General features: G+C 40.5%; 4 protein-coding genes across 6 annotated transcripts in view; 2 read left to right on the top strand and 2 right to left on the bottom strand.

Moving 5' to 3' along the window:
* Positions 1–12,739: 12,739 nt before the first annotated feature.
* Positions 12,740–26,079, bottom strand: LOC138203226 (E3 ubiquitin-protein ligase HECTD3-like). 2 transcript variants are annotated; one of them, XM_069157975.1, is made up of 21 exons: positions 25,757–26,079; positions 23,954–24,122; positions 22,110–22,608; positions 21,335–21,588; positions 21,095–21,230; positions 20,165–20,283; positions 19,228–19,341; positions 18,892–18,974; positions 18,237–18,402; positions 17,927–18,008; positions 15,734–15,916; positions 15,557–15,609; positions 15,305–15,473; positions 15,108–15,221; positions 14,849–14,938; positions 14,395–14,601; positions 14,113–14,242; positions 13,630–13,704; positions 13,409–13,490; positions 13,219–13,290; positions 12,740–12,972 (listed from the first exon to the last, which is right to left on the bottom strand). In XM_069157975.1, the coding sequence occupies exons 3-21, from the start codon at positions 22,464–22,466 to the stop codon at positions 12,888–12,890; spliced, it is 2,571 nt and encodes an 856-aa protein (XP_069014076.1). In that variant the 5' UTR covers positions 22,467–22,608; positions 23,954–24,122; positions 25,757–26,079; the 3' UTR covers positions 12,740–12,887. The 2 variants fall into 2 exon arrangements, with proteins under 2 accessions (XP_069014076.1, XP_069014077.1); XM_069157976.1 differs by lacking the exon at positions 25,757–26,079 and adding an exon at positions 24,691–24,761.
* On the top strand, positions 25,598–31,549 carry rabggtb (Rab geranylgeranyltransferase subunit beta). Its single transcript, XM_069157977.1, has 9 exons — positions 25,598–25,673; positions 26,035–26,142; positions 26,876–27,073; positions 27,392–27,497; positions 28,126–28,178; positions 28,554–28,664; positions 28,889–29,014; positions 29,496–29,645; positions 30,263–31,549. The coding sequence occupies exons 1-9, from the start codon at positions 25,671–25,673 to the stop codon at positions 30,401–30,403; spliced, it is 996 nt and encodes a 331-aa protein (XP_069014078.1). The 5' UTR covers positions 25,598–25,670; the 3' UTR covers positions 30,404–31,549.
* An 11,242-nt stretch (positions 31,550–42,791) lies between these two features.
* Positions 42,792–115,538, top strand: st6galnac3 (ST6 (alpha-N-acetyl-neuraminyl-2,3-beta-galactosyl-1,3)-N-acetylgalactosaminide alpha-2,6-sialyltransferase 3). 2 transcript variants are annotated; one of them, XM_069157974.1, is made up of 6 exons: positions 42,792–43,070; positions 68,089–68,283; positions 76,519–76,928; positions 81,860–81,956; positions 106,683–106,790; positions 109,474–109,565. In XM_069157974.1, exons 1-5 carry the CDS (start codon positions 43,053–43,055, stop codon positions 106,776–106,778), a joined length of 816 nt encoding a protein of 271 aa, XP_069014075.1. In that variant the 5' UTR covers positions 42,792–43,052; the 3' UTR covers positions 106,779–106,790; positions 109,474–109,565. The 2 variants fall into 2 exon arrangements, with proteins under 2 accessions (XP_069014075.1, XP_069014074.1); XM_069157973.1 differs by lacking the exon at positions 81,860–81,956 and having other exon boundaries at positions 42,804–43,070; positions 109,474–115,538.
* Positions 115,539–125,546: 10,008 nt separating this feature from the next.
* pigk (phosphatidylinositol glycan anchor biosynthesis, class K) overlaps positions 125,547–128,422 on the bottom strand; it is an 87,517-nt gene continuing 84,641 nt past the window's right edge. The window contains exon 11 of the mRNA XM_069157972.1: positions 125,547–125,631. Within this exon, the coding sequence (XP_069014073.1) occupies positions 125,566–125,631 (66 nt within the window). The 3' untranslated portion in view covers positions 125,547–125,565. The remainder of the gene's footprint in view (positions 125,632–128,422) is intronic.

Raw genomic sequence — 128,422 nt, 5'->3', positions numbered from 1 at the left:
TCCAAAATATGTGAAAAAAAAAGTCATACTAAAGCATGTCGTCCATAATATGAATAAAAAGTCATTCTATAGTATGTCGTCCAAAATATGTGAAAATAAAAGTCATACTATAGCATGTCGTCCAAAATATGTAAAAAAACGTCATACTAAAGCATGTCGTCCATAATATGAATAAAAGTCATTCTATAGTATGTCGTCCAAAATATGTGAAAAAAAGTCATACTATAGCATGTCGTCCATAACATGAATAAAAAGTCATTCTACTAGTATGTCGTCCAAAATATGTGAAAAAAAAGTCATACTATAGCATGTCGTCCATAATATGAATAAAAAGTCATTCTATAGTATGTCGTCCAAAAATATGTGAAAAAAGTCATACTATAGCATGTCGTCCATAACATAGAATAAAAAGTCATTCTATAGTATGTCGTCCAAAATATGTGAAAAAAAGTCATACTATACGCATGTCGTCCATAACATGAATAAAAAGTCATTCTATAGTATGTCGTCCAAAATATGTGAAAAAAGTCATACTATAGCATGTCGTCCATACATGAATAAAAAGTCATTCTATAGTATGTCGTCCAAAATATGTGAAAAAAGTCATACTATAGCATGTCGTCCAAATATGTAAAAAAAGTCATACTAAAGCATGTCGTCCAATAATATGAATAAAAAGTCATTCTATAGTATGTCGTCCAAAATATGTGAAAAAAAGTCATACTAAAGCATGTCGTCCATAATATGAATAAAAAGTCATTCTAGTATGTCGTCCAAAATATGTGAAAAAAAAGTCATACTATAGCATGTCGTCCACAATATGTGAAAAAAAAGTCATACTATATGTATGTCGTCCAAAATATGTGAAAAAAAAGTCATACTATAGTATGTCGTCCAAAATATGTGAAAAAAAGTCATACATATAGCATGTCGTCCATAACATGAATAAAAAGTCATTCTATAGTATGTCGTCCAAAATATGTGAAAAAAAAGTCATACTAAAGCATGTCGTCCAATAATATGAATAAAAAGTCATACTATAGCATGTCCGTCCATAATATGAATAAAAAGTCATACTATAGCATATCGTCCATAATAGGAATAAAAAGTCATTCTATAGTATGTCGTCCAAAATATGTGAAAAAAAAGTCATACTAAAGCATGTCGTCCATAATATGAATAAAAAGTCATACTATAGCATATCGTCCATAATAGGAATAAAAAGTCATTCTTTAGTATGTCGTCCAAAAATATGTGAAAAAAAAAGTCATACTAAAGGCATGTCGTCCATAATATGAATAAAAAGTCATACTAAAGCATGTCGTCCATAATATGAATAAAAAGTCATACTATAGCATATCGTCCATAATAGGAATAAAAAGTCATTCTATAGTATGTCGTCCAAAATATGTGAAAAAAAGTCATACTAAAGGATGTCGTCCGTAATATGAATAAAAACGTCATTCTATAGTATGTCGTCCAAAATATGTGAAATAAAGTCATACTATAGCATGTCGTCCAAAATATGTGAAAAAAAGTCATACTATAGCATGTCGTCCATAATATGAATAAAAGTCATTCTATAGTATGTCGTCCAAAATATGTGAAAAAAAGTCATACTATAGCATGTCGTCCATAACATGAATAAAAAGTCATTCTATAGTATGTCGTCCAAAATATGTGAAAAAAGTCATACTATAGCATGTCGTCCATAACATGAATAAAAAGTCATTCTATAGTATGTCGTCCAAAATATTGTGAAAAAAAGTCATACTATAGCATGTCGTCCATACATGAATAAAAAGTCAGTTCTTATAGTATGTCGTCCAAAATATGTGAAAAAAGTCATACTATAGCATGTCGTCCAAAATATGTGAAAAAAAGTCATACTATAGCATGTCGTCCAAAATATGTGAAAAAAAAGTCATACTAAAGCATGTCGTCCATAATATGAATAAAAAGTCATTCTATAGTATGTCGTCCAAAATATGTGAAATAAAGTCATACTATAGCATGTCGTCCAAAATATGTAAAAAAAGTCATACTAAAGCATGTCGTCCATAATATGAATAAAAAAGTCATTCTATAGTATGTCGTCCAAAATATGTGAAAAAAAGTCATACTAAAGGCATGTCGTCCAAAATATGAATAAAAAGTCATTCTATTGTATGTCGTCCAAAATATGTAAAAAAAGTCATACTAAAGCATGTCGTCCATAATATGAATAAAAAGTCATTCTATAGTATGTCGTCCAAATATGTGAAAAACAGTTCAATACTATAGCATGTCGTCCATAACATGAATTAAAAAGTCATTCTATAGTATGTCGTCCAAAATATGTGAAAAAAGTCATACTATAGCCATGTCGTCCATAATAGTGAATAAAAAGTCATTGCTATAGATATGTCGTCCAAAATATGTGAAAAAAAGTCATACTATAGCATTGTCGTCCATAACATGAATAAAAAGTCCATTCTATAGTATGTCGTCCAAAATATGTGAAAAAAAAGTCATACTATAGCATGTCGTCCATAACATGAATAAAAAGTGCATTCTATAGTATGTCGTCCAAATATGTGAAAAAAGATCATACTAATAGGCATGTCGTCCATAACATGAATAAAAAGTCATTCTATAGTATGTCGTCCAAAATATGTGAAAAAAGTCATACTATAGCATGTCGTCCCAAAATATGTGAAAAAAAAGTCATACTATAGCATGTCGTCCAAAAAATGAATAAAAAGTCATTCTATAGTATGTCCGTCCAAATATGTGAAATAAAGTCATACTATAGCATGTCGTCCAAAAATATGTAAAAAAAGTCATACTAAAGCATGTCGTCCATAATATGAATAAAAAGTCATTCTATAGTATGTCGTCCAAAATATGTGAAAAAAGTCATACTATAGGCATGTCGTCCATAACATGAATAAAAAGTCATTCTATAGTATGTCGTCCAAAATATGTGAAAAAAAGTCATACTATAGCATGTCGTCCACAATATGTGAAAAAAAGTCATACTATAGTATGTCGTCCAAAATATGTGAAAAAAAGTCATACTATAGTATGTCGTCCAAAATATGTGAAAAAAAGTCATACTATAGCATGTCGTCCATAACATGAATAAAAAGTCATTCTATAGTATGTCGTCCAAAATATGTGAAAAAAAAGTCATACTAAAGCATGTCGTCCATAATATGAATAAAAAGTCATACTATAGCATGTCGTCCATAATATGAATAAAAAGTCATACTATAGCATATCGGTCCATAATAGGAATAAAAAAGTCATTCTATAGTATGTCGTCCAAAATATGTGAAAAAAAAGTCATACTAAAGCATGTCGTCCATAATATGAATAAAAAGTCATACTATAGCATATCGTCCATAATAGGAATAAAAAGTCCATTCTATAAGTATGTCGTCCAAAATATGTGAAAAAAAAGTCATACTAAAGCATGTCGTCCATAATATGAATAAAAAGTCATACTAAAGCATGTCGTCCGATAATATGAATAAAAAGTCATACTATAGGCATATCGTCCATAATAGGAATAAAAAGTCATTCTATAGTATGTCGTCCAAATATGTGAAACAAAAGTCATACTAAAGGATGTCGTCCATAATATGAATAAAAAGTCATTCTATAGTATGTCGTCCAAAATATGTGAAATAAAGTCATACTATAGCATGTCGTCCAAATATGTGAAAAAAAGTCATACTATAGCATGTCGTCCATAATATGAATAAAAAGTCATTCTATAGTATGTCGTCCAAAATATGTGAAAAAAAGTCATACTATAGCATGTCGTCCGTAACATGAATAAAAAGTCATTCTATAGTATGGTCGTCCAAAATATGTGAAAAAAAGTCATACTATAGCATGTCGTCCATACATGAATAAAAAGTCATTCTATAGTATGTCGTCCAAAATATGTGAAAAAAAGTCATACTATAGCATGTCGTCCATAACATGAATAAAAAGTCATTCTATAGTATGTCGTCCAAAATATGTGAAAAAAGTCATACTATAGCATGTCGTCCAAAATATGTGAAAAAAAAGTCATACTATAGCTATGTCGTCCAAAATATGTGAAAAAAAGTCATACTAAAGCATGTCGTCCATAATATGAATAAAAAGTCATTCTATAGTATGTCGGTCCAAAATATGTGAAATAAAGTTCATACTATAGCATGTCGTCCAAAATATGTAAAAAAAGTCATACTAAAGCATGTCGTCCATAATATGAATAAAAAGTCATTCTATAGTATGTCGTCCAAAATATGTGAAAAAAAGTCATACTAAAGCATGTCGTCCAAAATATGAATAAAAAGTCATTCTATAGTATGTCGTCCAAAATATGTGAAAAAAAAGTCATACTAAAGCATGTCGTCCTTAATATGAATAAAAAGTCATTCTATAGTATGTCGTCCAAAATATGTGAAATAAAGTCATACTATAGCATGTCGTCCAAAATATGTAAAAAAAGTCATACTAAAGCATGTCGTCCATATATGAATAAAAAGTCATTCTATAGTATGTCGTCCAAAATATGTTAAAAAAAGTCATACTATAGCATGTCGTCCTATAACATGAATAAAAAGTAATTCTATAGTATGTCGTCCAAAATATGTGAAAATAAGTCATACTATAGCATGTCGTCCAAAATATGTGAAAAAAGTCATACTATAGCATGTCGTCCAAAATATGAATAAAAAGTCATTCTATAGTATGTCGTCCAAAATATGTGAAAAAAAGTCATACTAAAGCATGTCGTCCCATAATATGAATAAAAAGGTCATTCTATAGTATGGTCGTCCAAAATATGTGAAATAAAGTCATACTATAGCATGTCGTCCAAAATATGTAAAAAAAGTCATACTAAAGCATGTCGTCCCACAATATGAATAAAAAGTCATTCTATAGTATGTCGTCCAAAATATGTGAACAAAAAGTCATACTAAAGCATGTCGTCCAAAAATATGATAAAAAGTCATTCTATAGTATGTCGTCCAAAATATGTGAAATAAAGTCCTACTATAGCATGTCGTCCAAAATATGTAAAAAAGTCATACTAAAGCATGTCGTCATAATATGAATAAAAAGTCATTCTATAGTATGTCGTCCAAAATATGTGAAAAAAAGTCATACTATAGCATGTCGTCCTAACATGAATAAAAAGTCATTCTATAGTATGTCGTCCAAAATATGTGAAAAAAGTCATACTATAGCATGTCGTCCAAAATATGTGAAAAAAAGCTCATACTATAGCATGTCGTCCATAACATGAATAAAAAGTCATTCTATAGTATGTCGTCCAAAATATGTGAAAAAAAAGTCATACTAAAGCATGTCGTCCATAATATGAATAAAAAGTCATACTATAGCATGTCGTCCATAAATATGAATAAAAAGTCATACTATAGCATATCGTCCATAATAGGAATAAAAAGTCATTCTATAGTATGTCGTCCAAAATATGTGAAAAAAAAGTCATACTAAAGCATGTCGTCCATAATATGAATAAAAAGTCATACTAAAGCATGTCGTCCATAATATGAATAAAAAAGTTCATACTATAGCATATCGTCCATAATAGGAATAAAAAGTCATTCTATAGTATGTCGTCCAAAATATGTGAAAAAAAAGTCATACTAAAGGATGTCGTCCATAATATGAATAAAAAGTCATTCTATAGTATGTCGTCCAAAATATGTGAAATAAAGTCATACTATAGCATGTCGTCCAAAATATGTAAAAAAAGTCATACTAAAGCATGTCGTCCATAATATGAATAAAAAGTCATTCTATAGTATGTCGTCCAAAATATGTGAAAAAAGTCATACTATAGCATGTCGTCCATAACATGAATAAAAAGTCATTCTATAGTATGTCGTCCAAAATATGTGAAAAAAGTCATACTATAGCATGTCGTCCAAAATATGTGAAAAAAAGTCATACTATAGCATGTCGTCCAAAATATGTGAAAAAAAAGTCATACTAAAGCATGTCGTCCATAATATGAATAAAAAGTCATTCTATAGTATGTCGTCCAAAATATGTGAAATAAAGTCATACTATAGCATGTCGTCCAAAATATGTAAAAAAAGTCATACTAAAGCATGTCGTCCATAATATGAATAAAAAGTCATACTATAGCATGTCGTCCATAATATGAATAAAAAGTCATACTATAGCATATCGTCCATAATAGGAATAAAAAGTCATTCTATAGTATGTCGTCCAAAATATGTGAAAAAAAAGTCATACTAAAGCATGTCGTCCATAATATGAATAAAAAGTCATACTAAAGCATGTCGTCCATAATATGAATAAAAAGTCATACTATAGCATATCGTCCATAATAGGAATAAAAAGTCATTCTATAGTATGTCGTCCAAAATATGTGAAAAAAAAGTCATACTAAAGGATGTCGTCCATAATATGAATAAAAAGTCATTCTATAGTATGTCGTCCAAAATATGTGAAATAAAGTCATACTATAGCATGTCGTCCAAAATATGTAAAAAAAGTCATACTAAAGCATGTCGTCCATAATATGAATAAAAAGTCATTCTATAGTATGTCGTCCAAAATATGTGAAAAAAGTCATACTATAGCATGTCGTCCATAACATGAATAAAAAGTCATTCTATAGTATGTCGTCCAAAATATGTGAAAAAAGTCATACTATAGCATGTCGTCCAAAATATGTGAAAAAAAGTCATACTATAGCATGTCGTCCAAAATATGTGAAAAAAAAGTCATACTAAAGCATGTCGTCCATAATATGAATAAAAAGTCATTCTATAGTATGTCGTCCAAAATATGTGAAATAAAGTCATACTATAGCATGTCGTCCAAAATATGTAAAAAAAGTCATACTAAAGCATGTCGTCCATAATATGAATAAAAAGTCATTCTATAGTATGTCGTCCAAAATATGTGAAAAAAAGTCACACTAAATCATGTCGTCCAAAATATGAATAAAAAGTCATTCTATAGTATGTCGTCCAAAATATGTGAAAAAAAAGTCATACTAAAGCATGTCGTCCATAATATGAATAAAAAGTCATTCTATAGTATGTCGTCCAAAATATGTGAAAAAAAGTCATACTATAGCATATCGTCCATAATATGAATAAAAAGTCATTCTATAGTATGTCGTCCAAAATATGTGAAAAAAAAGTCATACTAAAGCATGTCGTCCATAATATGAATAAAAAGTCATTCTATAGTATGTCGTCCAAAATATGTGAAATAAAGTCATACTATAGCATGTCGTCCAAAATATGTAAAAAAAGTCATACTAAAGCATGTCGTCCATAATATGAATAAAAAGTCATTCTATAGTATGTCGTCCAAAATATGTGAAAAAAAGTCATACTATAGCATGTCGTCCATAACATGAATAAAAAGTCATTCTATAGTATGTCGTCCAAAATATGTGAAAAAAAGTCATACTATAGCATGTCGTCCATAATATGAATAAAAAGTCATTCTATAGTATGTCGTCCAAAATATGTGAAAAAAAGTCATACTATAGCATGTCGTCCATAACATGAATAAAAAGTCATTCTATAGTATGTCGTCCAAAATATGTGAAAAAAAGTCATACTATAGCATGTCGTCCCATAACATGAATAAAAAGTCATTCTATAGTATGTCGTCCAAAATATGTGAAAAAAAGTCATACTATAGCATGTCGTCCATAACATGAATAAAAAGTCATTCTATAGTATGTCGTCCAAAATATGTGAAAAAAGTCATACTATAGCATGTCGTCCAAAATATGTGAAAAAAAAGTCATACTATAGCATGTCGTCCAAAATATGAATAAAAAGTCATTCTATAGTATGTCGTCCAAAATATGTGAAATAAAGTCATACTATAGCATGTCGTCCAAAATATGTAAAAAAAGTCATACTAAAGCATGTCGTCCATAATATGAATAAAAAGTCATTCTATAGTATGTCGTCCAAAATATGTGAAAAAAAGTCATACTATAGCATGTCGTCCACAACATGAATAAAAAGTCATTCTATAGTATGTCGTCCAAAATATGTGAAAAAAAGTCATACTATAGCATGTCGTCCACAATATGTGAAAAAAAGTCATACTATAGTATGTCGTCCAAAATATGTGAAAAAAAGTCATACTATAGTATGTCGTCCAAAATATGTGAAAAAAAGTCATACTATAGCATGTCGTCCATAACATGAATAAAAAGTCATTCTATAGTATGTCGTCCAAAATATGTGAAAAAAAAGTCATACTAAAGCATGTCGTCCATAATATCAATAAAAAGTCATACTATAGCATGTCGTCCATAATATGAATAAAAAGTCATACTATAGCATATCGTCCATAATAGGAATAAAAAGTCATTCTATAGTATGTCGTCCAAAATATGTGAAAAAAAAGTCATACTAAAGCATGTCGTCCATAATATGAATAAAAAGTCATACTATAGCATATCGTCCATAATAGGAATAAAAAGTCATTCTATAGTATGTCGTCCAAAATATGTGAAAAAAAAGTCATACTAAAGCATGTCGTCCATAATATGAATAAAAAGTCATACTAAAGCATGTCGTCCATAATATGAATAAAAAGTCATACTATAGCATATCGTCCATAATAGGAATAAAAAGTCATTCTATAGTATGTTGTCCAAAATATGTGAAAAAAAAGTCATACTAAAGGATGTCGTCCATAATATGAATAAAAAGTCATTCTATAGTATGTCGTCCAAAATATGTGAAATAAAGTCATACTATAGCATGTCGTCCAAAATATGTGAAAAAAAGTCATACTATAGCATGTCGTCCATAATATGAATAAAAAGTCATTCTATAGTATGTCGTCCAAAATATGTGAAAAAAAGTCATACTATAGCATGTCGTCCATAACATGAATAAAAAGTCATTCTATAGTATGTCGTCCAAAATATGTGAAAAAAAGTCATACTATAGCATGTCGTCCATAACATGAATAAAAAGTCATTCTATAGTATGTCGTCCAAAATATGTGAAAAAAAGTCATACTATAGCATGTCGTCCATAACATGAATAAAAAGTCATTCTATAGTATGTCGTCCAAAATATGTGAAAAAAGTCATACTATAGCATGTCGTCCAAAATATGTGAAAAAAAGTCATACTATAGCATGTCGTCCAAAATATGTGAAAAAAAAGTCATACTAAAGCATGTCGTCCATAATATGAATAAAAAGTCATTCTATAGTATGTCGTCCAAAATATGTGAAATAAAGTCATACTATAGCATGTCGTCCAAAATATGTAAAAAAAGTCATACTAAAGCATGTCGTCCATAATATGAATAAAAAGTCATTCTATAGTATGTCGTCCAAAATATGTGAAAAAAAGTCATACTAAAGCATGTCGTCCAAAATATGAATAAAAAGTCATTCTATAGTATGTCGTCCAAAATATGTGAAAAAAAAGTCATACTAAAGCATGTCGTCCATAATATGAATAAAAAGTCATTCTATAGTATGTCGTCCAAAATATGTGAAATAAAGTCATACTATAGCATGTCGTCCAAAATATGTAAAAAAAGTCATACTAAAGCATGTCGTCCATAATATGAATAAAAAGTCATTCTATAGTATGTCGTCCAAAATATGTTAAAAAAAGTCATACTATAGCATGTCGTCCATAACATGAATAAAAAGTCATTCTATAGTATGTCGTCCAAAATATGTGAAAAAAAGTCATACTATAGCATGTCGTCCAAAATATGTGAAAAAAAGTCATACTATAGCATGTCGTCCAAAATATGAATAAAAAGTCATTCTATAGTATGTCGTCCAAAATATGTGAAAAAAAAGTCATACTAAAGCATGTCGTCCATAATATGAATAAAAAGTCATTCTATAGTATGTCGTCCAAAATATGTGAAATAAAGTCATACTATAGCATGTCGTCCAAAATATGTAAAAAAAGTCATACTAAAGCATGTCGTCCACAATATGAATAAAAAGTCATTCTATAGTATGTCGTCCAAAATATGTGAAAAAAAGTCATACTAAAGCATGTCGTCCAAAATATGAATAAAAAGTCATTCTATAGTATGTCGTCCAAAATATGTGAAAAAAAAGTCATACTAAAGCATGTTGTCCATAATATGAATAAAAAGTCATTCTATAGTATGTCGTCCAAAATATGTGAAATAAAGTCATACTATAGCATGTCGTCCAAAATATGTAAAAAAAGTCATACTAAAGCATGTCGTCCATAATATGAATAAAAAGTCATTCTATAGTATGTCGTCCAAAATATGTGAAAAAAAGTCATACTATAGCATGTCGTCCATAACATGAATAAAAAGTCATTCTATAGTATGTCGTCCAAAATATGTGAAAAAAAGTCATACTATAGCATGTCGTCCAAAATATGTGAAAAAAAGTCATACTATAGCATGTCGTCCATAACATGAATAAAAAGTCATTCTATAGTATGTCGTCCAAAATATGTGAAAAAAAAGTCATACTAAAGCATGTCGTCCATAATATGAATAAAAAGTCATACTATAGCATGTCGTCCATAATATGAATAAAAAGTCATACTATAGCATATCGTCCATAATAGGAATAAAAAGTCATTCTATAGTATGTCGTCCAAAATATGTGAAAAAAAAGTCATACTAAAGCATGTCGTCCATAATATGAATAAAAAGTCATACTAAAGCATGTCGTCCATAATATGAATAAAAAGTCATACTATAGCATATCGTCCATAATAGGAATAAAAAGTCATTCTATAGTATGTCGTCCAAAATATGTGAAAAAAAAGTCATACTAAAGGATGTCGTCCATAATATGAATAAAAAGTCATTCTATAGTATGTCGTCCAAAATATGTGAAATAAAGTCATACTATAGCATGTCGTCCAAAATATGTAAAAAAAGTCATACTAAAGCATGTCGTCCATAATATGAATAAAAAGTCATTCTATAGTATGTCGTCCAAAATATGTGAAAAAAAGTCATACTAAAGCATGTCGTCCAAAATATGAATAAAAAGTCATTCTATAGTATGTCGTCCTAAATATGTGAAAAAAAGTCATACTAAAGCATGTCGTCCATAATATGAATAAAAAGTCATTCTATAGTATGTCGTCCAAAATATGTGAAATAAAGTCATACTATAGCATGTCGTCCAAAATATGTAAAAAAAGTCATACTAAAGCATGTCGTCCATAATATGAATAAAAAGTCATTCTATAGTATGTCGTCCAAAATATGTGAAAAAAAGTCATACTAAAGCATGTCGTCCAAAATATGAATAAAAAGTCATTCTATAGCATGTCGTCCAAAATATGTAAAAAAAGTCATACTAAAGCATGTCGTCCATAATATGAATAAAAAGTCATTCTATAGTATGTCGTCCAAAATATGTGAAATAAAGTCATACTATAGCATGTCGTCCAAAATATGTAAAAAAAGTCATACTAAAGCATGTCGTCCATAATATGAATAAAAAGTCATTCTATAGTATGTCGTCCAAAATATGTGAAAAAAAGTCATACTAAAGCATGTCGTCCAAAATATGAATAAAAAGTCATTCTATAGTATGTCGTCCAAAATATGTGAAAAAAAGTCATACTAAAGCATGTCGTCCATAATATGAATAAAAAGTCATTCTATAGTATGTCGTCCAAAATATGTGAAATAAAGTCATACTATAGCATGTCGTCCAAAATATGTAAAAAAAGTCATACTAAAGCATGTCGTCCATAATATGAATAAAAAGTCATTCTATAGTATGTCGTCCAAAATATGTGAAAAAAAGTCATACTAAAGCATGTCGTCCAAAATATGAATAAAAAGTCATTCTATAGTATGTCGTCCAAAATATGTGAAAAAAAGTCATACTATAGCATGTCGTCCATAACATGAATAAAAAGTCATTCTATAGTATGTCGTCCAAAATATGTGAAAAAAAGTCATACTATAGCATGTCGTCCAAAATATGTGAAAAAAAGTCATACTATAGCATGTCGTCCATAATATGTGAAAAAAAGTCATACTATAGCATGTCGTCCATAACATGAATAAAAAGTCATTCTATAGTATGTCGTCCAAAATATGTGAAAAAAAGTCATACTATAGCATGTCGTCCATAATATGTGAAAAAAAGTCATACTATAGCATGTCGTCCATAACATGAATAAAAAGTCATTCTATAGTATGTCGTCCAAAATATGTGAAAAAAAAGTCATACTAAAGCATGTCGTCCATAATATGAATAAAAAGTCATACTAAAGCATGTCGTCCATAACATGAATAAAAAGTCATACTATAGCATATCGTCCATAATAGGAATAAAAAGTCATTCTATAGTATGTCGTCCAAAATATGTGAAAAAAAAGTCATACTAAAGGATGTCGTCCATAATATGAATAAAAAGTCATTCTACAGCATGTCGTCCAAAATATGTGAAAAAAAGTCATATTATAGTGTGTTGTCCGAAATATCGTGAAAATGTCTTCGTCCAGTAAGCCGTCACTGTCACTTCCTTTCCTGGCAAACATTAGCCAACGCAAGAGAAACCCGACAATGTTTACCCGTGAGCTTGAAGTATGTTCTTGTGATACATTTCCTCTTGTATTCATAACAAATTAATGACAAGGGAAAGCTACACATCATCTCGCACTGTCCCACTAACGTAAACACAAACATTCATTTAAGTCATTAATAAAAACTCCCATCAGTCATTTCCATGTTTCCATATAGTTATTTATTATATACAGCTATTGGTTATTTGGCAGTTGTGAAGACATGGTGATAAACTCAGCGGGTTTTTTTTTCATTCAACAGTGATTTGCATGGTGTGCAGCGTTCAGTGAAGCAGCAGCAGCGAAGTCACTCTTCCCAGGGACTCATGTCGGTGTCGATGGCCACGCAGTTGTACGCAGCGTAACGCAGCTTTTCTTCACAAACCTTTGCACTGCAGGACAGAAGGAGGAGGAGGAGGAGGAGGAGGAGGAGGAGGAAGGGATATGAGGCAAATAAATGTGTCTCCACTGTCAATGATAAGCACTTTTATAAACAGTTATCCACTTTCAGAGTGTTACATCAGATAGATGCAAGGAACATTTTTAACTTTAAGATGTTTAACTGGCTGAAGCTCTAAAAAAAAAAGTCTTTATTAAAAGTACAAAGTGAAATGCGACTTCAATAAACGTGTCTGTACCTCGGATAGTTGGGTAGATAAAGAGTGCTGGAACATGTGGAGGACTGTGGAAGTGCATCAGTCGTTTCAGAGCTGAATCAGAAAAAAAACCCAAGTTGAAACACTGCGTTTGCTACGTTCATTATTTCCCCATCAACAGTAAACAGTAGTTTATAATAATAACTGTTTACAAGGATGCACTTGAACTCACTCTTGTCCGTCAGGAAAGACGGAGATGGGTGCAGGAAGACGACTTCTACCAGTTACAAACCTCAGAAACCTGCTGCGATCCTCTGAAAAGCCAATTCAATATTGTCTTCAGTCACGGAGATCACAAACCTTTAACCTCTTTAATAACTTCATTTAATCATAAGACAAACACTGAACTTCAAACCGTGTTGGAAAATATGGAAAACGGACGTTGAAACTGACCGTTGGTGAAGTTTGTCAGCGCCTCCCATAAGTACTGCACTCGAACGTCACTTTGTTCCAGGTCTTCGTAGCGTGCTGGAGGACAGATCAATACGTCATAATGAGGGATCATTTTCATTTATTACAACCTGTATCTCATTGCTTTTACCTACAAAACAAACCGTTCGGAACCTGCAACAACAACAACAACAACAACAACAACACAACGTTGAGGAACGTATTTGTCAGTATAGATATTAATCAGGATATAAAGACAACATGTACAAAAATGAGGCTGGATAAAATACACACAATGTGTTTTGGTAAAACTAGAAAACCCCAATAATCAATAAAAACTAACTAAAATAAAACTAAACTAGAATTTTACTTTAATTTCTATAATTTTTCAGGTATTTTAAATAAATTGTGCGTTTCATTCTTTTGACAGAAAATGTGAGCTTATTGTCGGAAGAGATTCAGATAAATTCCCAGCTGGAAACTCACTGAGTCGTTTCAGAGCTTCCACGGTGATCTCCGGGTCTCCGCACACTTTCTTCTCCACCTCCTGCCAGGTGAGCAGGTCCAGCACCGCCTGGGGAACCACCTTCAGCAGCCCCGCCTGCATGGCTGCAATCTGGAGCACACAGACAGACACACACACTTCAGTGATTCAGCTCCACAGTCACACACAGTCACACACAGTCACCGGAGGAGCTGATCCTGAAGATAAGCAGAGGAATCCTGACTGCACTAGAAGCTACATGGACGTGGAAGGTGAAGCCCCACCTGCTGTTTGCTCTCCTCCATCCGAGCCTTCTGCACCAGCCGGACGAACTGGCTGCGGTCCTTGTAGCCAACTGCCACGTTGCTGCCGCCCGGGATGAGGTCCGCCATCTGGCCGTCGGTCAGCAGGGTGGTGTAGACCAGCTCCTCCCCGAACCTGAACTCAAAGGTCTCCTGGTCCATGTTCTCCATGGCCTCCAGCAGGTTCACCTGAACACACATTCACACCAGGAGCCAGAGACCCGGGAGAGAAGAATCAGCAGTCGATCCAGACCGTTTATTCTGTCGTTACAGTTCAAAACTACTTCACAGATTACAACAAACAATATCAGAAAATGCACTTAAACTATAAACCACTGATAATGGTGGATCTTCTACATGAATGAAACTCGGTCTGCAGAGTCTTCTCTTCCTTCAGAAGGTTGAGGTTCACATTTCATGACCTGAATGTCCTCACCAGCACGGAGTCGACTGCGGGGAAGTCTTTATTCCAGCTGATGGATTCTCCAGTCAGCTGCTTCCACACCAGCCCGGGCAGAGCCAGGACCTGCAGGAGAGGACAGAGGACCAGTCTGAAAACCAAAGACCTGCACCAGCTAATCAACATCTGAATGTCATCTCGTGGTTTTACACTAAACTAATGACATTTGGGGAAATTGCCTTTCAGCGCCATTTTTCAAACATCCCACAGTAGGTGGAGAGCGAGCGTTGCTCACCAAGAAGTCTTTTCCTCTGAGAGCAGCTCCCATCAGCTGACCGATCCACTTGTACTTGCTGAACTCTTTACAGGACGGGTTGGGGACGTAGTAATCTCTGGCGTCTGAGGCGCCCTGACAAGACGAGGAAGAGACAGTTTGAAGGAAAGACAGCCAGTGAAAACACTGAAATCCAGGCAGTGACGGGGAGCGAGTACCTGGTTGGACGTGCGGTTGAAGAAGGGCAGCGGCACGGGACACTCGGCCGAGCTGGGGCAGAGCTCCTCCGACATGTCTGCCAGGCTGTCCCGAAATCCACCTCCGTGGTCGAGGATGCCCTCGGCGATGAAGTTACACTGCCACCACTGGTCGTAGTCGTCGGACCATCTGAACAAAATTCGGAGATTTCGTTTACAACGCTGTTGAGTTGCAGTCATATTCAGGGGAGAAATATTCGAGAAAATACACACCTGTAATTCAAAGTCTTGTCACATTTGTCGGATGGTTTCAGACCCTCGAACACCTGCGAGAGGAGAAACCAAAAAAAAACCATGAGGCTCCGTCTCCCCCGTCAGACAGACGAAGACGTGCTCGTCTCTTCTCGCTGGAGCTCGTCGGTGATCTTCAGGCTCCTCTCTCGTCTCTACCTGATTGAACACAGCGTTCTTGCAGCTGAGGTCCAGAGACGGGTTGTCTCTGTGCTCCATGGCCAGACGTCTGTTGATGTAGAGTTGGGGCATGAAGCCGGGCTTACTGGTCTCCGAGTCCTTCAGGCACTGAGTGATGAGAGCCGAGCGGTGCTTGGACAGCAGTAAGAACTGCTTTATGCTCTAGGACAATCAAAGGACAATCAAGTAAATACAAACAAGAGGTGGAGACTCATTGTAGCTGTAAACATCAGTTTAATATTAGTTTTACAATCCGGTTTCCAAAAAAAGCTGGGACGCTGTGTGAAGTGTAAATAAACTCATTTATTTTAGAATAGACCAAAGACAATATATAAAATGTTTAAACGGAGAAATTGTATCGTTTTATAAAAAAGAAAATATATATATATGTATATCATGCTATCATACTCATTTTTAATTTGATGCCAGCAACCGGTTTCAAAAAAGTTGGGTCAGAGACATGTTTATTTTTTTTATTTTTATTTCACTTTATTAATCCCCGAGGGGAAATTTCTTCGCTACAGCAGGGGGGGCTCTCAGGGGGGAGCTGCTGCAACAGGCTGCCACTAGCGCGGTACCAGGTAACCTGACCTGAGGTGCATGTTTTTGGATGATGGGAGGAAGCCGGAGAACCCTGAGAGAACCCACGCAAGCACAGGGAGAACATGCAAACTCCGCAAAGAAAGGCCCAGGACCGGATTCGAACCCGGAACCTTTTTGCTGTGAGGCGACAACGCTAAGCACTGCACCACCGTGCCGCCCAATTTACCCCCCGATTTACCATTGTTTTGCGTCACCTCATCTTTTAACAACACTCTGCAAACATCTGGGAACTGAGGAGACCAGAAGCTGGAGTTTTTAAAGTGAAATGTTGTCCCATTCTTGCCTGATATAAAGATTTCAGCGGCTCAAGAGCCTGCGGTCTCCTTTGTCATATTTTTTGGTTTCATGATACACTAAATATTTTCAATGGGTGACAGGTCTGGACTGCAGGCGGGCCCGCTTAGCACCTAAACTCTTCTACTACGGAGAGAAGCAATTGTAAAACATGCAGAATGCCGTTTAGCGTTGTTTTGCTGAAATAAGCAAGGCCTTCCCTGAAAAGATGTTTGTCCGGATGGAAGCCTATGTTGCTCCAGAACCTGTATATTTTGTTCAGCATCAATGGCGCCTTGCCAGATGTGCAAGCTGGATGGTCCCTCTCCTCTTTAACCTGGAGGATGCAATGTCCATGCTTTCCAGAAAGAATTTGAACTTTTGATTTGTCAGACCACAGGACAGCTTTCCAATTCGCCTCAGTCCATTTTAAACGACCTCAGGCCCGGAGAAGGTGGCGGTGTCTCTGGATCATGTTTACATCTGGTTTCCTCTTTGAACGGTCGAATTTTAACCTCCATTTGCGGATGCAGCGATGAACTGTGTTCAAAATGAGCAGATATTTTTCATAAAACAATAAAATCTCTCCATATCTGATGGGGAAAAAAGGATTTGCCTCTTCCTCTTGTTTGCATTGTGGCTCCGGAAAGACTCTTGTCCGAAAAGTTTCCTTTGTTGTCCGTCTTATTTGCAAGTGATTCTTTCCGCGTCTAATTGACGACTCCCCGGTGTCCTTATCCTATGACCTACAACCAACTCTGGATTACCATACGAAAGCAGATACAAAGGGAACGGGTGTGTGTGTGTGTGTGTGTGTGTGTGTGTGTGTGTGTGTGTGTGTGTGTGACTGTCAACTGTTTGTCACACTGTATAAAAGCTGCCCTGAGAGAAAAGAAGGATAGTGCAAAGGAGGACAGCAGAGACAAGAACTGCTGGGGGGAGCACTGCTGGACACCTCTCTTGGAGGGTGCATGTAGTTGCTCCTTCTTGCAAGAATAAAATGTCCGATGTGTTTGATTTTGAACCGAGCCTCTCGAGTAATTTTTCTAACAATATCAGCATTTGATATGGTGTCTTTGATCTATTATTAATTCAGTATGGGTTAACATGACTTGCAAATCATGTCGTTCTGTTTTTTATTTACATTTTACACGGTGTCCCACATTTTTTTGGAAATAGGGTTGAATAAATATAAGCAGGCAGATTCACTGTGCTCTAAAAACCAAGCTCGTGGCTTGTTACATGTTGCTGATTGCGACCCGTCCTGTATTCATCAGACGCTTTAGGATGACTCACTTGGATGTGATTGAAGGTGCCCAGGCTGTAGTTCCAGGCCGGCACCAGGTGAGGGAGCACACTGTCCAGGAGACAGGTGAACCTGCAGAGACAGAAGGAAATAACAACCACAAACATTTGGTGCTGAAAGGCAAACATGGACCATCAGAGCACTCTACTGTCTTTACTGCGAAGACCTGACTTCTTCCAGAAATGCGTTCCGGACAATTTCTTTCTGAGCCTGACGTGAAAATAAGACGGTCAGGGACAAATATGAAGCTCCATGAAATGTTCTGTGATGGCGAGAACCCGTCAGTCATCTCTGACCTACCTCTGGATGACCAGCGCTCTGCGGTACAGGATGTCAGGTGGGGTGCTCTGCAGACGGGGGTAGCGCACCAGGTTAGAGGACTGGAAAACATCAGCGTTCAGACCCAGGTCCCTCCCACTGGACGACTTGATCTTCAGGCCTCGGATCCGGACGTCTATCCCCTCATCTGTAAAAAACAAAAAAACAAAGGAGGGATCAAACGTTGTTTCAGGTTCTCTGGAGAAGCTTTTGCAGAAGTGTTCAAACATGAAAGATTACACAGAATTGCGACCGTTCTTTTTCTCGAAGCTCGAAAGTGTAGTTAATTGATTTGGGCAAGAAAGTGATTGGTTAAAACTTGAACTCGTCATGTGGCTAGTGTGAAAGGTCACACGACCAGATCAGTTTACTTCCTGCTTGCACCGCTGGAAGAAGGGCGGGGCTAGACTGATCCAGTCCAGCCCCCGCCCTGGAGGACGTCTTCCTCACACTTTTACACAAAAAAAGCAAGTACAACACCTTCATTAACAAATACAATCGTTCACAAATGTAAAATCAAAAAGGGGAATCAAGTTTGTGTGTTCGGGAGATCCAAGGAGAAAAATGGAGAAGTTCAAACTGATGAAAACGCACGCGATTAAACTGGCTAATTCAGAAACATCCTGGGAAGCCTGACCTTTACACTGCTCGATGCGAATCTCGATGACGGGAAGGTGGGAGGTGTTATTCTCCAGCACCCTCTCGTCTCCAATCAAATCCCTGGAAACCAATAACAACAAACAGCTGTGTGATTTTCTGGTTCTGGTTAACCTGCTGCAAAAGAGGGAAATACACAAGTAAGAGCACTGAAAAGATATCGGGCAGATACGGATCCTTTCTTAAACAGAACATATTAAAAACAGACGATTACATCGTGCAATCCGGAGCACAGATCTGTGAAACTCGGTGGAGTTTTTTTTTTTTTTTTTTTTTTTTTTTTTTTGTAAATTGTTCCGCATTTGTCAAAACTCACTCGTCAATGGTGACGTCACTCAGCTTCTTCAGGTGGTCTGTTTCTCCTCCGTAAACCGAGACTCTGATGGGCATGAAGAGCCCGTCCTTTGAATCCACCGTCAGCAGCAGCTCGCTGGTGGAAAAAAAAACAAAAAAACAAAAACATGTTTATCAACAAGATAAAAAGAAGACAAATGAGATGCTTCATATCTCTAAAAACCACAAGGCACCTCCAGCATCATCACATGCGAGTTACTGTGGATCATTCCGTCGCAACACAGGAAAAAGTTGCCTGTTATTCCACAGCGATTTATTTATATTTTGAGCAAAACAAAAGTGACATCCAACGTGTCTACAGTAAAAAAAAAACAAAAAAAACTTCTTGTTTCAGGGCAACAGACGATGCACAAAAGTTAAGCTCTACGGAAAAAAAAAAAAAAAAAGTGCACAAGAAGGAAAACACTGCTGACAAAAAAAAAAACCTCATTCAACTTTGCAAAGAACAGGAAAAGAAGCCTGATGAAAACCGGCAGCGCCTTCTCAGTTCAGCTGAAACTCGGGCCGTCACGATCGGACGATTTGAGTCGAAACCTAATTGTCCCGCAAATAATTGAAACGTGTCCGTTTTGATAGGATGAGTTAAACACCTCGAGATAAACGTTCGATGACGGCAATTCTCTGCTCGTGTGCCTTTAAACCGCAGGAGAATAGGACAAGATGAGATGACGTCATTTAAGAGAAGAAGAAGAAAAAAAAAAAAAAAGCACCAGTCAAACCTCAAAACTGGAAATATTGATGGAAATCTGTCGTTTCTGTTGGTTTTATTCCGGCTGTTTTTATACAGACGAGCGGAAACGATTCCACCCGCTCTGCAAAATGACTGCGGTCGGCAGAAATAGTCTGGATCGCTGACCGGCCGGGATGAAAGCTAAAATAAATGGGTTTTGGCTCCTTACTTGACCACGGTGCCTCTCTTCATGTGCAGGCGGATCCAGTGCGGTCCGTGCAGGCTGTCGCTCTCCCAGAAGGTTTCGCAGTCGCCGTCCGTCAGACAGTTCGCCCCACTGAAAGAACTCTGGAACAAATCTGTTGAGAATACTCTTCCAGTTGTGTTCATAGCTTCATCATATCACAAACGAACAATCCTGTTGGATTTTTTTTATTCTTCAAAAGGATCTCAGACTGTTTAACGTCAAGAGTCGAAACACGCGTAGTTGATCGACAAGTACGACTGTGTTTTAGGGCAACGCGGAGGGGGGGGGGGATAATTAGGAGGAGGGCGATTTTTCATTTTCACAATAAAGTATCAAGAATAAAGTCCAAACGGTGAGAAGTAAAGGAAACGTGTTTGGACTTCAGACGCAGCACCCGACGCCTTCGGGAACGAACGAGTTGATCAATTGCTTTGACGTGTCTTGTCATACGACATATCCTCTTCGTACTGCGGGGCAGGTGTAACCATGGATACCCTCGCATCTGTCCATTTCCATTTATTTCAGTCTGCACAAGTACGACCACTTCCTCCCAAGTTCGTGTCACTTCTGGTTCAGAACACAATCTTTTCAAAGTCCAAATACTTGTTACCAAACAATTCAATCGTATTCATTTCCTTGTTCCTAAACACAAGCAACACAAAACTACAGGAGGCATCTGGTGGAATCAACCGCGCAGAGCAAGTCGTTTGATGTGTTCTCAAAAGTTCAACTTTAATCTCGAAATGTAATTTCACGACATTTGAACTTTATTCTCAACATTGACTTTTCCTGAGAGCAAACTAATGGAAAAAGAAAAGAAATCCTCCTCTTATTTCCCCCCCCTCCCCGATACTCCGCCGTATGAAAGTCCCTTAAAGCTCCGTTCTATGAAAAGAGTTGAATTTCGCTTACATCGTATGAAGACACTTCCATGCTGCTCACGCAGTGCTTCACGCTCCCCAGGTTCTCGTCCTCTTTCCCTATGTGTTCGTAGAAGTAGTGCACCAGGTCCTCGTCACATTCATACGTCCAGGTGGGGGGAACATACCTTCAACATAAAACAATATAAAAGTTTTAATGTTAAAAAAAAAAAAAAACGGTCCCAGAAAAGTCTCGACTCTCCCGGTGTGACTTCACACAAATCGGACTCACCTCAGCTTCTGGACGGCGGCGGCGTCGCACTCTGCGATTTTGGGTTTGGAGCCGATGTACAGCGCGTTCTCCACGTCCACCACCTGCTCCCACCTGCCGCGCGGCTTCTGGTCGTAGCCGAAGAGCTGCTGCTGCCTGCTGACGGTCTCCGGTGACTCCACGGGCACCAGCCTGTCGCCTCCCTCCGTGTGCTTGCACACCAGGATCCAGCCCTCCTCCAGCTCCTGGCCCGGGCGGTGCTCCTCCAGCTGCTCCTGGGAACGGACACGGATCACCCGGTCAACACGCGTTCGGCCTCGCCGCGTTTAACATCATCAGCAAAGCAAAGTGACGTATGGATGTAGTTCTGTAGTCACTAATTCATCTAATGTCCACATGTTTGGATGAAACCACTGCAGACAGGAGAAGACGACGTGGATCAGTTCTGGGTTCAAACTCAGGACCTTCTTGCTGTGAGCTGAAATGTTCCACAAGTCCAGAAGCAGTTTCTACAATTTAAAAGTTCATTCAAAGTTTTCCAAGTTCGGAGCTAAAAAAAAAACTAAAAACTCTCCAACATGTGAACCCTGGTTGTTGTCATTTAAAACATGATGTAATAAGAAGGATGTAAATGATGAACATCAGTACATATAACACCCTCTACTGGTACAAAGGGTAAAGGATGGAAACAAAGTGCAGTTATAAAGTGGATCAGACTGATGTCAGCTGTTTCAGCAGCATTAGAGAGGATCTGCAGGATGATGTGAATGAACTCAGGAGACCGACAGTCGCTCACCTTATTGATTTTGACCCAGAGGCCCTGGCTGTTACAGTATTCTTCCCCCGTTGTCCGGATACACGTCCCTTTCTTTGGTTCCAGGTAGAACTTGCATAATTTCTTGCTGCGAGCGATCTGATGTGGACTTTCAAAGACGGAGAGGAGGGTTTTCCCCACGGCGGAGCCTCCTGCAGAGGCCGAGGAGGAGGCGGCGGAGGACGTGGACGACGAGTCCTTGCAGATTTTGTAGCACACCTCTTTGGGGACGTAACACAGACACTCGGGCACCGGCTCGCTCCTCCTGAAGCTCTCGATGCACCGGTTCAGGAAGCGGATCCTGCCGAGCAGCAGGTGAGGGTTGTCGCCCAGAGACATGGCGATGGTGATGATGATGGTGATGATGATGATGATGAAGGTAGCAGTCAGCAGCTCAGTAGCAGCAGCGGGGGGACATCAGCTGACATCACACCGCCGTCACGCCTTTTGTGTTCTCCTGCCTGGCTGCGCAGCGACGCTCCTGTCAAACCAAAACAAAGCCGAACTTTCTTGAGCAACAGAGGCTTCAGTGAACAGCTGACCCAAATCCCGTTTGTTTTTCCCCCCGATTTCTAAGCGCTCTTACACCGAGCGCGTTCGCGGTCCGAAAGGGTTAGAAACCCTCTAATCGGCGACCAAAAGCTCCCGGACACGGAGGCAGAAAGTGTCGGCTTCCTCCGAAAGATTAAAAGTGTCTCGAGGGAATCCCTCATAAACGGAAGGAGCAAACAACAGAACCGTCTGTTGGACAAAGTGTCTCCAGATTATACCGATCGACAGGATTCAACAACTCGCCCTGGCAGGGGTGCGTCTGTGCGTTTAGGCGTGTTTTTACACCGGTCGAACAATTCACCTGCCGGACTCTCTTATCTAAAAAGGACCTCGTCTCCAGGAACGGTCACGTGTTTATCCAGCATTGCGTCCTTGACTCAGGTTTTAATCAGGAAGAGTCTCTGTCAGGACACAACCTGGACTTTTCAACTACTTCCCTCCTTTTTAAGTGTTTTTTTTTTTTTTTTGGCTTCATTTAATCAGAAATTACCATCAACAACATACAACCTTTACACCTTAGAACATCAGGTAGAATCTGAAATATTTGATTTGAGACAAAAAAAAATAAAAAATAACTCGAATAAACGCCATCTTTGCTTGAACATAAGGGTGAGCAAGCCAAGAACGTTTCATAACAAGCGCGATCACCGTTATCAAGATTTCTCTTATCCCACTTTCAACTCTGGTTTATTACCATCTTCTGTTTGTCTGGACTGTGAACACGGAATATACGGTGGATAAATTATCCACCGAAACAATGCGATACCGATGTGGGCGGCTGGGCGTAAAAGGTTCAACAGCAAGTCATCTGCCGTTTCGTCTTTTTTTTTTTTTTATATCAGAATCCGTCCACACCTTGACCTCAGACCTACAGAGGTGTCTCTCCGTCAGATTGGACGGCAGCGTGTCCTTTTCTGGTAACCGCGTATATAACAGAAACGTCTGGGCTCATTCATTCAGTCCTCTGGTTCTTTATTTCCTGTTGCGCGCCGGGTTAAAGGTCACCTGCTCACAGAGAAGCCTCAGTGTGCGGTTGCCATTTGGTAAATAAGACAGCCCATTTCATTACCCTTTATCTTTTTCTGATGTCATCTACTCCTGGGCTAAGGTCGATATGACGAGGAGAATTCTTAAAAGGTTCGCAAACTCTTTAGGTTTTGCTGCGATAAAGCCAGATGTGCTTGCCGTTTTTGGGGCCACAGCTCCCACCGATCTCCTCCGGGCGTGGACTGTTCACGTGTACATGTCTCGGGGTGTTTTGTGTGATAACTCACTCGATCAGGTCCAGTCTCTCACTTGGAGCACCGCTGCATCTGGTGCCGGAGTCTTCTGCGCAGGCGCCGTCGAGTCCCGTTGATCCGGGAGCACTTCCAGCTCAAAGGGGCACCTCGGGTCGCCTCTCACCGGTCTCGCCCTCTTCACTGCAAGATGGGCTCTTTCACACTAAAAAAAACAACAAAAAAACAAAACACCAACACACGTCAGATGTAATCTTCACCGCTGTCAGACTTCTCAAATATAAAATAATAATAATAATAATAATAATAATAATAAGCCGCTCGGCAGACAACCCACTTCTGGTGTCAAACCCTGAAATGAGACGGCAGTCGGGACTCAAATCACTGCAGGACTTCTTGTAGCATTTCCAATGACTCATTTGGACTCTGATGGTAACCGAGTGTTTCCCTTTAGAGAGCAGCTGTTCGGGCTCGTCGCAAATTTTAAACACGCACAAAGCAAATAATCAGACAGAGAGCAGTGCGGTGCGACCAGAAACCGAAAACCGAGATTAAACCCGGAGAAATGCACATCTATCATCTACCAACACATATGAAGCGTGTGGGAACGTAGAGCGATTCATTTTAAAAGGTCATTTTAATTTAAAAAAGTTTGACACACCGTCGTTTTACCTACAGAGTTTAAATTAATGTAAAAAAAACAACAACCCAGCACCGTTTCTCTGTTAACATAGTTAAATATCACGGCGCGGCTTTGTGCACACTGACATTACCTTTGTCATGAGACTTTCCCACCCCCACCGTCAACACCGTCAACACTAAGGAAACCTCCAAGTTGTTCGCCCGCAAGCAGGAAGAAGGAACAACAAGCCCTTTTAACACTAATTGTTCTCAACACCACCACCTGGTGGCAGAAAGCAGCAACAGCAGGGGGCTACTGTGACTTGACAATAAAACAACAACAAAGGACACATTAACCTTAAACCAATGGAAAAGCAATTTTTTTTTTTTTTAAATGGCTTGAATGATAACAAAAATAGTAGCGAATTAATTTCCAGTTCAATTTGTAACAATCATATTAGTTCAGCTTTTCAGGTGTTTTGTTTGTAAAAAAAAAAAATCTTTTACTTATTTAAAGTAATCTCGGTTTGTTTGTATTTTTCTTGGTTTGTTTGTATATAATATATATAGATATATACTGTACTGTATATATATATATACATATATATATATGTTGACTGTGTTTCTTGGTTTGTTTGTATATAATATATATAGATATATAATGTACTGTATATACTGTGCATTTTATATTTTATATTTATATTTTTTTACTGCTATTTACTGCTATTTTATTGCTTTTCTATTATTCTATTCTATTATTTTATTCTATTATTTCTATTATTATGTTATTGCTTCTGTATGCTGCTGTAGCGAAAAAAATGTCCCCTCGGGGATTAATAAAGTAAATACCTACCTACCTAAAGCACATTATTTCCTTCTGAATCATTGCGGTGTATAAAATGCACGAAAAAAAAAAAATAGTTAAGCAAAGTACAAGTATCTCCAATTTGTATGTAGATACGTAGTAAATGTACTTCTCGTACCGGACAGGTCTGCTGTTCTCACTCCGAAGCAGAAGGTGGCGGTACCGCAGGTTAAAAAAAAAACCCGGCTGCCGTTAAAAAAAAAAAAAATTACAGAAGAAGAAGGAAACCAACGAAGAAGAAAATCTGATCATGCGAAATATGTCACAATGGTAATTATAATCTGTTTTTCACGTAGTAATCAATGTAATTTGAGATCGCACTATAACCGAAGTGGATGCGAGCGTCTACTTACCTCTGTTGGGCTCGGAGCGGCGGGGCCGCGCGGGCCGCAAAGCGGCTAAAACGCGGTTAGCATCGGCGTTAGCACGTAGCGACCTGTCAACAAGCCGCCGCCGATCGATGTTCAGTCTTCACAACAGGGAGTTAAAAAAAACAAAAAACACAAATCAGAGGCAGATTCTCTTCTCTTCTCTTTTCTTTTTTTTTTTTTTTTAAGGACAATGACGGAGGGTCTTTTTAGAGTTCAGAGTTCGTGGGCCTTGTCTTGAGCTGTTTTCGTGCGTGTTTCAGGGCACCCAAGTGAAAGATGTCATCGTCAAGCCCGACGCTCCGGGCGCTCTGCTGCTGGACAAACACGCGGATTACATCGCTGCCTACGGCTCCAAAAAGGACGACTACGTGAGTACAGGCCGTCTCATATATATATATAGATATATATATATATATATAAAAATAAATATGTAAATATATTTCTTCTCACGTGTTTCATATATATATGCGATATATGTGTGTTTCTTTCCAACTCTGGACGCCTCTGAATTGTTTTTGCAGGTTTTTAACAACATCAAAGTGCTTTAAATAAGATAAAAGAAACACAAGAGATTGTTAATATATATATATATATATATATATATATATATATATATATAAAAAAAAAGGAAATAGCGATTAAAAAGAGTAAAAAAAAAAAAAAAAAAAATACAGCGGTGGAAGAAGTACTACAACTTAAAAGTCCTGCACTCAAATCTTTTTTTTTTTTAATTTTTTTTTGGTGCTAATGAAGTTATTTTATTAAGTTACATATTGTTGCAGTTGATCTGAATACAGCAGAGGAGAAAAATCTTCTGAATCACATCTGGCGCATACAGATATTAGACAACTTTGAACAATATTGACTTTGACACTCATAACTTGTCTTTTTAACTGCTTTATTGTTTCTACCTGTTATTGTTTTTTTTTTTTTTTTTTTTTTAAATCTTTCAACCGAGTCAAAGAAGAGTTTAAGTAATGTATGTTATAAGTGAGCATAAGAGTATAATGACTGACTTCTGTTCTATTAAATCCAAATGATTTTAACATGTTCACGTTGCAATGTTTTTTTTAATTTTTTTTTTTCTTTATGTGTGTCCAGGAGTACACGCTGTCGGAGTACCTGAGGATGAGCGGTATCTACTGGGGGCTGACGGTGATGGACCTGATGGACCAGCTGCCCCGGATGAACCGGCAGGAGATCATCGACTTCATCAAAGCCTGCCAGCACGAGTGCGGCGGCATCAGCGCCAGCATCGGACACGACCCCCACCTGCTCTACACCCTCAGTGCCGTCCAGGTGACCTCCAGCACGTTATTCCTAGTTCTCTGTGCGGCTGTCATCTGGGTTTGTCTGGAAAACAGAAGTGCTGTAGTTGATTTTGATCCCTGATGATAATCATGAGGCGCATTGTAATATTTATTCATCAGAATCTCTGTTAGTCAAATTTTTACAGCAGTTTTAGTGGTTAAATCTCTGTATTTCATTTACATTCGTTCGTCCGTGTCGGATTTGTAAATTAGCTGGAATGCTCTGCACTTTGAAGTATTTTTTCCCTTTCCGTTTTTAGCTCACTCTATTTTTTTTTTTATTTTTTTTTTTAAATCTTGTCCTCAGATCTTGTGCTTGTATGGCAGCGTGGACGCGATCGATGTCGACAAAGTGGTGGAATATGTGAAAGGGCTGCAGAAGGAAGACGGCTCTTTCGCAGGGGACAAATGGGGTGAGCGAGCACGACTCGTGTCGTATCGTGAAACATTTAGAATGAATGAAAAGCTCACGAGAAGTTTTGTACGGTGAACTCAACGGGCAATACATAATAAATATTATATCAGCCCACACGTTTTCCATCGTCTATATTTTAAATATAAAAGCAGTTGAGGCTGAATTGACTGTTTTCTCTCGTCAGATTGAAACATATAAAACTCCTTTGATTCTTCCTCTGTTGTCGCTCCTGTTTGATTATCTTATTGTGTATTTTATATTTGTATCTTTGATTCCTATTGTAACCAGCAGCTGTGATGTATTTATGTTGTTTGATAATCGTGTGATCTTTGGCTGTGTTTGGTTGCCGCTGACTTCACCAGGTTGTAAAAGAGAGTTTCACGCAGGTTTTTCCGGTTAAAAAAAAGAAAAAAAAGAGTTAAATGAAGAAAATATATCTATAAGTAAAAATCTTTAACCAAATATGCAAAGTGAGGGTAAATCATTACAGTCCTGTTGGGCATGCGGCTCAAATTAAGTAAATAAAGTTTAAGAGTTGTAATATATATATTTTACAGTTTGCTTTTAAATATATTGTCGAAACATTATAACGTGTTTTATATAATTTGAGTTCTTTGTGTTTACAGGTGAAATAGATACACGCTTTTCTTTCTGTGCTGTCGCTACACTTGCATTACTGGTATGTATATGATGTTTTCATCGTGAACCATTATGTTTAGAGACAAGGAGCTAAAAGTGCTGCGTTTTAATACAACAGTCGTCCTTCATGAAAGTTATAATGTTCAGTTTTTGTTGACCTTTTTTCAGATAGCTCTTCATTCAACTGTGTAATTATTCTGGAAGCGTTATATTATATTTTTATCAATTAAAGTAGAGCAGAAACACCTCTTCGTATATTACAATCAGTTGAATAAATCACTTTTCTACAACAGCTTGAACAAGGGGGGGGGGGGACTTTACTAAACCCCGTTAGTTTCAGCTCTTTGTACCGAATAAAGCGGTGACTTCCGTGTGTGGTTTGAGGATGACTCTTCGAATCTTCCTCCTCTGCAAGGGCAAGATGGACATGATCAACGTTGACAAAGCCGTCGAGTTTGTTTTGTCCTGTATGAACTTTGACGGCGGTTTTGGCTGCAGACCTGGTTCAGAGTCTCACGCTGGGCAGGTGAGTTCACACCTGATTTTAAACAAAGGCAGCAACATCCTGTGAGTAAAGACCTCAAATAAAAGCTCATGAAATCAGGCGTTAAGTCGCCACCTGACTTCTATCTGACAAGGATGAAATGTTCTCACTGTGGCTGCTGCTGCTGCCGCATTTACGCTCCTGTTGATCAGTGTCATGCTCTTAAAATCCTTCTCCGGTAAAATATCTCGACACGTACCTTACAGATTTACTGCTGCACGGGCTTCCTGTCGCTCACCGGCCAGCTGCACCAGGTGAACGCCGACCTGCTGGGCTGGTGGCTCTGCGAGAGACAGCTGCCGTCCGGAGGCCTCAACGGACGACCCGAGAAGGTTTTTAATGCTTCGGATGTTGCAAGAAATCCATCGCCAGCGTGTCGATGTGTAATGTGGGAGTAAAGTTCAGCTGTGGGAATAAAAATGTAACGTCTGCTTCACGGTGAAAGAGTTTGAACTGCAGCGAAAGTAAATAAAGACTTCAGAGCAGTTTGTGAAACATCTGCAGCTCGAGGAGATTATTTACCGATCGTACGCGTGCGATAAAGGGAAGTGATGAATTTTGCAGATGATGAATTCAGGTCCTCTTTGTGTTCTGTAATGTTTGTTTACTGTCATCATGTTGCACTTAACAAAAGGGTCTTTCTTAACATCTGACTGGCATCAAAGTCTCACTATAAAGAACAAAATGAAAACATGTTCATCTCTAAATATTGCGGGTTGCACCTGAAAATACATGAAGTGACAAACTTCAGAGCGCATCGAGTTGAATTAGACGTACTTGCAGTGCTGACTCGGCTTTCTCTCTCTCCCTCAGCTGCCAGACGTGTGCTACTCGTGGTGGGTTTTGGCGTCGCTGAAAATCATCGGCAGGATCCACTGGATCGACAAAGCCAAGCTGAGAAAGTTCATTCTGGCCTGTCAGGACGAGGAGACGGGAGGCTTCGCCGACAGACCGGGAGACATGGTGAGCTGGGAAACGCACACACACACACACACACACACACACACACACGTTTCTATGTTCTGATTGTTTAATGACAGTAAATGGCTCTTCTTAATGGAGTCTTTGAAGAAACGATGATCAGCGTGAAGGCTGTTTATATAAGCCAACGTGATGGCAAATAGTTTAGATTTGTTGCGTTTTATTTTCTTAAGCAGTTCTGGCTTCTGATTGGTTAAAATGTGTGACACGGCGCAGGTGCTCGTCAAGCAGCTTCAAAGCCGTACAGTCGTGAATACCGCGAATCTTTTTTTTGTTTTTTGTGCTTGTCGGCATTTTTTGGTTTTCTTTTGTACCCGAAAGTGTTCAATAAGCGGTTTAAAGGAAGAACAAGGAGCATGTGTCAACTGTATGCTCGGCATTTTTTCAAGAAATAGACAGCCGCAATAACAATTGGGCTTAGACTGTAATGGCGGCATAAAAAGTGACAGAAAAAGACAGTTAAATTGTAGTTACGCGTGTTATTGACAGCTCTAGCCTGAACATGTTCTTACAGTGTCACTACAACATCAGGTTTCACTGAACGACGAGCGTCCTTTTACATTTTGTTGATCGTAAGCGACGCCGGCTCTCCTCCGCAGGTGGATCCGTTCCACACGCTGTTCGGCGTCGCAGGTCTCTCCCTGCTCGGAGACGAACAGATCAAACCGGTGAACCCGGTGCTGTGCATGCCGGAGGACGTCCTGCGGAGGATCGACCTGCTGCCCGACCTCCTCAGCTAGCCCACACGCACCGTCACAACAACACACACACTTATACGCACAGAGAAAAACACTGCTGGCCCCGCAGCCTCCCGCCGACTACAGCAGGGGGGGGGGCTGTTGGGAGCAGAGAGAGGACCACAAGACGTCATGGGGTTAGAGCTGAGGTCCACATTTTTTTTTTTTTTTTTTAACGTACGAGCTGCTCGGCGACGATGTGGAGGACAAATGGAGTCTCCCGGTTTGCACCTTTCTGTTTTTAATCCCCCTCTCACGACTCGACGCGTCATCAAGTCAGCTTTCTTGTGTCACCACAACAAAAACGGGGTGTTTTGAAGAGATGTGTTATCACTGCACGAGTAAACAACATTAAACAACATTCCTTAACTTCTCAGCTTAACTCAGTGTGTCAGTTCGAGGTAAAACTTGTTTCAGTTTCCTGCTCTCGTTACCTTTCCGCTTGCCCCACTACTCGAGAAAGTTATGACTGCAATCAGGGTTCTTTTTAAGCTTCGTTACCTGATCGATTCAGGCGCGTTCTTGTTTACTGGACAGATGTGATCTTGAAAAACAAGGTGTATGCGCAGAAGAGATCAGTCCGATGAGGGAGACGGAAGGTTTTTTTTGTCGTTTAAAAATGTGCATCCCCTTGCTTTCTCATTATTCTGCCCTTTTCATGAAGCTGCTGATTCACATAAAACAACTTCAGTATTTTAAAAGTAGGAGCGTGTGAAGGGAGGAATCGCACCAACGCCGCGCTGAAGGGCCTCACAAGTCGAGATGTCACACAGGACGTGTTGCAAAGACAGTTTTATTACACTGCATTAAAATAACCTCAGTTTACGTTAAATACTTTTATTTTGGCGGGCCATGGAGGAAGGGAGAATGTTGTCTTTGTGACCGGAGACACCCGGAGGTGGAGCAGCGTGGTCACTATATTTAATGTCTTCTCTGGTCCCGGCTACACTATTTATTTAAGTCTGTGTTACTCAGTGCAGCTGTGGGCAGATGTGTCTGGTTTGTCTCCTCGCTGTCTGAAACATCATGAAATATTTCCGGTCTCTGAACTAATTATGTGAAATGGCTTGTAGAGAACATCCCATTTACTTGATTTGTTAAACCTGCACTCTTTGTTGTCTCGCTGAATAAAAGTTGTATCTGTTGCAAGCCAAATGTTCATTGTGTGTTGATACAGAAAAGAAATAAATCACATGTTAATGAGGTAGTTCTAATATTTTCTCCAGTTTGAACGACTGATGACATATAATAATTGTCAATGATATGAAAAATAAATAATTAAGCCTATATTATGATCATAAGGTTTAAATCAGCTCTCAGAATTGTGCTAGTTACATATAATTAAAACTTAAAAAAAAAAAAATGAAATAAAAGTCTTTAGCAAACAAAAGTATTTTATGTTTTACACTTCTAGTTTTGATTCTATTCAATAGTTTACGTGTGGTTATGCTTTTTGCGGCCTTAAAGAAGTCTGGTCCAATTTAAGAAGAATTATTTTACTTCGATTATATTTTAAACATTTGAGAACTAGTAAATATACCTACGCAAATTAAATTGAATAAATAATAAAGTAATATGGCAGAATTTTGTCTGATGAGCACAAGGAAAGTTTTTCCTTCATTATAGATCATGGAAATTAAACTTTAATTTGTGAAAGCCAGAGAATTTGACTGAAATCCGACAAAACTATCCCTTGTGGTGGTTTGCCACTAGGTGGCAGCATTACCATTCAAAATGTATTGTTGTTTTTAAACTTCCTGCAATGGGAGAATTATTACTCTATATGAGAATTATTATTGTACTATGTGCTCATACCTTCAAGTGATAAATATATATTAATATTAGTCTACTGTGGATGAGAATTATTACTGTTTCAGAGAATTATTACCGTATGTGAGAATTTCTCTTCAACAATCCTGTAAGAAACTTATTGGTGATTATAAGCAACATTTTAACTGATGTCAGTCTCTTTGAAATAAATGTCTATCAGCAGCACGACGATGATGGAAGTAAAAAAAAAGTCATGATTTGTTAGATTTCTTTAGCTGCGACACACTCACACTATGAAATTCACCTGTTGATTCTCCCCGCAGACATTTATTCTACTTTAACAACAGTCGTCATGTTTAAAAATGATCGGAAATGTTTACGTTCAGTTGTGAGTTTATAACTGTGGTCATACAAGGTGATGTCGTACTGGATTTTTGTCCCTAAATGTGTCAGAATATCAACAAAAGTCGAAATAAAATGCAGCGCGGTACAAGAAAATTAACTGACCTCACTGCCACAGCATACCTTTTATCTATCAGGGAAATGCAGACCTGACACACTGTGAGACTAGTTTTAAGGAATGCATTCATCCAGATAAGCAATTAATTGTGTCCTTGACGATTTTAACAGAGATTCAGCCAGACTGTCTCCGGTAGAAGTTTAATCAACAACACGTCTTGGACGGTTAGTTTATGAGGTTTTGGTGTCTTTATGGGACCTTTACAGCAGCTTCAGGGAATCAGAGGACTCTTTTCACGGAAATTCTACTGCTCAGGTGCTGACACACACTATCATTATAGATGCGGTAGGGACGTTTTTATCTATTTATTTATTCTTTTTACTCCCTCTCGTGGTTTTAAAGCCTGATTACTGGATGTTTTATGACTTGTGTATCCTCTGTGTGACCTCTTTTTTATGATTTAAATTCTCATTATGAATTAATATAACATCATTTGATTTGGATCTGATTGATCAGTTCTCTATAAATCACATCCATAAACATCCATAAAAATGGGTGAAGGCTATTCAACTCTCCAGAGAGGAGAAGAGAAAAAAAAAAAAATCAGCAAATATTTATATTTAAGAAGCCGGAACCGGTGTCATTTTGGTAACAAATCTTCTGTCAATACATTGATTGTTTCAGCTTTAATATGAATTTTCGTGTTATTTAAACAGACTTGCGGTTAAAAAGGATAAACAGATCAACTTTCATGTGTTGCCGAAAGGAAACGCTTTCACTTCTTAAATTACATGCATATAAATCCACACAGGGAAACCTGAAATGCGAGTGCTGACGCTGTGTGAAGGATCGTGTTTCACAGACTGTAATAATGGAGCCGTGTAAAGATGGATGCATTCGGCCTGAGTAATTAGAGGCAGGTAATTCTCTCCTAACTATTTTCATGTAACGGAGATGAAGACTTCCTGTGCATTCTAACCGTGACAAGAAAATGGAACAATTCCTAACAAGGGTTTCATAAGATTTCAGACGAATGCTGAAGTAATATCAGTAACTCTTTACAACATTATTATCTCCACGCACTAATTACCACATCATGATAGTGAAAAGCGCATTGCACTTTAATAGTCTGATGCACTCTGGATTTCTGGTGAGCAGCAGCTTCAGCAAGGTGTGGATGTGTAAAGACTCATGGTTCATTGTTTCTATTTATGGTTATTTCATTGTCTTTCCGACGACGACTTTCCAGCCGCTTCATACAAAGGTTTTGGTCCAGGTTTGTATTCAGTCGGCCGGTTCAGTATTCCATACATATGATACTAACAAGCCGACTACCTGTCACCTTCTGCCTCGGGTAGGGGGGCCAACAGGGGCGCAATCACATTCAAAGCGCCCTTGGCCCTTCCTCCACCTCTGCCTCTGTTGCTGCAACATGCATTTTTTATTACGTGATATTCTCAGTGTAGCGTGGACCTGCAGAAAACACACTGGCGGCCCTCTGAGCTTTGTATTTATTTGTGTGTTTATTTAGTCGATGGGGGAGTAGTAATCCGCGGGCCCCCGGTGCTCGGGCAGAGACAAACATGCGGGTTGTTAGGCTACTGAGAAACCCCACCGGCTCTCATTAGTGAGAAAGATACAGATGAAGAGGAAGACAGAAGGTGGGAGAGAGGAGAAAAAAAAAAAAAAAAAAAAAAAAAGTGTGAATGCGAGATAGACGCAGAGAGCGAGGAAACAGACAGGAAAAGAAGCAGAGAGACAGATGGATGGATCACAGCTTTCACCCCTCAGTCTTGTTTGTTTGCAAGAAAAGCTGCAACCCATTTTTCCTCCCCCTCCTCTCCTCCTCTCAGTCCTGTCACCTTCTTGTTATCTGTCAGCACAAAATACAGCGGATTAGTCCGGGACGCGAGGCTGCAGACAAACACGGGCACAGCAGACAATTATTTAATAAATGTTCAATTAAACCGCGGCAGTGTTGTATGTGTAGCGATTACTCGTGAGTTTGGAAGGAAAAAAAAAGACGATTTGTGTTCAACTTTTTTTTTTACCAAGTTTGAGGTTATTATTATGATGCTGTGATTTTTCACCCCCAGCAGCTCCAGGAAGATCTGATTTTACAGGTTTGGCATGAACTGGAGACTCGTGTTTGTTTCCACTGAATTCACAATTCACCTCATGTCACTGGTGAGTTTCTGCCCATCAAGTTACTGCAGTTTCTGCTGGCAGAGCAGCTCCTGCTGGTCTTGTTACTTTGGTCGAAGTTGATGATCTGTCACTCAAAAATATAGATTTCTAGTGTTTTGGGTCAAAGCGAAAAAAAAACTCTGGCGTCCAAAACCTCACAACAAAACTCTATGAAACTGATTTTACCTGAAGAAAGACAAAACTGCCGTAAAAAACTGATTGTTTAGATGAAGTCTCTGTCTAAACAAGAAAACACTCAAAGAGCTTGTCAAGGATTTTACATCCCAACTCAACACAGTTTCTATTCAAAGGGAGTACTTAGTCGCTTTCTTGCAGAGAGTTAGATGAGATGTCAGATTCCACTGTCTTTGCTGAACGGTAAATACGGAGCCAGGAGACGGTTAGTTTCCCTCGTTTCCAGCCATTATACTAACCTAAGCTAACCATCTCCTGCCTTCAATTAAACGACCTAATTTATGATAACCATGATTACGTCATGTAAAGGAACACAGCAGCGCTAAAGAGATTTGACTTGACAGCTTTTGTGTCGCAGATGTTCACATTCTTAACTTATTGTTCTCTGAATATTATCTGTCGTGACTTTTGACAGGAGATTGTATCCCAGCTACCGTTCCAATGACAAGCGGTAAGACATGTGATACGCTCAAAAGCTCCGCAGCTTGGTATGTATTTCTTGACACGCGTTTAAAAGCAGCACAGATGTCACAGTTTCCGCTTTGACACCTGATTGTCACGTTCCGGCGGAGGCAGCGAACGAGGATCAGAGCCACAGACACAATAAAATGACCTCGAAGCTGCTTGAAGGACAAATTAAAGTGGGAAAGTGTTGCCACCTGAGAACTGATGCCCTGTCAGTTATTCATTTCCACCGCCGTTAATACAAATGAACCTTGCGCTCCGGGATGAATCATTTGTACATTAACAAAATGACACCGTCCAAAAGGACTCGTCATAACTGGATTTCAATTTGTGCTTCTTCTCAGTGGCGACGGAGACAAATCTGTCGCAGTGAGTCAAAATGATTTATCCTCGTAAGCCGTCTGGGAGGCAGAGAGGGAACACGGGACAGCAGCTTATCCACTGTTTCTGGAGCTCGAGGCCATCCGAGGCGCGAGCACGTCCTCGGATATGTTTTGCTTGTGTGAAAGTGCTGCTTGAGTTACATTTTATTCGGGTCACAGAGAGACGATATCTGCTCTAGAAAGCTACAACTATCAGGTTAACATCCATTTTAAATGCTTCATTAAGGGGTAATCAAGAAGTTAGTTATACAAGAGTGGAAATGGAAATTGCCAACTGTTTATTCTGAAGTTGTTTGATAGCCATCTGGTGGAAATATGATCTAATAGCAGTGTTCTGAAGGAAATTGCGTGAGGAATTAGGACGATAAAACCCCAAACTGTGCAACTTAAATACAGGTAAGAGATTTATGGCAGCAACACAGGGCTGGATGAGGTAAGGAGACGGACCAGGCCAGAGAATGACACCGCAGTGTATCAATCCTACAGTGAAACAAGATGGGGGAACTTCTCGAGTCTGGATTTGGACCTCTCCATCGAATGGACCAAGGACAAGCAACACTTCATACTTCAGAGACATGCTCCAGGAGGATTCATCCTGCAGCAGGATAATGAGACACACCAAACACACTTCAAAAGCTCTGAAAAACTACTGTAAGAACAACAGACCAACAAGTGCTGACTGTCATGGACTTTCAGCCACAGTCTGTTTTCCACAAGTCATTATGGTGTCATTGACTAAATTCACTCCTTCTGAGCGCAATTCCATAATCGAGTAGATGTTAGAGAAGTATGTTTGGGGGCATGCATGCCTGCACGGAGTGCATGTCAGGTTTCCGGTACAGGTGGGCGGGCTGTAGTGTCTTTGGGTCCTCGGTCAGATCCAGCTCATCCAAATTGGGTCACTTCTGGCTCATAAAACACAAGATGGCAACGGGAAAAATTTAATCATATCAACCGCTCGCTCGTCCAAATATGGTCAATTCTGGAAAAGCGAGATGGCGACGGCCAAAATACTGAACTCGAGGCCACAGAACAGCAGTTCACAAACCAATGGGTGACGTCATGGTTGGTTGCCTTTTAGTCATTTTTCAACCTTCATACAATTTTTTTCATTTGGATATTATCAACCGTATTATTCTCCATAAATGTGAAACAAATGTGAAATAGAAAAAGTATCTTCATTAGTGGTCGAACACTTTTTCGACCCCCATTATAAATGATGAGAAACACTTTCGCAGCTCTCCTCATACGTTTCCAAATTACGTTGCTACGGTAATACCCCGGACAGACTCGTCTCCATCAGCTCGGAAACTCCATCGCTGTCTTTGTGTTTGCGTCTGTCAGCAGAGGAGGAGGATTTCAGGGCATCATCACTCAGGCATCCTCTTACTGGGTTCAGTGGACTAAAGCCTGGGAACCAGACCAACGCCGACTGTTCTCATCAAGCAAATGGACACTGGTTCTCTGAAATTGAAATCAGAGCTCTGCTTCACAGCGTGGTGTCCAGTATTTTTAGACAAAAGCTCAAAGCGGAGAAGTCTTTGCTGAATTATCTCTTCCGTGCACATCTTTACATTTATTCATCACTGATGAGAAAAATCCGTAAATGAACTCGAGGGCAGTGTTTCCTTCAAGCAGTCTGAATCTATTATGATTAATAACTCACCAGTGAACCTGTCTCTCTGGTGTGGTTTTCACACATTTTACTTCAATAAGTAGACATTTGAGCTTTAAATAAACACACTGCAGCTGTAGCAAAAAAAAAAACATATAGTTTAAACTTTTAGTCTCTTTGTTTTCTTTTTTCTTTCATCACGAGGAATCTAAAGTTTTTGTGGGAGCATTTTCAGACATGATGTCTTTTCTCTCGGCAAGCAGTTTGTCATCCGATTCAGTAGAAACTCTACAAAATGAAAAATGGTCTCCTCTGTGATACCATAATTCTTCTGAAATTCATGCAAACATTAATCTGAACTTTGAAAAATACAGACAAAACTGTCACATTGTCAAGGAAGATGTCACCTGTGAAAATATGTTTTGACTGCGTGTTAACAGCACAGTTGTTTTTCAGCACTTTAGTCCAGACTGAAATACTATTGGATGGATTGTCATTCAATTTCGTGCAGACATTCACAGTCCCCGGAGGATGATCCCTACTGACTTTACTGATCCTCTGACTTTTCCTCTAAAAACTCTCAGATGGATCGCCTTGAAATTAGGTCAGATACTGATGTACCACTGTAAGTATCATGTATCATCCAATCAAAATTTACATTTCTTCGACAGGTTTTATTCACGAAAAACCTGAGTCATTCCCATCTGCCTCAGCTGCGTGCTTTGTTTTGTGCCAATTTACAAATGTTCGCATGATAAAGCTCTAGATTAAGACCTTCTAAAGTTGAACCTGTCAGCATTGCCATCGTGAGCATGTTTGCATCGCTGACGTTAGCATTTAGCTCAAAGCGCTACAGTTCCTGAATATAGCTTTACAGAGCTGCTGGCACGGCTGCAGACTCTTAAGCTGTGTCCCGGATCCATACCGCAGACCAAATCTATGCAGGATTTGAATATGTCGTGTGTTCTCACTGAAAAGATGCCAACATAATACACAAAACAGTCAGTACGCAAGCTACAAAAAAAAAAAAGACCTTGATTTTCTGATGCTGTGATTGGACATTTAAGGATGGTGATTTTTTTATATACCAGCTGCAAAAAAAAAAAGTAAACCAACAGTTGATTTATAATATATTATTGTACACAGTGAGTACACATTAGGTTTGCGGAACTGGGGCACAGCATTGGTTCTGTTTCTATATTTGGAAGTAAACTGCACAACGTTCATGCGGGTTATTAGTTGAAGGTAAAGCTGCCTGTCATTAGATCTACTGGACAAAGCTTAGACAGCCATCTGAGGCACTTTCTATCTCGACAGCATTACGTTCCCTTCCTCAGCTTTCCTGAGACTGATAGCTCCTTATCCCATCCAGAGAGGTGACAGAGTATCATCCGTGGTCTCTTAATCATCCAGAGGTAATTTCAGATGCAGATGACCTTGACTTTCTCTTTTCTTAGCGGGGTGCACACACCAGGCCGAGAATTTAATCTGTGTGGCACTCTCAGAGTCGGAGGGTTACTTTTTTCATGCTCTCGTTGCGAAAAGCCTTAAAAGAGGAGAGACGCAGAGAGAAAGCGGGAGATTTGGCGATAACCCCGAGAGAGCTATTGATCTGGTGAGAGGATCTGCTTCACACCTGCTGAAAAATAATTGAGAAGTCCAATCAATGCTGCAACAGCTAATCAAAACAAGTGAGGTGTACCAGCAGCCTGTTTAGAGGGTTCACGTGCTCTTACGCGTCTTTTTTCAAGGGTGGATTCGTGCTTGTTTGTCTCTCAGTAATTACAGCCGGTGTATATCAAATATTTTTTGTGTTCAAAGAAAAAAAGAGAAAAACTGAGATTGGTTTCTTTTATTTGCAAACCAGACTGACATCTTGGAAAATATCTATTTACACGAGGTGTCATATCGGCTGACGGAGGCACGGTTGCAGCTGAACTCAATTACAGCCTCTCCATACAGGCAGGAGAAACACAAAGGAGGCATCTGAATAACATAACGGAGAAGACAGACAGTCTGCCAGGTTTCTGTCAATGTTGCTGATAATTCAAAGTTTCTCTTAAAACCTACAGAAATCACTATCATAAACCGAATCAGTTTTCCAATATGCGTTATCAAAGATGGTTAGACTGCTATTCATTCTGTGGCCAGAGCTAATGTTTGTGTCCTAGGTATCTGTGATAAATGTTGTTTTGTCAGGATGCTGGCAACACCTTTCAGTCATTTTCAGCACATAACAACATATTTTCATTCAGACTGATTTGCCTTGAAGTAAAGCGTTTGAACTGAAATGGCTTTATTTTCATTAATATGTTCAGGATGGGAAAAGGAGTTGAAATGTGCAACACTGTACTCCAACAGAAAAAAGGCAATTTCATCGAGATGATGTGTACCGAGTTACATCTGATCCGAATATATATTCGGGTCCAAAGTGAAAAATACTTATATTTTGCATATGTTTCAAATGTAATTCAACATATATATATATATATATTTTTTTAGAAACAAATGATAGCCTAATAATTTGAAAGAAAAGCTGAAAAAGGAGCATGCCTTCTTGTGAAGTCAGGAAGGTTCGGTTTTCTCAGCCGACAAAGTGCCCTCGTAAATGTTCAGCGGTATTGAGGTGCCTGTGCAGTAAAGTGCAGTCCTTGGTTTTCTTTGGCATTCAAGTAGTTTTTCAGAGCTTAGAGATGTGTTTGGGGTAATTATTTTGCAACAGGATAAATAACTCTCAACAAAAATGCAAAACAGATGGTGGAGCATGTAAAGAATGTCGCGCTACTTCTCCGAAGCCAGGGTGGTGTTGATTCGGTGCGGGTGTCCAACTCCAGACTTGAATATTCCCACCAACGTGTTTCTCTCATTGTCTGGATATAAAAGTGGACGTAGCTTCTGGATCTGAAAAATGAGGCCAATGCGGAAGTGCCTTGAGCTGCAATACCACTGATGGCCACCAGGGGTTTGGCTCCAGAAAGGGGTCCGGCTGCATAGACTCCCATTCAAATTCTCTCGTGAAATACAAAGTCAATACATTCATTCAGAGTATTTTTGAATAAATCTAAACAAGCTGAAGTTTGTGTTTCCCCATATAAAGAGTTAAGTAATGAACAAGTGGAACACAGCTTAGTTTTTGTATTTGTTTTGTGTGATTTTACATATGTCTAGCATGTCATGATTAGGCCTGGGTGTCGTGTAAAAGGTACCAACTTAGTACTTTTTTTTTTTTTTTATCATTTAAAGGTTAAGCGGTTAGCTTGTTAATCCATTAGTTGAAAAATGATTTATTTTTTTCTGTCCTTTTACAAGTAAAATGCCACGCTAGTTTCTGTTTTTAGCTTGTAAGATTTTCCGCTTTCTTTCGCTTTAAGTGACATTAAACTGAACATCTCTGGATTTTAAACTGGTGTTCAGAAAAAAAAAGACATTTGAGTGTGTAACTTTTGCATTTCTCACTATTTATTTTACATTGTAAGGACCTAACGATTGAAAATAATCTGCAATTTAAGAAGTGATGAAGCTCATTGTTGGCAGAACAGCCTCACAGGGAACTTTTAAGTTCACAAAGTGAACAAAACAAGAATATCCGTGTTTAATTTGGTCGCAACACCTGTATGTGAACTTTCCTTAACAAACCAGGAAGTATCTGATGTAAATGGAGTCAGTCAGAAAGTATTCTCATCACAATGATGTCAATCACACTGACGAACAGCTCGGCCCCGATGTTCTTTCTGATACAAAGTTGTTGACAATTAATAATTGATGATAAACTAAAATCATCTCAAAGTCACTTGATCGCTGATACCCAATTGATTTCTTCTAACATTATTGAATCTTCAGTGTTTTGGTGTTTCAGCAGCCCCTGGTGGTGAACCATGTTTTTTTTTTTAGTTAGACATGGTATTCCTGCATTACGGACAGTGAGATTTTCAGCAGGTTTGTTCCACCTATATAGTGGATAAAGAAATGGACGCAGCCACTGTGACGTCTCGTAAACGGTTCCTGAAGAGTGGTTGTGTAAAGTCAGTGTCTGTGTCTCCGACCGTTGCCGTGTTGACTGCCTGACTCCCAGCCAATCGAAAATTAGACAAAGAGGCGACATGTGGTTGGAGCTGAAGCGGGCCGAATGAAGCATGATTGCTGTCACTTTCCCTGTCACTAACAGGGAAATGAGTTATTCAGACAAGGCTCTAAATTGATAATTTCTTCTGCAAATTTGACCATGTTGGTCTATGGGATTTGACTCGCAGTTGGAGCCAGCCTCAAGAGGCCACTCAAGGAACTGCAGTTTTTAGCACTTCCACATTTGCTTCATTATTCAGCCCAAGAGGCTTTCACTTGGTTCCGCTACTGGTAAAAGCACTTTTTAATTTAATAATTTATCAGCTTTTGGAGGCTTAAGTTACAGCTGAATATTTTGGGAGGGTAATGAAGCATATTATCATATCATATTAGTGTGCCTGAAGGATAGGCAACACCCATACTTGAAACCTTGAAATACTTGGTACAATTAGAGGTAATCCACCGCCACGTGCACTTTCACAGTAAGTATAGCAGAGACATACCATAAGTCTGTAATATACCAAGCACCATTTTAAGGTAATTATTCACTTGTGGTTTCTATTATATGCTGCTTTATCGCTCTACATCACTGCATTATAGTGGCAAAATGATGTACTTTTTACCACTTTCATTTGACAGTTGACAGTAGTTAAAAAGAAGAGGCCAGATTCCATAATTATCGAATACTATCGGGTCTGACCCGTAGATTGGGAACCACTGCACTAAAACATACCATACTGTATATAAAGCACTGGCTCCACCACAAACATAAAAGCAAGCAATGCATTGGTCCGTCAGTATTAAAAGCCATTCTTCTGCAGTTTGTATGATATTTACCTGTTCACATATGTTAAATATACAGAATTTCAGGACATTAATCTTATTTTACCAGAACTTCTGCTCACACCAAATGGATATTGTGCTCACAAAATAGTAGGTGTCATAAGGATTTTTTTTTTTTTTTTTTTTAATATATATATAACAATATATAAAAAGTAATTCCACTTTTATTCTCAACATCAAAAATATTTTATATTTGTTATGCACAATTTGGAGATAATAATAAGAGATAAACGAGCAGTGACTTCCCACTGCGGCGTCTTGTTTGGTTTCCTCTCTCCTCACGCTGATGTTGTAAAAGCAAAAGTCAGGAAATCAGCGGTGGTCACGTGACGCGGCTGGGGGCGGGGCTCTGCGTCTCAGCCGGCCAGGAGCAGCGCAGCGTCGGTTCTCGGTCCCAGCAGCACCACGGGGAGAGAGAGAGAGAGAGACAGAAAAAAATAGAAAGAAAGAAAGAGGAAAAAAAAAAAAAAAAAAAAAAAAAAGAGCAGACGAATAACGGTACACTCCAACATTTATGGAGCCGATCCCTGCATATAACCACACCTCATCCGCGTCTCCTCCCGTGATGAACACGTGAATACATACGCGTGCAGACGGCGGCGGTGAACGCGTTTTTTTTGGGGGGGGGCTGAGGAAAGCAAGCGGTCCACCATTGTCTGCGTAGAAATAAGAATGGCCTGGATGTGGAAGGTAAGAAGGGGTTTTTTCCTCTCTCATATACGTTGCTGTCAAAAAAAAAGAAAAAAAAAAAGGGGGGGGTAAACGTTTAAGGAGCCTGAGACGTGGCCGGCTTTCAGTCAGTGTGCATTTTAGCAGATGTGCGGTGAAATGCGAGCTGGGAGCTGCATGTGGTGGTGGTGATGCTCCGCGGAGGTAATAAACCCTCCTCTGGTTTCTGTCTGCTGTTTCATTTCTTTTCTTTTTTCTTGTTTTTTTTTTTTAATGTAGTCTTTGAATTAATGATTTTTGCCTTGTGCACGCGAGAGGACACCAGGCCCTCGTGTTTGTGTTTTGCTCTCAGTCCATGATTGTGTTTACTACTCGTGAAAAAAACAACAACAACAACAACAACAACACAGGCCAGCCAGCTGTGCACACAACACCCTTCATGTCCAGGTGTTCACATGGTGTTAGGAAAGCTTTCAGACAGGAGGGAAAGTTTATTAATCTGTCTCACCCTAAAAAAAAAGAGGATGGTTTCAGAAATATAAACGGGTCAGCAGGTGTAGTTGGTCATATGTGACACAAAACACTTCCATTTGTAAGACGGAGGGGGGGGGGATGAAGGTAACAATTATCTTCACTTCTCTCCATGAAATGTCATTAAAAGATTTAAAAAAAAAAAAAAAAATGCCCATTACAATTTTGTAGTTCTTCACGTTATGTCTGACCAACAGTTTGAAAAGGTTTTTTTTTTAAGCTAAGAATGATTTGAAACAGAGAAAAGCCCCAAATAAATACCTTTGAGAACTAGAAGAGAACATTTTGCCTATTTGCCTGATAAATAAATTAGTCCATCAACTAATCGATAAACCGAATAATCTCTTTATTTTCTCAAGCAATCATTTTGGCTATAAATTGTCTGAAAATAGTGAAATATGTCCACCATGGACAAGGAAAACCAAGTCCAGGCAATAGGGACCAAGACAAAAGAAAAGCAAAGTCAGAAATACGTGGAAACAGATAAAAATGTAAGGAAACAAGCGCAGGACAGCACATCCCATCACCCTACAGCCTGTCAATCAAACAGACATCGCCCTACCCCCCCACAAAATGCAGTTTTTTTAGGCCTAATATCTAATTAATGTTGGAATTATTTTTAGATGGACCACTCATAAAACAAGGGAAGGAGGGAATTTAGCGAAGGGCACCATTATGACTTGTGGGAAAAAAATGAATTTAATTCATATTTCATGAGTGAAGTTGAATGGGAGCATATGGACCCAGAGCCTTGTTTTGAGCCATCCCCTAGTGGCCCTCAGTAGTATTGCAGTTTAAGGCGCTGGCCTCATTTTTAGACCCGAAAGCTACGTCCACTTTTTTTTTATGTGTTTTTCTTTTGTATATGTGTATGAGCGAAATATGGTGGTGGGAATATTCAGGTCTGGAGTTGGACACATGCATCTTTCAAACCAACTGTTGAGAAGCTAAAAAACAGAGAAGAGCTGTTTTATATTTCTTATTGCAAAAATAACTGACAAAATGCTTAATTGCTGATAACTTCTTGTTTTCTCCGATAAGTGTTTTTGTGTATAAAATGTCCGAAAATTTGAAAAAATATCAATCAAAATTGCAAAGTTAAAGGTGAAGTCTCCAAATATTAAGTTTTGTCGAACAAAACATACAAAACCCAAATATCTTCAGTTTACAAAGATTTAAAACAGAAAAAAAAAAGCTGCAAATCCTCACAATGGAGTTGCTGGAAGTAGACAGAGTCTGAGCTATTTTCTGAATAAATAACTGATAGTGAATTAATTATCAACATTAATATTGGTGCTCAACTTGTTTCGGAGAAGATAAAGAATTGCCTTTTCTGAGACGTTCAGTTTAACGTCACTTATAACCACGGAAAGCAGGAAAATCTTACAAGCTAGAAACAGGAACTAGCGTGGCATTTTACTTAAAAAAAGGACCGAAAAAGAGAAATAATTTTTCAACTAATGGATAAAAAAAAGTATTAAGTTGGTACCTTTTACTCGACACCCAGGCCTAATCATGACATGCTAAACATGTAAAATCACACAAAATAAAATACAAAAACTAAGCTGTGTTGCACTTGTTCATTACTTAACTCTTCATATGGGGGAAACACAAACTTCAGCTTGTTTAGATTTATTCAAAAATAGTAGTAAGATAACATAAAGAGATCACAGTTTGATTGTGTTGAAGCTAATATTGAATAATCACGTCCCTAATCCATAGCACAGTTGCTCGATGTCATCGAACTCCATGTGTTGTGGTGATATTGAGGTTTTCATTCTGTAACTGCAGTTGAAGAAGCCAAAGATCATTTCCTGCCATTCTGAGGAATTCACTTTATTTATTTATCCACAACAAAAAACAGCTTCAGTAATTCTGTCAGAATTAACATGAAACTTTCATTTTACTGCGCTCAAGTTGAGAGTTTTCAGCCATTCAAAGGCACTTTGGATGCTGTCAGTCATCCAACACCCACAACGTCCTCATCGTCTTCGTCAGGAAACAATCGTTCAACAACGTTACACTTCAGAAACTTTACCGTCACGCCCACGTCTGCTCGTTGGGGCTCTTTTTGTTATCTGAGACAGCACTTAATTTCACACTAGATTTGACACTGTAATATGTTACTATAGTTCAAAAACAGGAAAAGAAGGAAATATAATAACAGTGCCTTCGCCCTACTCGGGCCCTAATTATACGATGCACACTGCAGAGTGACTGTAGGGAATGTAAACTAGAAGTGGACGGGAGTAAATGAACTGTAAGTTTAAACTAAATGACAACAGAGTTCTCGTTTCTTATTGAGCTAAAATGTAGTTAACGTTAGTCTGATATAGTTAATGGTTATTAGGTACAAAAAAACAAAAGCCTCCGATTCAAGGCCTTATATTTTTTATCAGGTTACAGCAGTTGCTGGCAAGCCACAGTTAACAAATGATCCTTTTTCATACATTATGCAAATAGACACAAAACCAACTCAAATGTGGCCGAACAATGCTTGTCTCCTCTGACGCTGTCTATTTGTTTGGTTCCATTGAATCTTTTTTAAATATAAGGCAAATACACATCTACCTGCTGTATGCAAATACACATCTGTGTGTTGTATGCAAATGTATATTCCATCCGTCTGTGTTTCTGAGCCAAATGCAAACAATTTGCGGTTTGTGTGCTCCTGATTTATGTTTGTAATATGTACAGTAACTGTTCAGGGTTTCATCTCATTTTCTGCTGCAATTACCTTCTGTGAATCTCAGAAATAAATAGGTTTAGATGGGTGGATGGATGGATGGGTGGATGCCGGGTGGGTAGGCGGGTGGATGGCTGGATGAATGAATAAATGCATGAATAAACATACATGACGATGTGTTCAGGTGTACAAGATGAGGATGCATTTCTTCTCCCACCAACCTGCCTCAGTGAACCACAGTTCATGACTGAGCTTTGCATTCACATTTTCACTTGCAGTCAGCCACTAAAGAGAGGCCTGCAGAGAGGTCTGCAGCCCCCCCTCCTACCCCAGCTCCCCCACCCTCCCCCCTTTGTTAGCTTGTGTTTTAATTGGAGTGAGTTCATCCGTGAAGAACTGTGCTTGAGCTGGGAAAGGCCGCCGCCGTTGTCCTCCATCCTAACAGTTCAGGACGAGCCGGCCATCGTGTCTCATCAAAAGACGGCGGTGCTGCTGTTGTTCCTAACCACATATGGCAGAACAGGGCCAGAGCAGCAAAGTTTTAGTGACGGGGTCATGTGGGTACGCACCAGCACAAAACACACACACACACACACACACACACACACACACATAAGAAAAGATTTCGGATTAATTAATGCGTGCTCACACAAACAGACAGCCATTTGTATGTGTGTGTGTGTGTGTGTGTGTTGAGAAGTGTGGTAAGAGCTGTGGGGAATGCAGTGAGCGTCCCAGTTCTTTAGAGGTTCAGGGATGAATAGCACTTCCCCTCGTCCCCCCTCGTCCCGTGTGATTGTGTTACTGCAGAAGGCAGGCTGATAAAAAGTGCCCCGTCACAGATTTAGAGAAAGCACGGGGCACCGGCAGGATGTTGAATGAGGCTGATACTCCGGTTTATATTCAAACGCTTATCAAATCCGTGCTCACATTTCCCTTTGTGCCACGCTCTCCTTTTATCTTCTCCTTGAGTGTGAAGTTTACACAAGGTGATTGGGAATCCATTGTTTTATAGCTATCTGATTTCTAGCACAGTTGGTCCTAGATGACACCGTTTTAACCCTGCGGTAGAACTGATAAATCATTAACACCTACATTTATTCCCTCACAATAATGATACATGACTTTGTGACGCCTCGAGACCTCTTCAGCAGAAGTTTCGTTTTACTGTGAAGTATGCCGAAATATAAATTCGATTTACAACAGGAACCGTGATTGCAAGTTTTATGTGAAACTTATTCGATGAATATTGGAAAAGGAATAAATGTAACAGCAATGTAAATAGTTTAGTGTGAGTCGTCTCTACTTTGTGAGGGCTCTATGTACTCAATACAGGCTCGATAAGTTTACACATTCAGACTTCAATATAGTAAATAGGAAATAATTTCAGACACAGCTTTTCACTTTCTGAGTTTCTACTCAAATGGACTAAATATAAGTGGACGTAGTCTGCGGGTCTGAAAAGTGATGCCAATGCAGGAGTGCCACACAGTGCAATACCACTGAGGGCCACTAGGGGTTTGGCTCCAAAAAGCCATTGGCTCCACAGACTCCCATTCAGCGTCTCTCATGAAATACAAAGTCAATGACTTTTTTTCCCCCCACAAATTATAATGGCGTCATCCGCCAAAGTCGCTCCTTCTCATTATTTTTCTGGTGCTCCATCTTAAAAAAATAACTCCCATCATGAAAAGAGTGGTGTATTTGGGGGCGTGCCTGTTTGATCGAAAGGCACGGGTGTGCAATTAGGCTTCTGCTAAGTGGGCCGGCATCGTATCCACGGATACTCAGTCAGACCCTCTGCTCGCTCCTTACGAGTTCGTCCAAATACTTCTGGCTCCGAGACGTCAAAATAGTGACGTCCGAAATGTCGAACTCTTTGGCTTTAAAACAGCAGTTCACAAACCAAAGGGTGACGTCGCCTTTGGTTGCCGCTCGAAGCAAATTAGCTTTTGGCTGCTAACTTTTCTACTTTCTAAGTGCCAGCACCGTGGCTAAGGTTGCTGGCTTCCACGTTCCAAGAAGAAAACAGTTGGCCTCGGTTGCGAGCGTCCACTTTCTGAGTAGAAGTGAGTTAACCTGTAGTTGATGACTGTTCGAAGGAACTGCTGCAAAAGTAGCTGTTCAGGCTATTCGGCGAGGCATGGGAACAAGACTCTCTCGTTTTCCACGTTCAACTAACATCGTGTGAATTAGACAGTTTCTCGGAAAAAAAAAAAAAAAAAAAAAAAGCTGTCATACAATCTCAGTTTTATATATCTCGACACAAAAAGTGAAGAGAAATCGAATTTCAATTCACCTTCAGCCGTGTCCTCTTCCTGATTGAATGACCTAAAAGAAGGTCTTTGTCTGTTGCAGTTCATTGTCCGAACCCTTTTGAGCCAACAGAGTACCATTTAAGCGTGTGGCTGCTTTGTTATGGAAATATAACCTACATCTGTTGTGCAAACACACGCACACATACACACACACTGCGGCGGAGGCCAGCGCGAGGTTAGCTGATTCACAGCGGTAACCAAGGGTGATAACCTCCCTCCAGATCTGGCATTAATCCACGGTGCAGCAGTCGTAGCGGCTCCGGGACCGGCGGCTGACCCGTCGCTCACACAAGGAATCTTATCGGCCTCTGGGAAGGCTTTTCTTGATCTAACTTTGTGTCATCGGTCGTGTTGTTCAGGTGGTCTCTAATCCTTCAGGGTTTAATCACGTGCCACTCTGCCAGTTTGGGTTGCTCGAACTCTTCCATCGCTGGTCATTACATTTACATTTACATTTTTTTTTTTTTTTTTTTTTTGGTCCCCTCGCTGGACGAAACCCAAAGAAAAGACACCGTGAGTTTAATGAAAGAGGTGAAATGGCAGGCTACAAATTAAGCTCCACTCTGTAATTGCAGTCACGGGCAGCAGAATAAAATTACACGTCACTCACAAAGAACCTCTGGGCCATAACCCCTATTATTACTTGTTCATGCTTTCACAAAGAAGCTGTAACGTCAAGGTCAAACTTTATGTACTTTAATTACCTTAAAAGAAAGAGGACAGAGTGAAAACTCGTACAGATAAGAATTTGGTGAAGTTATCAATGTACCATTATTCTTTAGAGGAAACACTAATTAATACAGCGTAGCATTTAGCTGCCTTATCGACTGAAATGGAGTCCCGACTTGAAAAAGGGCACGGGAGCTAAATTATTCTTAGAGAGTGTCTTTTATCTGCAAAACCAAACCTCCTTATGTTGCCTTACCTGTCGGTGAAGTTTGATACAAAATGGTGAGGTATTTTTTATGCATTTCATTTAATGTTGCAGAATTTCATATTCCAGTCCTGCCTCCGCTGCCTCGCCTAAGCAACAACTTGCTGTAACGTTATCGACGTGATTTTATGTCCCTCCGCCACGGTGCAATTCACGCTATGTTACGCAACTCAACATCAGCATGCCGTCATGCTTCCACCGGGGACTCCGGGGACGCAGTCTCGATTCATACTTTAGCTTAAACACGCCTTTGTTAAGGTGTTTTAATAAGTTTGAGGTCTTCCCTCATTTCTCTCTGAATGTTCTGACTTCTAGCGGTCTATAACGCCACAAAACAAAACAGGTACGATCACGTCTTCCGGATTCGGGCATCAAGCTTGAGTACCAATAAGGTAAAACTGATTTTCCAGACACTTTGAGCTCACGAGTGCATTTTGATACCAGCTGCGTCCACATAACGGCAGACATCTTTGCTGATCAGTGAGCTAACTGGCTCGCTTAGGAGGAAACTGAAGAACAATACACAGTAGAAACTTAATACTTCCACCACTGTAGCTCAATATGTAGTAGATGATCCGATTAGATTTTGGTGCACCTTAATAAATTTGCATATTAATGATGTAAAAGTAATTTTTTTTCTCCTCCTTGTGTTCTATTATGATGGAGATCATGTTGAGACATAAGTGGCTCTTGTTCATTTTTGTGATACCTAATTAATGTTTAGTCTGCAGTATTCGTTCTTTCGCAACAATAGACATTTTAATCAGATAAATCACTTCAAATCGCTCCTAAATTACCTTCCTGTATGCTCCAAACCGTTGAACAAAATCAAAAGAGCCTCCACCTTCACTGGGGAAAAGCAGGTTTTCATTTTCTTTTTTTCAATATGTGATTAATTGGATTTGTTTGTTCTTTAGTGAGAAAAGGTTTCTTAATCACAAAGACTTCGAAAAAAACTTCCTGTTAAAGTAACGCTTAAATAACCTGTGAAATTTGCTCATTTCAAGCTAAAATTGTGACAGTGCGGTAAGCAAAGATGACATGATAAATATTCTTGTATGTAGCATAAAAATCAAGCCACTACAAAAAATATCTAAACTTTAAAATTAGAAAAAAGTCTTGGGTTTTCAGCCTGTGCGAGCAATGAATTCAGTCAGACAAGTGACTTTTGTGAGTTTACTCAGAGAAATCAAGACTAGTTAGGTTTAATCAAGCCTTAAAACTGAGTGCATCTCGTGCTTGAAAGGATTATTAATGTTTGGCAGCAAATACATAGAAACAACCCAAATGCTGCGTGGACCCTTGTTTTCAGTGAAAAGCAAAGATACTGAGGATTAACTGGCACCAAAACTGTGTGTGGATTTCTATTTCAATTTGATTCATTTGCAGTATTCTGTATTTGGTGAGAAAAAGGACTTTAGATTTTGGATTTCATGACTCATCTCTAGCTACTTCCCAATTATCTCACGATTCCTCACCATTCCTGTGGTCCTAATAACATTCAAAAGAGCAGTCAGCCTTTACCTGAAGGTCAAATCTTACATATTTGGCTGTCAACCACCAAAGCAACCCAAATACTTCATTGGAAGAAAACTTTTTAACTTTTGGGAGAAAAGCAGCTTGTTTTAATAGAAAGCAGAATATTCAATCAAAAATGCCAATTACATTTATAGTCATCTCACAGAAACGTCTCAAATTGTTGTTTTGTTTGACCAAGAGTCAATTAGTCCAAGTTGACCATCAAATAACAGAAACTTTTACTCACTATTTTCTTATGAATTTTGTTTCACCTAATAATTAATCATCAAAATACTTACAGATTCATTTTCATTTTTTTGGTCTAAATTGTTATTCAACCAATTGTTTCAGCTCTCTTTAAAAAAACAGTATTTTTCAGCAGTGCATTTGTCAGATTTCATAAATCATGTGAAGCTGCTCCTGATCTATCTTCTGACTGATTTCCAACAGCTTGAATGACTGTTTGATTTTCAACATTTGTTCTGTTTCTTGTATCAATATCAGGATTTATCTCGGTGTCTCAGGGAGGATAATCAGCCAACCACACTGTTAGTTACTATTGACTACACCTGTCGGATCCGTCTGCTGAGCAGACTCATTGGGCAGCTCTTGGACACCGAGTCTTTGGGGATTAAGGGGTCAAATACCAGTTTGGGATTAAGACTGCCCTTTTAACACTTCGCTCTCCAGCTGGATTTGAACTCTAACTTGGAGATAAAGAGCGAGTTGGCTGAATTAAGCGCCGTCAACAACTGACCACGAGTCAAGAGGCAGAGCTGCCAAGACGGCAGATCGTTGGCGGTCAGACGGCATCTTCCTGTCACGATGGTTCCCCGGACGATCTCTGGGGTTCTGGGCTAGAACATGATCCAGAACGCCATTTGCCAATTTTGACAGCGGTGAGGAAATGACAAATACCGGATGGACACACTGTGTATGTGCGAAGGCTGATCTGACCGTGTTAGATGTGACGTAGTCTGCCGGCTGTGAACCACCTGCTCATGCCGAGATACTTGTAATTGAACTGAAATTGGTGCCTAGAAAAGCGATTTCTCAGGTTTTACGTTGCACCTTTAAAGGCATTAAATGATTATTTTAATTATCAGTCAATTAAGTTTTTTTTTCCCCCTCTTATTTATTAAAAAGCAGCTGCCTATAATGATTCCCCCCTCGGCAAAAGGTGACATTTTTCAATGTCTGAAACCCACAGATATTTAATTTACAATTAAAAAAAACTGAGAAAAACAGCAAAACCTCACATAAAAACACTGAAATCATCAAATGTTTGGAAGTTGACCACAAAAGTGTCAAATACTTGTGATGTCCTCACATTACATTGCTTGTTTTATCCAACCAACAGTTCAAAATACAAGAGTATTCATTTTATAATGCTAAACAGAACAAAAAACACCAAATACTGACATTTGAGAATTTGGAACCAGCAAGTAATGAGTATTTTTGCTTAACAAATGCTTCATTATTTAGCAGTTAGAGAAACGATAATTAAAATAATTAGTCAATCAACAGAAAACAAATCTGTGACTTTTGATGATAGATTGTTATTTAGGTCATTTTTCAAGCAAGAAAAGCCCAAAAAATGATGGTTAGCTTTTCAAATTGTGAGAATTTAGTGATTTTGCTCGTTTTGCATTACGGTGAACAATGAATTGGTCGGACAACAAAATACCAGAAGAAAACTGTAATGAGTTTTTTTTTTTCCACTGCTTTATAATGTTTTACAGCTCAAATGATTAAATTAGATCAGTAGATTAAAAGATCATGTAAATGTTTGTTAGCTGCAGCGCTTTTCAAAATGGGTGTGGATTTTTTTCTTTTGATTTACTTCTCAGTTAATCAACTCTTTCTTTAAGCATCAGCAGAATTAATGACGGAAGGAAAACTGACAGAGGAAAGTATTTTTCAAGTTGATGTTGCCATCCAATAAACTGTTAACACAACACAGGTCAAACAAACGCCTCGGGCGTATGCAGTTTGCGCTGCTTATTTTCTGCTCTGCAGTTTTCTTCCCTGGCGTGTGTTCAGAACTCTTAAGCATAAGTTTCTGGGCAATTTGATCAACTTTTCAGAGCATTATTGCCTCCAGTTTCTGTTAACATCCGAGCACAAAGTAGTTACAGAGGCACCCCCCTGCAGGTTGGATTCATTTGAGCGTGTTACACTATTACTGGATTACATTTGGCAAGGCCCCCTCTGCACATTGTATGCTTGGCAAGGCTCATTGTACTCTTGGCAAGGCATTACTGGCCGTTGGCACAGGGGAGATCCAAAGCCTCAGAAGAGACAGATCAGCAGAGGCCATGTTTGATAAGGAGTTATGCCCCGCGTGGACTCAGACGTGGCTTTGAAAGGCTGCCCAAATGACAAAAAAAAAGATTCAGTGGGGCCGAGTAGGAGGTGTCAGACCGAGTGGGAAGATTGTATGTTAACTGAAGGAAGGGTTCAAGTGTTGCTTTGCTGAAGTGCCCTTAAACACAACACTGAATCCTATCCGGCTCCAGTGGTGCTTGTTTGTACCTGACCCTGACTGTATAACCGCTTGTGTTGGAGGGAGAGGCCAAATCTGTCTTTGGTGCATCATAATGTGGTAGTTTCACAAAATCCTGTTGTAGGTCACAGTGTGCATTTTTGTTGCTACTCATAAAATTTTGTTTAAAAAAGAAGAATTTTTCCACAAAACTCAAAGAATCCCATCCAGCAAAGCGGAGCCGGATGCAGGCCGGACCCAATCAGAAGTGCAGAATAGCCAAGGCGCTGTAATCCTACATGTCTTTTCTCAACACCTTTTCCAGACAATGAGGTGGTAAGATCAGGCTCGGCTGTTACTCTGAGTAACGGCTGATTTTGTGCAGCTTTTCTGCGCTCCGCCCTTGAACAGGGCCTCTGAGCAAGCAGAAAATCCCTGTAATTGCATTAGTGTTGTCCAACTGCGAGCGGAGTGCCACGCCCGCTCCCTCCAGACCGGCTTTTTAGCTTAATTTATTGCCCTGACATGTTCGGATTTATTTTCATCCCGCTGAAGAATCGCGGGTGACATGTACAGCATCAGATATCCTTGACAGATATCCTGGCTTTGCTTCAGTTTCTCTGTTATTGAAGTGCCGCATTGTGCCGTCAAGTCAGCGATGGGCTCTGGGGGAGACAGGTCTTTCCTGAGGGCTCTTGACCAAGCCAAGCTAATAAAAGGTTGCAGTGCCACAGTTATTATCCCCAGTGGAAGCCCGGCTGTGCTCTGGATGCCAGCGCTGGGAGGTTGATTGCCTCCCTGAACCGAAGAGGTTGACAGACACAAATAAAAGGCTGGCGGTTAAGTGAGGGCATTAAATAAAGTCCAGTCAATTTTTCTGTGAAATACAATCCGCTGTCTGCTTTTATGCTCGCCAATGCCCTGGAACTTTCTGTTGTTGTGGTCATTATGATACCCCCCCCTCCCCCCCAAAAAAGGAAGAGGGCAGTGGATCAAACTGCCACCGTGCACTCTGGGTAATGTTGCATCTGCTCGGCGAGGCTCGCCGCGCTTGTTTTGTGATTATTCTATTTTTGTGTGTGTGTGTGTGTGTGTGTGTGTGTGTTCAGATTTGTATTTTGGCTTCTCGTCGATCTGCCTGACGCCTGCGGGCGTTTGCTGCTGCTTTTGATGTTGACTCTGACACCGCTACCCCCCCCCCCCCCCCATACACACACCACCACCACCACCACCACCTTAACCCCCCGCCCCCCCGTCCTCCAACACAAACAACACAAATATTGAATGCCACCACAGTCCCTTCTCTCAGATTTGCCAGCACTGTGCAGCGGCACCGCAGAGGCCTTGACAGAAGAGTGTCTGCAAACTTTATTGCCATTTTGCAGGGCGAGCACCGTCGCCGTTGCGCGGCCTTTGATTCACCTGGCTGGTTTGTTTATCGTGCGCCACAGCTGCTCCACTTTTGGTTTTATAACGCTGCAGTTGAATCTCTTGGAAACACCTTCACAACCTAAGAGGATTAATGAAAAACAAAGAGCTGCGCCAGCAAATCATTTGAATGCTTTTGTTTGGTAGAAATTCCCGCCGGCGCGTAAAAACAAAAGAGGACGCCGTCGCCTCCGATTTCCTCATCTGCAATAAAAAGCGCGAGTGAGACATGACTTAGAAACGTGTTCTAAATGCAACACGTCCTTTGTCCGATCCAAACATATCCCATTTGTTCCGCCGCTCAGGAAGACACACACACACATCCGTCTTTCCTCGTGCTCGGCCGTCTTTACCTCATAACCTCATCTTAACAGACGTGTGCAAAAGGTTTGTGGCTGACGCACGGGGGAATCGGCGTCAATGATTATTTCCATAAACGGTTAGTCCGGCAGATTGTTTTCTCGATTAAACGTTTATTTTATGAAACCTCCAAAAATGTAAAAAAAAAAAAAAAAGCACGTCGCTGCAGAAGGTGCTTCCATTTCGTCATTTCATTCATTATGTTTACGTGTTCGATTCGACCTCTCCGTGAGTCCGTAACACCGTGCGGGTCAATCTATTGGTCGACGTGGAAAGCTGAAACTGCAGGCATCCCCCCCCCCCGGGTGTTGTGAGAACATGCTGAACTGCGATACCTGTGACGATAAATAACCTGGACGGATGCTCATTTTGGCATCTGAAAAAAATGCGTCGTATTGCATTGCGTGATTGTTAGCGGAAAGTAGAGTGCACGTGCTTTGGGATCTACTTTTTGTGAGTTTTTGAGGACGTTATTAGAGTCGATGAATTTAAACACTCATTAGTGGGACTCTCGAATAAAACGCTGTGAGGAAAAAGTTGGCTAGTTAGCCCCCCATTTGTGTATTTGTCATCTAAGAAATGACCCTGTTATGATGTAGGATTCGGTTTTTTGAGTTTGGCCCTGACTATTAACTAAAAATCAGGATATCGTGGCCTGTGCTGCTTAGATTTTTTTATTTTTAGCCATGCTCGGTCAGTCCACCACTTTGGTCCAGATCACACAACGATTTCATCGACCGTCCCCTTCAGCAGATCCAAATTTTAATCCTTCCATTCATGATCCTGAGTTTTCCTCGAGTGCCACCGTGGGACTGACAATAATCTCAGAAACCATCGGATGGATTGCCGTGACGGTTAGCGCAAACATTCCCGTCTCCCTGAGGGGGAGATTTAATACTTTTCATCCAGCGCCATCCTCAGTTAAACATTTTCATTTGTCCGGTACTTTAGCTCATTAACAAATACCTCCACTCGTGATGAGAGTCCTATCATTTCTGTTTATTGCCAATTAGCGAATGTTAAGCATGCCAGCAGATGGTGAAAAGTAAATTGGGTACTTGCTAAACATCAGTATGTTCTGATGTACAGCTTCAAACCTCTCATGAAGTTGCATGTTTTGAGGCTTTACGGGAGTCCCTTTCTAAATAGCCGAATTAGAGTACTTCTCTAACTTTCTATCGACCGACTAATCAGCTCATCAACTCGTCCTTTCAGCTCCGGTTACAATTTTGCAGTTTTTGTTGTTGTAAAGGCATTTTTCAAAAGTTAAAGTTGACAAAACAAATAACTGCCAGTTAGAACAATGCCTGGTGCGTCACCTCAATATATCTGAGAAGTCCATTTACTGTACAACGCTGCCTTTCTTCGTCTGGCAGCCTCGAGGAGAAGTTTCTTTCATCAGGCACATTTCTTTAACAAATAAGGCCTCCGGGAAAACTTCCGCAGAGGCCGGACGTCTGTTCAGTCGAGAAGAGAGGGAAAGCAGCGACGCCGTTTGTTCCTCTGCCCTGCACGTGATGTTCTACATCTGTCCGTCAACTCCTAAAAGATTCTCAGATGTCTGTGAATTTGTGCACTTTTGATATGTACGCTCAGATTTCTGTGTGAGCAGCCGTGCTGTGTGTAATCACTATGAATGAGATGATACTCTATTATAGAGCCTGTGGAGGAATACCATTGAGTTTCAGGGGAAATATCAGTTGCTAAATGTCAGTAATCCTGCGCTGGCATTTGGCAAATTGAAATGGATTTTCTCTGTTCGATTTTTTTTTCTTCTCAACAGCCAGTTTCCCCGCTGCTTTCGCACTTCAAACACAAAGAGGCAGAGAAAATACATTCTGTCGTAAAGCTCTCCACAGAAATTCAGAAAAAGGGGGCGGGGGGGGGGGGTGCAGCATCTGTTCTCTCGTGCGCGTTGCGTTTAATTGTGTTTTTCGCACTAAAGTTTTTTTTCCTTACTTGTGGCCTTAAGTCGGGACATCTGTGGTGGACGGAGAGCAACTGATGCATTACTGGACCGTAGCTTTGTCCTTGGCTGGCCAGCACGGCCTCTTCTGCCCGCTGACCATCTGCGGCAATAAGAGCCAGCCCTTAAAATCTCTGATGTCACGGAAGGATAAAGCTAAAATGGCTCTTGTTATAAGTGAGCGGCAGAAGTCATTTCCTGCGACTGGCTGAACGCCACGCGGCATTTTGGCTCTGTTCGCTTTCTAAAAATATCCCTTCGACAATAGGACTTAAAGATATTATAGAAAAGGGAACATTTAGTCATCTGTTTCCTCATCATAAGGCACACGCGACCCGAGCAGGTGGTCTGACTCTTCATCTCCCTGTCATCGCACTGAGGTCATTTTTACATTCTTTGATTTCCAGTTTATTGATTTTAACCAAGCGTAGTGAATAAAACATACATTTACTGCCTTTTTTTTTTTTTTATTTTTTTTTTACTGAAAATGGCTAAAAGCTCAGAAGCATTTTATTTGTGTGACTCTTGCAGTGCAAACATTGTGCAGCCCGTATTGATTCAACAAGTATTGTTTCCCGATAGACGACAGAGGAGGTAAGAAGCTACCGTTTTGCTGCGTATAAATTCAAACTAAGAATCTCTTGTTTTTGTGGTATTTAAGGATGTTTTCACACCTGAGAGTTGGAACATTTATGCATATTTGATCCAGTTAGTTTTGGCTTCACGTTGGCATATTGCGAGCGCGTTAAAGAACTTCGTTAAAGAGCCGGCGTCCTGTCGTCTTCACCTGCGTGGATAAAAGGATAAAAATGCAGAAACTTCTAACTTATTTTCTGAGAGGAAAATAAGTTAGAAGTTTCTGCATTCTTATCTTTTTTCAAGTTGACTGCGATTTCTTCACAGTACCAAATTGAAATGAAGTGCTTTTTTTTCTCCCCGTGTGCTACAGCAGCTAATTTTTACTTCTCTCCTCGCTCTTTATCTTCTTGTATTGTTTAATGACTGATGATACGCTGCATCGTCTTCCTGTAACTGTTCAGAAAGTCCAAACCCTCCAAAAAGTGTTTTCACATTGCAAATGAGCCGACTCATGGTTCTGTTGGATCCGGACACCGCCTCTTTGTTCGGAGGCACCTTTCACATATTGGTTCAGACCAAACTCAAAGGTCCAAACTAAGATCTGGACCAAACAAGGTAGGCATGAAAGCACCCCTTACAATTGTTAACGGCATTTCAATCTGTACGCTTTGTGCCGTAAAATGATGTATAATCAGGGCCCTTCAAAAGACATGAGTCCGTATCCAGGCTGATGAATGGTCAGATTACAAATAAAACATTTGAACTATAAGACATGACATTAGTAATAAAAAGAGAAAATAAACTTCAGAGGCTGCTTAATGTCAACAGTCATTATGACAAAAAAAAAAAAAAAAAGAATAATAATGCATCATAATTATATTTTGTTCCAATAATCTACAGTTAATAATTGCAATCTACAAAGTTATTAAAGATTTAAAATGAATGTGGAGGATTTAAAACGTTTCCTGTGTTTTCCACATGGGACACATGTTTACCACATGTTGCAACATAACATGGGAAATGTTGTGGACAAGTTTTCACATGGGATTCTACATGGGCTTCACACATGTATGTGTCACATGTGGATCGAATGAGTTTTTTTTGCACACGTGAAACTCTGGTGTTTTTTTTTTCTGTACAGGAAAAAGTATATTTTTGCCCTCAAATATTGAAGAATAAAAGATGCATACAATGGAAAAGTACTTTGTTCACGGTGTTGGGTGTTTTGACCTTGAGACCGAACATCATCAAATGAAACATAAAGGGTCTTATCCAGAAACCCACACAGCGGCAGAGAGTCTGCGCGGCAGCCCAAGAATTTACAGTGAAACATGAAATCTCAATATGCTCTGTTTCTGACAGGCAGACTCATTCTACTCGCGCACAGATATTCTGGTTCATTCAGCCTCTCAAAGTGCCTCAAAGAGCAGCTTTTTCCTCTTTGACAAATTCTTCACTTTCTCAAGTGAGCGAGCATCAGCCCACTCAGCCGAGCGGGGAGCGTCACCAAACTGCTTCTGTGAACATATGGCGCTGTTCCAATACCCCCCCCCTTCCACAAAAGTTTTTTTGCATTGAGAAGAGGGAAGTGAATATTGCAGAGTATTTAATCCTTGATACTTGCGGGGATTACTTTCTATTTCAGCATATCAGATATGCATTTGTCAAATGGGTCCCGACTGCTTTCCTGTCGCTGTCACGCGTTGCGAGTACACGTGTGCAGACACACACTTGCCCACTGGAACACATCCGCGTGCACAGATGAGGGTTTGGCACTTGCCGTATTTATGTTTTTGTTTATGAAAAGGGTGTTTTCTCCTTATTGTCGCCCCCCCCCCCCCCTGCGGCGTCTCATCTCCGTAAAAACACAGATTTTTCCTTTTTTGGGCCCAGATTAAGATTCCCTGTGATGCTCTGTTCCATAATGATCCAGTTTCATGCCAGCAGGGCAGATTAGTGTTCATTTGACCTGGATTGAAGGATTTGCTTTTCATATGTCACCGCTGATAAGGGTGATACCACTGTAGTAGTGTGCACCGAGGGCAGCGGCATCGGGACATTTTGTTAATGTAAGAGCTCAGCCCGCATCAGGAGTGAGTGAAGTTTCATTCGCACAGCACAGACATCTGGACTTTAATTATAAAGTACACCATGAGGAGAACAGCTCCCTGATACCCGTCTTATGTACTCATCCTTTTTTGCCTGTTTGCAGGAATGAGGGCGGCTGCTATGATGACTTCCTTTTCTTACAAATGGATCTACAAATAGAAATGAACATATCTCTGATAGAAAGCTCGAATATGATCATCAGATCCTTTTATTATTGCAATATTGGTTGATTGTGTAATACATTCTGGAAATAAACCAAGAAAAGTTCCTCCAGCATCCACTCACGAGCACTTGTGGATCTTTGTCATACTTATGATCAGCAACTGCAGTTTTTCAGCTGTAATGGTGGAAATAACCAAACTGGAAAGTCACATTTAGGCTATTTCAGCAAATGAAAAAGAAAATCACATTGATACAAAAAATGTTATAAAAATCCAGTATGGCCATAAAAAAAATCCACAGTGGCTTAATATAACTGTAGTTATATATTTCACGATACTTAATTGGCCCGGAGCTCGAGGAGATGTGAAATGTCAGAGAAAACACGAATTTATTCATTTTTTAGTTGTATTCGCAGCACAAACTCCTCACATTTTAGAAGCAGGGACCTCTGCAATTTTGGCATTTTTGCTTTACAGAAGCACTAAAATCACATAATCTCATTGCATATAACACTGTTTTATATTTACCAAGCCTACTTGTGTTATTTGTTGAAATCGTCACAAAACTGACCATCAGTGAGCAGGAATTATAGTTTCTTCTCAGTTTCCATCTATCAGAGAAAGTTAGAGTGTTCAAGCTGCCGTTTAGGTCAGCTGACGTGCACATTTAATGAGCTATAACAAAAGCTGAGTCATTTTGGAGATAGTTATGATGATTGTGAGATGTGTGTGGTGTCGGTCAGTCAGAATATAAACTTCGTGCTGCTGGATTTACAGACTGTAACTGAACTAGTGAGTGTTTGGAGGGTTTCTCTTATTTAGAGGCTTAGTCAGAGGAGCTCCAAAGATCCTTTATTAAAACGCAACCCTGCAGCCACAGCTCCTCGGCTCCCACACGGTTGCCACGGCAGCTGTGTGAGGTGACTGCCCCCTCTGCTGGGCTCGGCCGGGATCAGCAGCCGTTAAAACCCCCAGATGAGCAGTGAACGTTGCTGCTGCTCAGTCACTCCTGCAACTTCAGCAGATGTGTACGTTTGTCTTTGCATTACTTCAATTTTACATTAGTTCATTTTGTAAAATCTTCAAATGTAACATTTACTGAAATTATAAATACACACTTTGTGCATTTTTCTTCACTTACATTGTATATTTTAAGCGGCACACAAAACAATACCAACTGAAAATAAAGTTTTCAGTTATTTATACGTATTTAAAATCCTACTTAGCAATGAACGTATTTCCGATTCTGCTTCAGGTTATAAGTAGATGTACTTTACATGATTATTTATATTTTGAGCTTTATACTTGAAACTTCGGCGTGAGCCCCGTCCCAACAAGTTCTAGTGTGGCTTTCCATATCATTTGCCTTCTTGAGGTGCAGGCGACCAGCGGATGGGTGGGTGGATTAAAGAGGCGAGGACCTTTTACATATTCATAGACCTGTTTATACTGAATGAAGGCAAAGGAGTCGAGTTACATCTAAGCCACTGTAAAGTATTAGTGGATTATTTTTCTTGGAAAACACATTTTGATGAGCAGAGAAGAGTTTTTTGAGCTTTAATTAGTGCCAGTGAATTTTAAGGATGCTAACGGGCTAAATTTATTTGCAGTTGTTGAGTTTGCAGGCTCAGCTTCGGCATTGTGTACGACTTTACTGACATCATACAACTGTATAACTTTTTATAATGCTAGTCTGAAGTTTATTTTCTTTTCTTAAAAAAAAAAAGGAAAACGTGCTGTGCAATAGGAATATTTCAACCTGTTTTCAACACATGTATTTGTTTCAAAACAATTAAAAATACATTTTCCATGATTCTCTTGTTATTCTTCTTCCTATTTTAGTTGGATTGAGTTAAAACAGGTTGATATATCCCTGCTGCTTTGCAAGGCAACGTTTTTAAAACTCGCTTATTGACAGAAATGTCTTTGTCAGATTTAGATTTTTGCACATTGAACATCATTTTGTAGAATATTTAGAATCATCAGCTACAAAACACCCCTAACAGTAATTATAAGGAGCCCATTTTGCATAGCTAATACTTTTACTTTTGTTGTTTTAAGTCGATTTTGCTGATATTCTTAAATAAGTTCTTATTGTAATGGAGTATTCTGCTGCAACATAATTATTCTTATTGAAATGATTTCCCGCTGAAACTGTAAAAAAAACAAAACAAACAACAAAAAAAAAAAAGGTGCATGTGACGAGTAAAAACCTAAAATGCTTGCATAGATACCAAACAATTAAATTAATCATATTCCCTTAATGCGTCTAGGGATTGTATCGGCGCTCTCGCTCGAATCATGTAGCAGTCAGGGTTCCTGGGGGTGACATTTGGAGAGGGAACTTGTGCGTGACCGTGTTACCGCCAGCAAAGAGTTGGCTTCTTCCTCCTCCGGGAAAAGAATAGTTTGTTATCTTGTACTTAGATGACTTTCGAAGCGAGACCTTTGCTGGCAATATGACACGAATGAACTAATGTGTCTCGACCCACTTTCTGTCTCAAAAGTGCCTCTTTGTTTATCCTCCCGTCTTATTGCCTCTGAGAGCAACGCTAAGGCTTAAAATGAGGAGGAGGAGGAGGAGGAGGAGGAGGAAGAGTGAGAGTGAGAGAAAGACTCTGTAAATATTTTCTCAAACGCCTTAATTGAAATTGGATTTTAACTGCTCGCTGGACCGTGGTGGCAGGAATCAGGTGCCAGGGAGGTAGTGTTTTTGCATTGCAAATGTAATTTTCATTTTTTTTGCCCATTGCCCAGGAGACACTCGAAAATAGCTACCAGATATGTTTTTTCATGAGCCATTTTCTTCAGGTTGAGCCTCTCATTATTCCAATACCCATTGCCATTAGCTTTTTGGATTGAACTACAATGTTGTCCCTTTGTTTACTGAGCTAGGGCATTATTCTTTCTGGGAAATTGTATTCTCTTCACGCCCAGATAGCGCCTGATTTTGATTGCACAATATGTATGAGGAAATAAACGGCTAATTTGCTGTGAATTTTCATTCATCACAGAAGTGTATTTTGCCCTGCTTGTTGATTATTTCCCAATTTATTATGTATTTGGTGTATATTAAATAGGAAAATTTACATAGGGCTACAGATGGTAATGTCTGGGGGGAAATAGTCTGATCTTTTTCCAAAGTTAAAGTGGTAAAAACATGTTCTAATTAAAAGTCCTTGAAAAATGTTACTTCATTCAAAGTGCACAAGTATTATAAGGAAAATTTTCTTTAAATAGCATAATACTATATCTGTACTATTATTATGTCTGTACACTAAAGTCATGTTGGATGTGTATTCTCTGGTGGTGTTTTAAGTAATAATGGGTATTTTAAAGGCTTTGCAAGTATTTAGATATGCTTATATATTTTTGATGAGTCTCCGTCAGATGTTTTGGCCTGTAGACTTTATAGAAATGCTGGGAAAGCAACTTTCACAGAAAGTATTGGAAAAACAAACAATATTATTCAAAAAAAATAAATACAAAAAATACAAAAAGTAGTAATATGAATAAAAAGCTGATGTTGCGGGGGAGAGTCTTGTAATTTTTCTCAAATTTGGGCATCAGCATTGATTATACTGCATGATAAAGCCAATACACAGTAACTACATATTTAGTCTAAACGCTAATTTCCTAGCTTAGCAGAGTATCAGACAGACAGCAACGCTCACGTTCACACAATGAACCTTACACCTAAAATCCGGTTCGGACCCGAACCTTCTTGCTGTAAGGCGACATTTCTTTGCAAAGTATATATTATTACTTTCAAGATGTATACATCAATGTGGCTCATGATTTAAACTAGAGAAAGCAATGGACATGGACACATTAGGCTTCATTTTTCTGCATACATACGTTTTTTTCGGGGGGGGGTTTTATGTGAAGCCGGTGACACTGATGAATAATCAGCTGAAAAAAATGCTTAACATTCAGATCTTATAAATTATGTATCCCTCAGCTTTCAAACCACAACCCATTTTTCTGTTTGTGGGTTTACTGCTGTCAGCCTTTGTAAAAAAGGTTTAACGTATCACATTACTGTAGTATAATACTGATGGATGTTATGTAAACAGCATTTCACTGTTGTTAGTCAAAGTGGAGCTTATGTAATTATTTTGTGTCTGTAATCCATAAAAATAAAGCGGTTAAAAAAAAGAAGAAGTGTACAGTAAAAGTAGAATCTTTCCTTCTAAAATAACGTGAAATAGACGCATTCAAGTACAAGTCCTCTAAGGTTTTGAGTGGGTGTCCTTCATGACAAAACCTAATTGGGTTTTGCTCAGTGTCTGAACAGTTGACGACTCAGTTAGGTCATTGCCACAAATGGACAGGTTGACCATCAATAACTTCCTGATACTCTCTCCTCCTATTTGTATTCTGGTCACAGAGGCTCTCTCTGTGAGAGACTGGGGGAAAATTATACTTCTCTTGTGTCCTATTTCCCAAAGATACCACAATGTCGGTCTACAAACTCAGATCAATACCCCTCAGAGAACACTAGGTTTTAGCACCTTTAAAAAAAAAAAAAAAAAAAAAAAATTGCCCCGCAAAGCTTTCGGGCCAGGGTGCGTTAAATCTCCCCCCCCCCACCTCCCCACACACCCCTCTCCCATCCCCCCTCCAAACCCCCGGCTACAACCATATAAGTGGCACTGCAGTTAATGGCCATCATTGTCTGATCTGAGGTGGCAAACAAGGTCGTTGCAGCCGCATATGGAGTCGTATTCCTCTGGCAAAATGTTTTAACATTGACTGAAAGCTCTAATGTTGGAACTTTATAGCCGTTCCGCCGCCGTTAATGGCCCCATACGCTCCGACTGTACTCCTTCCTTCAACACGGAGCCTTTCAACTTCTGTGTCACACGGCTCAACAGGCCGACTTGTGATCACCCTGATGGATGAGCGAACGAGGAGAGGAGTTGTGAGTCTCGCACTCGAGCTGGTGGAGGTTCAGCGCCCCGCGACACCTACGCCGAGCCCTCCAATCGCCTCCAGGCTTTGACACATCATTTCCCCTGTGATTTGTGGCCAGATTGAGGTTGAAGGAGACAGGGAAATTTTCCGTCCTCGTGAAAACAGATGGATGTTGCAGCTCTGCAGACGGAGCTGAGAGTTATTTTTTTTTTCTTTTTCCTTTCTCAAGAATCTTCCTGCTTCATAAGGAATTGAGTTTCATGCTCCATAATGGACCCTTGATGACTGGCTATTACCTATTACAGCACATTTTCAGAAAACGAGTTTTTTTTGTTTTGTTTCTTTTCAGGAAAGTATATTATTTTCTGAAATACTTGAAAGAATAGTGGAAAAAGATAATTTGTCATTGGTCCTCTTTGTGCAGTTTTGTTCTCAATCAAAGTTGAGACTTCTCTTTTTGTGATCAAAGATAGGCGGTAATGGCATGAAATGATGTGTGGTGTAATATGCGTGCAACCTGTAAGATGCGATAGGCTTGTCAGGGCCGCAAATGGTCACCATCTTTTCCATCCCTACCCCCCACCGCACATCAAATGTTTGATCTCGTCTCCGAGAAGGAAAGCCTCCGGTGCCTCCCTTGGGACGTTTGATGTTGGAGATCAGAGCGTGTGGTTGGTGCCGGCACTTTGGCTGTGGGCGCTTCACCATTACCGAGTGCCACATCCAATCTTCTCACCATCAGATAACTTCAAAGAATCTGCAAAACACCACCTTTCCCACTGGTGTTGTCTGTTAGATTAGCAGCACGTTATTGAAGTTTCCTGGAAAAAAAAAAAAAGTCTTTGGCTCTGCTGAAATCTATCATCACCTCGGGCTTTGAGATGTTGTAGCACACCGCAGATTTTTTTCACCTCTGTCCAACTCTTTCTCTCTTCTGTGCATTGATCTCCATCTGCGCCCTGCCAATAGGCTTTTCCTCTGTAGACCTTTCCTTGTCGTCCATCTCTTATCCATTATTCATCACCCTTTGGCTCTTTCTGCCGGGCCGTAATACTTCTTGCCTCCAGATTTTGCTGCGTATGAAACAATCTTGCCCAAGCTGCTGCGATATTGGTAGAAATGCTGAAACAGAAAAGTAGATTATGATATTTACGCATTGTCAGAGCTGTGTTGGCCCTACGTGAAAAGTCAGGGATGAGCCAAATCCAGTAGGATTTGTCTTCAGGGGACCATGAATATTTGTACAAAATGTCTTAGCAATTCATCCTTTAGTAGTTGAAATATTTCCCTCTGAAGCAGAGACTTCACCCTGTCTAGGTATTGCCAAGGACAGCAGGATTCATCCTCAGCGGACCTTGCATGTTGGTACAAAATGCCATGGCAATTCAGTGAATAGTTGTAGAAATATTTCAGTTTGGACCAAAACTGACATCCATTTTTTGAGCTGTGCTACTACTAAAGAATTGATGATAACTTTGAAAGAGTCCGCTCAGCTTTTCCAAAGTATTGAAGGCTCAGTCACATCAGAAAGAGTGAAATCGTGTGTGTTAATGAGCATAGATTAAGTGTTAATCTCTCCAAATGGACTATCTGTGAAAAAGGAGGACTTCAGAGAGATATTTCATACTCAATACATCTGAAGTAAGGGAAGAGGTTACCGTAGTCTTGAATCAAAAATGTAATGATTAAAATGACCACTTTCTTCCCTCTGTTATAAAGTTGCTTTGCTTCTGCTGAAACATCATTCTGAAGTATGATAGTTCTTGTCTCCCTGTTCGGACGATATTGAAGTGCAATTTTAAGAATCCTAATTTGTCCTGACAGATATTTTACTTAAAAAGACAGTAAAGTTACATATCTATCTTTAAGTCCCAATCTTTGCATTGTATCATAAAAAAATTTAAATACATTTTTTTGTTCCCCAGGTTTGACCAAATTTGATGGGCCTGTTTGTTTGCCGAACAAAGGCAAACACATAGAAACAACTCACTATTCATTTTACCATAAGCTACTGATATGACTTAATAAATTAGAACTACTCTTTAATGTGTATTTATTTATCACATGTATGTGATTTCCCTCTTCTGCATGAAACTGATTTCTATGTTGCAATAAAGATTTTTTTAGGTTCTCAAAATGCTGCATTACATATAACAAAGATCAAAATAAGGCTCCAGTTGGCTAAATTTCTGGTGATGTGCACCAGTAATCGTTAGAAAAGTGCACGTCCATTGTATGACAGAACAATGAACACTGTGGCCTTGTGAGGTGATATGTAGGACTGGATTAAAACATCAGACCAAGTCACGGAGAAATATAACCAGAAAAAGACGTTTAAGGTATGACACACTCTTCCCAGGTCTAATAATATCTATACGTCTTCAGAGTGAAAATGATACAATACGTTATATCTGATCTTTCCTCTGTCTTTTAATGAAGTATCAGAGCTTAAGCTTTAACTTCTTGTCTTGAATTCTTAACAAAATAAAACCAAACCAAGTTGTTCATTTGTTCTCAAAGTTTTACGATTCGTTGAACTTTGCTGAAAAAAATAATGTCACTCTTGGATGAAGTTGTTTTTCGCTGCACTGCTTCCTTTCAGCTCAGTGGTATTAAAAGTATTTTGTTCCACTCAGCTTTGTGCAACTCATAAAAGCACAATTGTCTGCAGTGTGTTGCATAAATAATGAAATTTAAAACGAATGCACTGTAAAAACTTTGTATTTTAATGTGCACCTAAAATTTCTGTTTTCTTAGACTGTATATTTGTTTCCATTATACAGTGAATATGTTGTTATTACACTGTACATTTGCCATTCACAGCTCCTTATGATCTATGATTCTTCTCTGTTTATTATTCAGTTCAATGAAAGACAGTTCACCTGCACTGAAAATACCAAAAGGCCACATTTAGATTTTTTCTAACGTTCAGCTCTAGCCTTCGATGTCTCTTTGCCTTTGTCAGACTTGTCATGAATGTGCTGTCTCTCTCTCTCTCTCTCTCTCTCTCTCTCTCTCTCTCTCTCTCTCTCTCTCTCCCTCCACAGCGGAAGTCGGTGATCGCCACCAGTCTGATCGTGGTCGTATCGCTCTTTGTAGTCGTGGTGAACTACTCGGAGAAGCCCTACTTCCTCCTGCAGCCCGTGTTCGGAGAGACGTTCAGCAGCCACTGGATGTTCTCCAAGCAGCCGTACAAGGCCTTCAAGCCTCACCTGGGCTACGTCAGCATCCCCAAACAGGAGGTGAGGGACAAACACACGCTGGCAAACAGCTGCTATGTAGTCTGATTACTCTGGTGTAGCATTAAAGTTGCCCTTATCAATATTTGTATAATAACAACTGACAAACCTATAGAGGAAAGCTCTAATGCACCATCTGTATGCTCCTTACCCGGCACCAAGTTTTAGCAAACAACTAGCTGGTGAACACTGTGGAACATTTAGCTGCTAAAAACTGTGATATTTTTTATAGACCGTATATAAAAATGGACGCCAGTTATGAAAAGTAAAGCCAATGTGGAGATGCCTTAAAGTGCAATACCACTTTGAAAAACCTCTGCCTTCACTAGACTACCATTTATAAAAGCTTCTCTCATTAAATACAAATGCTGTAAATGTTTTCCACAAGTCATTATGGTTTCTTTTGCTAAATTCACTTCTTCTGATCAGTGTTCTGGTGGTCCTTCAGGAATTAATTTGTTAAGTAATTAGATATCAGGCCTCGAAGAGAGGTATGTTTAGGGGTGTGCTTAATTGGGGGTTTGATTGACGTGCCTGAGGTGCAGTTATGTTTTCGGTGTAGGTGGGCGAGCGTAGTATCTTTGGGTTCTCAGTCAAATCAGTTTGGAGGTAAAAGTGGTTGGCCAAGACCACTACAGACTACTACACTATATATTCCTACTATTGTGTTCTGTCCAAATATTTGGAGAAACTATATTTTGATACATTAGCATATGGTATTGGAATTTTTAAACATTCATTTATGAGGAAACTTGCTCAAAGCATGTTTATAATTACAGTATTTACAGTGTAAAAAGTTGCAAGTATATGAATGCAAAATTTCAGCTACAGATAATTGGAAATTGGAAATCAGACACATAGAATGAATAAAAGACGCTAAATAAACAGTAAAAAAAAAAAAAAAGGGACAAAATGTCACATTTCAGGGATCAAGGTAAACTGACACACTTAACAAAAGGACTAAAAGCTAATTATGAGATGTTTCGAGCTCATGACAAAAGACCACAAGTGCCAATCCGGAGGCTTTGGCTTTTTTGTAATTTAACAAGGTTTTCTTTTCGTAGATATTATATTTTGCAAATCGGTTTTCCACAGCAGCCTTCGGATGAAAGACTCATGTTTTACAATGAACCTTTTCACATTTGTCATATTATGGTGCAAATGTCACACCTTATATTGTACAAACACTGTGTGCAAACGAGTTCTCATTCAGGCAGTCACAGTACTACATGTTCAAATATTCAGACGATACTTCTGGGTTGACTATACTTTATTGGCACGATGACACAAGCATCGAACTTTCAGAAGTAATGCCGTTTGCTAACTGGTGCGACACTATTTGTCTAATTTTGAATGTAAGAAAACCTGAGGAGACCATATTTGATCCGAAGGAAGCGAGTGATCAGACCTGTGGTTCCACGTGACGAGGCAATCACGCAAGTTCAGTATAAGTATCTTGAGCTGTATCCATACTTAATTTTTTTTTAAATACATAACATTTGCTACATTTACACCTAGTGTCCACACTTGGTGTTTTAAAACCCTAAATGGAGACTATTGAACATTTTAGTTTGAAAACTCTGGGACTGTGTCTTAGTTTGGATGGGAAAAAAGTGACGTGGGGTTTAGGAATCTTCCCGTGTCATCAAAATCAAAGTTTAAGGCGATACGGACTTCAGCTGGGTTGGTTCATGAACTCCTTTGTGTCTGTATCAGTCAGAATTTTAAACAGCAGTCTAAAATAAGCAGAGGTTGCAGAGGTTGTTCTGCAGGATGAAAGTGCCGACTGATTGATGCCTCAGGTGGAGCATTTATTTATTTATCTATTTATTTTTAATTATTTCCCCTTTTTTTTTTTTCCCTTTTAATTATGTGCGCTCAGTAACATCTTGACGGGTGTTGTTTTGGAGAGGCAAATTTCCCCATGTGGGCAATAAAGTATCTACATATCTATCTATGTGAAGGGGTGTTCAGATGACCTCATGCAAATGCAGCACCTCCTTCAGGACTTTCTTAATTCATTGGACCAGGTTCTCTGTGATGGATCTGGAAACGCCTGTTTGATGTCTCTCGTGTGCATTATTTCTTTGTAATTCCCAACACCCGTGTCCGTGATCCTATTCTTCTGCCTTCAAACAGCTCTGTGCTGTATATTCCCCGCACAATTTATGGAAATAGAAATATCAAAGCCCTTTTTAATTCCCACCACATCAAAATGTAAAAACCCGCCTGTGTGTTTGTTGTTTGGGGATGCAGCCCACAGAAACTCATACGGGTGGATATTGGGTAGTCACGCAAGAAAATCATATTTTGCGTGCAGGGACGCGTGCAACATTTCCGCCTGACAGGAAATGAGGATTCACACATTGTGCTTTCAGTCGGGAGTCTCGATTTGGGGTTGCAATGGATGCGTCGGTCCTTCATGAGAAGTGGACGTCTCATATTCAGCGGGCTGATATTGACAGATTAATGCGGAGCGTCATCCTCTGCCTCCGGAGAGTTTTACTCGCACAACATGGGCCCAGAGGCAATCACGCCTTCCTCCAATCTGTACATCTGCACCTCCCTCTGCCTCCAGACAAGCCTACTTGAATCGCTGGCCCCCCTCCCAGTGGAGATTTATGCAAATCGGCGGGAAAGACTGGCAGCTTCTGCGGTATTAGGCCTCCTTTTGGCTCAAATTCCCCCCATCAGAGAGTTCTCCGTTGCAAATCCGAAAGGGGCAGTGATTGGCCCGAACATGTGTCAGAAGTGTTTCCGCACGCCTCTGAAACTTCTGACAAAGGATGGACGGAGCAGTGTAAGTCTGGTCAAGGTGATACTGCTGCGCCGCGTGTCGTAAGCGATAACGTCCGGAGTGAAGGCGCGCCGTGTGAGCTGTCAGCCTCTGTTAAGCACACAGCAACACCTTAAGAGGCAGTAATATTTCTCCGCAGACAGTAAGGCAATCTTACAGGCTCCGCGGTGAGGTGTCGTTCGAGGTGTTATAAACCTCTCATGGGCATGTATAATGCATAACCCGGTAGCATTGCAACGGTCTGCCTTATTTTCCTCATTTGATTGAGTCTGTCTCCAGGTGTGATAAATGGATCCTGCTCTGCTTTGCGGGAGAAATAGAAAACATTTGTCTTGTGGCACTTTACATGCAGGCCTCTGGTCTCTCGCAGGCCAAGAGGGAGAAACTCAGTATTTCCATTTGGACCGGCACATTTTTAAATTCAGGCCCTTTGAAAAGAAGACAACAGTCAACACTCGGCGACAGTGCTTCTATATTTGGATCACTTTGTGGATAATGTTAATGAGAAATCTTCTGGGTCTGAATTTTATTCTACAAGCTGATTAAATATCTATTATTATGTTATTTGTCCTCTCAAAGTTATTATTAGCTACCAGCTAGTTTCAAACAAAGGATGGATGAGGCTGAGCTGCAATATTAGAACTTAATTCATGATTTAGTGAAGAAGAAGCAGTCGTAGGTCTAATATTTAAACAGGAGGTCGACTAATATCAAAAATAACATTCAAGATGTCAGATGATATGTTGAAAGTACCTGCCAACCTTACTAAAACTAATTATACTTTCATATATTTAAACGTACATGCTCAGAGAACTGTATGTTTCAGAGTTAGTAGTAGTGCTCAGTGTTTAGATTAGATCACAATATCTGAATATGCTATCCTTTAGTGATTTTGGGTCATTTATTAAAAGAAAAATCAGCTTTACATAGTTTTATTTCTGCTATCTTTTTTTTTTTTTTTTAGCTTCCTCCCAATTTACATCCTTATTAAACAGCCTTCTGATCACGTGTCAGGTCAGACATCTCAGTAATAATCCATGGATATTAGCTTTGTCAGTTGTAATACTTGAATGTGAGTAAGAAAATATCTAAAAACGAGACCCAGAGCTGCTAAGCAAGTGCTTCAACAACAGTTCACAGTTGTTCCAATAGACTGAAGGTAACAAGGGCGTTCACAGTGTAAATAACTTAGTACTGATGCTCTGGTTAAATCACAGAGGAGAGAAGGAAGAAGCGGCCTGATTGGAGGCGATGGAGTGAAAGACTGACCAGGGGGAGTCTGGACCACACGGATTAATATGCAACGTAACACAGAAGATGCTACAGGCACAGGTCGGAAAACCTCTCTCCATAAATCCAAACAGCCTTTAAGCTAGTGATGCTCAAACTTAAATTTCCTCTCCCGGCATTGATTAAACACCTGAAAACTCATCGCCACTCATCAAAATGACATATCTAGAAAAAAAAAAAAAGAAATCCCCCGATGCCTTAAAGTGATTTAGATGTAACTACAATTCAAATATGGCCCACGTCTACCTCCACCCGCCCCGCATGGTGGAGGGATCGCTTCCTCAGGTATGTGACGTATGAAAACCCGGCAGTTAACGCTCAGTCATGTCGTGAACTGCTTATTGTGTTCATCATTGATCTTGTAAAAAAAAATAAAAAAAAATAAGCTAATGTATTGATCAAATAAATGTTGTGAAATTTAGTTATAGTAATTCTTCACATTTGTTTCCTTGAGGTGGTGTTTCAGAAATAAACTGTATTTTTCTTCTTTAGTATCGTGGTGACCCCCCCCCCCCCCCCCCCCCCCCCCGAGAGGAGCATTTGGAACTAATCACTTCCCCCTTACGGACAGCTAAAGCTAATCAATTAATTTTTAAGCAGAAGTGCATTAAGTCCCAGCGAGGGGTCCCAGAAACGAGATGCTTGGCACGTTAATGTAATCATTATTGCCTATTAATTAATCGTGTTCGGAGCATTTTAAAGAACGTCAAGGTTAAGTTCACACCCCAGCGCTGTAATTTAATGACGGCTGCGTCCCCGGCATTAAGCCCACTTTTCTAAATAACCCACTTTATTTTTTAAACACACTCGTGCATTAAAATTGGAGGCTTTGCTGAGTAGATTTGGTGCTTATCAGAGTGCCAGAATTATTGGGATTATAAAAGTGCACTCAGTTTGCGATTACTGCTCGCTACTCTGAGAGACAGCGTCGTCAGCAACGTGAAACCAAGACATGAATCACGGTTGAGGAGAGGAGGCCGTAACGTTTTATTGATTTACATGACGTCAAAAAAAAAAAAAAAAATCAGAGATTTGCCGGGAGCCAGATTCCAGTGGATGAGCTGAATAAAAGGGTTTCCGTTTGGAGTTTTAGTCATTAGTTGAGGTTTTAAAAACACTTCTTTAACGCGCGCAAATGAGATTAGAAACAGTAATGTACACTGCTGTTTATACCTGCGTGACTCTGAATTACTTAAATGTCTCTTTTTATTCTCAGATAAACCTTTGTAATGCGGGGGAAATGCTCTTTTATTCGCTGGGCGGCCGTACTTGCAGGTTACACGTCTTGTTCGGGGGCACTTCGGCAGCATGAACGCGTGAACCTCACATGCGTGGAGCCAGCCAGCCAGCCAGCCAGGGCTCCCCACAGAGCAGCCCGGGCCAATCTGTGTGTGCTGAAAGGCGTGATGGAGTTATGAGCCGGGCTGAGGGCAGCGGGCGATGATGGACGAGCTGCTGACAGCTCAGGGCTGCGGTGATGTGTGTCTCAACCACGCAGTAAATGGAGAGCTACCAGCGCAGGTCCAGAGATCATTTCTTAAACCATGATTGAATCCAGACGCGGGGAGAAACGACAAAAAAAAAAAAAAAAAAAAAAAAAAAGCAGGACGCTCTGCCGGAGTCATTTGCGTTAGAATTATGTCTCGTATTGTGAGAAAGAAAGTCAGCACTGCTTTTGTGTTGTTTCCTTTCCGAGCAGCTGATCTGGCGTCGGCACAACAATGAGTCGTGAGTGCCGATAAGCCGAGCAGTTGAAATCGAATTGACTGGATTGTGTTGTGGGATTCAGTTTGCACACTCAAACTCTCTCCTTGTTTGTTGAGAGAGTTTCACATTCGCCGTCCGTAATGCAGGAAAAAGAAAAGATAAGAAAAAAAAAAACAAAAAAAAAACGCAATTTGTATTCACGCCGTTGACATTACAGTTATTCTCCATTAATCAAATGATGAACGGGGCTTAGTCATGACACAGCGCTCTTTCTCTTCTAACTTCGTCTTGCATTCATTCACTTAAGTAAGTTTAATCTCGTCAAAACAAACCAAGCATATTAGCTTCAATTAGGTAAATCTCCCCATCTCGGATCCAGAGAGGGTTTTCTTCCTCTCCTGGCAAAGCGTAGCTAAGAGCTCTTATTGGAGATTCATTAAAAATCCCCCGTCTCCAGTAAAATATAATAAGATACATAAAAATATACAATAAGATAAATGTCGCAACTTCCTTCTTCTGGTGTCTGCGTCGTCGCAGTTGTAACCTCTGAGGTCCTTTATTCAATTAACTTAATCTGTGTTAGTTCTGGGCAGCGTGACATCGAAATAAAGGAAAATTATAGAGACCCGTAAAACCCTGATGGATATTTTTTGTATTAATAATTACAAAATGCATTCAATTTGATGTTCTGACCATACAATCCCCTTGCCAAAATATCACTTAAATATTATTGAACATACTGTACATAAAGTATATAATAATTCAATTTTAATTAAATGAAGTTGAGTAAAAGGACCGGACATACTTTATGACAATCTCCTTTTCAGTTCAGTGTTCAAGGTCTTGATGTCACTTTTATCTGTTTAAAAAAAAAAATTGCACACTTGTTTGAAGCACTCGAAAACAGCAAAATGAAGGTTTTCTTTTGTTCCTGAACACAAATCATCAGTAAAATGATGTGGGAGTCGAACGAATCGAAGATCAATAACGTTAACGATCACCAGCAGCAAAGATTTGGGTTTCTAAATTCTAATTATTTTTTTCCACGGTGATTTCGGGGTATTTCAGAAGTTTCCCCGCCAGCTGTCTTGCAGTTTTAGCTCCTCCAGTGATGGAGGATGAGCGAGCAGGCTGAACGGGCCTCGTTCTCCAGCCGTAGAAGGAAGTGATGACGCACTGCAGTGTTTTGCGCTGTGATGTATTTCCTTTCTCTTGGGGCTCTGTTGTAATTATCTCGCGTTCTCGTGGCTGTTTTATATGAACCGTCTCACAGTCCTGCCGAAATGCATTGAATGATCGAAAAATGATAAAAGTGAGAGATCGCTTGTCGTTTCTTTAACTCGAACTTCAAACTCGAGACTCAAGACTACAGACTTGAGATTTAATTTACATGAAACTTAACTCCTGAAATACTGGAGCTGACAGACAGTTGAGATTTTTGGACTTTACAGGAACAAAGACCAGTTTGAAATAAAAAAAAAAGACAACAACAGCAAGGTTGTCTGTATTTGATTGTTTGTTATTATGGTATAATAATAATAATAATAATAATAATAATAATAATAATAATAATAATAATAATAATAATAATGGCCAACATGAGGACCTGAAAAACTTGGGATCTTGACTTGGACTTAAGATTTGCTCCTGAGACTTAATTTGAATTTACATAGATGATTAATTTTTCCTTGATTGACTTGTGAATGGACTCTGTCGTCCTTGACCTCAGATCTGACTTTAATTTTTCTCAGTTTACCACAGGTTTGACTTGGACTTGTCTCAGTTGACTGGAACTGGACGTTTTTCTTTCAATTTTAGACTAAGAGTTTAATGTCTTAAATAAATGTAGACTTGACTTTGACTTTACTTGACTAGCTCTAGTTTGACTTGGACACAGCCATAAATTACATGAAATTTGACCTTGACTTGTATTAACTGATTCTGACTTAAGACTTAACTTTGACTTGTTTCGGTTAATTTAAGACTTGAATTGAAAAATGACTCCGCCAAATTAAACTTTTAATTGGATTTGTTTCAAATGACTTGAGACTTAAACTTGTGCTTATAAATTGTAGATTTGACTTCAGACACCAACAGACTACAGTCTGAACTTGAAGAATCTTAAGAGTCAATATTAGACTTGATTTGAGGCTTAACTTTAATTTGCCTCTGATAACTGGAGACTGATTTGGACTATATCAAATGAATTGAGCCTTTATTTGTCTCAAATGACTCAAACATTGACTTGCACTCGGCGTACAAACATGTCCACCTTGGTGATGGAGGGGGCTGCGAGGTTCTTCTGTTGCGGACCCTGACATCTATCCTCCTTCGGGACAGCAGAAAAATGAATAAAAAAAAAAAATTAAAAAAAAGTAAACCTAAACTTCAGGGTCAGACTAAGACTTACATCATTATAACAAGAGTTGCTTTCTCTCCTCCAGCCCCTGAAGCTGCACTGTGAGCTGTGCAGCATCGTGTCCAGCTCCGGTCAGATGTTGGGCCAGGCCGCCGGCGCTCAGATCGACCGCTCTCCCTGCATCTGGCGGATGAACAACGCGCCCACGCGGGGATTTGAGCGCGACATGGGCCGGCGAACCACTCTGAGGGTCGTCTCCCACACCAGCGTCCCCCTGCTGCTGCAGAAGCCCCAGTACTTCTTCGGTCAGAACAACGACACGGTCTACGTCGTGTGGGGGCCGCTGCGAAACATGAGGAAGGACGGGAAGGGCATCGTGTACAACATGCTGCGACAGGCGGCGGAAAACTACCCTCAAGCTCGCATCTACGTCACCACGGAGGAGAGGATGAACTACTGTGACATGGTGTTCAAGAAGGAGACTGGGAAGGACAGGTGAGTCAAGCTACGGTTGCAGCGTTTCTTGCACTTGTTTCTGTGTTCGGTACAGCATCACTGAACTCCTCGGCAGGCCTCCAGTTTTTCACCCTAACAGATTTGCCCCTCAGTATTTCGCCATCCACTCTTTCTGTTCGCTGCTATAATATCGATCCCGTCGATGCTGAAGGTCTGCTCATTGCTCTGTGCTTTTTCTTGTTCTCACTTTCATGAGGCTCTCTCAAAGCGAGTTATTTCACTCTGCCTCTGAAGGGGTCCTACGAGGCTCTGGAGGCCGTTTAACATTTTTTTTTTTTTTTTTTAGCTCTTATGAAGAGCCTCAGAAGGATGCGCTGCCTGGGTTATAGGCATCAGCCAAACGCTGGTCTGGGGAAAACGTGGTTAATGAGGTAGCAGGAGCTAGTCTCACAACTTCTCGCACACCTTGGCACATGTTTAGTTTCTATAAGCAGTAAAGTGATTCAAGCTGCAGATGAGTAAGTGTTGTTTTTTTTGTTTTTTTTTATATTCATTATCATTGTTTGATGGAGACATTGTGCAACACACTGCACACTGTAATTTAAAGACAGTCCCTCCCAGCTTATTCCTTTTTCTATCAATTCCCCGAAAAGAACTGCACGTTAATGACAAAGAGATCGAGGCTGCGGGCCCGCTATTGTTTATGAACCTCATTTCCCTGCCTCGTCCCCGCTACACTCCTGTCTCTCCCATATGTCATCAAGACCTCTCTTAACTTCTTAAGAGGATTAACATGTTTGGTAATAAGCGTAGCATCCATTCCAGTTCGTCTCCATTGTCTCGCTCTTATTCGGGATGACTGGGTTAATGCTGAGTTTCATGTAGAGCGTCCGTGTTCGGCTCGGCTCAGCTGTTCCGAAGGAACCACAAGATAGTAGCGCGGGATTAGGGAGGGATGCTCGGGAAGAAGAATCTCATTACAGGACATAATGCTCCTGGGTGAGATTCAGAGCTTCAATCATTACTGATTGGTAACACAGACCAAACTCAAAGTGTAACAATGAACTGCATCTAATGAATACCTGATGAGACCCGAGAGGTTTGTCTTTATATATGTGTGTGTGTGTGTGTGTGTGTGTGTGTGTGTGTGTGTGTGTGTGTGTGTGTGTGTCTGCATCTGTCTGTCATTTTTTTGTGTTTGTCTTGAATTTGGCTGCACATATTTCAGCACTGAGAGGTAACGAGTGTCCATGGTAACAGTTTAAAATGAAGCCTGAAAGACAGCGGCAACACAGTCTATTTTAATGCAATCAGAGGGAGAGGAGGGAATGACTGCTCTCGTTATACTGAGCTAATGCAGTCTGATAGGAGTCTGCAGGCTACAAAAAAAATGAACTTGTCCATTTATTTTTCTGTGCGTGTCCATGTTAACTACATTTATCAAAGTCTAAAAAAGACCATAGCAACATCACACACTCTGAAAAGACTCGCGCTGCTGCAGCCCGTCCTGCCTTCAACCCGTTATTTGTGTGTAGTGTTCACTAGTTTACTGTCAAGCGCTCGCTACATGCTGCAGGAATAATCATCAGCTTGGCAAAGATGGAAGAGTGATCGAACACAACTCTAATTATCCAGATTGCAGCAGGCGGCCGCAGAGACGCTCGTCTCAGCCTCGACATGCTCTTTTGATCAACGGGAACGCGTCGTCCGTGCCGACTGAGTCGCCAGCCGGCCGTGTAACCGTCTCTCAGCCAGTAATTTCAAGAAGGTCTGCCGGGAAGCTCGGTCCTTTCTGGGCAGAGGCGAGGAAATTACAGGAGAATTAGGAGTTAAGGGGGTTATGATGATCCAAGCGGGGCCACAGCAACGACCGCCTCAATCCTGCTGATTTGATTGAGGAGCAGGTCACAAAGACCACGTCGGAAACCAGGAGCACAGAGAGCTGTTCACGTCAAGAAGAAGCCCAGAAACGTACAAACTATAGAAAACGTCTGAGCAGGTTCACGTCTGTAACAAAAATAGGCGTAAATTAAATTTGCTAAATCTGCGGAGGTTGTTTGCTGGGTCCAATTTCATACCGAGTAAAACTTCATTTTTTAATAGGAAAAATGATTGTATTAACAAAATGATACATGCACCAACAAACGTCAGTCAGGCTTCATCTTCTTCATTAAAATTGACACTTAAACTTCACAAAGAGAAATCAAAATGTGCTTCTGAACAGTTTTTGCTTTCCAAGATTTTTTTCTCTCACACTGAAAAGTCAGGTAATAAAATGCAGGCAGACTTTCTTCTTCTGTGCTAAATGTTGCCACTTTTCCAGCATACAAACAAACTTAAAAACTGCTGAAAATTGGCATGAAGTCTGGATTTGGGACACAGTCGATGTCTGTTGTTGCACGCCAAATTCCTCAAAGGAAACTGAGGTGCTGCTGTACAGCTGGAATAGACTGAAATTGCTGTGATGATGAAAAAGAAAACAGTTTGAAAAGCACCTCAGAGAGCAAAGAACATTATAAATCGAAAAAAAAACCCCAAAAAACAATATTGTGTGTTATGTTCTGTTTGGATGTAAAGAGATGTAGATGAATCTACCAGAGCTTCATTTTAAACTCCCTGGCAGCCAATTATTGACACATGAGGCTGAGTGTGATTTCATAAACAAGATACTGAGGGATAAAATGTTCGCTGGCAGGGACAACATCATATTTTCAGATAAAAAGAAAGGTGCATGTCGATTACTCAGCTGTCTGAGGCGTAATGTCATGATGACGTCAGAGGTTAAACCCCTGGACTTGTCCTCGTCCCCCCCACCCCACCTTCTCCCCTCCTCCCCCCATCAATCATGTTATCCTACACGCTAATGATAATAATCTAAAAGCAGTAAACGGGGAAATAGTCGATTGCGTGTCCATCAGGAGCCCCGATAATGAAAAGTCCTGCATGTAAATGTGTTTCGACGACCACTTTAACGTATGATTCATGTCATTTGCGCACTGCGGCTGGAGGTTGGAAGCTCTCCGTTATCAGCGCTGCCTCCTGAGCTGCAGTCGCCGGCTGTCGGAGCGTATCGCCGCGGCCCTGTTAGCGGCGGTAGATAACGGACCTCTCGACGACACAGGACTTAAATCACACTGTCACTTTATAGCACTGCCACCTGGGCCCGCGTGACCCGGGCCGCCGCCTCCCCGCCAGCTGCTCATACAACAGCATGCGTACATACTTAACGTCTCGCGCCTTAGTGTGCGTGCAGATGTGTGTGTAGATGTGTGTGTAGATGTGTGCGTGTGTGTGTGTTTTCAAAGGTGACACCTTCCTTCTGTGTCTGATAGTGTGAGCGATGTTATTTATCACCCCCAGAGGGTCTTAATCCTCTCATGTAAAGCGGTGCTCTTAAAATGTAAAGTGCTGTAGGTCCACGTTTAACTTTTTGACGGATCTTTTCTGTTCACTTTCAGAAACTTGTACGACGTATAATGTTTTTTTTTAGTTTTTTTTTTAGGTGTATTTCATCATTCAAAAAAGGCTTTTGTGACCTCCTGACTTGGTCACTGCAACTTATTATAATAAGCCAAGAATTTGTGTCTGGTCTGCAGAGAAGGATAAAGTGCAGGGAACACATTGCTCCAGAGCCGGACACTCGCTGTTACCTGCCAGTATAAATTCAATTAAATATAAAGTTATGGTTATTGCTTATTAAGATGGACGTGATGAAGCCCTGAAAACCCGAGTTGCTGTGTTCGCGTCTCTCGGATCGGCTCGCCAGTGCGTACTGAATGTGCTGATATAATGACGTCTTCTGTCTATGAGATTATCCAGTTCAGCAGAAACCACGGACGCGCATCATTTGTTCACCAATCAATGAATCATTAAAGATGAATGAAATGCAGTGGACATTTTTCCAGAGGCTCAGTGTTATTCCACCCATGTTTGTTGGATTACGTTCTGTATTTGACTGTCACTATTCAACAATTGGCCCGAGAGGATTTAAAGTATTTGACAAAGAGAGCAGAACAGCTGCACAATAAAAGCACAGTCTGACCATTTTTTCATTTAATGACGATCTATAACCTTCAACAGGAACTTATAAAATCATCAAAAAGATATAAAACCTAAGTTAGAGTCGCCCCAAAGTGGAATTTAATAATAAATGAATATGCTATGTGACTTTGACCTCATTCACTTTAAAATATTTGAAAAAAAGACACTTATTTTTGCTTTTTTCAAAACTTATTTTGTTGTTTATCTTGATTTTGTTTTTGTTGCTGGTTTGATGCGTTCAGCTTTAAGAATTTCTGGCTTTTGTTTTGAAAGGTACTTCTCTCATCGTACAGAATCAGTAGGATACTTCAGTAGAGTATCTTTTTAACTTTTTGAACCATTTGTTCTTCTTAAACTTCCAGGTAATGTTTGTACTTTTCATTGGAAACAAACAAGGTTTATTTGTGTATTTTTAAGACAAGTCTACCAAACTAAAGTCACTCTGACCCTCACATCATATGCTTTTAACCTTTTAAGCCCGAGAAGCACCCAATTGGGGGCCAGGGAGAAGACTTAGCAAAAAATATGGACATATATACTGATATTTACACATCTGAACAAACCTCACAAGTGTTCCCTTTATTATTACACCAACATTATTCAAATAGACCTTGTGGTTGCAGAGATATATTCTTTTTTATTATAGGTATGCAATTTTCGAGCAGAAGCCCAAAAAATAGGTGTTTTTGAAAGGTTAATCATAAAAGTTGTTTTGAAATGTTGTTTTCTTCCTCCTCTTTCTTATTGTTGCATTGCGGTTTGGCTGAAACAATTGGATGATGAAAGGATGATGTCTTTCATGTGATAGACCTCGTCAGTCGTTGAGATGAAAGGAAGTTTTGTTCGCTAAGATGTCAGCATGACTTTGGTTTGTGATAAAATGTTCATTGAAATTGATCTGATTCAATTTGTTTCCACATTTGTAAAAGATACGAGCTGATGCACCCAGAAACAACAACAACAACAACAACAACAACAACAACAACAACAGCAACAAATTGCACAAACCCTCAGAGAGGCTTGAAGGTAAGAAGAAATGTTTGTCAGGTCAGTCTTGAGCTGATGCTCATCATGTTTGTCCTGATGTTAGAACACAAGATTAAAACCAGAAAAATAAGATAGTGTGCACTTCCTGTACGATATCCAGGTCAAGTAAGGGACAAGGAGGTCAAACAATGGAAAAATAACGAATTACAGCTGATGTGTGGCAACATTTCATCCCAACTCAGTCTTCAGAGAGCAACGATACATGGATCTGCTCCTCCAACATCACTACCGCTCAAACAAACCGCTGTGTCTTTAGATTCTTTACAGACAGCATGAAATTGGATCAATCACACGGATATTTGGGACAGACTTTTCGCAGATCGGATTTGGTGCGTCAGGACATCACCGACCTATCTGCATCGGTTGCTGTGGCAACGATATATGAGCAGCTACGCTGGTGACGTAGCTGTCCGACACGGAAGCTGCCGGCGCAGAAGTGGCAGCAGGCAGTTTATTTTGGCTCCGGTCCGTCAACTTTCGACGTTGTTGTCCTCCGTGGTGCAAAAATCTCCACTCTCTGATAGCGCTCTGCTAGCGGTAGCATTGCGATGAGATTCTGCTCTGTCACTTGCAAAAATTGCAATTCATTTGTTGTTGTTTTTTTACCTGCCCAGACGTTCAAAAATCAATCTGAATGCTTAACACTGAAATAAGAAGATATATGGGCGTCATCTGTATTTGCAGCTGCAGCCAGCAGAAGAGTTTGTCATCTCGTCCCCGTGCTTGTGCTACGTCGTCGTGCTCATATTAGTTCAGGAGATACAAACAGTAAGTGAACCCGCTATTTAAAACATTTGTCAAAATCACAGCCTCTGGTCACAATCTCAGCGGGTGACCTTTCATTTCAGCAGCACACCGCTTGTTCTTACGTACGATTTTTTTTCACGGTGTCACATCTGGTTCAAAATGAACTCCAGCTGAGAAGTCAGCAGGAATCAAAAAGACATGGAGGTGACAGTAATATCTCAGGTGACAGGATGGATTATTTTCCTCTAGTGTGTTGCGGCGGTTGTCAGATGAGAATAAGTGGAGTGTGTGTACGGCTGTGAAACGAGGACAAAATAGAAAAACTGGGATTCTAATTTGAGCAGTATTGATTTGGGGAAATTACCAGAGTCTGCGGCAACATACAGGACGTCAGAAGTTCGACACAAAGCAAATTAAATCACAGAAATTATCCTGAAAGGGCTCTTTGTCGCCTCTGGTTAAGAAACAGTCAAACACAAGCAGCAAAAATGGATGTTTCGTCTTCAATTCATCACCGGGAGTGAGTCACTCCGATCTTAGATGAACTTAATGGCAGATGCTTCACTCTCGCGGGCCTCCAAATATGTGGTGAATTTTATTTTAATCTGTTTTTATTAGCATGAATGTCACGGCTGTGTAATCACGCTTCATAATCTCCAGCCGTCCACTTCATATGAGTGTAAGTACCCTCGGCAGCCAGGGCTTGCTCATCCAAAAATAGTTTTGAAAAGAAACAACGTTCAGCTCAACAGCTTCTGTGTTATAATCACAGTCTGAGCGTTTCTGTTCAATATTTTTGAATGTGAACAGCTCTTTAGCGAATAAGAGGCCTTTTGTGATGTTGTGAGGTAGAAACACCCGAAGCTGCTCTGCGGAGAATTGACCGGGGAAATCACGGAAGTAATGAGTGTTTTCCGGTTTCAAACAGACAACCATCCACATGGAAAAATTAGCTCTCATGCATGTAAACACTCAAAACAAAACCGAAGCTCAGTCTTTTAATTCATTACCTATTGAAGAGCTTTTATACTCCTGATGATCCGACACGTGTGAGATTTGGCTCTAGTTTCTGACTTCATCGTACGTCAAAGCTTTGATCGTATTACACTGAATGGAAAGCCATATTCACTTTTACATTGTTGACAAATAAATCTGGTGTTATTAGAATCTTGAGAGTTTTTTCAGGTTGTAGTGTTGGTTGTGGCTAGTTTCATTCAACGCAAAAATAAATACAGGTGGAGGTCTTCCGAAAATGGACCCACGGAAAACCTACTTGAACCAGATGAGGCATAAATTCTGAAATCTTAATAGTCCCCGAAGATAATCAGACCTGAGCCAAAATGTCATCAACCCAGAAACTGTCTATAAAAAGGGACGTAGACTCCGGGTCTGAAAAGTGCCGTAAAGTTCAATAGCAGTGAGGGCCACCAGGGGCGAGCTCCAAAAAGCCACCGCCTCCACTAGACGGACACTAAACAAACTTTTTCCACAAGTCGTGATGGTGTCATGCACTAAATTCACTCCTTCAGATCAGAGTTCTGGTAGTCCTTCAGAAAATAATAATAATCCCTAATTTATTAGATATTAGTTATTAAAGAGAGGTGTATTTGGAGGCGTGTCTGGTTTGAATGACTTACCTGGAATGTAGTCAGGGTTCTGTTATTGGTGGGCGGGGTATAGTGTCCCTAGCTCCACCCTCTCGTCCAAATATGGTCATCTCTGTCTCCAAAAGACCAAGATGGCGACGGCCAAAATGCCAGACTGGAGGATTCAAGTGGCGGTTCACAAACCCAATGGGTGATGTCATGGTGGGTCTCCTCTTGGATTAACCTGAACAGACCCAAAGAGAAAAAAAATATCATGTGCTATTACTTAATTTGATCTTTTAATAAGCAAAAGAGCAGCAATAAAAATAATCATCATCATAATGCTCTAAGGGGGAATGTAAATGCCATAGAAACAGGAAAAACTATTGTAAATGAACAAAGATGATACATGCACACTTGATTTGGACCGTACTGGATATTTTGCCACACATTGACACGCGGCAGTAGAACGAGACCCCACTCGACCCGATCACACGGAGCAAGTTTCGGTTTTACAGAACTATCAAAGACCTCTTCAAAGAAGCTTTCAGCTATTTCCTTTGCTTTTCCTTTTGGAGAGCAGGGTCGTAAATGTTGGATGATCTGATGCTTAAATTACAGTTTGCAAGGGCACATATGCGCATGCATATCAGGGTTAACCAAAGTTAAATTCTTCTGGAAAGCAAATCTTCCATAATAATTCCATATGCTCAGATTCTGGTCGTGAACTTTGTTCACATGTTGATGAAGTGCCTGCAGAATTCTGAAGAGAAAAAAAGAGAAGCTAAAACTTCTCAAATTTAAAAGTTCAGGTTTTTTTTTATTGTTGCTTTTAAATGTCATTTTATACAGATTGCTGCAATCAGAAGGTAGCTGATGGATTAATTAATAAGTCCAATAATTATGGTCGAAAAGTAACAAAGATGATCGTCTTGAGTCATGGCAGTCCTGGAAAGCAGGTCAGACTTGATTTTTTTTACATTTTGTTAACTCACACAACACGTTTCCTCACGGCCACAACCTGCACTTTGCTGCGTAATGACACGTTAATGCCTTAAGAACTCTTGCTGGCGTTCTTGAAGAGCACTGCACACACCCTCTGCAGAAAATCAACTCCATTAAATTTCTACACTTAACAGAGATGTGATTCTGTGCCTCACCTCATTGTGCTTTCATAAAAAAAATGTTGACGGTGCAGCTTTGAAGTGTGTCAGACAAAGAAGATGAGAATTGTTGCCCGACCCTCAAAAAAAGAGGAATGTAATAGAACGCTCCAGTCACTGAACTTTGTTGATGCAATCCGTGTCCTGATGTGATTGAAAGCAGCCACCGGCCTTAATGTCAAATAACTCTCTGGCAGTGCACAGCCTTGTGTTTACAGGGTGCGTCGTACGTGACTGTATCTGTAATTGCTTTGTGTTTTGGATGTCGAGAGGAGGAACAGCAGATAGTAGAATTGCTGCTGTCGGTTCATGTAGGAGATTGAAGCTCAGTGTTTGCCGTATCATCACATAGCTGTAATTTCATGCTTATCACAACGTGCCGGTTAAAGAGAAAAAGGGAGCCGGAGGATTCATTGCGTTCCCCTCCACATAAAACTGTGATCTCCACCGCACACGGCCCTAAAAATGAGCACCGAGCGTGTTGCTTTCCAACCAAAACCCAAGAATCTGTCACCGAGCGAGCGTGTAATGACATTACATTTCTGTGTTGAAAGCTTGTAATTGCTGTGAAATTATCTTATTAAATGAAGCAACTGGAAACCCCGAGACACAAATAACCCGGCGTTCTGGGTGGCTGCTCATCGGGTCAAAGGCGATCAGCACAGTTTCTGCTCCCAAAGGAAGAGGGGATGATCGACTCGTCGTTTTCTGTGTTCTCGTGACCCCGTCCGAGAGGGAAATGAGGCGTTTTGTCGGAGGGAGAAAAATAAAACTGTCAACTGAAAGGCGAAGTGCAGTCTTCCTTAAAGCCTGTTTGCATTCATGCCCTAATGATGTAATGACGCTCGGATGATCCTCGCAAAACTATTAAAGCGGACCGGGAGGGACATTCGGGATCTATTTGCTTTTGTAACGTAAAAAAAACCCCTTCTGCGATAAGAGCAGATTTTCTTCACAGCTTCTGTGTATTTTGTAGATTTTTAAAATAAAAAATATTTGCATGAAATTGCATGACCAGTGGCGTTTGGATCAGTAAGTGTTGCTCGTTCAATATCATCTCAAGATCAGATAGTCTCGTCACTCAGAGAACCAAGGTTACAATGTAACCATATTTTATTGTCCCTTTTCTTTTTTGAGTATTTACTTTATTTCCTAATATACAATTAATGGCAAAAGTACGCGGGCACCTAAACATTACACGTCTGCAGTGGCAAGAGAATGATTAAATTAAGACTTTATTAATCCCTCATTGGGGAAATTTAGTACACAAACTGCCCAATTCTGAGCACTCACAATCTGCAAACTAATTATTTAATTCAGACATTCACTGTGTAAGTTGGCAAAAGTATGTGAGCCCTGTTTTGGCAAATGACATCAACAAAAGCTATTTGTTGTTAGGAGCTAATAAACCCGGAGTCCAATCAATGGAAACAAATTATTGATATCGCGGCAGTGTGTCGCACTCGGTAATGAAACTCGTTGCAAATGTAACATTGCTAAACGAAAGAATGTAAAGATATTTTGTTTGGGTGATTTTATCTTATATTATAGTGTTGTGTAGGGATCTGCTGTTGCACTGCCATGAACCACTTGCATTAACTACAAACCTGAGGAGCTCTTTGCAGTCAAGTTCCCCCACCACAAACTCAGAAAAGCATTTCTTTAAGGACTTTCCGTTCGTGCACGAGGGCACTGTCATGTTGACACAACTGCCCACAAACATTTTACAGCCGCACAGTATATCTATTTTTTTTATCCTTTCTTTCCACATTTGATGTCTAATTTGATTTTGTGTGGTAGAAAAATAGCAGATGACTTTTACTTTCATGTCACCAACAATTCTGCCACAAATGTGACACGTATTTGTCACGCCTTTTATGGAAGCGTCCTTGCTTCTTTTTTTGGGGAGGGGAGTAAAATCTCTCTGCGGTGGATACTAACAGAATCATGTCCAGCTCTCGTGAAGCAGTTATTCTGCCAGCTGGGCAGTAATGCAGGTAGACACGATGGTTAGCCCGCAGCCACAAAAAGCTATAAATGCGTTTTCTGCTCTGCTTTGCAGCGCCCGAATAAGCTCCCATTGGGTTGAAATCTCCCAAACACACACCTGCATCACTAGTCATGTAGCAAGCCAGCCTCATCTAATAAGCCTTATTAGATCAAATGGCTGTGTGGCTCCAGAAAATAACACCCTAAAGAGATAAAATAGCCTCCTAACGCAGAGCTCCACAGTGTGTTGGTGTGTATTGAGAATGAGTCTGTGCACCGACATCTGCAGCACAGCTTCTTGAATATTTACTTTATACTTTTATGAGAATTTTATTTGTCCTTTAAAGAGCCGTATTGTCCTTATTCAGGCGTAAAAAGATCAAATGAGACTTTATTGGCCTCTATTGAGAAATTACTCAGCGGTAATAGCAAAAAGAAATATTATTCAGAAGGCAAAAATCACAGTAGAATACAAAGTAGAGCATTAAGAGCAGCGCAAGCAAGAATAGTGATATAAAAGGCAAGAATAGTGATATAAAAGGCAATAAAATGAATAAAAAGATGTTTTTACTGACATTAATGAGCAAAAATGTAATTTATTTTCAAGATTTTTGATTCTAAGATGTAAAGATTTCTTGTTTTTCTGTCTTAAGCGATATATTTGAGCTTTGAAAATGTAGGACACTGACATTTTTAATTGTTTTGTATTAGGCTCTAATATGAGCACAGTGTTGTGGAAGTATAAAGGATCATGGAAATACTGAATTAATATCATCTGTCTCTTACTACTGCTGGTGTGTGCAGTGTACAGTACATACAGTAATGTGTATTTCTAGCGATGCTAAATATCCTCTGTCCTCACATTAATCAGGTTTCAAAATAAAACGGGTCACACGCGTGCACAGAACGGGTCGTGGTTTTGTCCAAATCACTGCTGCAGGAAAAAGCAATTAACGTGTCTCGGGTTGGTGCCGGCGTTTCGTGCAGGAGCCGGTTGTTTTGGCGTGAAGGTGAGAGCTTGAGAGCCTTTGAAATAGGGTATGCGGTGGTCAGGCATGAGAATGTTTCACAGGTATACCGCTGTAAATTTGTACCGCTCCTCCTCCCTCTCCCCCTCCTCCTCCTCCTCATCCCCCTCCCCCTCCTCCTCTTCGTCTTTTCCCAGGCCATCTTTTGACATTTTAACTGCAGCAGGTGCAGAATTTTAAGTCTCTCAACAGACCAGATAACTTGTTCTCCCTACATGTCTCATGGATCCTCTTAATGCTGTCGGACTTGAACAAGATTTCCTCTGATGTTTAGGCTGGCTGCAGACTCGTTTATTTTTTTTTACGCTCACTGTACTGTGGAATCACAATCAAATAATCTGCAGAACGGGCCAAAAGAAACGTAAAATGCGAGGCGAGCAGCCGGCCGCGTAGGTTGACGCTCGCGCTGCGATGTGGAGTAATGCACTTAGCGTCGCGAGCCGGACAAAGACGGATCTCCCGTCAGTGTCCTAAGCAAGAAGAATGAGTGCGGCCATAACACTCTGTGCAGCATCAGCTGTAATGCATCCTGTCACTGACGCTCTGTTATACGTCCAGCCCTAAATTGGACGCGAGCTCGTCACTTCAGATTATAGTTGTACAACACTGTGTGAAAAGGGACGCAATCACCTCTTGGCAGAGCCATTAAAATCTGCTTGTAAAATTGTCAAGCCCTCACAGAGCTTCTGAGAGTTTCTCAGCCAGTGACAAATAAAATAAAATCTGCGGTTTTCTTTACCTGACAAACAGCAGCTCTTGGAGCTCTTTTCAGTCCGTGAACGCGGCGCTTTAATGCCCTGCAATTTGTTTTCAAATTTTTGAACACGCTGACGCACAAATCCTCGTAATCCCAGTGAGACATTTCCAGTTTGGAATTAGATGATTTACTTGCTGGTCAGCAGCTCCCAAAGACATTGAGCCTTCACTGATGTTGGTACAGGCTGCTTTTAAATGTTTATTATGTCATACTTATGTCTTTAGTTTGACTGTTTCGAGCTAAAAGTATGCAAACATTCATACTCTCTGAAATGTGATTGTTATGGACTAATATACAAGATAACAATAACTTTCTTCATGTTTTTACAATATGAGACAATTTTCAAAAGGCAGCTGTCCTATTTTTATTCATATTTTGTAAACTTAAACAACACCAGTATTCTCTTTAAAGTGCAACTAAAAATTACAATATAAAAAGTAAAAAATGCAGATTACAATAACATATGCAACATATCACTGGATGTTTATGCAAATAATGATTATTTTCATTGCATTTAAAATTTTGAATCTGCTAATTATGTTCCACATGGTTCATGGTTACTTGATTAATCATTTGATCAAGAAAAAAAAAAAAAAAAAAAAAAATAGTGTGAAATGTCCATCACAGTTTCCAAGGCAACACCGTCAAATGTTTTGATTTGAGAGAAAACACCAAAATATTCAGTTCTTTATCAAAAAAAATGGAAGAAAATCAGTAAATATTTATATTATTAAGGTGGAAATGGGCAATTTTTTGGCCATCTATGCTTGGAAATAACTTAAATTGTCAAACGACTGATTGATCAGTTGATATTCTCAACTGTAGCATCAACACACGAGCAGCATTTGAATGTCGTAGACCTACTAATAACTATTTCATATATTGTTAGGTAGTTTTAATAATTCTTAGCAACACATCATATTTTATTTGTAAAATGTAAATCTATGCCCTCCAGACAAATTCATAGATCTACACTTCCCATGACGCTTTAGGGGGAAGCACAGCGTTGCCATGGCTTCAATGAACTGCGCTGTGGGCTACGACCTTTTTGTTTTCTTTACATTTTGGCAAATTGGCACCATTTAAAGTGCCGAATTAGCTGTTAGCAGTTCCTGTTCGCAGTGTACCCGCGCACATACAGACGACAGAAGAAAGCGTAAAAATGTGATCATTTTCAGTCAAGTTCTGGCATATCGAGGAGCCTCTTTTTTCCCCTCTGATTTCTAAATGGAGTCGAGGCCGAAAGGAGAGCTGTTTTTTTATGCAAATGACAGCAATCAGACACTAAGAATTTTAAAGTACCGAAATTACCTACGTGAGCTGTGCTGCTGCTGAAGCTGCTGACTGTGCAAATCACCTCCCATTGTTTGTTTAGACCACCGGGACCACCTGCTCGTCTCCCTTTTCGCCTTCTGCTCCCTCTCGTCGATTCCCTCGGCACCTCCTCGGCTTCACAGCTGGACCGCCTCTGATTTTAAGAGAAGTTAGAAGAGAACGCGTATGAAGTATTATATTTTCAGAAATACTCAAACAATGCGTAAGTGCGTCTGAATACACTCCACATTCGATTTGGAAAATTGAATCTATGAGATCTGGCATTGTGTAAATGTGTCAGATTAGTGAATGTAATACACGTTAAAAGAAGAATAATCACTTCATTATCCTGCCTGTCACACCTTTCAGCTTCTCTGATTTGTGTGCGGCGTCATTTGCCAACGTCAAAATGTGGCGTGGTGAACATGAAAATGTAAAAATCACGGCAGCGTGCGACGTAAACCCCCCCTCACCCTCCCACCCCCCACCCACCCCCCGCGGAGCCCGGAGCGAGAGGGTGTTACATATAGAGGTCGTAAGAACATTTCTTTGTGAGCCTCCATAAATCTTCTTTACTGTAAGAGAGGCCGTGTGTGGCTTAAGAGCAGCCCGGGAGAGTTTAATAGTATCACAGTTATTGGGATTACTCCCCGTTGTGACGCTCTCGAAGGTGCGATGCCCGAGAGGTGGCTGCTCTAAATTATTCAACAGTACAAGTGAGATTAATTGATTATTGAGCTTTAAATCAATGATAATCAGTAGTTTCAGTGTGTAATTCTAGAGCTTAGGTCTTTGTCTTGATCTCCGTCCCAGGAGAAATCGCTTAAGTTGGTCCTCATCTGTTTTGCTAATCCTTGGGTTTTTTTTTTACTCCCCCGATCCTGGACAGCCATCCCATTAACATGTTGAACAGGCTCGCGCTGTTTTTCTACCCTCTCCCTTCTCGACTCGCCCGAGCGCTGCACTTTCACCAGACCTCGTCAGACTCCTGCTCGCCTCTTCTGACCTTCAGCCGTTTGTTTCTCTGCTTTTCCTCGCGAAATAAATCTTCATAAATGGTTTATGACCAATGTCGTGCGCAGAGGCACACGGGCCGTGTTGTTTCTACGTCTGGTGAGTAAAACATGGCACTAACACTGCCAGGCTTTGCTTCTCTTTGAGGGAAAAGGCTGTAAGCCGTTATGTAGTGAAGCTTATTTCTTATGTCGCTCACTAAAATTGGTTAAGATAAACCTCTCAGCTGGAGTGAGGCTCTCATTTCCAAGACACTTCAGACACACTTTGAATAATACATAAATAAAACTCCTGTCTTTTAGCAAAACAAATGTTGCTTTCTCCTGTGAAGTGAGTTCGGGTCTTTTGCTCGAGGCTGTTTGTCTCAGCTTTGATAAGTGGCGCTAATAGGCTTTTCAACCGTGAAGTCTAGCTCTCTTTATGTCAAGATATTGTTTCGCGAACTTCATAAAACTGTTGCGTGAATAACATTTGAAACACAACTTCACTCTGCTGAATGCAGCACGTGGTTTGAATCAGAGCTGCAGTTAACATTTCTTTTCAGTTTTGATTAATGTCAGTTTTTAGTTTTTTCCTCAGCAATCAGAGGTTAATTATGTTGGTGGGATAAAAAAAAAAAGAAGCATCATCTTTTCCTGAGGCTCGAGTTGATGTCTTGAAGAGAGAAAAGGAGAAATTCATCTCTTTAGTGAAATTGAAACCGTATTAAACCCATTTTCCGTACTCACTGACTTTCACGTAGCATCAGGGAAACATTTTGACACTTTTATGACCAACTACCATTAAAATCAATACGACTTCCATCAGCTTCTGCTGGGCTTTGTGCTACCATGCTAAACTAAGATGGTGAACATTGTGAGCGTCATACGTTTGTTTAACTGATTTAATCTCTGCAGTTAGTTTTTTTTTTTTTTTTTTTTTTATCAAGAGGAAAAAGTAGCGAGTGTACAATGAACACCAACTAAATCTCCCAGAAATTTGTATTCTACTGGAAAAAGGCAAAACTTCGACACCGCTGGGTCAACAAAGGCTTGTTTGGGCGACAGAAAGTTTCGAAACGTTTCCTGTTTTTAGTCCAATAACATTTCTGTAATTCGGCGTGCGGACGCCACCTAATTCCTTCATTAAATTTCTTCTCCCACGTCTCACCTAAATATTGTAGAGGATGTGTTTTTTTGTTTTGTTTTATTAAGTCTGCAGACGAGTCAAAAATTCATCACTCGAACTCTGGGTGAACTGGAGCTGTAATCCTCGTCTCTAAATATCTGACAGTCGGGACAAAAAAAAAAAAAAAAAAAAGAAAGAAAAAGAAATACCATCCTGCATCCTTCAGTTTCAGTTGCTGCTACTTTATTGTGAAAGGCGGGAACAGAAGCAACGTCACAGCGCTGAGGATGCACTGTAGCTTTAGGGAATCTGATGCGCGCAGTTTCATGCAATTAAACCAAGAAAAGCAGGAAAAAACCAAATCAATGAGCCTCATAGGCAGATAAAAGGAAAAGGAAAATCTAAATGACGCCAATACTGAACCGGTATGCAGTGCTTCATATTCAGTTTGGGTTCAGTGCAGCAGGGGAGACTTTTTAAAAATTCCTTGTGTTATTGTTGTTGCAGCTTTTTCCCTTTTTCTCACTCAGTCAATTAAAATTCAAACCTGCCATTCACAGCGTCTGTGTTTCTCATTCTCTCACGCACCCCAAAATAAAATGCCGTGGTCGTTGGCAGGTGACAGGTGGGCCGTGGACGGGTTGCTGGCTGACAGGTGGCCTGTTTCCATGACACCAGAACAAATACTCATTACCGGTGGCCCATGTGGGAGAGTGCATACGTTGTGTTTGGTACATGCGGACGCTGTTTGGCCTGCTGCGAGTTTGACACCTGCTCCCGCTATGATTGGTTCCAATCGTGTCCATGGAGGAATCTGGCGTTTGGGCTGAAATATCAAAACGGAGGATGTGTATCAGAGAGAGCGTCATCAGGCACAGATGTATTAAATCCTTTTTTTTTTTTTTAAATTTTAATTTCTTATGACAGCTGCATAAATATTTAGCTACAATATGCTGCATGGCTCTATGTATAGAAATGCTGGTCACTTTGGTTGAGACTGAAATAACTCAACAAATAATGAATGGATTGCAGTTCAATTCTTTTGCGGGGATTCGTACTCCTCAGAGGATAAGTCCTGCTGCTAATGGTGAGACCCTGACTTTTCTTTTTAATGCACCCCCGTGAGGTCAAGTAGTTTTCTCATTCAGGTAAATATCTCGGCAATCGATAGCGCGGATTGGCGCAGCATTTTCCGCAGATATTCGTGTTCCCCAGAGGTGAAACCGAATTTAAGTGAATCCCCCGACTATTTTATGGGATTATTTCATTTAAATGTTGATTTGTCAGCGGTCGTTCTGCCCGACAGAACAGATATCTCCGTTTTAATGGGCGTCAGTCGGACAATTTTGCAAATCTCTTTAATGCTTAATAAATCCTCATGTAAGCATCATCGAGCTGCGGTCAATGGGTTGAATTAAATAAACCTTCTTCTTTTTTTTTATAGAAAAAGAAAAAACCCAAAAAAGTATACAAATACTGGCATATATTCAGGATTTTCTTGTTAGACTTGGTTGTAATAAAACAAAAAGAAAAGTTTGGAAGATATTTTTATATAATTACAAAACACCAGCAGCTCTTGTAAGTATCTGATTTCGTCATATCATAGCGTATAGGATGCTAATACGTTTCAGAGCTGCTTTTATATGATCGACATTTTTGTTTTGTTTAACAAACAACTTGTTTCACATGAAGTCGCCGGCGTCTGCACGTTATAGAAAGTGTTTAAAGATTCCTCGGTGGCCTGGATGTAAACACAGACGCTTTCCCACAATTATACAATAAGAGATTTCAGCACAGACACTGATGACTGAAAAATCACCAAGTGCTGGCACACAACACGAGCTCTCGACAACTAAAAATACTGAAATGACTTGAACCCAAGTATGAATGTGCTGTTCCGCTCATTGTGCGACAGTGAGGATTAGCACGCCGGATAAATGCCTTGAAATGTAACAGAAAATATGCTCGGCGTGTGTGGCACAGTTTGATTCACTGCTGAGCCATGGTTACCTAATCTGCCTTTGTCTTTTAAAACGAGCAACGGGGCTACACAATCAGTTCGAAGTATCTGCCCAGCTGTTTCCTACGAAATTTACTTTGAAATTTTAGCCAAGAGTGTGACCAAGACGGTGAAATGATCCGCGGGCTGAAATTGTGTGAAACGACTATCAGAGCGGGCAGACCGCATTTTACTTTGACTCAATTTTGAGGCCTTTGAGTGCGATCAGTTGACCTCAATTAAAAGCATAATGGGGGAACAATATTACACCATGATACGTGCACTATTTTTCTCCTCCGTAGAAGTATTATCTTCTCCTCGGGGCTATAGAAAATTAGGAAAGAAATATTCTTTAATTATGTCAAAAGTTTTTAAAGAATCTGTCTTCGGATCTTTACATCAAAGGTAACGGCACCTGGCAGCGGTCTATTTCAGGAATAAGCACCGAGTTAATTAGGATTTATTATCAAAGTTGTATGCAGCACTGTAATGGATTTAATATCACTGAATGGCTTTGAATTATGAAATTTAACAAGTGTTTAATGCCGTCTAAGAGGGAGGTAGGATATTACGCATTTATTTTGCCCCAAGACATAAACTGTAAGAAGATACGTCGCTCGAACACACGTTCACCTTTAGACACGGACATAGAATGACGCAGATTGAGACATACAGTAAATGTGTTGTCTTCTCATCGAATTCTTCGCCTCAGACTCACTGCGAAATTAATGAGAGAAAACTGCTGGGGTGGCGGTGGGCATAAAGAGCATCAGATGCCTTCTTCAGCTCTGAGGGAATTATTAAAGTGATGGTTGCCAGGCGGAGACAAGGAGATCAGTGAAAAACCCCTCGCCGTGATGCTCCGTGCATGTCAGGAGCGTGGCGGACGGAAGCCGAGGGTGGGGGGGTATGTTACTTTTTGGCTGTCGCCATTTACCACCATCTGCTCGGCCATTTGGTTGTGTTTTTGTATTTGTAATCCTCCCCCCCCCCCCCCCCCCCCCCCCCCCCCTGTAAACGTGACAGGGGACGAATGAATGCAGCGAGTTAGGATGATGGATGTTCTCCCCGCATGCAGAGTGTCAGTAAACACAGCAGCCTGGATCATGTTAACAGCACAGAGTCCGCAGGGAATAGACCACATGTACAAGTATGAGATGCAGCAGCTCGCCACCCATTTACACATCACATTTTCTGCTGTGTGTACAAAAGTGCAGGAGTTCGCTTTCGTTTGTTGTTTCGAGCATTTCACTTGGAAGAATTTGCATTTCATGAACACATCGATGCTACAGCATGTTGTTTTGTGCTGTATTCTTTGGATTAAAGCACCATTTTTTTTTTTTTTTGTAATGCTGGTTTGTACACTCGTTTGAATAATTATAAATCGAATGATTCGTGAAGCACCTTCAGAGGACGACAGGCTTCATCAGAAATGTCAGAACAACTTTTAAGAAATAAATACTTCCCAGAAACTGGACTTTGGCCAGACTCAGCATAATGATAAATCTGCCACTTTAACTTTTGCAGCACTTCCTGGAATTAATGAGGCATGTTTTACTGTAGCTCTCCCAATTTTGGCAGATTTTACCCTAAAATATCAGCCACCGATCACCTTTAAAACTCCCTGAAAAGTTAGTTTTTAGATCTGATTAGTACAGCATTTAACAACCCTAACAGGCAGACGTTGTACTTCACGAGTAAAGTGGGATCTCACGTTAGAAAAAGCTGAGTAATGATGACAATGCAGCTGTAAAAAAAAAAAAATAATAAAATAAAAATCCGTGGCAGCAGCCTGCTTTGAAGCGCTGACATTTTTCTGGGACACTCAAGGGAAAGATAACAACACATTTCTACTTGTCCGTGCTGATATTTCACTGCATCGTAGTTGTCTTGCCACGTAGTCCTCAGTCCTCTCTCTCTCTCTCTCTCTCTCTCTCTCTCTCTCTGCTGGTCATCATCACTAAAATGGAGCATAATTTGACCCCAGTGACAGTAAGCTCACTGTGCTTCGGATTAGCTAGTCAGTAGGCACTTCACTTTAGAAAATGTTCTGTGCAAAATGTCAGAGCGGCGACACGACGATTGGCCGTTCGCTGTGACATCAGCCTCCACACGGGGAGTTCAGAGCCTCTTTGTACCTTTTTACCCCCCCTCCCTGTGCTCATATTGACATCTACTTTAGAGGAAGTACAAGGCCATTAACTCGCGGGAGAGGGGAAGGCCAGGAACAGAAGGTCAGAACAGAGGAAAGCAGAGAGAGGGATGAGCAGGCGGTGATATGGGGGGGGAGGGAGGGGGGGAATGACGAGAGTTGAAAGGGTCAACGACAGAGATTGTGGACGGAGGGGACAAAAACAGGAGCAGGGATCGAGTGTGAACAGGAAATAGTGGTAAAAAAAAAAGGTCACTGGAGAGAGACACAGAACATTTGAAAAACAGCGGAGAATATTGAACTAGAAAAGAAAGCGACACCCAAGGGACTAAAATCCAATAACGGCAGACCCTGAAGAATTTACGGGACAAATGAGTAATCCCACAGAAAAAGCATTGCATATCGGAGGACACAACAGAGAAAGCAACTGAGCAAACTTCCTTTTGGTGATTTTGGAAATTCGCAATAAATGTTTTTAAATATAACATGATCACCCTTCAGCAAACACTACATCTCTATTAACTGAAGAAAGGAAATGTCAAAAACTATTAAAATACACTTGTACAATTACAAAAATAAACAACTCCAGACCCTCTAAAGTTCTTAAAATTAACCAAACAAAACATAATCCCCAACCATGACCTTGACTGAAAGAGATTTAAAATTACGACAGATCAGTATCACTTATCTGTGAACCACACTCCAGCCATATTGTATTGTTTGCTGAAGTTGCTTTGTATTTTTGGCTCAATACAGTGCCACAACATTGTGTTATCCAATCTTTGAAAAAAGTTGTTCAAGGATTCATAACACTGCCAGAAAATGAAAAACAGAAATATGACAGGGCTGAAGGTTGAGCTCATCTCCTGCTGCTACGAGACAGGAAAGACTGAAAACAATACAGCACATACATTCGCTGCCTCGATGTGAACTGCATTAGTAGATGTAACTCGCAGCAACGCACGCGGTAAAATGTCTCACCTGAATTACATTTCTTCAATTTTGTCAACACTGAGACAGTTTAACAAAGCAAACTGTCGACAGCTTATTAACTTTACATGTAAAATGACATATTTCACATTATAACATGTTTATTGTTTGATGCAGACAACGGGTGGTCTTAACTTTAGGTGCATTTGTTGTTGTGGCCATTCTTAGTTTAATTAAATACGATTCAGACAGTTTTATTAATTGAACTACCAAGTGAGTACATTTTATCTCAGTAATTTGAATATTTTTTTCTATTGCACAACCACAGTCCAACATATTTTTACATTAGTAGATTCTTAGTTATTTATTTTTTTGTTTATTTTTTAACATATTCCTAATTTCTTTGGAAATAAGTCAACTTAATGGCGGCAGGAAAAGTCTCAAGACCACCGGAGTCGCCAGGATTCATCCTCTGGGGAACAGGGATGTCTTAGAAAATTAAAAGAAATCCAATAGTTGTTGAGATATTTCAGCTACACCAGCCAGTATGGCTAAAAGCAGAGACCTATTTAAGAAAGCCTGTGATTACAAAAACAACCCGAGCTGATGAAGCGGGTTAAAACTACAAAACGAAGCAAGAAATTAGTTTATGGTTCGCTGTATGTCGGAGAGTCATTGGAAGTAAAGAAAAACAGGAAAGCAGATCAAAAATAAATTTTTCCAGCTCGCCTTATCTGCCCTGACATCATCCAAACAGAAGGCGGAGCTTCTCTGCATAAACAGGGGTCTTTTCTCCAGGGGCCTCTTCCTGGTTATTAATAGCGTCGCATACAAAAGTAAACAAATCCAGAATTAAAGGAAGCAAACCGTCTTTTTCATAATGCAGGTCGTGGAGGTCATTCCCCCATGCTTCACATTGCCTCCCGGCCAAATTGTGAAACGCCTCAGCAAGCCTACACAGTTGCATTGTCCATTCCTATCGTTAAAATAAATTGCTGCGCTCTGTTCTGTGTAAAAGAAAAATGTTAGCAAAAAAAAAACAAAAAAAAAAACGCCCGGTTTTCACCCGCCGGCTACGCTCGGGATTTTGACGCTGTCGTGTCCCCGGGCCTCGGCAGCTGCTTCGGAAACACAGGAAGACGTGGCGCGTTGTTCCTTTCCACCGAACTCGCCCATGAGCAAACACAACGACATGTCTGGCGGCCCGCTGCTGTACGAGGTAATCAATTAATAACAAAACTCTCATTTGCATCCTGCTACATCCTGCCGAGAGGAGAAACTCACACGAGGACGGAGAAAGAGAGGGACGGAGGCGATGTACTCTGCTGTTCATGTTGTTGGAGCGCATATCGATTTTAAAGCAGTACATCGAGTGAAGAAGTCATTCCACGAAACAGCTTTGCGTTTGTGTACAGCGGCTGGATGGCACTTGTGCAACCCCAGACAATATATATATGAAGCTCCGCTCGAGTGGCAATTTCTTGGAGGCAAAAACAGAAGAGCGAAAAAAAGAGATTAAGAGAGAGATAGATGGTTGATATAATGGCCAGACTCTTCTCGGAGAGGAAGGAGACTTGGTCTGATGAAATGCTCTCACCAGATTGTGTCTGAAGTAAGTTGATGGAGGATGGATGATTGGGAGTGTGAGGGTCTCTCCTGACGAACAACCTGACCTGACTGGAAAAGAACAGGAGGTACCGCACTGATCCTGCTGCGGATCTTAAGCGCAGCAATAATAATATAACCTGATTCATGCAGCACCTTCAAAAAACAACGCGCTTCAGAGGCAGATAAACTATCAGATACTACGAGAGTGAAAATCACTCAGCAAATTAAAAGTTAATAGCTAGAAAAAGATGTTATTGCAGGAGAAATGAGTCAGATGATGTGTTGGGGTTAAAATGAGTCTAAAATCTGTTTTGAATTGTAAACAAAAGTGTTGGCGCCGGCCTCCAAACAGCAGGGGGCGCTGCAGGAAGAGATTAAAGGGCAAAACGAAAGACAGAAACTGACGTATACGGAAAAGGTTTACAGACCTCCCTTTGAAGGGATGCTTATTTGCACTCTCGCTAAAAGTAATGTGAAGATGTTGATACAGATCTCACGTCTGAACATTTAATATAAGACGAGCGTAACGTAGCGTGAAAATTCCGAAACGTGAGGAAACAACTGAGATGGCTTGATGCTGAGCTAAGCCAGTCGGCTTACGCAGCATATTGGCGATCCATTTGGTGGACCGGCGGGCGTATTGCACACCGTGGCGTGATAGTAGGCAAGAAAGCAAACGAGCGCATTTCCCCGACAGTCAAGACTGCTCCTTCAGGATTGACGAACTGCCATAAGCGCTTAGCTCAACGCTGAGCTGCGCATAATGAGAGCAGGTGTTTCTTTGAACATTACAGTAGACGGCTGTAAACAGCGACACGTAGGCCTCCCGCTGTGACCATGTGAATTCGTGCGTTTGTCTAATATTACATCACTTACTTTCGTCTGACATAGAGCGGTTTTTGCAGCCAAAACGACTTCCTCCCTGCGTAAGGATCAACTTCTCACAATAGAGCCGAGTTATATTCCACTAAGTGTTTTTGACAGGTGTCATATCACATTTGTGCAGCTTGCAGAGGCATTATGAAGCACGGTTCGACCGAATCGGTCGTCGGCGCGGATTTTCTCGCCCACGTGGACGGCGCTCCCGCTGCGAATGTCAAGTGCGAGTTATTGAACAGAGCCGGAGGTGGAGGAGTCTCTCGCTGATCCCGGGCAGCCCTCCGCCGGTTCCTTAGCCGCCGGAGCTCGGCAGGTAAAGCGCAACAAGCTCCAGCTCAGTCAGACTTAGGGGATTATTTACTTAGACCCCGCTCAGAGCGTCTGACTTCGTTTCTCAAACAGTCTTCATTTCCCAGTGCTGGCAGCACGGCAGCGTGTCAGTCCCAATCACTCCCACCTCACTTGTTTGTGTTGGAGAGCGAGAAAAAGACGGATTTAACTGAGCTTTTTTTTTTTATTATTTGCACTTTCTTTTTTTCATTTTTTCTTTTTTTATTCCGCGACGTTCGTGCTCAAACACAATTTATGGTTTCATTTTTCAAGAAAGCTGTCTCAGCGGGGACTTAAAGAGACTCCGTGAAAAGCCAGGCACTGGCGAGCCAGACCTCATGACACATTTTGTTTGCCATCTTTGAGTAAAAGGCTCTGCTTTAACAAAAACAAGCAAATTGCATTCTCTCTCTGTCCTCCGGCTCTGGATGTTATTTGTCGCCTGCCAAAGCAGCTCCGCACCGTGCCTTATCTGTATTTTAAATTGGCCACACAATAACAGCGTCCTCTCTGTAAAGTTGCCACATTATAATTGTCATAGGTAAACACATTGCTTGTTATATCAGTCGTTTTCTCGGCGTCTCCACCCCCCAGACGTCCGCTTTGAAATGTTAGTTATAAGGTCAGCAGATCCCACCTCCTTTTATTTAACCCAGCAAGCCTTTTTGCTCCGGGACATCCGGCTCTCGACTGGGGGATGTGGTGGATGTGTGCCTGTATTTGCGTCGGAGTCTGCGTGTCCGCTGCTCGAGTGGCAAATGGCTAATGAATAATGCAGGGTAACAGTGATGTGTTGACAGCTCTGACGGCTGAGAGCTGCCGAGCTGCATATCAGTGATAATGTGCCATTTCCCTTCTGTGCTCCTCCACTCCTTTATTACGACAAATTGCATTTTTTTTTTGGGGTAATTTCACCTCCCCGTAACCCCCATGTTTCTGTGTGTGTGACGGAGTTTGCGGGACTATCCAAACTCAAAAGCTACAAACTACATTCTGCGCTCGGAGCTTTAAACACCCATTTTTCAATAAATTGGCTGAAACTCTTTAGTTTAGTTGCTGATTGTTTTCTAAATTGATTTCAGCTTGTTTGCCCTCAGAGTTGTTGGGCTTTGTGTGGCCACATAACATAGTGATGCATGTGGGTGTTTGGAGTGTGCCTTCTTATTTAAACAGCCAATGAGGTAATAACTCTTCACCGAAAGATTAAATGTTGTTTTTCCTCTTCTTTTTAAGAGGGGGATGCTGACGTTATTACACTTTTTTTTATGAATGCTGTAGAGTACTCTGAAATGCAGTTTTTATTTTTTGTACCGGCAGTCAAATATTGTGAGTTTTTAAGGGTCCTTAAGAGCTCTTAAAGGGAGCATTATAAGCCTCTAACAATATTTCAGAACAGGACAAAAAAAGAAAGTCAGCCTATACTTGGGAAGAGCTGCAGTTTGTGCTGAATGCGAGGAATGATTGATCATTGTTCATCTTGGTCATGAGCTAAAAAGAATTGGAGGGATTAACAAGACTTTGGATGTAAAAGTGCGTATCCAAATTTTCCTTGTTTTTCTGGTTATTTCACATAAAATCACAAAATTTTAACCCCAAAGTGGCGCCAGTGGAAAAGTCAGGGGACCAACCAACACCTGCAGGATTCAACCTCTGTGCACCATGACTGTCAAAGATCTCGCGGTAATCCCTCCAAAAGTTATTTTACGACCAAAGTTAACATTTCTGTCCCTATACGGCCTCGCAGCTCAAAATCCAAATTCAAATGTTCAACAGCTTTTTCTTATCTGGTCAAAACGATCTGCAACGCGTGCGGCGGGAAAATGTGAGGCCAATTCATGAGAACTAGAAAAACATGATGGTTTGTCTAAAGAACGCGAAGTCCAAAAAAGAGACAACAGTGTTTGCAAACGCTCAACACAAACAGGGCCGTGGATGTCGACGGCGGTGCAAACATCACGTCATACACACAGAGTACGCAACGAGCATCCAGTTTACTTTTCTGGCCCGTTCGCGGTCACGGACGGACGATGAAATTTACACCGCGAGGGCCAACGCCAACCCCGGTGTCTGCGTAAACAACCCATTAGCCTTCAGAAGGTGCTTGGAGAACCATCACCACGCAGCAAGTTCGCACGAACCAGCATGACGCACAGGAGCGGCTAGTCGTCAGCTGCAAAACAGTTTCATTTGGGGAAAAAAAAAAAAGCAAGACAAACTAAAACAAACGACAAATAAGAACTCCACCGACGGAAACTCGAACTTGATCAACTCGAGCGGCAAGGACGCCGATATGAAGAGTGTTACTCACATCGTTTGACTGACCTCTAAAGAGTGCAGGGCAGAAACACCACGGCAATTACTACTGAGCACCGAAGAGGTACTTGACGAAGTGCGAAGAGCAGCGTGTGGTTGGAAACACCCGCTGCTTCAATCACCCGGTATACATTTATTCCTTTATGTTCCATCCTTGAACCTCCACCTTGAACCTCCACCCAGAACCTCCGCCTCTCACAGTTATCACTAGAACGGTGCAACCTACAGTGTGTAAATCTTTGTCCCGTGTTTGAATTTGACCTCCTTCGCATTTAATGATGCATGTGTTTGCATAATGTTTTGCGGCGACTCCGGAATACGTTTAAGGAGGTCACCGCGAGCCAAAGATTTTCCCTTGGGTGTGCACGTGTGAAGACGATGTCTGGAAAAGTGGTCTTCTTACAATTAAGCAAATCGAAACCAAAACTGTTGAGCATAATTTGATTGTGAGGCTTTAGACTGAACTCTCTCATCAGTTTTAATGGCCTCACAGGTGTGCTGTAATGAGTTCTGTTGGGCTTTAACAATTTTTATTGTCTAATTTTATGTTTTTGACATCTTGGGGCCAAGATTTGAATCATTTTCATATTATGAAGAAGCTGTGTGTTTTGTGGAGCCATAAAACGAAAATATTGCAAAGTACAAGTGTGTATCTACAATAGAAGTCAGGCTGACTACAGAACCTGTGACACGCACGTGGTGTCCTTACAGATTAGTCTCTGGCCTTATGAGGTTATTAAATTAAAGGTCAAAATTTTAAACTCAAATGCAGCATTTTGGATGCCGCTTTGTGTCGCCAATCCACTGGGTCTTGCGCAGTTTGCTGTCAGCTGAGCGCCCTCCTCCTCCACCTCCAAATCCACCTCCACCACCTCTCTTTGCTTCAATAACGCATGTGTCCATAATTGTATATAATTTGAATAACTGGCAGGAATGGACAGTTTGGCAGCGCGACAGACGACAGATGTAATGAGAGGGAGGGAGGTTAATATAAAGGATCGTTCACACCGTTGACTTGTTTGAGGAATGAACCTCTAGATATCATTCAAAAGGTGCATCCATTAGTCTAACAGGAATTTTCCGGTTAAGTGTTTACACAACAAAATAACGTCATTCACAGACCTTTTATGAAAATTAAATACTTTCATGGCGATGTGCGGAGAGCAGACTGAGGTTTTATTTGGCAGCTCGGGTTGACGGAGGTTTTTCTGTTTGGAGGCTTCTGGAATGACAACAACAACAACTTGTTCACCTGAGAACTTTTTCTGGTGCGCTCAGCTGTGCAGGTTCAGTGGCTCATGTAGGACATCTGAACCTTTGGCTCACCGGTCCGAATACAGGCCGAGGGAGAAATTCTGGTGAAATGTGTTTCACCCCCGATTAGGCATTAATTGAAGCACGAAGTCTCGCAATTTAAACTGTTCAAACCATTTTAAGATACCGAGACCAACGACAGTAGTTCCCGACTTTGTGATAAGAGCGCACAAATTGCAAAATTGTAGTTTCTCACCTTTTTCTATTGTCTACAGGGATGCAAGTCAAATCACAGCTCTGGTTTTTTTTTAGTAAAAAGTTCTTTAGTAAAGAAGTGGGTGAATGTTAAGAGGTCATTTTAAGCAGGTTTTTAGTATGTTGTGTCTAAACACTGAAAAAAAAAAAAAAAAAAGATACATTTAAAATCTCAACTCAAAAAAGTCCACACGGAGTATAAAAACTGGATTCTTTAGTTAGTTCACGTGCGCTTTGTCACAGAAAACGTGTCACAAGGAGTAGAACAACCTTCTTGGCATGTCGCTGTGAGCACACGTGTGGAGGGCCCTCATCAGTAGTTTATTTGAATCAAAGGCCTTGTTAGAGGGCAACGTCTTTGCTCTTCTTGTTATTTTAATCACATACTGTATTTTTCACTGACAGGCTAAGGGTCTCTAGTTTCTACAGCTTCTGCTTTGCACTGACAGTGAGCAGTTTCTTTGTATTTGGTGTGTCAATCCCTCAGTAACGAAATTCCACTAACCTTCTCCTGGGTCTCCGAGTCTGCATCTGAGTACTTCCTCCAGTCCGGTGTCAACGGGAGCTGCAAAACACAGATTCAAAAATTATTTAAAAAAAAGTTTCCATCTTGTTCTGAAGTTGAATTACAGAGCATGTATATTTTCTTTTTGTGTCGAATGGATTTGTATTTTGGTTTCTTGTCTACAAGCTGTAAAAAAATAAAAAAAACCCAGCATATTACAAAATTAAATGTGTCAGACTAATGTGTAATTCACAACGTGTACTGTATGTGGTATTGAATGGAGAGAACCGCTGTCCATGGTGCTGATTCTGGAACAGTCTGTCCAAAATCCTTCGTCCAATAACAGACACTATTTTGCAGGTTTTACTGCTCCAGAAAATGGACATTAACAAAAACTTTACAAAAAAGAGATTTAATTCATTAATGAATAGTAAAAGTTGGATTTATTAATTTTCACTACCTTTTTAATATAAATAATTTTTAAATCAATATACTGTTAGTCATTTTCTAAGAAGAAATTGCAGCTCTAAATGTCTTTATTTTTCCCACATGATATTAAACTGAATGTCTGTGGGATTCTTCGGGCTGCTGTTCGAATAAAACAAACATCTCTTCGGGCTCCAATTTTTAAAATATTTCGGACATTTTAAAGACAACACAAAGAATCCGAAGGTAAAACGTGAAGATATCAACTAATAGGGCATTCATAACGATTTACATGACACCTGTGTTCCGCCGTACTGCTCCCGCATCGCTGTGGAGATGTTTGCATTTTTTACCACATCATTATCAGTATCCTGCTGCGCGCTGTGTTTTCATTTACACAAGGTTTACTGCTCCTGGTGGTGTTTTGCATTGCTGAGGGGCGTTCCGAGGGACCTCCTGCCTCGTCAGGGCTGCGGGTGCACACGTTATGACCCACTTCAGACGCTGCTAATCTGGTCTCTGAAAAAACCTCGAGTCAAGATCTTAACGCCGTGCTCCGTGTTTGAAAATGATCAAAGCTTCAATTTTTTTTTAATCTTTATATAACTCGTACACTTCTAGTCTGATGCCCATGAAAGGGTTACGCATGTTATTGATTGGCCCACGAGGTTCCCGCATCATTCTCAGGGGACGGCCGGCGTTGTGTTGTTGCAGTGAGCTGTTCAACAACCTTATAATATGTTTCTCTGCCTTTTTAAATCTTTTTATACAGCCTGAACTGTGACTGTTACAACCTCCTAAACCAGGAATGCAAAACAATATGAAAATGCTCTCATATTGTAGACAGATTACTCATGTGATACTTGACATATGTTTTTTTTACATCTGAGGGTTGTCGTGCTGCTCTGTAGATGCATTTACATTTAAATTTACATTTGAGCTGAAGCTCAGATCCACTGCAAACTACAATAAGAACATCTGGTGGAATAATTTTAAGTCTCAGATCACCGGTATTACAAGCACGCAAGAGCAAAGAGTACAAAAGGTCAGAGAAACAGCGTTTCTGTCCCATTAAAAATATTCGCAATCATTATGACTTTGCCTTTATTAAAATGGAGCAGAGACAGACAGGAAATGTGGCAAAACAGAGGAAGTGGATGACACGCAGTAAAGGTCCAGCCGGCTGGGAATCAAACCCGTGACTCACTGCTGGTGGTATTTGCGGCCGTGTGTTATGCTCCTTAATCACTCAGCTATCCGGTCTCCCAATGCAAAAAGCCTTTTAAGACTTCTATAAATGAATATGACGTTAAAAGATCTGTTTTTTTCTGTTTGTTTTTTTTTTGCAGGATCCAGTCCGGCTCCTACCTCAGCACCGGCTGGTTCACGCTCATCCTCGCCATGGACATGTGCAAAGAGATCCACGTGTACGGCATGATAAATGACACCTACTGCAAGTAAGACACCAACTGTCACCCTCCCCCTCCCCACACACCTTCTGCATACTGGGATGAAAAAAAAATGCAACTGCTCCTACAAAACTTTCGAAAACCAGATTTCACATTCACAGCAACACCGTCCAATCACAGCCTCCCGTATCCGTGGACTGCCCTGTTACATTTCCAATGCCTCGCTTTGGATTTAATGGCTGAATTTCTATGCTGAAATCCATATTGGGTTCTCTGTGCCGTGAATACCATTATGTTTTCCTGCCTAGAATATCCAGAAGGCTGCAGAGTCTCTGTCGCTGCGGGTGGCTGAGCTGCAGCTCCTCCTCTGCTTCAAGTTTTTGTATTTGTATGTCGGCCAGTTGTCTCGTCTCTCCGACGCCTGCGAGAGTGATCGCTGTCTGGCTGCGAAGCCAGAGGAGGGATGACAAACAGGATGCAGTTGCCCCCGGGCACGGCTGCTCTGTCTCAACTCATCTCAGCCTTGATGAACTTGTCTTTTCCTGCAGCTCTACCTGAGCTCCCTCTACACCCCTCCCTCCCCCCAAAATCAATCAAACACTCTTACCTAATGCACAGTGACAATCCTGCCTTTCATCCTCTCCGTGTTCCCTGTGCACAACGGGAACTAAAATAAAAACAGCCCCAGACACACAGCAGAGAGCAGTGATAATTCAACCGGCACGGAGGATTTTATGATTCAGCGAGGCAGTTAAGGGGCGGTTTTTCTCTCCCTCCCTGTCTCTCATTTATTTCCCTCCATCCTGTGTGAGACAGGAGGATATTGTGTTTCACTGAGTTTCTGAATTGACAATTTAGTGTCAGGCAAAGTGCTCCTGGCAGCTGGATGATCCTGTGCAACCAGAAGAAGGGAAGTTTTGTGCAGCGATATTCTGGGCCTTAGTCAGAATTGACCTGAGCGGTTGTGCGATAATGGAGCTTCAACAGGTGCCGCAGAAAAGGTGAAACTGAATTTATTTGTTATTGCTGGTGCGCAGCACTGTGACACAGAGGAGAGGCAGTGATTGGGCTGTGTATTACTGTACGCTGGCAGACAGCCACAGTCGCTTTCTTGCTGTGGACCCACTGGCTGCTCTGATGGCTGTTTCTCTTCTGTCTGTCCTCATTCTACCAATGCAATTGTGGCACAAGTCATCCTCTCATAAAGCTGTCACTCTCCATTAGAAACCAGCAGCAGAGTGAACAATGAGCCTAATCCACTGCTCCGTGCTCTCTTCTGCCTTCATTGATTGCTCGTTCTTTTTAATGCAAACTGTAAACACGGTGACTCATCATGAAATTCAGGTCAGAGTGGTTTAATTTTTTTTTCACTGTACATCACTGAGTTAGCTGCATCTTTTCAGATTTACTTTGGCTCAGAATAGGAATGAATATTGTCATGATGTTTTTACAAATAAATGGAGTTCAGCTAAAAGAGTATTCACTGAATAAATTTTGCTGCCAACAGCAGCTCCTTTTACAAATAAAGGAAACCGGCTGAGTGGAGAACTTTGCTCGGGGCAGAATCAGTTCGAATTACTGAACGCTGTCCTGAAGGAGCTCCAGTTTAGGAGTTTAATAATTTAGTTTGTTTATTACTTCGAATAATAGTTTTTTTTTAAAGCCAATCAAAACCACAGGCAGAATTTATCCTAAACTGTCTGGAAGAGAAGCTATTTTAGACTGCATTGGTTTAATGAAATCTAAATAATATATTATCACAGTAAAGTACTTTTATGTGTATGTATATTAACAAACATAAGTGACTTTTTTGTCACAACATAAATATATACATATATTTAAAAGCCTCTAAAAGCCTTAACTTTTCTGGGAAGCTTTTCCACAAATGTTTTAAAGCTGACCGCAGGGATTTGTTCCCATTTAGACATAACAGCACTAGTAAGTTGTTGGGTGATGAATCCTGGCTTAAAGCTGCAGCTCCAACTCATCCCAAAGGTGCTGGACAAGAAAACGATTTCTTTATGGACCTCACTTTGGGAATTGTCATGTTAAAGCAGGAGACGTCTGTCATCACTGTCTGCTGCGGCATTGAAAAAAAAGAAAAAGAAAAAGACCCCAGACCACAACAGGGGTGTCCAATTGGACACTGGACAGATAAACTGGCTTGGCACATATATTGGGTTGATTGCAGAGAGATAAAATGCTGACAGAAGAAGGAGGTCATTTAGAATCGGTGTTTTCATTGTTTGCTTACGATTTTGTCAACTGTGAAATCAGTCCATTACTTGGTTCTAATTTTTCAGTACAGTCAAGTCAAGTCAAGTCAATTTGATTAATATAGCGGCAAATCACAACAGTAAAAGTAAAGTCCTTACAACAGAACTTTACAACATCATACAGAGGAACCCAACATTTCAACAATTCCCCCCGTTAGCTCGGAGGGAAAAACTCTCCTTTAAATGGAGAAAAAACCTCCAACAGAGGGAAGGAAGAACTCTCTTTTAACAGGAAGAAACCCCCCGACAGAACCAGGCTCAGAGGTGGGCGGAGCCATCTCCCTCGACCGGTTGGAATGAAGGGAGAGCAGAGAATATACTACTGCCTACATTACCCACAATTTAAACACCGACGGATGAGTTGGAAATTTGTACGTTATGATGGTAGCGGATGATGAGGCCTCATGCAGAATAAACCTGGTTAAATAACCTCTTTCCTTTACCTTTCCTTCCAGGACGGAGGGTTTCAAAAAGGTTCCCTACCACTACTACGAGGCGGGCAGCCGGGACGAGTGCGCCGAGTACCTCCTTCACGAGAGCGCCCCCTACGGCGGACACCGCTTCATCACGGAGAAGTCCGTTTTCGCCAAGTGGGCCAAGACTCACGCCATCAAGTTCTTCAACCCGCCGTGGCAGCTGTCGTGACCCTGGCTCAACCAGCGTGGAAATATCAGCATCATCGTCACGATCATCAACATCCGGAGACCAAACGAGTCTCCGCGCTGACACTAACGAACACAAATTACACTCCATATCTTTTAAGAAAGGTTGTTTGTGAAGTCCCGGTTGGTCACGAGTGGAGCCCTCCAGAAATGGGGCCACTGAATCGGACACATTTACATTAAAGTTTGACCGACCCGGGCGGTGATGACATATCTCCTGCTCCTTGAATATTGAATCTCCTGAATTTTAGAGCGGAAAAATGTGCACAGCTCGCGGCTCTGCACTGACTATCGATCCCGTCGCTGCTCTGGGAGTGTAGCAGAGGATGGCTTGAACTTAAAAAAAAAAATTTTAAAAAATAAAAAAGGAGAAGGAACAAGCGTCCATCAACTTGCAGTGACCTCAGCGGCTCAGACGTCCGCAGGCCACACACATCACAGAAGGCCGGATTTACATTTTTTTTTTTCTTCTTTTCAGAACTGTCGCTGAAGAAGATCTCAGCGACTGCAGAGGCGAGTCACATTGGACGTCTGACGAACTCGTCTACTCTGTTTCCTCAACGTGTCTGTCTTCTGTCGGCCTGTAATTAATCTACAACGAGTATCGTTCAGGCCTTCATCTCTGATTTAGGCAATATTGGAGGCAGATGCTCTGTCACTTTCAATTTACTCAGCCCCCCTTCGTAAAGACTATTCAGCAAAACAAGGTCATTCGAAGAAAAGAAAAAAAAAAAAACTCAAGCGAGTAAAAAGCAAATTCGAAGGTAAACCGGAGGTGGAGACGGAAACCATCGCTGTGTGTTCGACTCGCACAACCTAAAGATGTCAGCTTCTTCTTTTATAATGCTGTGAAATTGAATTTTAAGAGACACACTGTGCTGTTGGCTTGATGTCCGGATGGGCCGCTAATATATTCTGCCGAGATAAGTTCCCAACGCTCTTCAACAGTGCGCACGTTGACAATGTGAGCATCACAGCACATAGAGCAGTGTGCAATTAGAAGCTCCGTCTTCACGGAAGGAGTTAAGTCGTTTGTGACCCCGCAGAGGGAGAGATTTATGTGTGCAGTGAAACCATTTGAAGTTAATTGTGTTCTATTATCATTTTGTGCCTGCAATATACTCTGCAGTTCATTGTATAGACACAGAGGAAGATGCGCTCGCTCGCTCTCCCTCTCTCTCGTGCTCTCATCCAGCTTTGTGCCTCTTTGTGTGAAGAATCACCGCGTGAACGCGTCCTCCCGTTTTGTCTCCCGGTTTGGACCGGCACGTTTGAATGCATCTGTTCCGGGACGGTGAAGAATAATCAGTGAAGTGCTGAGCTGCGTAGGTTGGCTGGTAGCTGCGGAGGGCTGAGGCACTCTGGCTGTGACCATGACTCCCTGACACCCCCCCCCCCCCCCCCCCCACACACACACACCCCCCCGCCCTCCCGTCCTCCCCCCTCGAGGCTGTGATTAGTGTCCTGGTCGGAGCCACGGCCCGGAGGGGAGGACTGGAAGGATTCAAAGACTTTTAATTCAGGCAACTTGACGCACAGGGTCCCTGACGACTGTAATATACTGCGGCTGAGCTTCACAGTCTCGCTGCTGCGGCGGGGTGCTGTTCACCAGCACACGGAGGCGCTTCTCTGGGAGCACTGATGAATGATTTGCAGGTCAGTTGACATGTAGAGTGAAGGGGGTTAAAACTGGGCTAAATAGACCTGAAAATGTATTTGATTTGACAAAAATATCTTCATAACCTAAGGTCCATTTTGGAGCTTTTTCCGGAGCTTTTCAATAAAATAAAAAAATAAATTACTTTTGCTGGGCTGTTTCAGGTTCAAAAGTTTCAGTTGACATATCAACACCGTTTCTTCTCTGACAACGTTGTCAGTGTGAACCAGCTGACGTATAGTCTGAATGTAGTTCTGGGCCGGAAAAAGTCGTGGGTTTTGACGGCCGAGGAACGACTGACACGGTGCTAAATGTCAAGGAAACCTCAGGGCAGCTACGACTTGTGTACAACATTTAGTCACGCGATAAGAGGCGTTTAGTTGACGGTCGAGTGGACATAAATTGACGATGAGGGACAGAAAGAGTATTGTGGTTAAAGCAGAAATAACTAATTGGACATATGAACTGATTCGTGATCTTAGAAATACTAGTTTGACCAGATGACCTGAACTCATTCAAACTTTTTTCCTCATCTCTCAGCTGTTGATAAAAACAGTAAGATGTATTTGAAGGCCTGGGAAAAATAAAGCTCCTACGTGTGCCTCAAGTTCAAGGAACCCCGTAGAGCTTTCTCGTAAACAAAGAAAAAGCTGCATTGTGCGTATTTCCTGAGGTTAAAAAAAAAACTTGTCGAATGCACTTCCTCAGTCATAAAACACTTGCAAAACTCCAGTTTGACGTAAACAAAACGGGCACCCGTTCACAGAAAAACCTGTTTCGGTGGAATATAAGCAGTCAAAGACTCCACGAAGTACCTTTTCAGATTCTGTTTTCAAACTCAGAATGATTGTTGCTACTTTGCAGACGTGCTCGAGGCGTTTCAGGCTCCTTTTCCACCTCCGAACAACTCGAAACTCACCAGTTGCAAAGCAGTAAAATATAAAGTCGACTTGTCCCGTCTTCTATTATCTTCCCAATTTAACTGCCATTAATTTGCCTTATTATCGAGCGTTATTCTTGAGCCTTATTCTTGGGCGACTAAAACCAGTAAAACAAAAACTTGTAATTTTTCAAGCAAATTTAGTTCAACATTTTTTGTCAATCTAGTATTTTCATGGTGACGACTGAACTCTCTTGGGTGCTTATGAGAAGTTCTGGAAGTACGACGGATTCAATCAGAGCAGCGACTGCGTTTTACACGTCTACAAATCAATCTGCTTGACAGCTAACTGTGTGCGACACGATTAAAGGCTCCGGAAAAAGCAAGCGTGTGGATTTTATTGTCAGTTTTAGCTCCCGATTTGGAAGAATCTTGACCTGCAAATGAACAAAATCGCCCCGGCAGACGCTCGTTTGGAAACGAGTTCGGCTGCTTTTGCATCAGACTCAGAAGAATCGGATCTCTTTTCGCGATCCGGACGAGGGCACGGCAAAAGCGACGCGTCCCGACACTAAAAACTCAAAGAGTCGTCTGTCCCGTTGTCACCTTGTCACTCGTTGTAAGTCGACGTAGCCGACAAGCGCGTCGGCAAAATGTAAAAGCGACCCGTTTTAAATTCCTCCCGGCGTCGCTCGGCGGATCGGAGTCAAGCGTAACACGGGCGGGGTCAGCGGCCCGATTTCCTCGGGGACGACGCGAGCAGCTGCGGCTCAAAAGTGTCCGCCGCACGGTGGATGGTGGCGCGCAAAAGAATTACAGATCGAAGATGAAATCTGGGCCGCAGGAAGAGTTCGGTAATTGTGCTTCTTGTCCGCTCCTGTGGGAAAAAGAGCCAAAGACGCTGAAGGCGGGGATTCCTGCTGTACGCCGTGCATGTTACATGATTGACGTACATCTTTTATACGTTTCCCCCGGCCCATGATTGTGCGGTCATCTGGCAGCTCTCCACCAGTCAGTTTTACCTCCGCGGTCGTGTGCGTCCGCCGTACGCGTGTCGAGCGTCTTCCCGCCGAGGCAAGAAACTGCGTTTTTGCCGCGAGACGCGTCGTCACGCCGTCAAAAGACTTTTCGGTGTGTTATCGTGAATCATTTGAGGATTCGCTTTTAACTGTTTACTCATGAGCCGATGAAGAGTGCTCTGCTCTTTTCTCTTCATCTTCCATCCTCTTCTTTTTTGTTTTTGTTTTGTGGCGTGTTTTTGATTTAATAACGGTTGCCTTCCTTTATTTCGTTGATGCAGTTGCTTGTGAGCGGCTTGTTGTTTGTGCTGCTTCAGGCTGGGCGCTTGCTTTATTTTCTGATCAACAAACACTCCATTGTTCTCGGCTAGGACACACTGGAAGAAAACCCAAGGATACATTATACAGTATATTATGGAGAATACGCCCTCTTATGAGATCCCATGAATCATCTGTGGCTCGCAGGAAGCGGACTGCAGTACCACTGTGAATAAAAGTGTGGGCAGAGTTAGAGCTAAATAATAGGATGCTTTTCGTTTTCAAGGACAATTTTTTTTTTGATAACAAAAATATATGACGAACTACAGTCTGTGAAAATTGATTCAGCTTTCATGTCTGTAAATATGAAGCTACGACCAGCAGCCGTTGAGTTTAGCTCAGATTAAAGACTGCAAATAGGATGAAATTGTTTCGGGGCAACACAACCCTGTCGAAAACTAAAATCCTACACAAGCAAGTGTACTAACATGTAAGAGGACTATATGTGAGTGTACTGAGGGAAGTACGTCATTTGGAACACAACCATAGATACCCAGCTCGTGTATTTTTGTCCTAAAAACACTCCCGAGAATATGCTGCAATATTGTGATCATGTTTTAGTGTAGCATTCTCTGAAAACATGCTAAAAATATTCTGTTGCTTATAACAGTCAGAACATTCATCTTTTAAATGTTTTGAGTAGCAAGGGTTTTTAAAAAAAAAAAAAAATTATGTTCCTCGAATTTTATTAAGCTGGAAAACTATTGCGTGTTTTAAAAACATGATACAGATGTTTGGAACAAAAACAAACAATAAATCCTTCCTGCTGAAAATGTTACCAAAATGTCACCTCACTTTCCGTCAGAAAGATAATAAGTGTATTTCCCAAAGTGTCAAACAATTTAAAGTCGAAAAATCTCCTTGAAAGGTATCAAGTATCCTTTTTTGTTTCCCACTCTGCTCACACTTCTTGTATTTACTGGCTTACTTACTAGCAGTAAATGTGTCCCCAGGTCTTCCTTAAACATACTTCTGACCCCTTTTTTTTTTTTAAACTCGGAATTTGGGTAGTTTCTAAATTTGGTTTTCATCCACAACCAGAACTTATCATTAAATGGCTTAACGTCGTGCTCCAGTGTAATTTGCTCGGAAATAGTTTCATCCATCCTCAACCTTGCAGCCCGAGTTTTTTCTTACCTTGCTGTATATATGCAAATGCCAAAAATTATTGAAGTTACAAAGAAAATTGAAGGTCACTTCCCTTAAAAAAAAAAGAGCAGGTTTTATATATATATATAAAAAAAAAAAAAAAAAACAGTCCAGATGAAAACGTCTGGGTCTCGAGGTTTTGCAGAACAAAGACGTGAATGTCATTTTTTTTCTCTCCGTTTAAAAAAAAGCTCTCAACATTTTGTCCTGCTGTGATCACAGTCAAAGTAATTACTGTCTAGTTTGGAAGTAAGAGTTCAGATTTTAAAGACCTCTTGATTGTCTGGCGCCACAGTGAAACTCTTTTCATCTCTTTTTATAGTATTGTGTTCACTCTCTCCTGACTGTAGTACTTGTTGCCATTTTCTCAAAGTGCTTTATTACGTTTGATCTCTTTCCTGTGCACATGTCTTACACTTATTTTGTGTTGTAACGCACTTTCCTTTGTTCATCTCCAAGTCAAGTGTCCTTGTGAAATATGTAACTTTTGGGTGTGTTTGAGAATGTAATATAACACTGAGGTTGTTATAAGAGAAAAGTTGTTTTTTTCTAACACAGCTAACACACTCGTTTTATCGGTGGTAAAATAACATCCAAATGCTGCATGGATCATTGCAGGTTATTGAAATGTACATTTTGTAAAAAAAAAAAAAAATAAGTAGTGATTATATGTATTATTCTGTCATTTGCTGTCTACATATTAGCTAGAATTAGGTATATTGTAAATGTTCTTATTTTGACTGACGTAAATTCTGTCCTATGTGTCTTTTATTCACTGTGGGAATTAAAGAGGCGTAAATCTCCTTTATATGATTAAAATTCTTTCAAAACAAAACCGTGTAAGCAGCATGATAATATACAAAAGCTGGTGGAAATGTGTTCATGTTAAATGGATGGAGCCCGAGCTCAACTGTCATCTCGAATCTGGCGTCTCATGAGATTTTTAAAACATCAGTAGAGGAGCAGAGATGTGCTGAGTCCAGAAAGTTCCTTTAGAGTTTAGTTTTTAGTTTTTTTATGTAACCTCTGCATAAATGAACATGAGCTTGAAATAATAATGCCCACATTTGTGTTTTTTTTTGCCACTGTAATGAATAAAATATCGAGACAGAAAATTAAAGGGGCACAGCGGCAGTTTAGTGTTGAACTTTTATAACTTTTGGGGAATCACAAGAGACCTATTTTTAAAGCTAGAACGGTGAAACTTGAAGCACCAGAAGCTGAAAATGCTACTCAAAAAAGTATCCAATTCACACCGCTCCCTTCCCCGTCTCCAAAAAAAAAACACACGCATGTACGTCCAATTTGCAAAAGTAGATACGGTTAACGAAGTAACAATTCTTAACCGGCATGGAAAGAAAATTAAACATTAATTTGTAGGAATCAGGAAATTGTCATACGCAAAAGCAAAGCACCGTCACAGAGACACGAGACCTTTAAGCAACTATTATAATAGGGGAGTCCTCCTTAAAACATAACAGACCTGTACTTGTGAAAATCTGTGTTGCCTCCTGAGCTTGAGCCCTGACGCTGGATGCTCTCAGCTTAAGCACGTACAGCGGGACAGTTTTAAAAAAAAAAAAATTTGAATAGTGCTTTTACCAGAGGCACTAATCTCTATAACGTGGCGCCCAGGAGTACGCCAAACCCAGCCTTTTGTGGTATTTATCAAAGTGGTCCGCAGCGCAGGGAACGTACGTTTAGATAATGCTGTTACGCCCCCTCTAGCTTTAGTGTAATTAATTGGGAGTTTGCTGTCTGCCGAGCTGACCGGTATCAACGGTGTCTCCAGCACCCGCAGCACCGATTCAGTCAAATCAGTGCACACGTGGCGATATACAGCGCCGGCGCTTTAGATACTTACCCATCATACAGGTGCAGGAGAGGGGGAGTCGGATTGGTCACAAATTCATCCTGCAGCCGGAGCCGACATGAGGAACGATGAGTGCTGCAGCGGATGGTTTGTCTCCCACAGAGCTCTGATCCGAACGTCATGGAGTCGGGCCCGGAATACGAGAAGAGACAGGAGACACTGATCTAAGTCTTAATCCACAGCAGAAGTGTAACAACCTGCCAGCCCTGAATAACTTTTGCGCCGCGGAGAACCGGTGCCGTTTTAAAGGATCTTCACTTTTCCTTCCAAGAACTATTTTTTTTTGTTTATACTCCTGCTCCATTGTTCACGGTCGTAGAACCTGCCAGTCATACTGCATATCATACAAATTAATAAAGCAAAGGTGGTGGGCCATCCATACTCTGAGCTGACCACATCCAATCAGCAGGCTCTTCGCTCTTCTTTATGAAAGCCTCAGACAGTACAATGACACACGGCTGATGTATTAACTAATAACTAAATAGCTGTGAGCGGCTCCGGAGCCCATTCATTTCTCAGAAGCGCTGGGTGGAGGCCGTACAGGGAGCTTGCTGGCTGAGCAACGGGAGTAATGGACATGATGTAATTTGCACAAGCTTAGAACAACAGAGGAACTAATGAGCCGTTGGGCAAACGGAGAAAATAACTTTTTCTGTCCGCCTCACCTTGAAAACAGAAACAATCCGGCGTTTTCACTTCAGCTACCCTTAACTCTGCGAGAGCGCAATTAAAGTCCAACCTGATTTTTATTTTCCCAGCCGCCTTTGTTGTTGTCCCGGCAGCTGGCGCGCATTAGTGTTTTCTGTTATATGCGCAGCTTAACTGCACAAGGTCAATGAGACAACTGGAATCTCTTCAATTTAGTGTTTGCAAATTTGTTATTGTAGAGTTTGACCTCTGGAACATATTTGCAGGAGGATGGGCTCTCCGGGGCCAGATGGTGCTGCAGTATGTAGCATTATGGTGGCTCAGGGACTTTTACAGTGGTGATTACAAAATGTGAGGCTGAGGGAAAGAAAAATAACAAAAAAGAAGGTAAATAAAGGAAAAGAGAAAAGTCAGAACTTTTGCTTTCGCAACACCTTCTTTCCAAATTTCTGTATGAAAAACCTTTCACCGTAATAAAAACTCAGACTTTTGTATTTTTTTTGTTTCAATAAAGACACCAGCAGAGCCGCCGTTTCATTCTCACTCACTCAGTCGAAGACATTTACAAGACCAGCCTTGAATATTAGGTTCATAGTTGGATTATTTACTCAAGGCTCTGAGCAGTTTTGCTCGCCAACAATTTTGTTTATTCGAGGTACGTTGAGAAAGTTGACATCTTAAACGCCTTCTAGTTTTGACTTAAACTATTTAATTCTTCACTTAGTTAGAAATCTCCTTTTGTCCATTGTAGTGTTAATTTTTAGCTCGCATGGTATAACGGCAAAGGGCAACAAGCTGGCACTACTGTTATCTATCCACTGAAGCTAAAGTCAATGTATAACAAGAAACTCTGACACTTATTCATTTCTAAATGTGTTAAAGTCATACGGTTTTCACAGCATGTGCTGAGATTGGTTATTCATAGCGTAGACTGCACACCGACCGTCAAAACAGTTTGACAATAGTTACAGCTATCTAATGTTTAACACTTAAGGGGCCGTGTTCCCCGTTAAATTGGGCATAAAGACTGTAATGAAGACTAATAATGACGGTACAGGCTACCAATGGTTATGCTGATAGTAATAAAAGTAATACTTTGTATTTTGGGAAATACACAGATGTTTTTGTCTCAAGCATAAGATAAAGAGATCATGACTGGATGTTAAAAATGAAACTATACGGCCGTGAAAGCCATGGGGAACAACTAGCTTAGGTTTTTCCATAATAAAGATTGCTTTAAACTCCTCTGAAGATCAGTCATTAATATGTTATATATATATAATTTATTCTACCCAATCATAACAAACAAAAAAATAATTATGAGGAGTAACATGCTTAAATTATTCATTGAGACACAGCATGTGAGGATTTCTCAGGGTCTTGTTCTCATCTAAATATATTTACAACACATGTCTAATACCAGAAATTATTACATTTCTGCTTAAGTTATATACTTGATAGCTATTTTTACTTTACTTTGGAGAAAGCCCGGGTAGCTGTTGCCCCCACTCTGAATGTAATCAAATCGCTGCAAAAAAATACCGTATCCCTTGTATTGTATTGATGGTCAGTTTAACTCCCAGCATGCAATCTGTCCTATCCAGCACTTTGTTTTCAACAACTTATCTGAAAGTGTTTTTTTCAGCCAAACAATTAGAATTGAAAAGCAATTATGTGTTTGAATTATTTGCTGTGGTTTTACAAGAAAAGTCAAATCTATAGTTTGCTGCCTCACCGAGCTGTTCTCTGCAAAGTTTTATCATTAAGATCATTTTTTAGCCCGCAGCCAGCAATATCTGTACAAATCTTAATTTGCAAGTCTGAAAGTTGTTTGCAATAAATGACTGAACCTAATTATCCCCGTTTCTGAGACGTCATTCATTTCCGTCTGCTGTAGATGAAAACTCCCCTCATGACTTCCTCGTTTCGTCCTGATCCGGTACACTAATGACCGTTTTGTAGTTTCTTGACAGATGTAGCCAATTAGTCAGGTGTGTGTTGGAAACATCGAGTCAAAACACATCATAACATATCACCTTTCTCTGAGCGCTCATATCCAGCTGGGCAAGGCTCACAGCTGGTGTTTGTTTGTTTGTTTGTTTGTTTGTTTGTTTGCTTGTTTACGCCTTCTAATGTTTGCGTTCCCTTCTCCACTCACTTGCATGTTTCATGAGGCCTGTGGACGAAATGGGCGTCGTGCTTTTTTGGACTCTGTCCTGTCCGCTTGGCATCGCACTCGTGATTTTACAGCCAGAGTCTGTTAATTGGTGTTTTTCCACTGGTTTCAACACGGCCAACAAGTCCAGACACCGTGTCCAGCTTGTAGCAGAAACAAATAAGAGGGGCCGTGTGGGAGTGAGCAGCCAATCCTATTTGTCTTCGCTGTCGGCTAACGTTTAAAATCATCCATAACTTTGTAAAGGGCTTGAAAGATGGAGGAGTGTATTGTGTTTTAATTAATTCCGTGCAGGATTCTTAAAGGCTTTTTAACAATACATCCTTGGAGCTGCTCTGGTGCCTCATTAATGACTTGTGTGGAGCAGACATCACTTTGATCGCCACATTTTTCTTCTTTTTTTTTTTTTTTACGCCCACCTCCCCAAAGAAATATGAGCGCTACACTAATTACCTCGTGTTTTTATTGATCACTCTCACCTCCTCCAGTAGTCGCTCATGCTCCCGTCGGAGCACATCGAGGACTGTCAGGAAACGGGAGCGTTCGATGGATAAAGTGTACGGACCGGCACTAAATGTCAACAATTTTCAGATTATCTGAAGCAACAGAAAACATTTGACTGTGACTAATTGCAGTTTGGGAAAATAAATCTCTGTATTGCCATGCCTGGTTACAGTGTATTGCTTTGTACGCTGGATATTTTTTGTACAATAATTCGAACACTTAATCGCGAAAATAAGTGTTTTGCATGCATCAGATAATGCCGCTGTTTACAACTATCTCCTCGCATCTTTTCATCAGCCGTGATGCAATCAAAGTTTATAACATCCCACATTTCCTGTGGGCCTTCGAGGTAATTGATTTGTTCTAAAAGGTCTTATCTCTGCAAAGCCTCTCTCCGCCATCATCTCGATCAATCACATCGCTCTGATGCCGATTTATATTCCCCCACATACATTAGCCACAGCTTTTCTTTATTCATTTCCCCGCGCATTGTCAGTTTCATGCCGATGACGTCCCGGTGTGTGCGCGTGACAGCAGACGGGCGTGATTGACTGCTCTGTCAAATGCGCTGCTGGGAGGCGTCAGCTGCTTTCAAGGTGCATGAGCATCAAGGGGAGCCTCTCAGAGACTGGGAACGTTTCCTGGAAGTAAACGCTTCTCCTCCTCTTCCTCCTCCCCTTCCTCCACCTCTTCCTCCTCCTCCTCCTCCTCCACATTCATTCTCTTACATGCAGTCTCCCCGGGGAGCCTCCCGGTATACCCACAGTCTTCTGCTGCTGCCAGCGACTGAGCAGCTCCACTAAACCCAGTAGGTGGTAACCAATAACTAAAGTACATAAAGTCGTAATACAACTTGGAGGAACAATTGATCTCACTCTACTTCAGAAGGAAATAATGTGTTTTTTTTTTTTTTTACTACTCAGGCAACTAGTTACTTTGCAGTTTAAACTTTCATCCAAAACATATTATGAACTCTTAAAGACTTAACTAGCGCACATGAAGGAGATAAAAACATCTCCACCTCCAACATTGAAATTCTGCCAACACCTTTATCCAACAGGAATAATTATACAGATATTATAATAAACCTGTGAAAGGGGCCATTATCCATTTAAAGCTGCATTAATTGATATTTTTGCACAAACTGAAAGCACCTGCATGTTCACACATTCAGAGCAGCATTAACATTTGTTTGAAAACTACAATTTTCACTCTCCTTTTGTTTTGGTTTCCAATACCCTCTGAAAAAAGCATCTCTCCAGCTATTCACTAAGTGAGTCTGGTGCTGCTGCTGCTGCTGGAAACAGGGATGGTGAGAGCAAATAATAAAAATGAAAAATGAACTGAAAGTTTCTGTAAAGCGAAGGAGTCGGATGATAATTCAGCGTGAGTTCATCACTACAAGCAATCCATTCTCAGCACTTATGTCTAATACAGCTTTCAAATGTATGTAATGCAATGTAAATTGTATATTATACAGTTGCAAAGACTGGGCTTGATTTGCATTTTCTTCACACTCTGTGGGCTTTGGTGAGAGGCAGGACAACTGAACATATTTACAATTACAATTTACAATGACTTCTTTTCCTTTATGTTTTGTCATATTATTCTAGGACAACATATATGTGAACAATACAAAACAAAGTCAGATAAAAGGTACAAATCAAAGACTAAAGCGAAGATCATTAGACATATGTGTCAGGACTAGAGAGACAAAAGATGTTGCATAAAGACTGTCCTGTGTGGTTAAGTATGTGTTGAATATGACTAATGCAGGGAAGGTATATTGTATGAATGGGGGAGCAGTTGGCAGAACAAAATACATAAGTCATTGTGATTCAGACAACTGGGAATTTGGAGAATTGCCATTTGGGAATGTCAGCCACAACCACTACTTTGTTTATTGACCTGCAATGCAGCATTTACCCAAACAGAGGACTAACTAATCAGAATAAATTGAAACACCTGTGCAGGTGTGTCAAGTTGCTGCTTCTTAGTGTCTTCAGAGCTTCCTGAACGTCTCAAAAGGCACCTTTTTCATTTTAAATTCAAGACCTGCGTCATTTAAACAACAATACACACATCTACAAAACTCCAGCGTACACAGATGATGTCACCACAGGTCCTCATGTCACTTGCGTGAGAACAGAAAGGACACGAGGCAGCCACTTGGCACACCTGCTGGTGATGAATTGATTGACACTCAGTGTTGGCGACAGTTTAAAAAAAAACTCAACCCTGCAGCTGGAAGACTGAAAACAGCGTTCAGCCGACAAGTCTGTGCATTAAACGTCTGTTTGCTGGATGCAGAATCTAAAAAAAAAAAAAAGCATAAATATTAAAAAGCATCTTCATAAAATTTGGCGGAGAGTATTTTTACATTGTTACGTTGCTACTTTTATTTGAATAAGGGATCTAAACACTTCTTCAATCACAGTATAAACCAGTCATTATAGTGCATTCCTCGGACTGTAATTTTACAGCCAGTCTTGGTGGATCCGAAATCACCAAAACAAATTTAAAAATGCCTTCCTAACAGAGATTCTATTTCGTGTTAACTTCAGAGAGAGGCATGCAGGCCAGCTGCTGCCCCCATGCTAAACTTTGCTAATTGCGAGCACCATACTGAGCGCACCAGAGTGCTATTGATCTTTGTGTCTGATTCTCAGCTTTTAAGTGTATTCGCCCGAAATGTCAAACTATCCCTTTAAAGTTCTGTGGTGCGTAAAAAGAGAACTAACCCTGCAAACAACAGTCACATGCCTTCCACTGTTGTGGAGGTTGTTTAAATGATCAGTGTTTAAAAGTTCAACTCCCGCCATGCAACTTCTCTCATTCAGCAATGTTTTCAACTTTTCATCTGAAAATGTTTTTCAGTCAAACTTCAGAGTAAAAAACACCCACGTTACTGTCAGCGGCCTCACTCAGCTCTTCTGTGTAAAGTTTTATCGTTCACATAATTTCCCAGCCTGCAGGCGAGCATGGCTCTCGATTTGCATCACATGACTTTTGTAACTTGAATCTGAAAGTTGATTTCTAATAAATCATGCAAATGTTCACATTTTAAAAAGCGGCTTTTTAAACGTTAGACTACAGCCAGTCACGGTCTACATGAAGTCACAGAGGAGAGCTGCCTCCAATCATCTGAGGGATGATTTTACAGGCAGTGAGAGGAGATGTTCACAGTGCATTTGCAGCCGTGGCAGACAGCTGAAGACATGAAAGATTTTCACTGACTGTGCTCGCCAACTTGGTGAAATTTTCGAATCCACTGACGGTTTGATGAATCCCTGCTCTGCTGAAATGTGATACCAACTACAGCAGCTTTTTAGCCCTGAAGCAAAGTAAAATTGCAGCGTAGCCACACATTTCTGTTGTTCTCCTCCTAACCAAACACTATACGAGCGCGGTTATCATCGCTGCCTCAGAAACACACCGCATGTTGAGAGGTTGCCTGTCTGTCCAATCCCGCGAGGCAGCACTGATCTCGCTGGGGATTCTCGCACTACAGAGACAGAGGAGCTTTCAAAAGCATCCCTGAAAATTAGATCTGTCCAAACCAATCACATATCGCGTGACAACACCCCCCCCCCCACCCCCACCCCACATCCGCGCGCGCACACACACGCACACACACACACACACACACACACACACACACACACACACACAAAAGAAAAAGTGCAGAGCGATGAAAGGATTCGAGGCTGTTCAACAGCGGGGCTGTCTATCTGTCTCGCCTCTCTGTGCAGCCATGTGAACATTCATGACAAGCTGCTTCAGCTGCAGTGCGATCCTGCACAAAATATGATAACTCGTTTGTAAAAGTGGCATCTGTGCTTTCGTAATGATTGACGGGCAACTGTTTTCCTTTCGTTAGGGCAGGAAAGAAGTTAAAGTTAAAGTGGGGATTCACCCAAATTAAAAAAAAAATAGATTCTCCCATTCAGCTCTAATGTTTGCAGATGGTTTTGTTTTTTAGATTCACATTCACAGATCATGTTCGACCGCAGCGTCACTGGGACTACAGTATTTTCACTATGAAAACTGTCGACTGTTTTTCTTTGGTTTATTAAGAGTAATAGGGACTGAGGAAATGGAGCTTTTGAATTTTGTAAATTGAATTGTTCAATGAAGAAATTCTCCATTATTGTGCACCAAGAAATATTAACTTCATCAAAGAGGCTATGTTTTCGCCATAGGTTAGTTTGTTTCTTGTGTTATCAGCAGGATTACAGAAGAAATACCTGCCTGATTTCCATGAAACTTGGTGGAAAGATGAAGCACAGGCCAAAAAAAGAACCCATAAAATTTTGGAGCTGATCCGAGTCACGCAGCAGATTTATTCATTATTTGTCACTCTTATTAGCATTGTGAGATGAGTGCATACAAATGCCATACATCTTAAAATCCAGTGGATGACAGTAAAGTTCAATCGTGACAAAACATAGGCCATTCTAGAAATACGATGGCGCGATGTTAGGTTCAGAACTATAACATAGCGCTGATAGAATAAGAATCAAACCCACAGTCAGACAAAAACAAGGCTTGGACCCAAATCTGAGTTTTACTTGCAGCAAGGGAAGTCCGTGCAGGGTCTTAGAGTTGTAAGCTCTTCACCTGGCATCAGCCAACTCCGAATCAGACTTCCCTCTTTGCTCCTTTTATTGTATGTATGGGGTTACAAAACATCACGTGATTACATTACTATAGATAAGGTCACAATGTTGTGTACCGTGAGTGCATAGGGGTTCAATGCTCTTTGCACCCTATATGAGTATGTTTGCTTTTAATCAATGTGTGTGCTAAACTAGATAAGCCAGTTCCTTTGTTGCAAGAGAGGAACTCGTGGTTTGTGTATGTAGTAGTGACCTTTCAACTACAGTTATCTACGTAGACTAACGGAAACTTTTCACACATAACAGTAACTTAATTTACACACTGACAATGAGTTACTATTTTTCCTAACACGCGATAACACAATCCACATTCACAGATACCAGAAATCCACAAAAGTACAAATGTACTTGCTCAAATTTTATACAGTAAACAGTCATTATGGAGCACTGAGTCTTTGGTTTCATGAGAACCAGCAGCTGATATGAGAAGCTACAGCCAGGCCCAAGTGCATTTTAACACCGTTCTAATAGGTCTGGAAAAATACCCGGATACATACAGAGGTTGCGGTTGCAGATTTGCATATCGTAGAAGAGTGTCCTTGGTAAAAGTCTGTGCTCTCTGAACGTCCTTCCAGTTTAAAGAAGAAATGTTCTTTTGTCTCCCCTTTTTGGAACCATTAAATAAAACGTATGCGACAGAGGCTGAATAAATCACTGCCAAAATCTCCCCAGCTGTGGTTGTTAGGAGGAAGGCATCTCTTGAATTGGCAGCCGCTATTGGCACTTAAAAGATTGTTCTCCATTGTTGATAGAGTCAAACAAAGCCAGATTTTTCTGGAAGGGTAAAATTAAATGGTAAATGAGCTGCACTTATATAGCGGTTTACAAAGCACTTGACAATTGCTGCCTTTTATTATCTCTGTAGTTTTGTGCTTCTATTGCAAGTATCTCTGGCTCAGGAGCTACAGGTTTCTGAATTTCAGTTATTTATCCGGCCAACATACCCACCGTTTATTGTTTGTTGTCTCTCTCTGCTCCTTTCTCACCCGAACCTGTCGGGGCAGCCGCTCGCCCACCCGTGATCCTGGTTCTGTCGGAGGTTTTCTTCCTGTTAAAAGGGAGTTTTTCCTTTTAGCTGAATTCACCAGTTCACACTCGCACACCAATGCCAACTGAGCAGAGCGAAGCAACTTGCGGTTCAGTATCTTGCCCAAAGATACTTCAGCACAAGAACAGGACTGAACTGCCAGCCCTGTGGTTAGTGTACAACTTACTAAGCCACCTGATCCAAAGCTGCTACAAAACATTATTGTATTTCCTTTCCAAAAATAATGCAACAATTTAAAAAAAAAAATTTGCTTTCCAAAATTTGTGCGAAACACTTTTGAAAATGTATCAGTTTTATGATGTGTCGACATTATGGGTAAAATTTGGTTAGATTAGGCAAAGATCAAGATTTTGGTCAGAGGCAACGCATTATTAAGGGTGTATTGTTTTTATATGTATCAAATGATAATGTGTAAACAATGAGACATTGTGAAACAGTTTCTTGTAGTGAATTAGCTGAATCCGCCACTCCCCTCTGCTTTACAAAGCTTTATAAAGAGTTTCCATCTCATTGTTCAGCTGTCAGACCCACGACTTTAGTATTCTGGTTCGCTCTCACTGCTCTCATGATGTTGTTTTCAGCCAAAGCATGCAGCTAAATTCTGCCCCCCAAAAAAGAAAAGTTCAAAAAAAAAATCTCCCGACACTACCTGCTCAGCAGCAGACAGCAGACAGACACAATTAGCATCTAGCTGGTGAACCCAGTTCAGCATTCAGCAAATCGGAGTCGGTGGAGACCAAAACTGAGCTACAACACAGTGAATATCGAACTTATAATTATCAGCTGGCCAGAAACAAGAGTTTAACCCTTTAAACCCTAGAGGCCCCCAATTGGGGGGCCAGGGACTAAACTATTATTAAAATATGGACATATATACTGATATTTACACATCTGAACAAATCTCACAAGTGTTCACTTTATTATTAAAAATATTTGTTTAAATTTTTTTTTTATTGTGGTTGCAGAGATATACTCTTTTTGCAATTTTCGAGCAGAAGCCTAAAAAAATAGGTGTGCTTCTAAAGGGCTAAATAGTACTGCTGAACACGTTCACCGTATCAACTAAAAAAAATAATCCGTTATTACACATTTAAGGTCGTTGTTGCAGTCAAGGCTGTTGTTTTTCCTCGGAGGACAGTCTTTGATTTCTATTAAATTGGATCAAATTTTTTTGTATCTATTGAAAAGTGTAACGTAATAGAAATTAAGAAGTATATTGCTAATATTTTACTGTGAAAATGACCAGTTTGATTATATTTATGATGTACTGTATTTTGATATTTTTATCTTTGTTAGTTTGTCTTTATTTGTATAAGCTATAGCACTTCTAGGTGCCCACATTGCTCTGTTTGTTTTGGTATCCGCTCTTCATTTTTCTTTTTATTATACAATGTTGTCTTCCATTGTATAGTGGTCTTGATGTGTTGGAAAATTGAATAAAAAAACCCAAACATGACTTACAATGCAAACTCTATTCACTTCCAATGTACTGCAGTGGAGGCAGAAATCTGAGCAGCAGTTGCCCCAAATTCTGGACAAATAAAATGAAAAATATGTGCATGGCTAAGCAACACGGAATGCACTGCATGCGAGTTTCTCCGAATTTGAGTGAACAGACCCTTTTGTTGAGGAAAACATGGGCATACTCTCAGCCATACACGCAAATGGCTTTTCCCGCTAACTGAGAAGACACAGCTTGGTTTATTTGGCAAGCTTCATAAAAGGAGCACTGCACTGTGTGCTCAGGTAAAATGACAGGATTTCTGTGTCATGAATAAACAAACTGCACATTGCTCTCTTTTTATTTTTAGGGTTACCAAAGTGCAAAAGCTCCAAGCTTTGACATTTCAGAAATCCAGAGTGACACATTTCAGCACTATACTGTATGTTCCTGAAAGAGTAACTGCTGTTTTATAAAGCTGTGCTCCCTTTGACTTCTGTACTCTCAGGCAGCATTATAAATGATTTCAGACTCCCTGCTTTGCAGTCCTTCACTCCTGACCTGCGGTCGCTCCCTCATCACCCAGGAAACCTTCCCCAGCATCTGGCCCACTTGCTTTTCCCCCAGCGAGAGCGAGCGTGTCGGGGCAGACGAGTGTGCCTCCCCGTGGGCCCAGATGATGACACAGTGCGTTTACATTAGCCTGGCGAAGCAGCAACGGTGGCACGCTGCCAGCACTGAAGCACAGAACTTACAGTCGGAGCATCTGGTGGGTTCGTGCTAACGTCAGGAGCGGCCCGGTCTGCCTTCGGACCGACTCACCGGCGACACTCAGGGCAGGCACACAAACTGGCACACAGTCAGATCATAAAGTCAGATAAACAATCATATTCAGGAAGTTAATTAGCCATTACTCATTCAGCCAAACCATTTGTCAGCCGAAGAGGGAGACAGACTCCTGGCCTGCACCTCCGCCAGTTATTAGCAGGGAGTGGAAGTAGAGATGAGACACAACGGCTTTATTTGTGGGAGACCAGGTTGTTCTGTTCATTTGGATGCAGAAAAAGCCTCCGAAAGTAAAAATTATCTTTGACACAAACTGGAGTCTGCCTCCAGATGACCAGCCATAAAGGGAGCCATTTTCTTCAGATTTCAGCACCACTTTCAATAAAGATTCAAATGGAGTGGGCTGAAAACGGAGCGCCACTTTGCGATAGGCACTTAGGGTACGGCAAACGTGAATTACCATTAGCTGGAAAGGTGGACGGACATATTAATAGCAGCGAGCGCAGCAAAATATTTTAGAAAGGTTGCATTACACCTAGATTTGGTGTAACGGAGAGGCGGAAA

This window comes from Embiotoca jacksoni, unplaced genomic scaffold (genome assembly GCF_022577435.1).
Source record: "Embiotoca jacksoni isolate LCO1_2020_lvr unplaced genomic scaffold, fEmbJac1.0.p SCAF_22, whole genome shotgun sequence".
Lineage (NCBI taxonomy): Eukaryota > Metazoa > Chordata > Actinopteri > Embiotocidae > Embiotoca > Embiotoca jacksoni.
This window is presented reverse-complemented; position numbering and strand designations above follow the sequence as displayed.

Bases quoted from the DNA above. Each gene is read 5' to 3' on its own strand.
- LOC138203226 (XM_069157975.1), bottom strand. From the start codon at position 22,466: ATGTCTCTGGGCGACAACCCTCACCTGCTGCTCGGCAGGATCCGCTTC. The intron at 19,342-20,164 runs GTAAGGAGCCAA...TTTTTCCACCAG, and splicing joins AAGAGAGGCACCGTGGTCAA to CGAGCTGCTGCTGACGGTGG. The intron at 15,222-15,304 runs GTACTCGCTCCC...TCGTCTTGTCAG, and splicing joins TCAACCGCACGTCCAACCAG to GGCGCCTCAGACGCCAGAGA.
- rabggtb (XM_069157977.1), top strand. The intron at 26,143-26,875 runs GTGAGTACAGGC...ATGTGTGTCCAG, and splicing joins GCTCCAAAAAGGACGACTAC to GAGTACACGCTGTCGGAGTA. The intron at 27,074-27,391 runs GTGACCTCCAGC...TCTTGTCCTCAG, and splicing joins ACACCCTCAGTGCCGTCCAG to ATCTTGTGCTTGTATGGCAG.
- st6galnac3 (XM_069157973.1), top strand. The intron at 76,929-106,682 runs GTGAGTCAAGCT...TTTTTTTTGCAG, and splicing joins AAGGAGACTGGGAAGGACAG to GATCCAGTCCGGCTCCTACC. The intron at 106,791-109,473 runs GTAAGACACCAA...CTTTCCTTCCAG, and splicing joins ATAAATGACACCTACTGCAA to GACGGAGGGTTTCAAAAAGG.